Source organism: Salvelinus fontinalis, chromosome 2 (assembly GCF_029448725.1).
Source record: "Salvelinus fontinalis isolate EN_2023a chromosome 2, ASM2944872v1, whole genome shotgun sequence".
Classification (NCBI taxonomy): domain Eukaryota; kingdom Metazoa; phylum Chordata; class Actinopteri; order Salmoniformes; family Salmonidae; genus Salvelinus; species Salvelinus fontinalis.
Window position 1 is genome coordinate 64,202,610 of NC_074666.1, and position 109,831 is coordinate 64,312,440.

General features: G+C 44.0%; 2 protein-coding genes across 5 annotated transcripts; both read left to right on the forward strand.

Annotated features, from left to right (window-relative positions):
- The first annotated feature begins 4,087 nt into the window (after positions 1–4,087).
- scaf1 (SR-related CTD-associated factor 1) lies at positions 4,088–34,791 on the forward strand. 2 transcript variants are annotated; one of them, XM_055882234.1, is made up of 9 exons: positions 4,088–4,290; positions 5,127–5,240; positions 5,334–5,413; positions 6,255–6,358; positions 6,489–10,422; positions 10,572–10,654; positions 29,920–30,138; positions 31,570–31,698; positions 34,202–34,791. In XM_055882234.1, exons 5-9 carry the CDS (start codon positions 6,600–6,602, stop codon positions 34,349–34,351), a joined length of 4,404 nt encoding a protein of 1,467 aa, XP_055738209.1. In that variant the 5' UTR covers positions 4,088–4,290; positions 5,127–5,240; positions 5,334–5,413; positions 6,255–6,358; positions 6,489–6,599; the 3' UTR covers positions 34,352–34,791. The 2 variants fall into 2 exon arrangements, with proteins under 2 accessions (XP_055738209.1, XP_055738205.1); XM_055882230.1 differs by having other exon boundaries at positions 4,089–4,290; positions 29,854–30,138.
- A 17,718-nt stretch (positions 34,792–52,509) lies between these two features.
- trpm4a (transient receptor potential cation channel, subfamily M, member 4a) lies at positions 52,510–109,178 on the forward strand. 3 transcript variants are annotated; one of them, XM_055882239.1, is made up of 27 exons: positions 52,510–52,927; positions 67,213–67,274; positions 67,479–67,656; positions 70,834–71,014; positions 76,034–76,203; positions 76,742–76,919; positions 82,603–82,667; positions 82,880–83,119; positions 84,109–84,217; positions 84,400–84,518; positions 84,871–85,179; positions 86,723–86,824; positions 87,443–87,571; positions 88,228–88,357; positions 88,708–88,853; positions 90,888–91,000; positions 91,371–91,478; positions 91,566–91,839; positions 91,955–92,070; positions 93,043–93,175; positions 93,681–93,855; positions 95,537–95,705; positions 97,782–97,963; positions 98,181–98,313; positions 100,788–100,860; positions 101,376–101,469; positions 108,792–109,178. In XM_055882239.1, exons 1-27 carry the CDS (start codon positions 52,856–52,858, stop codon positions 108,818–108,820), a joined length of 3,789 nt encoding a protein of 1,262 aa, XP_055738214.1. In that variant the 5' UTR covers positions 52,510–52,855; the 3' UTR covers positions 108,821–109,178. The 3 variants fall into 3 exon arrangements, with proteins under 3 accessions (XP_055738214.1, XP_055738218.1, XP_055738226.1); XM_055882243.1 differs by having other exon boundaries at positions 84,109–84,211; XM_055882251.1 differs by lacking the exons at positions 52,510–52,927; positions 67,213–67,274; positions 67,479–67,656; positions 70,834–71,014 and having other exon boundaries at positions 74,740–76,203.
- The last annotated feature ends 653 nt before the right edge of the window (positions 109,179–109,831 follow it).

A 109,831-nucleotide genomic window follows, 5' to 3' on the forward strand; every position in this document is an offset into this window, starting at 1 on the left:
TTAGGCACCTGGACACCTGAGTGCAGGTGGGCTCTCCCATCAACATATGGCTCCTGCTGCGCCTGTCGGAAATACACACAGGTACACAGACACACTATTAGGAATGTTCCCCTGTTTACATGTTTGTTGTGTGCCAGAGTTGAGGGATAATAAGCTAGTGTTTGAGAAGAGTTCCTGGACAGAAAGGTGACATATCAGTATTTCCCTACACCCTACCATTACCCCCTACTCTCACCTAGCCCTTACTCTTAAACCACTATCCCCTAAGTTTCCAACATTGATATGGTCTATAACCAACAGTCACAATACCAGAACTAGTGTTATGTCTTGTAAAATCCCAACACGAAACAGTACTGCGAGAAGCATGTTTTTCCATACAGGCTTTTGTCTATGGAATAGCCTTCCCTTGGAGATCAAGCAAATAAAAAGTAACAATAGCTTTAAAAAGCAGGCAAAGGTTTTCATTTGGACAAGGTTGTTTCAGTAAGGGAAACCACTCTACTGACCCTTGTGCCCCCTACTGCTAGACAGGTGTATTTATTTGAAGGATCGGTATGATGCGCGAATAGATTGTTTTAAGGTTAGGGAGAAGTGCAGTGAATAGTGGCACTTTTTAGGGTGTCAATATAAATGAATGTATTTATGGTTGTTTGTAATTTTGTCTGGTCTTTTATTCATTATGTGTTATTGTTTTTACCACCGAGGACCACTTTGGAATAAGCGTTTTAATTAATACTTTCAAGTGATATCCTCTGTGTCCACATTGTACATTGTGTTGTATATGTTGCCCAAAATAAATTTAATTCAATAAAGAATGTAAAAATCTCATTAGTGTTATGTTGCACATTTGATTTCATAACTGAAAGAGCCTACATTTCTTATTGTCCTCTTACTGTTTAGGGGTCTGAGCAAGAGTACAAGTACATTAGAGTGTCTAGTTTGAGAAACAGACGCCTCACAAGTCCTCAACTGGCATCTTCATTAAATAGTACCCACAAAACACTAGTCTCAACGTCAACACTGAAGAGGCGACTCCGGGACGCTGGCCTTCTTGGTAGAGTTGCAAAGAAAAAGCCATATTTCAGACTGGCCAATAAAAAGAAAAGATTAAGATGGGCAAAATACACTGAAAAGAGTAACTCTGCCTAGAAGGCCAGCATTCCGGAGTCGCCTCTTCACTGTTGACGTTGAGACTAGGGTTTTGTGGGTACTATTTAATGAAGCTTCCAGTTGAGGACCTGTGAGGTGTCTGTTTCTCAAACTAGACACTACAATGTACTTGTACTCTTGCTCAGTTGTGCACTGGGGCCTCCCACTCTTGTTTCTATTCTGGTTAGAGCCAGTTTGCACTGTTTGTGAAGGGAGTAGTACACAGCGTTGTACGAGATCTTCAGGTTCTTGGCAATTTCTCGCATGGAATAGCCTTAATTTCTCAGAACAATAATTGACTGATGGGTTTCAGAAGAAAGTTATTTTGTTTCTGGACATTTTGAGCCTGTAATCGAACCCACAAATGCTGATGCTCCAGATACTCAACTATTCTAAAGAAGGCCAGTTGTATTGCTTCTTTAAACAGTACAACGGTTTTTAGCTGTGCAAACGTAACTGCAAAAGGGTTTTCTACTGATCAATTAGCCTTTTAAAATTATAAACTTGGATTAGCTAACACAACGTGCCATTGGAACACAGGAGGGGTGGTTGCTGATAATGGGCCTCTGTAGGCCTATGTAGATATTCCATTAAAAATCAGCTGTTTCCAGCTACAATAGTCATTTACAACGTTAACAATGTCTACACTGTATTTCTGATCAATCTGATGTTATTTGAATGGACAAAAAATTTGCTTTTCTTTAAAAAACAAGGACATTTCTAAGTGACCCAAACTTTTGAACGGTAGTGTATATTTTTAAATAACTGATAGAATGCACTCATTTATACAATTATAATTATACAATTTGTTGTTGAAATCTTACAATAAATTGAAAACCCAAATCAGGGTGTGGGTCTATTCCTTTTCAATTCCAGTCAATTCAGGAAGTACACTGAAATTCCCATTCCAATTATTTTTAATGCTTTGAAATGAGGAACATTTGTAAAAAATTTGATAGATTAAAAAAAGAAGAAATTGTTTGGAGTATCTTCATCCATTGTCCAACTGTTGCGTTTATTATAATTGTTTTTAAAACCTTTTAAAAATGTTGATGATTGTTGCTCAGGGACTGAGTGTAATTATGAATGCTCTTGGCGATGATTAATTGAAGGCCTCTGGTATTTGGTCTCTGATGGACCCGGACATTGGTCAGATAACATGATGCATTAGTTAATGTACAGTAGATGGAGAGAAAGGAAGTGTGTGGGTGTGTGTGTTTGTCAAATCAAATCAAACTGTATTTGTCACATGCTTTGTAAACAACAGCTGTAGACTAACAGTGAAATACTTACTTTCTGGTTATTTCCTGATAATGCAGAGTTAAAGATACAAAAAAATATATATAGAAATGTGTCTGTGTGTTAGTGTGTGAGAGGGAGAGAGAGAGGGCGAGAGAACAAGGAGGTAAGGGATACATATCGATGACACAACAGAACATGAAAGGTTGGAGAGGAGCAAATAGAGGGACTCAGACTGAGCTGGCATCGAAATTAAAGGCCCTAACAGCCAGTCAACAGGGTAAGTTAACTCTACTTTAAAACTACTTAAAACTCTACTTGCATTTTGCCTTTCTGTGTCGGGTTACTTATTTTTCTACTCTTTCTTTCTTAATCTTTTTTTCTGTCACTTCTTGCTAACAAATTGTTCCTCTCCATCTTTTCCTCTCTTGTTCTTATGTCTATCTAGCTAGTTCTTTCTTTTTTTCTTTCTCTCACAAACTGACTTGTCTTCCCATCGTGTAGCTCCTCTCTACTCTGTACTCTTCCTCTGTAGCAGAAGGATGCGCCTCCTTGGTCCCCCTGTCCTGGCCCTGCTCCCTCTGCCATCCCTGTGTGAGTGTTTGGGAACCGCAGTCTGTGTGGCATCCAGCTGGTCGAAGCTCTGCTGTTGGTCTGTGGAGAGAAGGGGCTGTTCTACCAGTCCCGAGAGATGGGTCAGAGAGGACAACATAGGCCTGCATATGTTTGTGTGTGTGTCTCTGTTGTGTGTGTCTATAGGTGCCTGTTTCTGTGTAACTGGGTACCCTGTTTTCATCCCAAACAGGTATCATCCAGTGGAGGCTGGTGGGAGGAGCTATAGTAGTATGGGCTCATTTTAATGGCTGGAATGGACTTAATGGAACAGTATCAAACACATCAAACATATAGAAATCACATGTTTGACTCCGTCCCATTAATTCCATTACAGCCATTACAATGAGCCCATCCTACTATAGCTCCTTCCACCAGCCTCCACTGGCATCATGATGAGGGACATAGCCCATTTCCAAATGGAAACCAGGGTGATGCTAGGGAATGAAGAGAGATCAGGACCATGGACTGTTAAAGAGAGGCTACTGAAACTACCATGACCTGGAAAACTACTGCAATACTTAGGAAAGCTCTTGCTGTACTAGGCCAACAAGCAAAGATCTGGGGAACCACAAAACTACAACACTTTGAGACAGATTTAGCATGGGTTTACACCAGTGCAAAGTTTTCACATTTTCTGAAGTATATACACTAAAAGGATATGGGTCAACATATTAGGATAAAACGTAAAAAGACAATTCACACGTAAACAATAAAATAGTGTATTTTATTTAACTAGGCAAGTCAGTGAAGCACAAATTATTATTTACAATGCCAGCCTACACCGGCCAAACCCGGACGACACTGGGCCAATTGTGCGCCATCCTATGGGACTCTCAATCACGGTCGGTTGTGATACAGCCTGGATTCGAACCAGCCTCAAGCACTGAAATGCAGTGCCTTAGACCGCTGCAATTATTTGTTATAATAAAGGCATGATATTCAGTCATCGAAAATATAATCTTCAGTATTAAATACACATCTAGATGTATTGGCGGGAAAAGTATTTATTTTGTGCAGGATCTTTCAAATAGCATTTGGAAGGTTGTCATACCCAAAATTAGCCCGATCAACAAAAAAATTAATTTCCCGTCGGCCCTTGTTGACCGGTTTCAAGTGAAGGGAAGTAGAATGTCGGCGATGGATGGGATGGGCCTCTTATTGTGCTTTTAAAATAACAATATCTCAACCTTTAATACTGTATTTTAAACGTAAATAGCATGTTTTAGAAAATAAAGGGTAGTTGAAGATTGTGGATTTACACGGACAAAACATATAACTGGTTCTAAGGTAATTAGCGCATGTATTTGACTGGTGTAGCTAGGAGGTGAGCTAACATTAGCATTCCTGGCCAGCTAGCTAGTAACGTTACTGCTATTTCTGGCAGGTCTGGCTAGCTAGTTACGAACCTATTCCATTGAAAACATGTGGCGATTGTAACTAGTTTTCAGTGATCAAATGTATTTGCTAGTTAAGTTAGTTGATGTAGTTTGTCAGCCTAGTCAACTGACTATAGTGCGGCCTGATCCAGGTATTTTGCAACATTTATAACTAACTAATACCAGTTATAACTAATGCACTGGGTAATTAGATAGTTAGCTAGCATTAGTTAGCTCTCTCGTTCGCTGGCTGCAGTTTTCATTATAGATCTGGGGTCTTATTAGCCAGCTAGCATTACCTAGTTACGACCCAATCACTGAATGTCATTATCGTCCATCTTTCGTGTTTTTTCGCAGGAAACTGAAATGAGCTAAACGGCTAACCCCGATCAGTAATGATAGCTTGATGTCGAGACTAGCTAGACTACAATTTCACTATTGTTCTCACATAGATGGGCATAGAGGAAGACACTGATGGAGACAGCCTGAATCCCAGAAACAAAGGATTGTGCTGTAACTGTGCTTCCTCAAAATAATTGAGGGGTACCGTAGAAGTTGAGGGTTTTGGTTCAGTCATTTTGTTCATGGTCATGCTGCAACTGATTTGAATTGAGGGATGCTTACATTTATTCACTGTCTACATTTTCTAATATAGCTGAAGTGATAAGTGATGTGGCACGGGGGGTGTCACACACTACACTACAAGATTCTTCAAAACAAAATTTGATTTGCTCTATGTCTCTTCAGACAGAGAACGACTCCAGCGAAGAGGAGACAGATAAGGATGAAGAAAGGAGTAGGACGAGGTTGAGGTGTTACCAAGGTGATAGGGAGAGCCCAGATGACGAGCCTAGCGAGCTGGTGAGTGTGATTGTGTGTGTGTTTTTTAAAGCTCTTCCACTGACTGTAGCAGCTATTAATGTGTGTGTTCGTCTGTCTGCCCCCTTCATATAGGGAGCTGTCATTACTGCAACCCCCCAAACGCTTCCCTGCCTGGTCTATCTTCACTGCTCTCCACAGCATCTCCTTGACAGGTAATGGCGGCGTACACTACATTACTTTTAAAATCTTTCCTGTAATTTGTTGTCTTGCCAACATAGTGGTGCGCACTCTAAACGATGTGGCAGAGACGGGGGTCACACGCTATAAAATTCTTCCCTTGGTCGTGAGGATTCGCAATACCACACTGTCTCGCGAAAACAATTATGTAATTAGATTAGCTAGAATGAGCTGTGGCTCAAAGCCGCCTCATAAATGTTTTCAGTCAGACATTCACGCATGCCATGCAGAGTTGAAATATCAAGCCAATACATTTTGAATTGAATAACATTGCTTGTCAACTTCAGAGCTGTGACGATATTACGCTTTGGTGCTTTGGTAAAGGCAAGTACAAATGCATGCAAGTAGTATTTATCGCTCTTCTTTAAGAGTACACATTCTGGCAGATGCGATACATCATCATCACTGGTAGGATACCATTGGCTATTGCTGATCACCGTTCTCAAAACTTGTCGTTAAACATCTCGCACTACAAGAGCATTGCAGATTTTTTGAAAATATCGGGACGTCTCGATGACGGGATCGGTAGCCCTCAGATTTCTTCTCTGACCCGCTCACATTAAACAAGCATCGGTGACAGCCACGCGCCCCGAGTAGGCTACAACATGTGTATTTTGTCTCCAATCTCAAACTTGTCAGGGACAGCTAAATTGGGGCCAAAATCATATGCCCGGCTAAAGAGAGGATGTCAGAGTGAAAAGTAAGCTGAAATGTATGGGAGAGTGAGACACCCAATGTAATATATGACATAACAGGGAATTTAGATGTGCCAGTTCCACTGTGCGTGGTCTCAGGAGTGATGTATTTGTATTCCAGTTCTGACCTTGAAGTCGAGTTGACAGCTGAGGTAAGAGTGGAAGGCTCGTCACTGCTCAGTATCTTGTCCACTGTCACCCCTGGTATAGGCAACAGGAAGTCAGGTAAATTATTGGTACCGACTCAAATACACACATACAATACTCTACTTCCCCCAAACACACACACACACTTCACAGATTGTGGACCCCAGGTGGTTGATTAAAGCCTAAAATTTCTTGTCTCATCTTTCAGGGTTGCTTTTTTATCCCCGGCCCTCAGCATCCCTCCTTCACCCACAACCCCAGGCTCCAGGGAGTACTGACTGGACTGCAGCTTGCCCCAAGCCCAGCTCCCATCCTGGCCATGGATTTAACTCGAATCCCAGGCCTTAAAGGGGTGCCTGCCGTCCCTCCTCCTCACGGGATCACAGAGACTGCCAAGAGCCCCCTGCCCTCCTCCACATCTCCCTCCTCTCCTTCCTCCTCTCCCGCCTCCCCACCTTCCTCTTCATCCTCCTCTCCTGGTGCCGTGGCAACCAGCTACCACAACGACATCCAGGAGGGCAGGGCCAACAGCGTGATGATGGGTGACGTGGTGTCCTCCACTTCCGCCTCCCTGGCTCCCCCCTCCTCTCACTCTGACATCCCTTTCTCCTCCTCTGATCCCTTGTTATGTCTCTCCCCACCCCCGGTGGGAACCGACGGACAAAAAGAGGGCGAGACGGAGATCTACGACCCTTTTCACCCCACGGAAGGAGAGAGGGAGGGAGGAGCGGCCGAGGAGGAGGAGGAAGAAGGGGAAAAGTACGACCCCTTTGATCCAACCGGCTCTCCCCCCTCAGAGAGAGAGGAGGATGAAGAAGGAGCGACGGGGGGAGTGAGGGAGAGAGGGAACAGCGTGAGCAGCAAGGGGAGCGATGCCAGAGGGAAGAGAAGGAAGGCAGAGACGGGGAGAACAGGAGGAGAGGAGAAAGACAATGCTCCGCCAGACTCCACGGACACACTCTCTGTTCCCCCGCTCTCCCCGCGCTCCCTCCCTCTCCCCCTCCGGAGGAGGCTGGACCGAACCAAAGAGCCCCGGGTGAAAGTACGAGACAGGAGAGAGAAGGCGGAGCACTCGGACCACTCTGAAATTGAGGAGGGTGAGATCGTGGGGGCCACCGAGAGGGACGGAGGGAATAGGGAGGAGAGAGGCCGGGAAGGAATCGTTCCTCTCGTCCTCCCCATCTCCTCCTGCAGTCCTTTCCTCCACGGGGGAGCTAAGCCGGAGAGGATCCTGAGGGTGCTGGATGGGGATAGCTTTGTGTCGGTGCGGGCTGAGGGGGACTGGGGGGGGCCGGTGATGCCTGGCAGGGAGGATGGGGAGCCCATGGAAGAGGAGGAGGAGGAAGAAGAAGAAGAAGAAGAAGAAGAAGAGGTGGTGGTCGGGGCAGGAGATCTTAGGAGGAAGCTGGTCAGCCGGCGTAAGGCGAGATACCGTTCCTCCTTCCCTTCTTCCCTCTCACCTCAGCACCTCCCATCGTCTCCTCACACCCTCCTTCTGCCTCCCCCCACCCCCTCCACTGCCGAGAAGGACAAGAGCCGCATGTCCTCCAAGAGCTCCAAGGAGAGGGAGCGGCGCAAGCGGAAGGAGGGCAAGGTAGGGGAGGAGGAGGAGAGTAGGAGGAGGAGGAAGAAAAGGAAAGAGAAGGATGGTAGAGGAGAGAAGAGTGGTGAGAGGAAGGATAGACACAGGGGGAGGCGGAGTGAGAAAGAGAAGAAAACAAAGGTGGAGGAGAGAGGGAGGAGCAGCAGAAGCGATAGCAGGAAGAGGAAGAAGAGACGATGGAGCACCCCGGAATCTTCAGCACGCCCCCGCTCACAAAACTCCTCAGTGCAGCAAACACACGGGGGTCGCTCCTGGTCAAACACTTCAGAGGACCAACACAGAGAGAGAGATGGGGACAGAGACAGAGAGAATAACAGAGACCGGTACAGAGACCGAGATGGGGAACGAGATGGAGATCGAGACAAGGACAGAAAGAAAGACACCCGGAGAAGGGAGAGGGATGGAGACTCGAGCCGGATAAAGAGGGAAAGAGAGCGAGACGGCATCCGCGAATCGACCAGCCGAGAAAGAGGCAGCGCCAAGAGGTCCAAAGGAAGCATAGAACGAAGGGACCGGGACAGGCCTCGGGACAGGGACAGGCCCCGGGACAGGGACAGGCCCCGGGACAGGGACAGGCCCCGGGACAGGGTCAGAGAAAGGGACCGGGTCAGAGAAAGGGACCGGGTCAGAGAAAGGGACCGGGTCAGAGAAAGGGACCGGGTCAGAGAAGGGGACCGGGTCAGAGAAGGGGACAGGGACAGAGAAGGGGACAGGGAAAGACGTAGAGACGGTCGTCCCGTGGTGCCACCGTCCATCCAGGATCTCAATGGTTCTGACCTGTTCGCCATCAAGCGTACCATCACGGTCACCACGACCACCACCACCACTCTCCCCGGTTCCCCACCGCTGGCTCCATCCTCCCCCCGCAGCCCCTCCCAGGGCTCGGACAAGCCCCACAAGAGGAAGAAGAAGAGGCGTCGGCGCTCGGACGAAGAGTTGGAAGACAGCATGGGCCGGCGTGGGAGCCGCTCCCTCTCGCCGCCGTCACATTACCATGGCTACGACTCGGACCACTTCTCAGACAAACTGGAGATAAACATGCACTCTCTGGACGGGGAGGCCCTGGACTCAGACTACCCCTCTATAGAAGACTCCCCACCCCCTCCCCAGCTTCTGGAACCCGCTGCCCCCAGCGCCAAACCCAAGACCGCCACCAAACCTGGACGCCACCACTTCAAGAAGAAATCCCGAACGGGCAAGAAAGCTGGTCAGTCCGAGTCCTCCTCGGTTCGACCGAAAGGCAAGGGGCTCTCCACCTCCTCACTCTCCCCAACCCAGGCCGGCCTAGCCACCCTCCCCTCGGCCAAACGAGGGCGGAAGATTGGGAAGGAGAAAGAGCGTGGGGAAAAAGGGGGAAAGAAAGAGTCTGGTCGGTCTGGCAGGTCCAAGAAATTAAGCGGTGGTGGGAGGAAAGCCAAGCTGCAATCCAAAGTGTCAGTGCTCGTGCGTGAGGGCGTGAGCAGCACCACGGGGGGCCCGGTGGGCTCTGGGAAGCTGGGCATGGAGCTCCTCGGGGCAGGCGGGTCAGTAGGGGGCTCTGGGATGCCGGTGGTGGGAGGTTCCATTGCGGTGGTCTTTAGGAGGGACAATGAGAGCAGGTCTCCGTTCCTCAAGCCCTGCTCTGAGCCTCTATTGCTGAGTGGACGCAACAAGGACCTGGGGAAGGTGGGCAAACGCAGTTCCCTGGCCGCTCCCCCTTCCTCCTTGCTGGCCAATCCCACGGTGGCAACGCTGAAGTCCAAGAAGGCCAAGCCCAGCTCCACCACCTCCACTTCCTCCTCGGCGTCTTCGCCCTCATCGTCCCTGGCAACCAAGCGTAGGCGGCGGCTGGCCAAGAAGACGCGGGGAGAGAAAGGCTTAGCCGCTGTTTTGACGGACGTGGATGGCGCCATGGCCAACTGTAGCTCTGAGGGCGGCGGCTGGGGTGGGCCTTCCTCCGACATCCAATCAGGAATCGGGACTAAACCCTCCAGTCCACACTCTGGTCCAGCCGGTCCAACCCCTTCCTCATCCTCTTCTTCATCATCCTCCTCTTCCACCAGTGTCCTCCCCCCGTCCTCCTCACCCCCCCACACTCCTCCGCCCTCCCTAACCACCTTGCGTGATGCTCGGGAGTCGTCTCCCGACTCGCAGACTGTGGACAGCAGCTGTAAGACCCCTGAGCCCTCCTTCCTACCCGAGGACTGCCCCGCTCAGACCCAGAGCACCCCCAACCTGCCCCCCTCCAGTCCCACGTCCGTACCCTCCTCCCAAGGGGGAGGCCTCTCACAGTACGGCCCCTCCAGCATGAAGCCCCTCCCTCTGGAAGAAGCCGCCAAATCCCTGGCCTCACCCCCTTGCTCCTCCTCATCTGGCTCTGCCCTCGCCTCTCTCTCCCTTCCTCCTTCCTCCACAGACCCCTCCTCCTCTTCCTCTTCTTCTGTTTCTTCATCCTCAGCCAACAAGCTGCCACCGCCTCCTCCTCCCCCTCCTGCTGTCCCTACCCTCCCCTGGAGTCTGCAGACAGGAGTGGACTGCACAGCCGGAGGAGTTTTAGCATGTAAGTCTCTGTCACGAGCATTCATTATAATAATGTCAACTAGTAGATTTTTGGTGGAGGGACATTACTTTATTTGTGTATTCCTGTTGCTTCTATGAAGTATATAATATCTATAAGGTTTTACTAACCCCTTGCTCTCTGTATTTCAGTGACAGCTCTGCTGTTTAAGATGGAAGAGGCCAATATCGCAAGTAGAGCCAAAGCCCAAGAGTTCATTCATGCTACAAGCCAGGTGTGTGTGTGTCTTTGAGTAATTATATTCCTTGTGTGTGTGTCATTCCAGGATTTTTCTTTATTTTTTACTATTTTCTACATTGTAGAATAATAGTGAAGACATCAAAACTATGAAATGACACATGGAATCATGTAGTAACCAAAAAAGTGTGAAACAAATCAAAATATATTTTATATTTGAGATTCTGCAAAGTAGCCACCCTTTGCCTTAATGACAGCTTTGCACACTCTTGGCATTCTCTCAACCAGCTCCATGAGGTAGTCACTTGCAATGCATTTCAATTAATATGTGTGCCTTGTTAAAAGTTAATTTGTGGAATTTCTTTCCTTAATGCGTTTGAGCCAATCAATTGTCTTGTGACGAGGTAGGGGTGGTATACAGAAGATAGCCCTATTTGGTAACCTGCCTCAACCATCCGTTCTATTGGCCAACGTGACATCACTGGAGAATAAACTGGATGAGTTCTGTTCAAGACTATCCTACCAACGGGACATTAAAAACGGTAATATTGTATGTTTCACTGAGTCATGGCTGAAGGACGACACGGATAATAAACAGTTGGCTGGGTTTCCCGGGCATCGGCAGGACAGAACCGCTACGTCTGGTAAGACGAGGGGTGGTGGTATGTGTCTATTTATCAACAACAGTTGGTGCGCGATGTCTAATATTAAAGTCTTGAGGTATTGCTCGCCTGAGGTAGAGTACCCCATGATAAGCTGTAGACAACACTATCTACCAAGTTTTCATCTATATTTTTCGTAGCTGTCTATTTACCACAACAAACCCATGCTAGCACTATGACCACACTCAACAAGCTGTATAAGGCCATAAGCAAAGAAGAATATGCTCATCCAGAAGTAGCTCGCCTAGTGGCCGGGGACTTTAATGCAGGCAAATTTCAATCCATTTTCCGTTATTTCTACAAGCATGTCATATGTGCAACCAAAGTGGAAAAAACTCTAGACCACCTTTACTCCACACACAGAGACAAATACAAAGCTCTCCCTCGCCCTCCATTTTGCAAATCTGACCAATTATATCCTCCAGATTCCTGTTTACAAGCATAAACTAACGCAGGGATTATCAGTGACTCAATACTGAAGTGGTCAAATGACGTGGATGCTACGCTACAGGACTGTTCCAGGATTCATCCAATGGCATTGAGGAGTTTATCACATCAGTTACCGGCTTCATCAATAAGTACATCGACGATGTCGTCCCCACAGTGACCGTACTTACATAGCCCAACCAGAAGCCATGGATTACAGGCAACATCCGCACTGAGCTAAACGCTAGAGTTGCCGCTTTCAAGTAGCGTGACACTAATCCAGACGCTTATAAGAACCACTATGCCCTCAGATTAACCATTAAACAGGCAAAGCATCAATGCAGGAACTAGGATTGAATCCTACTATGCCGGCTCTGACGCTTGTTGGACGTGGCAGTGCTTGCGAACTATTACGGAGTACAAAGGAAAACTCAGTCGAGAGCTGCCCAGTGACACGAGCCTACCAGACAGGCTAAATGCCTTTTGATACTTGCTTCGAGGCAAGCAACACTGAAGCATGTGTAACCGATGTGAAATGGCTAGTTAGTTAGCGGGGAGCGCGCTAATGGCGTTTCAATCGGTCACTCGCTCTGAGACCTTGAAGTAGTTGTTCCTCTTGCTCTGCAAGGCTTTTGTGGCACGATGGGTAACGATGCTTCGAGGGTGACTGTTGTCGATGTGTGCAGAGGGTCCCTGGTTCGAGCCCAGGTAGGGGTGAGGAGAGGGACGGAAGCTATACTGTTACACATGCATGAGAGCACCAGCTGTTCCGGACGACTGTGTGATCACGCTCTCCATAGCCTATGCAAGTAAGACATTTTAAACAGGTCAACATTCACAAGGCCGCAGGGCCAGATGAATTACCAGGACGTGTACTCCGAGCATGCGTGGACCAACTGGCAAGTGTCTTCACTGACATTTTCAACATCTCCCTGACCGCCTTCATGTTTCAAGTAGACCTCCATAGTCCCTGTGCCCAAGAAAGTGAAGTTTGGATTTCCTAAACGTGCTGCCCTCAGGTGGTAAGGTTAGGCAACAACACATCAGCCACGCTGACCCTAAACAGGGGGCACCTCGGGTGTATGCTTAGTCCCCTCTTATTCCCTGTTCACCAACGACTGTGTGGCCAAGCATGACTCCAACACCCACATTAAGTTTTCTGACGACACGTGGCAGGCCTTATTACCGACAACAATAAGACCGCCTATAGGGAGGAGGTTGGAGACCTGGAAGTGTGGTACTAGGACAACAACCTCTCCCTCAACGTGAGCAAGACAAAGGAGCTGATCGTGTACTACAGGAAAAGGAGGGCCGAACACGCCCCTATTCACATCGATGGGGCTGTAGTGGAACGGGTCGAGAGCTTCAAGTTCCTTGGTGTCTACATCACCAACAAACTATCATGGTCCAAACACACCAAGCGGGTCCTGAAGAGGGCACGACAACACCTTTTTCCCCTCAGGAGACTGAAAAGATTTGGCATGGGTCCCCAGATCCTCAAGGTTCTACAGCTGCACCATCGAGAGCATCCTGACCGGATGCATCACCGCCTGGTATGACAACTGCTTGGCACCCGAGCGTAAGGCGCTACAGAGGGTAGTGCATACGGCCCAGTGCATCTCTGGAGTCAAGCTTCCTGCCAAACAGGACCGCTATACTAGGCGGTGTCCGAGGAAGGCCCAAAAAATGGACAGACTTCAGTCACCATAGACTGTTCTCTCTGCTACCGCACGGCAAGTGGTACCGGAGCGCCAAGTCTAGGTCCAAAAGGCTCCTTAACAGCTTCTACGGTATGGGTAACGTGGCCACCCGGACTGTTTACATTGACCCCCCCCCCCCCACCTTTGTTTTTACACAACTGCTACTCGCTGTTTATTATCTATGCATAGCCACGTTACCCATACCGATATGTGCAAATTACCTTGACTAACCTGTATCCCTGCACATTGACTCGGTACTGGTACCCCTTGTATATAGCCTTGTTGTTGTTACTTTTTATATATATTTTTTACTTTTGTTTATTTAGTAAATCTTTTCTCAACTCTATTTCCTGAAAGGCATTGTTGGTTAACTTCTCTGGGATAGGTGGGACGGTAGCGTCCCAAATTAGGAAAAATGTAGCGCGCCAAATTCAAATATATTACTATAAAAATCAATCTTTCATGAAATCACACATAAAAGACACCAAATTAAAGCTACACATGTTGTGAATCCAGCCAACATGTCTGATTTCAAAAAGGATTTACGGGGAAAGCACACCAAACAATTATGTTAGCTCAGTACATAGCCACAGAAAAACACAGTCATTTTCCCAGCAAAAGATAGTAGTAACAAAAAGCAGAAATAGAGATAAAATTAATCACTAACCTTTGATGATCTTCATCAGATGACACTCATAGGACATCATGTTACACACTACATTTATGTTTTGTTGGATAATGTGCATATTTATATCCACAAATCTCGATTTACATTGGCGCCATGTTCAGAAATGCCTCCAAAATATCCGGAGTAATTGCAGAGCCACGTCAAATAACAGAAATACTCATCATAAACTTTGATGAAAGATACATGTTTTACACAGAATGAAAGATACACTTGTTCTTAATGCAACCGCTGTGTCAGATTTAAAAAAAAACTTTACGTAAAAAAAGCACAACATGCAATAATCTGAGACGGCGCTCAGATTTAACAACATTTCTCCGCCATGTTGGAGTCAACAGAAATACGAAATTACATCATAAGTATTCCCTTACCTTTGATTATGTTCATCAGAATGCACTGCCAGGAATCCTAGTTCCACAATAAATCGTTGTTTTGTTCGATAATGTCCATTACTTATGTCCAATTAGCTACTTTTGCTAGCATGTGTAGTACACGTGTCCAAACGCTCGCGCAGATATTACAAGTCGAATAAACTGGGCAAACTTAGTAGAGAATCAATTTTCAGGATGTTGTTATCATATATATCCAATAACGTTCCAACCGGAGCATTCCTTCATGTCTGTAGAAGATATGGAACGCAAGGCGATATCAATCAATCAATTTTCAATCAATTTTATTTTATATAGCCCTTCGTACATCAGCTAATATCTCGAAGTGCTGTACAGAAACCCAGCCTAAAACCCCAAACAGCTAGTAATGCAGGTGTAGAAGCACGGTGGCTAGGAAAAACTCCCTAGAAAGGCCAAAACCTAGGAAGAAACCTAGAGAGGAACCAGGCTATGAGGGGTGGCCAGTCCTCTTCTGGCTGTGCCGGGTGGAGATTATAACAGAACTATGCCAAGATGTTCAAAAATGTTCATAAGTGACAAGCATGGTCAAATAACAATAATGAATAATTTTCAGTTGGCTTTTCATAGCTGATCATTAAGAGTTGAAAAACAACAGGTCTGGGACAGGTGGCGGTTCCATAACCGCAGGCAGAACAGCTGAAACTGGAATAGCAGCAAGGCCAGGCGGACTGGGGACAGCAAGGAGTCACCACGGGCGGCAGTCCCGACGCATGGTCCTAGGGCCCAGGTCCTCCGAGAGAAAGAAAGAGAGAAGGAGAAAATTAGAGAGAGCCAAGATTTTCAAAATGTTCATAAATGACAAGCATGGTCAAATAATAATCAGGAATAAATCTCAGTTGGCTTTTCATAGCCGATCATTAAGAGTTGAAAACAGCAGGTCTGGGACAGGTAGGGGTTCCATAACCGCAGGCAGAACAGTTGAAACTGGAATAGCAGCAAGGCCAGGCGGACTGGGGACAGCAAGGAGTCACCACGGCCGGTAGTCCCGACGTATGGTCCTAGGGCTCAGGTCCTCCGAGAGAAGGAAAAAATTAGAGAGAGCCAAGATTTTCAAAATGTTCATAAATGACAAGCATGGTCAAATAATAATCAGGAATAAATCTCAGTTGGCTTTTCATAGCCGATCATTAAGAGTTGAAAACAGCAGGTCTGGGACAGGTAGGGGTTCCATAACCGCAGGCAGAACAGTTGAAACTGGAATAGCAGCAAGGCCAGGCGGACTGGGGACAGCAAGGAGTCACCACGGCCGGTAGTCCCGACGTATGGTCCTAGGGCTCAGGTCCTCCGAGAGAAAGAAAGAGAGAAGGAAAAAATTAGAGAGAGCCAAGATTTTCAAAATGTTCATAAATGTAAAGCATGGTCAAATAATAATCAGGAAAAAATCTCAGTTGGCTTTTCATAGCCGATCATTAAGAGTTGAAAACAGCAGGTCTGGGACAGGTAGGGGTTTCGTAACCGCAGGCAGAACAGTTGAAACTGGAATAGCAGCAAGGCCGGGCGGACTGGGGACAGCAAGGTGTCAGCATGCCCGGTAGTCCTGACGTATGGTCCTAGGGCTCAGGTTCTCAGAGAGAAAGAGAGAACGAGAGAATTAGAGAGAGCATACTTAAATTCACACAGGACACTGGATAAGACAGGAGAAGTACTCCAGGTATAACCAACTGACCCTAGCCCCCCGACACATAAACTACTGCAGCATAAATACTGGAGGCTGAGACAGGAGCGGTCAGGAGACACTGTGGCCCCATCCGAAGAAACCCCCGGACAGGGCCAAACAGGAAGGATATAACCCCACCCACTTTGCCAAAGCACAGCCCCCGCACCACTAGAGGGATATCCTCAACCACCAACTTACAATCCTGAGACAAGGCCGAGTATAGCCCACAAAGGTCTCCACCACAGCACAAACCAAGGGGGGGCGCCAACCCAGACAGGAAGATCACGTCAGTAACTCAACCCACTCAAGTGACGCACCCCTCCTAGGGACGGCATGAAAGAGCACCAGCAAGCCAGTGACTCAGCCCCTGTAACAGGGTTAGAGGCAGAGAATCCCAGTGGAGAGAGGGGAACCGGCCTGGCAGAGACAGCAAGGGCGGTTCGTTGCTCCAGAGCCTTTCCGTTCACCTTCACACTCCTGGGCCAGACTACACTCAAACTCAAATATGACCTACTGAAGAGATAAGTCTTCAGTAAAGACTTAAAGGTTGAGACCGAGTCTGCGTCTCACATGGGTAGGCAGACTGTTCCATAAAAATGGAGATCTATAGGAGAAAGCCCTGCCTCCCGCTGTTTGCTTAGAAATTCTAGGGACAATTAGGAGGCCTGCGTCTTGTGACCGTAGCGTACGTATTGGTATGTACGGCAGGACCAACTCGGAAAGATAGGTAGGAGCAAGCCCATGTAACGCTTTATAGGTTAACAGTAAAACCTTGAAATCAGCTCTTGCCTTAACAGGAAGCCAGTGTAGGGAAGCTAGCACTGGAGTAATATGATCAAATTTCTTGGTTCTAGTCAGGATTCTAGCAGCCGTATTTAGCACTAACTGAAGTTTATTTAGTGCTTTATCCGGGTAGCCGGAAAGTAGAGCATTGCAGTAGTCTAACCTAGAAGTAACAAATGCATGGATTAATTTTTCTGCATCATTTTTGGACAGAAAACTTCTGATTTTTGCAATGTTACGTAGATGGAAAAAAGCTGTCCTTGAAACAGTCTTGATATGTTCGTCAAAAGAGAGATCAGGGTCAAGAGTAACGCCGAGGTCCTTCACAGTTTTATTTAAGACGACTTTACAACCATCAAGATGAATTGTCAGATTTAACAGAAGATCTCTTTGTTTCTTGGGACCTAGAACAAGCATCTCTGTTTTGTCCGAGTTTAAAAGTAGAAAGTTTTCAGCCATCCACTTCCTTATGTCTGAAACACAGGCTTCTAGCGAGGGCAATTTTGGGGCTTCACCATGTTTCATTGAAATGTACAGCTGTGTGTCATCCGCATAGCAGTGAAAGTTAACATTATGTTTTCGAATAACATCCCCAAGAGGTAAAATATATAGTGAAAACAATAGTGGTCCTAAAACGGAACCTTGAGGAACACCGAAATGTACAGTTGATTTGTCAGAGGACAGACCATTCACAGAGACAAACTGATATCTTTCCGACAGGTAAGATCTAAACCAGGCCAGAACTTGTCCGTGTAGACCAATTTAGGTTTCCAGTCTCTCCAAAAGAATGTGGTGATCGATGGTGTCAAAGGCAGCACTAAGGTCTAGTAGCACGAGGACAGATGCAGAGCCTCGGTCTGACGCCATTAAAAGGTCATTTACCACCTTCACAAGTGCAGTCTCAGTGCTATGATGGGGTCTAAAACCAGACTGAAGCATTTCGTATACATTGTTTTTCTGCAGAAAGGCAACAGCTTTTTCTAAATTTTTTGAGAGGAATGGAAGATTCGATATAGGCCGATAGTTTTTTATATTTTCCGGGTCAAGGTTTGGCTTTTTCAAGAGAGGCTTTATCACTGCCACTTTTAGTGAGTTTGGTACACATCCGGTGGATAGAGAGCTGTTTATTATGTTCAACATAGGAGGGCCAAGCACAGGAAGCAGCTCCTTCAGCAGTTTAGTAGGAATAGGATCCAGTATGCAGCTTGAAGGTTTAGAGTCCATGATTATTTTCATCATTGTGTCAAGAGATATAGTACTAAAACACTTAAGTGTCTCTCCCGATCCCAGGCCCTCGCAGAGCTGTGCAGATCCAGGACAGCTAAGCCCTGGAGGAATACGCAGATTCAAAGAGGAGTCCGTAATTTGCTTTCTAATGGTCATGATCTTTTCCTCAAAGAAGTTCATGAATTTATTACTGCTGAAGTGAAAGCCATCCTCTCTTGGGGAATGCTGCTTTTTAGTTATCTTTGCAACAGTATCAAAAATAAATTTTGGATTGTTCTTATTTTCCTCGATTAAGTTGGAAAAGTAGGATGATCGAGCAGCAGTGAGGGCTCTTCGGTACTGCATGGTACTGTCTTTCCAAGCTAGTCGGAAGACTTCCAGTTTGGTGTGGCGCCATTTCCGTTCCAATTTCCTGGAAGCTTGCTTCAAAGCTCGGGTATTTTCTGTATACCAGGGAGCTAGTTTCTTATGACAAATGTTGTTTTTAGGGGTGCAACTGCATCTAGGGTATTGCGCAAGGTTAAATTGAGTTCCTCAGTTAAGTGGTTAACTGATTTTTGTCCTCTGACGTCCTTGGGTAGGCAGAAGGAGTCTGGAAGGGCATCAAGGAATTTTTGTGTTGTCTGAGAATTTATAGCACGACTTTTGATGCTCCTTGGTTGGGGTCTGAGCAGATTATTTGTTGCGATTGCAAACGTAATAAAATGGTGGTCCGATAGTCCAGGATTATGTGGAAAAACATTAAGATCTACAACATTTATTCCATGGGACAAAACTAGGTCCAGAGTATGACTGTGGCAGTGAGAAGGTCCAGAGACATGTTGGACAAAACCCACTGAGTCGATGATGGCTCCGAAAGACTTTTGGAGTGGGTCTGTGGACTTCTCCATGTGAATATTAAAATCACCAAAAATTAGAATATGATCTGCTATGACTACAAGGTCTGATAGGAATTCAGGAAACTCAGAGAGGAACGCTGTATATGGCCCAGGAGGCCTGAAAACAGTAGCTATAAAAAGTGATTGAGTAGGCTGCATAGATTTCATGACTAGAAGCTCAAAAGACGAAAACGCCATTTTTTTTTTTGTAAATTGAAATTTGCTATCGTAAATGTTAGCAACACCTCCGCCTTTGCGGGATGCACGGGGGATATGGTCACTAGTGTAACCAGGAGGTGAGGCCTCATTTAACACAGTAAATTCATCAGGCTTAAGCCATGTTTCAGTCAGGCCAATCACATCAAGATTATGATCAGTGATTAGTTCATTGACTATGACTGCCTTTGAAGTGAGGGATCTAACATTAAGTAACCCTATTTTGAGATGTGAGGTATCACAATCTCTTTCAATAATGGCAGGAATGGAGGAGGTCTTTATCCTAATAAGATTGCTAAGGCGATCACCGCCATGTTTAGTTTTGCCCAACCTAGGTCGAGGCACAGACACAGTCTCAATGGGTATGGCTGAGCTGACTACACTGACTGTGGTATTGGCAGACTCCACTAAGCTGGCAGGTTGGCTAACAGCCTGCTGCCTGGCCTGCACCCTATTTCATTGTGGGGCTAAAGGAGTTAGAGCCCTATCTATGTTGGTAGATAAGATGAGAGCACCCCTCCAGCTAGGATGGAGTCCGTCACTCCTCAGCAGGTCAGGCTTGGTCCTGTTTGTGGGTGAGTCCCAGAAAGAGGGCCAATTATCTACAAATTCTATCTTTTGGGAGGGGCAGAAAACAGTTTTCAACCAGCGATTGAGTGCTGAGACTCTGCTGTAGAGCTCGTCACTCCCCCTAACTGGGAGGGGGCCAGAGACAATTACTCGATGCCGACACATCTTTCTAGCTGATTTACACGCTGAAGCTATGTTGCACTTGGTGACCTCTGACTGTTTCATCCTAACATCGTTGGTGCCGACGTGGATAACAATATCTCTATACTCTCTACACTCGCCAGATTTAGCTTTAGCCAGCACCATCTTTAGATTAGCCTTAACGTCGGTAGCCCTGCCCCCTGGTAAACAGTGTATGATCGCTGGGTGATTAGTTTTAAGTCTAATACTGCGGGTAATGGAGTCGCCAATGACTAGGGTTTTCAATTTGTCAGAGCTAATGGTGGGAGCCTTCGGCGTCTCAGACCCCGTAACGGGAGGAGTAGAGACAAGAGAAGACTCAGACTCGGACTCCGACTCGCTACATAATGGGGAAAACCGGTTGAAAGTTTCTGTCGGCTGAATGAGCGACACCGGTTGAGCATTCCAACAGCATTTCCCTCCAGAAGCCATGAGAAAGTTGTCCGGCTGCGGGGACTGTGCGGGGGGATTTATACTAACGTTACTATCTGTACTTACTGGTGGCACAGACGCTGTTTCTTCCTTTCCTACACTGAAATTACCCTTGCCTAACGATTGCGTCTGAAGCTGGGCTTGTAGCACAGCTATTCTCGCCGTAAGGCGATCGTTCTCCTGTATATTATGAGTACAGCGACTGCAATTAGAAGACATCATGTTAATGTTACTACTTAGCTTCGGCTGTTGAAGGTGTTGACGAACCATGTCCAGATAAAGCGTCCGGAGTGAAAAAGTTGAATGAGGGAAAAAAGTTGCGATGGAAAAACTAAAAATATAAACGGTAATTAAAAACAAAAACAAAACAAAAAACGTAAAGTTGTCAGCTAGCAAAGTAAAGTAAAGTTGGCAGCAAAACGCACAGCAACACGTCTGCAGATTCAACAGGAAGTGAAGAGACTAAACTTCTTGCATATCATGAGGAAAGCGCGTGACCAAGAAATGGCAATCTGCCAGACCAATGACTGAAACACCGCCCATCCGGCCCCACATCACACTAGAGGCTTCATTCAGCGTTCTACAGACTGTTGACATCTAGTGGAAGGCGTAGGAAGTGCAAACAGATCCATATATTACAGGGAATTGAATAAGCGATGACTTTAACATCGACCAGTCTCAGAATTCTCACTTCCTGTATGGATTTTTTCTCAGGTTTTTGCCTGCCATATGAGTTCTGTTATACTCACAGACATCATTCAAACAGTTTTAGAAACTTCAGAGTGTTTTCTGTCCAATAGTAATAATAATATGCATATATTAGCATCTGGGACAGAGTAGGAGGCAGTTCACTATGGGCACGCAATTCATCCAAAAGTGAAAATGCTGCCCCCTATATCAAAGAAGTTAAGGGCTTGTAAGTAAGAATTTTGCTGTAAATTATACACCATTGTATTCGGCGGATGTGATAATTTAAGATTTTAATTTCAAGCAGATTTAAGTCAAAACTGTAACTAGGCCACTTGGGAACATTCAATGTTGTCTTGGTAAGCAATTCCAGTGTACATTTGGCCTGGTGTTTTAGATAATTGTCCTGCTGAAAGGTGAATGTCTCCAAGTGTCTGTTGGAATGCAGACTGAACCAGGTTGTCCTCTCGGATTTTGCCTGTGCTTAGTTCTATACAGTTTTTTTAATACTAGAAAAATCCCCGGTCCTTGCCGATGACCAGCATACCCATAACATGATGCAGCCACCACCATGCTTGAAAATATGAAGAGTGGTACTCAGTGATGTGGTGTTTGCACCAACATAAAGCTTTGTATTCAGGACAAAGTACATTTCTTTGCCACATTGTTTGCAGTTTTACTTAAAATCAAATCCAATTCAAATCCAATTCATTGGTCACATACAAGTGTTTAGCAGATGTTATTGTGGGTGTAGCGAAATTCTTGTGCTTCTAGCTCCGGCAGTGCAGTAATATCTAACACTTTCACAACATATTCCCAAATACATGTATCTAATAACGTAACAAATTGAACATAAACAAACAAAATGCAGCAGAGTTTCCTAAGAGCTAGTCGCAATGCTGCCATCTCCGTCGGTGCCATCATCTTGTTGCAAACAGGATGCATGTTTTGGAATATTTGTATTCTATACAGGCTTCCTTCTTCTCACTCTGTCATGTAGGTTAGTATTGTGATGTAACTTCAATGTTGTTGGTCCATCCTCAGTTTATTTATTTTTTATTTCACCTTTATTTAACCAGGTAGGCAAATTGAGAACACGTTCTCATTTACAATTGCGACCTGGCCAAGATAAAGCAAAGCAGTTCGACACATACAACAACACATAGTTACACATGGAGTAAAACAAACATACAGTCAATAATACAGTGAAAATAAGTCTATATACAATATGAGCAAGTGAGGTGAGATAAGGGAGGTGAAGGCAAACAAAATATATATATAAATAAATAAATAAAATATAAAAAGGCCATGGTGGCGAAGTAAATACAATATAGCAAGTAAAAAAAATAACACTGGAATGGTTGGTTTGCAGTGGAAGAAGGTGCAAAGTAGAGATAGAAATAATGGGGTGCAAAGGAGCAAAATAAATAAATACAGTAGGTAAAGAGGTAGTTGTTTGGGCTAAATTATAGATGGGCTGGCCTCCCGGGTGGCGCAGTGGTCTAGAGCACTGCATCGCAGTGCTAACTGCGCCACCAGAGTCTCTGGGTTCGCCCCCAGGCTCTGTCGCAGCCGGCCGCGACCGGGAGGTCCGTGGGGCGACGCACAATTGGGCTAGCGTCGTCCGGGTAAGGGAGGGTTTGGCCGGTAGGGATTTCCTTGTCTCATCGCGCTCCAGCGACTCCTGTGGCGGGCTGGGCGCAGTGCGTGCTAGCCAAGGGGGCCAGGTGCACGGTGTTTCCTCCGACACATTGGTGCGGCTGGCTTCCGGGTTGGAGGCGCGCTGTGTTAAAGAAGCAGTGCGGCTTGGTTGGGTTGTGCTTCGGAGGACGCATGACTTTCGACCTTCGTCTCTCCCGAGCCCGTACGGGAGTTGTAGCGATGAGACAAGATAGTAATTACTAGCGATTGGATACCACGAAAATTGGGGAGAAAAGGGGATATATAAAAAATAAAATAAAAAAAAACATTTTTTATAGATGGGCTATGTACAGGTGCAGTAATCTATGAGCTGCTCTGACAGCTGGTGCTTAAAGCTAGTGAGGGAGATAAGTGTTTCCAGTTTCAGAGATTTTTGTAGTTCGTTCTAGTCATTGGCAGCAGAGAACTGGAAGGAGAGGCGGCCAAAGGAAGAATTGGTTTTGGGGGTGACCAGAGAGATATACCTGCTGGAGCGCGTGCTACGGGTGGGTGTTGCTATGGTGACCAGCGAGCTGAGATAAGGGGGGACTTTACCTAGCAGGGTCTTGTAGATGACCTGGAGCCAGTGGGTTTGGCGACGAGTGTGAAGCGAGGGCCAGCCAACGAGAGCGTACAGGTCGCAGTGGTGGGTAGTATATGGGGCTTTGGTGACAAAACGGATGGCACTGTGATAGACTGCATCCAATTTATTGAGTAGGGTTTTGGAGGCTATTTTGTAAATGACATCACCGAAGTCGAGGATTGGTAGGATGGTCAGTTTTACAAGGGTATGTTTGGCAGCATGAGTGAAGGATGCTTTGTTGCGGAATAGGAAGCCGATTCTAGATTTAACTTTGGATTGGAGATGCTTGATGTGAGTCTGGAAGGAGAGTTTACAGTCTAACCAGACACCTAGGTATTTGTAGTTGTCCACATATTCTAAGTCAGAGCCGTCCAGAGTAGTGATGCTGGACAGGCGGGCAGGTGCAGGCAGCGATCGGTTGAAGAGCATGCATTTAGTTTTACTTGTATTTAAGAGCAATTGGAGGCCACAGAAGGAGAGTTGTATGGCATTGAAGCTCGCCTGGAGGGTTGTTAACACAGTGTCAAGAGAAGGGCCAGAAGTATACAGAATAGTGTCGTCTGCGTAGAGGTGGATCAGAGACTCACCAGCAGCAAGAGCGACATCATTGATGTATACAGAGAAGAGAGTCGGTCCAAGAATTGAACCCTGTGGCACCCCCATAGAGACTGCCAGAAGTCCGGACAACAGACCCTCCGATTTGACACACTGAACTCGATCAGAGAAGTAGTTGGTGAACCAGGCGAGGCAATCATTAGAGAAACCAAGGCTGTCGAGTCTGCCGATGAGGATGTGGTGATTGACAGAGTCAAAAGCCTTGGCCAGGTCAATGAATATGGCTGCACAGTACTGTTTCCTATCGATAGCGGTTAAGATATCGTTTATGACCTTGAGCGTGGCTGAGGTGCACCCATGACCAGCTCTGAAACCAGATTGCATAGCGGAGAAGGTATGGTGGGATTCGAGATGGTCGGTAATCTGTTTGTTGACTTGGCTTTCGAAGACCTTAGAAAGGCAGGGTAGGATAGATATAGGTCTGTAGCAGTTTGGGTCTAGAGTGTCTCCCCCTTTGAAGAGGGGGATAACCGCAGCTGCTTTCCAATCTTTGGGAATCTCAGACGACACGAAAGAGAGGTTGAAAAGGCTGGTAATAGGGGTGGCAACAATTTCAGCAGATAGTTTTAGAAAGAAAGGGTCCAGATTATCTAGCCCGGCTGATTTGTAAGGGTCCAGATTTTGCAGCTCTTTCAGAACATCAGCTGACTGTATTTCGGAGAAAGAGAAATGGGGAAGGCTTGGGCGAGTAGCAGAGGGGAGGGCAGTGCTGTTGACCGGGGTAGGGGTAGCCAGGTGGAAAGCATGGCCAGCCGTAGAAAAATGCTTATTGAAATTCTCAATTATAATGGATTTGTCGGTGGTGACAGTATTTCCTATCTTCAGTGCAGTTGGAAGCTGGGAGGAGGTGTTCTTATTCTCCATGGACTTTACAGTGTCCCAGAACTTTTTTGAGTTTGTGTTGCAGGAAGCAAATTTCTGCTTGAAAAAGCTAGCCTTGGCTTTTCTAACTGCCTGTGTATACTGGTTTCTAGCTTCCCTGAAAAGTTGCATATCACGGGGGCTGTTCGATGCTAATGCAGAACGCCATAGGATGTTTTTCTGTTGGTTAAGGGCAGTCAGGTCAGGAGAGAACCAAGGGCTATATCTGTTCCTGGTTCTAAATTTCTTGAATGGGGCATGCTTATTCAAGATGGTGAGGAAGGCATTTAAAAAAAATATCCAGGCATCCTTTACTGACGGGATGAGATCAATATCCTTCCAGGATACCTCGGCCAGGTCGATTAGAAAGGCCTGCTCGCTGAAGTGTTTCAGGGAGCGTTTGACAGTGATGAGTGGAGGTCGTTTGATCGCTGACCCATTACGGATACAGGCAATGAGGCAGTGATCGCTGAGATCTTGGTTGAAAACAGCAGAGGTGTATTTGGAGGGCAAGTTGGTTAGGATGATGTCTATGAGGGTACCCGTGTTTACGGAATTGGGGTGATACCTGGTAGGTTCATTGATAATTTGTGTGAGATTGAGGGCATCAAGCTTAGATTGTAGGATGGCTGGGGTGTTAAGCATGTTCCAATTTAGGTCGCCTAGCAGCACAAGCTCTGAAGATAGATGGGGGGCAATCAGTTCACATATGGTGTCCAGAGCACAGCTGGGGGCAGAGGGTGGTCTATAGCAGGCGGCAACAGTGAGAGACTTGTTTTTAGAGAGGTGGATTTTTAAAAGTAGGAGTTCAAATTGTTTCGGAACAGACCTGGATAGTAAAACAGAACTCTGCAGGCAATCCTTGCAGTAGATTGCAACACCGCCCCCTTTGGCCGTTCTATCTTTTCTGAAAATCTTGTAGTTAGGGATGAAAATGTCAGAATTTTTGGTGGTCTTCCTAAGCCAGGATTCAGACACGGCTAAAACATCTGGGTTGGCAGAGTGTGCTAAAGCAGTGAACAAAACAAACTTAGGGAGGAGGCTTCTAATGTTAACATGCATGAAACCAAGGCTATTACGGTTACAGAAGTCATCAAAAGAGAGCGCCTGGGGAATAGGAGTGGAGCTAGGTACTGCAGGGCCTGGATTCACCTCTACATCACCAGAGGAACAGAGGAGGAGTAGGATAAGGGTACGGCTAAAAGCTATGAGAATTGGTCGTTTGGAACGTCTAGAACAGAGAGTAAAAGGAAGTTTCTGGGGGCGATAAAATAGCTTCAAGGAATAATGTACAGACAAACGTATGGTAGGATGTGAATACAGTGGAGGTAAACCTAGGTAATGGGTGATGATGAGAGAGATATAGTCTCTAGAAACATCATTGAAACCAGGTGATGTCATCGCATATGTGGGTGGTGGAACTGAGAGGTTGGATATATAGTGAGCAGGGCTAGAGGCTCTACAGTGAAATAAGCCAATAAACACTAACCAGAACAGCAATGGACAAGGCATATTTACATTAAGGAGAGGCATGCTTAATCGAGTGATCATAAGGGTCCAGTGAGTAGAGGTTGGTTGGGGGCACGGTGATCCAGACAGCTGGCCGGGTAGCTGGCTATCGGTAGCAAGATAACATAGGATGGAGGTCTGTTTTTATTTTTATTTTTTTGTCACCTCGTTCGTTTCCGTCGGTAGATTAGTGGGGTTCCGTGTGGTAGAGGGGATCGATCCAATTGGCAAAATAGATATAGTGACCCAGGAATTTATTTTTAAAAATTGTCCGGTATATTTATTTAGATAGCAGCCGATAAGACAGCTAATAATTAGCAGATGGGTATTCAGAAACGTCGCAATGGAAAAGCCTGTTGAAACCACCTCGGACAATTACGTCGGCAGACCAGTCGTGATGGATCGGCGGGGCTCCGTGTCGGCAATAAAGGGTCCAGTCCAATTGGCAAAAGAGGTATTGTAGCCCAATAATTCGCTGGTAGGCCTCTTCGGCTAGCCGGCAGATGGGCCTAGCTCGAGGCTAGCTCAAGGCTAACTGGTGCTTGTTTCGGGACAGGGGTATTAGCCAGTAGTAGCCACCTGGTTGCAGCTAGCTAGCGACGATGATCCGGTGTAATTGTCCAGAGCTTGCGTCAGGAATCCGGTGATGTGGTAGAGAAAAAGCAGTCCTATATTCTCTGGGTTGATATCGCGCCTGCAGACTGGCAGGTATTTGCCCGAGCTGAAGCTGGCTGGTGTCCGAGTTAAGGGCGAAGACCGCATCAGTGGCTAACTGACTACTAGCTAGTAGCTAGTTATCTGGCTAGCTTCTGATTGGGGTTACGGTTCTAAAGTATAAAAAATAGCAGATCCGTACCACATTGGGTGAGGCGGGTTGCGGGAATGTATATTCAGTTCCAAGATGGAAAGTGAAATTAAAATATATACGAAATGTATACAAAAAATACGAGGACTATTTACGCGGGATAAGACAAGACAAACACACGTCCGACTGCTACGCCTTCTTGGAACTTATACCTATTTAAGTTTTCTCCTATCACAGCCTGTAACTGTTTTAAAGTCACCATTGGTTGGGCGCACCGGTCTAAGGCACTGCCTCGCAGTGCTAGAGGCATCACTACATACTCAGTTTCAATCCCAGGCTATATCATAACCGGCCATGATAGGGATTTACTTGGCTCATCACGCTCTAGCGACTCCTTGTGGCGGGCCGGGCGCCTGCAGACTGGGGGGAAAATAAAATTAATAAAAATCACCTTTGGCCTCCTTCCTCTACGGCAACTGAGTTAGGAAGGACTCCTGTATCTTTGTAGTGATTGGGTTTATTGATGCACCATTCAAAGTGTAATTAATAACTTAAACATGCTCAAAGGGATATTCAATGTCTGCATTTTCCCCTACCAATTACGTGCCCTTTGCGAGGCATTAGAAAACCTCCCTGGTGTTTGTGGTTGAATCTGTGTTTGAAATTCACTGCTCGACTGAGGGACCTTACAATTATCTGTATGTGTGGGTTACAGAGATGAGGTAGTCATTCAAAAAATTGCACACAGTGAGTCCATGCAGCTGATTATGTAACTTAAGGAAAAATGTTTGACCTGAACTTGTTTACGCTTACCATAACAAAGAGGTTGAATACTTATTGACTAAAGACACTTCAGCCTTTAATTTCTAAAAACACAATTCACTTGATATTATTGGGGTATTGTGTGTAGGCCAGTGACACAAAGTCTCAATTAAATCCATTTTACATTAAGGCTCTAACACAACAAAAGGTGGAAAAAGTCAAGGGAGGTAAATACTTTCTGAAGACACTGTATACAGTTGAAGTTGGAAGTTTACATACACCTCAGCCAAATACATTTAAACTCAGTTTTTCACAATTCCTGACATTTTATCCGAGTAAATTTCCCTGTCTTAGGTCAGTTAGGATCACCACTTTATTTTAAGAGTGTAAAATGTCAGAATAATAGAGTGATTTCTGCTTTTATTTCTTTCATCACATTCCCAGTGGGTCAGAAGTTTACATACGCTCAATTAGTATTTTGTAGCAATGCCTTTAAATTGTTTAACTTGGGTCAAACGTTTCGGGTAGCCTTCCACAAGCTTCCCACAATAAGTTGGGTGAATTTTGGCCCATTCTTCCTGACGTAGCTGGTTTAACTGAGTCAGGTTTGTAGGCCTCCTTGCTCGCACACGCTTTTTCAGTTCTGCCCACACATTTTCTATAGGATTGAGGTCAGGGCTTTGTGATGGCCACTCCAATACCTTGACTTTGTTGTCCTTAAGCCATTTTGCCACAACTTTGGAAGTATGCTTGGGGTCATTGTCCATTTGGAAGACCCTTTATCTTCCTGACTGTTGTCTTGAGATGTTGCTTCAATATATCCACATAATTTTCCTACCTTATGATGCCATCTATTTTGTGAAGTGCACCAGTCCCTCCTGCAGCAAAGCACCCCCACAACATGATGCTGCCACCCTGTGCTTCGCGGTTGGGATGGTGTTCTTAGGCCAGTTCTATTTTTGTTTCTTCAGACTAGAGGACATTTCTCCAAAAAGTACGATCTTTGTCCCCTTGTGCAGTTGCAAACCGTAGTCTGGCTTTTTTATGGCGGTTTTGGAGCTGTGGCTTCTTCCTTGCTGAGCAGCCTTTCAGGTTATGTCGATATAGGACTCGTTTTACTGTGGATATAGATACTTTTGTACCTGTTTCCTCCAGCATCTTCACAAGGTCCTTTGCTGTTGTTCTGGGATTGATTTGCACTTTTCGTACCAAAGTACGTTAATCTCTAGGAGACAGAACGCATCTCCTTCCTGAGCGGTATGACGGATGCGTGGTCCCATGGTGTTTATACTTGCCCACTACTGTTTGTACAGATGAACGTGGTACCTTCAGGCATTTGGAAATTGCTCCCAAGGATGAACCAGACTTGTTGAGGTCTACAATTATTGTGGAGGTCTTGGCTGATTTCTTTAGATTTTCCCATGATGTCAAGCAAAGAGGCACTGAGTTTGAAGGTAGGCCTTGAAATACATCCACAGGTACACCTCCAATTGACTCAAATTATGTCAATTAGTCTATCAGAAGCTTCTAAAGCCATGACAGTTTCTGGTATTTTCCAAGCTGTTTAAAGGCTCGGTCAACTTAGTGTATGTAAACTTCTAACCCACTGGAATTGTGATACAGTGAATTATAAGTGAAATACTCTGTCTGTAAACAATTGTTCAAAAAATGACTTGTGTCATGCACAAAGTAGATGTCCTAACCGACTTGCCAAAACTACAGTTTGTTAACAAGAATTTTGGGGAGTGGTTGAAAAACGAGATGTAATGACTCCAACCTAAGTGTATGTAAACTTCCGACTTCAACTGTACGTGTTACATATTTGTCTTGGATTGTTTTGAAGGTGTTCAATATCTGACCAAGCACTTCCGTTTCTCATCATATGTTCCGTCTCTCTCTCTCTTGCAGATTCTCTCCCAAACCAATCAGAACCATTCATCGCAGCATGCCCCTTCCTCTTCTTCCTCCTCCCAGGTTCCTCCCTCCGGCCCCACCCCTGCCCAGTTCATCCTGCACAGCTCTCTCCCAATGGTGGGCTGCACCAAAACCCCGCCCAACCACCTGCACCCTGGCATGTCTATGGGTGGTGGCTGTGCCCAGACCCCGCCCCCTCCCATGCCCTCTGGGTTCTCGGGAGGGTCCGGGGGCTCCAGTGATATAGGCTGGGACAACGAGAGCAAGGACCCTGACAAGGTAGCACCATTTGAAAAACATGTCTTTCTACCACTCCCATATCTTCCAATTACTGATGTGTGTGTGGAAAGGAAGGTCATCTGACTACCAGTACAGTACCTCATAGTGTTGTCACGATACCAGAATGTTGACTTCATTACCGATACCAGGTTTAGTATCACGATGCTCAATACCAAAACGGTTCCACGGCAAAAAAAAAGGCATATTAACCAAAGTCACGGAATGGCACTTTTTCCAGACAGAAATACTCAGCTACTGCTCTGTTCAACCGTTGGGCATCTTTTGAGTTCAATACCATTACATTTGCATTTTTTTACTAACATTTTTCAGAGACAGCCATGTATGCATTAATTAATCAATTATACAATTATGCAATCAGTTTGACTTTGTTTTTACCAATCTACTACATAATGGTAATAATTTATTTGAATGGTAAATCTGTTGGTAAATCAATCTGTAGCATATGGACAATACAGGTGAATGCATATTCAATAGGAGTGTGTGCATGCATTGAGTTATTGGGCTTGTTTTTGGGTGATTCCATGGGGCTACAGATGACAAATTGTATTCAACAACATTTGCGTAGAAGTAGCTTTATCATAAAAATGTGCGTTGTCTCTAACGAGTAGCGATGTCATACACGAGGCAGTCAGAACACCAGGAACTTGGGTCAGTAGGTAGCCTAGTGGTTAGAGCTGGATCGAATCCCCGAACCCCCGAGCTGACAAGGTAAAAAATCTGTCGTTCTGCCCCTGAACAAGGCAGTTAACCCACTGTTCTCCGGTAGGCCGTCATTGTAAATAAGAATTTGTTCCTAACTGATTTGCCTAGTTAAATGAAGGTTAAATAAAAAATATCGCTGAGGCAATAGATCATCTTTTGGAGAGAGAGAGACCGAATAACTGAATCCATAAAGTTTTTATTGATAATCGGCTTTGAAATGAACATATTATGCCTTTTGTAGTTTGCATATCACAAACAAAGTCTCGGATAGTGAATTGATGTTAGATTTGGCTATCACCTAGCAAGGAAAGTTAGCCTGGACACTCGGTATATTCTTCCATTGTTAAGGGTATCGTCATTGTTTTGCGAACAGTAATTAACAGTTTCAACATCTACATGCTTTGTTGCATTATTCAAGTCTGTTAACTTCTGTTCAGCATGAGTGGGGAGTTAACATGATGTTGCCCAGACTACCAGTGCAGGCTAGAAATAAGAAACTGGAGCAGGCACTGTGCGCGCTATAATAAGGGGTAGGCTGCGCTGATAAGAATGGCTTGATCCGTGAGGCACATTTGACAGAAGTACCGAAAGTAACATTCTACTGCAAAACAGTTTTGCATGTTCTGGTATCTAAAAAGTACTTACGTTTCGGTATACCGTTCAACACTAGTACTGCACCTCTTATTTTATTTTTCTCTCTGCTCTCAGTATCTGAAGAAGCTCCACACTCAGGAGCGTGCGGTGGAGGAGGTGAAGCTGGCTATTAAGCCGTACTACCAGCGTAAAGACATTAACAAGGACGACTACAAGGACATCCTGAGGAAGGCAGTACACAAGGTAACCCAGCTCTCTAACCATAAACCTGCTTTAGCTGCATTACATTGTTATTACATGGTTTGAGGGCGCCGTTATTACGCGTCTGAGTGCGCCGTTATTACGCGTCTGAGTGCGCCGTTATTACGCGTCTGAGTGCGCCGTTATTACGCGTCTGAGTGCCCCGTTATTACGCGTCTGAGTGCCCCGTTATTACGCGTCTGAGTGCCCCGTTATTACACGTCTGAGTGCGCCGTTATTGCGCGTCTGAGTGCGCCGTTATTACGAACGCTTTGTTCAGAGTTCTTTCCTTTGTTATTCGAGGGTGTAAAACACCTTATTCTATGACTTGATTAACAGTTGAATCAGGTGCGTTAGTGCTGGGCTGGAACAAAAACGTCTGTTCTGCAATGGTCAGGCTTTTGGGTTTAGGCTGTAGCATCTCTCAGGAACGGAGTGTAGGTGCATTTTGTTCCATAGGAATAACAATTGCTGTTCAACCTGTTTGTGACTTGGACATTTAAAAATATTGGCTCACACATTTAAAAGATTGGCATAATTACTAGACTGAGTGGTGTGGTGTCGATACAATTACTTTGACTTGTTTGTGAAGGTTTAAAGAATTTCCACAAACAGTTGTCGGAAGTAGACTTCATAAAGGCCAGAGGGAGTGTAGTATATTTATTAAGCAATACTGAGGGGGTGTGGTATATTGGCCAATACACTGAACAAAAATATAAACACAACATGTTAAGTGTTGGTTTCAGGAGCTGAAATAAAATATATTTAAAAAAAAAACATATGCACAAAAAGCTTATTTCTCTCAAATCTTGTGCACAAATGTGTGTACATCCCTGTTAGTGAGCATTTCTCCTTTGACAAGATAATCCATCCACCTGATAGGTGTGGCATATCAAGAAGCGTATTCAACAGCATGATTATTACACAGTTGCACCTTGTGCGGGGGGCAATAAAAAATCACTCTAAAATGTGCAGTTTTGTCACACCACACAATGCCACAGATGTCAAGTTTAGATGGAGCATGCAATTGGCATGCTGACTGCAGGAATGTCCACCAGAGCTGTTTCCAGAGAATGTAATGTTCATAAGCAACCTCCAATGCTGTTTTAGAGAATTTGACAGTATGTCTAACTGGCCTCACAACCGTAGACCATGTGTAACCATGCCAGCCCAGGCGGCTTCACGTGCGGGATCGTCTGAAACCAGCCACCCGGACAGCTGATGAAACTGAGTATGCACAACTGAAGAATTTCTTAAAACTATCAGAAACCGTCTCAGGGACGCTCATTTGTGTGCTCGCCGTCCTCACCGGGGTCTTGACCTGACTGCAGTTTGGTGTCGTAACTGACTTCAGTGGGCAAATGCTCTCCTTCGATGTCCACTGGCACACTAGAGAAGTGTGCTCTTCACGGATGAATACCGGTTTCAATTGTACTGGGCAGACGGCGTTGTGTGGGAGAGCTGTTTGCTGATGTCAACGTTGTGAACAGAGTGCCCGTGGTGGCAGTGGGGTTATAATATGGGGAGGCATAAGCTACGGACAAGTAACACGATTGCATTTTCTCGAAGGCAATTTGAATGCACAGAGATACCGTGACGAGATCCTGAGGCTCATTGTCGTGCTATTCATCCATCACCTTCAGCATTATAACGCACGGCCTCATGTCACAAGGATCTCTACACAATTTCTGGAAGCTGAAAATGTCCGTTCTTCTATGGCCTGCACACCCATGTCACCCGTTGAGCATGTTTGGGTTGCTCTGGATCAACGTTTACGACAGCGCGTTCCGGTTCCCGCCAATATCCAGTGACTTCGCACTGCCATTGAAGAGTGTGACAACTTTCCACAGGCCACAATCACCAGCCTGATCAACTCTATGCGAAGGAGATGTGTGGCGCTGCATGAGGCAGATGGTGGTCACACCAAATACTGACTGGTTTTCTGATCCACGCCCATTTTATTATATATATATATTTTAAAAAGTTATCTGTGACCCATAGATGCGTATCTGTATTCCCAGTCATGTGAAATCCATAGATTAGGGCGTACTTAATTGATTTCCTTATGAATTGTGACTCAGTAAAATCTTTGAAATGGTTGTGTTTTATGTTTTTGTTCAGTGTACCATGGCCAAGGGCTGTTCTTATGCACGACGCGGAGCTGTATATTGGCCATATACCACAAACCTCAGAGGTGCCATATTGCAATTATAAACTGGTTTCCAACATAAAAAGGAGTATTTTTGCGTCATACCCGTGGTATATTGTATAATATACACACGGCTGAAATGCTGTTTCAGCCAAACCGCATCCAGGATGCAAACTACCCGGTTTATAATGCAGAATATGTTACTATGTTCCAGCAGTTACAATTGGAAGTTGTAATTACATTACGTTGTAAGTAATTACAGCCTAGTTAAACTGTAACTACACAGTAATTACGCTGTAACAGCCATTTGATATATAGTGTGTTTATGACTAATACCGACCTGTGTCTGCTTCTCAGATCTGCCACAGTCGAACGGGGGAGATCAACCCGGTCAAGGTGAGCAACCTGGTCAAGCTTTATGTTCAGAGGTACAAGTACTTCAGGAAGCACGGTCGAAAGATGGACGAGGAAGAGAGGGAGGACAGAGAGATGGATTCCTCCTATTGATTGGACCAGGGGTCGCACTCCCCCTACTCCCATTGGTTCTGCCACCCAAGGACCAGCCCCGCACTCCTTGCACGTGACTGGGCCCAATGAGGCCGTAGAGTGACATTTTGTTTTATTCCCCTCCCTATTTGCTGTCCCCATGTAAACTTGTAACACCCCCCCCCCCCATCTCCTGTGTGTCTTGCTGTACAGAAATGTTGAGTAGATATCTGCGAAATATACACACGCAGTATATGATTTTTTTTTTTAAAGTACAATGTTGTGGAAGAGATGCGGAACACATGTATACACACTTACACATGCGCGTACACACATACTGTATATACTGTAAGTACACTACACTGACTCTCCTTTCTCTCTGTGTGGTATAAACCTGTCATAGTCAGGTGGTTGGTCTGTTGAATGGATGGATGGTTTAAATATAGAGATTTGACACGTGATATTCTGTCCCTGTCTTTTATTTGAAGTCTGTACTCTGAGGGGTGGTTTCCTGAGCACAGGAGATTCTCTATCGAGTTCACTTTTATCTCCAGGACCAGGCTTAATCTGTGTCCGGGAATCCAACCCTGAAGGTGTGTGTACTCTGATCAGTGCTTCGGCAGAGGGAGAAATAAATGAAAGCAGGGTGTCACTGTCCTACAAGCTATGGATTTACAGGCGCGCAGCAGACCTGTCACTGACTGAGTGAACTGTTTGTGATGGATTGGGCTGTTTCTGAACCAGGCTTAAATACTGTAGGTAATGTTCAAGTTATGTAAGAATGTAGACACTTTAGTTAAAAGAGCCACTTTGCAGCCTAAAGTAATTGCATGCATCTGTGTATCCCTTTCTGTCATACACACAGGCAGATCTAGGATCAGTTTTATCCGCCACACAATCCTTAGCCTACCCATTAAAGTAGGGAACTGCAAAACGTAGATTGGTTTTGAGATGCAATTTGACACTACTACTCTGTGGTTTGTCCTCATTGGTTTATATTAGTGTTAGAGTCAATTTTCTAGTACATTACCACGTGGTATCCGTCATTAAACGGACATCAAATGAAACATTGAAAGCATATGACTTGACATCAGAGCTGACGTTAAAAGCAACCATGAAAATTAAGTCTTCTGTGACTTGATGGGTTTACACATTGGAAGTTGAAGCTATGCGGTGAGTCAATGCATGTTGGGTGCCTGGGATGTGTGCACTGTATTGCATGTATCAACGCGCTTGTTCCTTCCATTGTCAGGTCTCCTGTAATCTCTGTTAGTGGGTGAACACTCCAGTCAGTTTATCTCTACAGGTGTTTGACAAGTCAGGCAGTCAGAATTGGAATCAATGGAATAGTCCCAAACGAGTTAACTCCAAGCAACATCAAGAGCACCTCAAAACTATGTAAGTATATAATTATTAGGGCTGTCAGAGTTAATTCGTTTTAATAAATGTTTTGTAATATTAGTGCACCACTTATCACGATTAATGACATTTTCTGAAAGTGTAGGAAATACATTGAAAACATCCAAAATACATGATCTACACAGCAGAAATCTAGATGTGTCACGGACACCGACGTCACGCTTCCAGACAAACTAAACACTTTCTTTGCCCGCTTTGAGGATAATACAGTGCCATCGACGCGGCTCGCTAACAAAGACTGCGTCCCCTCCTCCATGGCTGATGTGAGTAAAATATTTAAACTTGTTAACCCTCGCAAGGTTGCTGGCCCGTACGGCATCCCTAGCCGTGTCATCAGAGCATGCGCACACCAGCTGGCTGGTGTGTTTACGGACATATTCAATCGCTCCCTATCTCAGTGTTGTCACCACATGCTTCAAGATGGCTTGGGGACATTGCCCTGTGTGGGGTGCCGTCTTTCAGATGGGAAGTTAAACGGGTGTCCTGACTCTCTGTGATCACTAAAGATCCCATGGCACTAATCGTAAGTGTAGGGGTGTTAACCCTGGTGTCCTAGCTAAATTCCCAATCTGGCCCTCATACCATCATGGCCACCTAATCATCCCCAGCGTACAATTGGCTCATTCATCCCCCTCATCTCCCTGTAACTATTCCCCAGGTCGTTGCTGTAAATGAGAATGTGTTCTCAGTCAACTTACCTGTTAAGATAAGAAAGAAAGAAAGAAAGAAAGAAAAAAGCTGTTATACACACCGGTTACTTTCACATTGATTTCAGCATTTTAAATTGACCTTGTTGTGACTTAATAGCGTGTATTATGCATCTATTTCATGTTGCACTGTATGCGCTGTTCCACAAGTAAATGAGTACATTTATGAAGAGGTTGAGTAGTGGTTGACATTGTACACTCTGTTCTACAGACCTTTGAACCTAATATTGCGGTGATAATTAATGGCTGGGGTCATTTTATTGTTGTTGCTGTTCTCCAAATAGTATTTGAGTTTTTAAATTGTGTAGAGATTGCAGTAAATGAGCTTCAACGTCCACCCCAACACAACCTCACTTTGCCATACTATAGGTTTAGCTGAACTGACGCCATTGGTTTCTATGATTTGTGGTTAAAAAGAAAGGTCCTAAAAAAAATGCTTCTCTGTAAAGTAAGAAAAACGGTGATTTTCAAAATCTGCAACGAGTTTCTAGCCAGAGTTGACGGTATTTTCTCCCCACGTCACCGCAAATGTAATAGTGTTTGTAAATCAATGTTTTTAAAATATTAAAACTTTTGATTATGTCATCAGGTAGAACTTTTGAATGTTATATTTTTTTGACATAACTTAGACATGCGTCGTTTTTGCAAATGTAAATACTGGTTTGGTGCTGGAGATAAATAATATAATGTTGAGAAGTGGCAGAGTTGTCCTTTAAATTACAGCAAATCCTGTAAGTTAAAAAAATTACATTTAATTATCGTTTGACAGCCCTAATAATTATGTATTTTAAAATCAGCAGCTCTGACCAGCTGATCAGGCACTGAATTAAATAGAACTAGACCTTTGTCTCAGAAATGTCTAATTTATACCATATGAGAAATATTTGAGGTGAACAACCAGGAACGAAATCAAGAAACAGCTGAGCTGGGTTGGCACCTCCATGGTGTCCTAGACTGAGAGACCTTTTTATAGCCTTTGATTCGACTGTCCAACACAGGCTTTTAATTGTCAGCTGTCCCTAGTTTTATGACCTTTTTCAAGATGTTAAAATGTATAGTGTACATTTGGGGCAGCTGTTAAAAAGTCCCTTAAAGACTATGATTGACCTGCCAATGAACAAATTGCTGCTCCCTTGTGTCCTCTTCTTACCTTGCTGGTACCCGCCTACTGGGCATGGCTAATCTATTAATAATGATCAGACCCTTTTTATTAATTTCGCCTAAAATGACATACTCAAATCTAACTGCCTGTAGCTCAGGAAGCAAGGACATGCATATATTGATACCATTTGAAAGGAAACACTTTGACGTTTGTGGAAATGTGAAATTAACACATTAGATCTAGTAAAAGATAATACAAACAAATAAAACATGCGTTTTCTATTTTATGTTCCATCATCTTTGAAATGCAAGAAAACATTTTGTGTGCAAAGTTTCAGACGGATCCAGTGAAGAACTACATCACAACATTTTGTATCAAGTCTGCCAGGAGTTTGCCCAAATTGGTTGGATTGGTCAATTTATACATTTTCAAGTACATAACTATAGAGAACATATAAAAAGGCTATGGTAATACAAAAAAAAAGTTTACACACTCCCAGGAATGTCATAAACGATGGATCATTAGCTTCCCTACAGAAAAGACACTAACCTTCACACATCTAGATGGCCGGGTGGGGGGTGGGTGTGGAGCCAGAGACAGCAGTGGGGTCAAACTGTAGAACACAGTTCCTACATTTGAATATAAAAATAGATTTGTTCAAAGAAAACAACACTACATTTTTTTCTCTGGGACCCTTCAGGATGACAAATCAGAGCAAGATTTCTGAATGTAAGTACATTATTTACCTAGGGGTGAATGTATCAAACCAGTTGTCGTGATAAAAGTGTTCTGTTGTTGTGCACTATTCTCAAACAATAGCATGGTATTGTTATGTTGCAATAGCTACTGTAAATCGGACACTGCATTTAGATTAACAAGAATTTAAGCTTTCTGCCCATAAAAGACATGTCTATGTCCCAGAATTGGCTGTTGTTTACAATGTCATTCTAGTCACATTATCGCATATTGAGCAACAATCGTCCCGGTTTAGGGACACCGAACCCGTAGAGGTTAAAAAGAGGGAGATGGACACATGGGAGCAGAACTAGCAACAAAGAAGTTGTTTCTGTGTCACTGTGTGCGTAAAATAATAAAGCACATATCCTGTTGTAAAAGTACCTAAAATGATGATGTGTGGTGACAATAAAACCCCTTTACCCTGGCATCCCTGTGGTCCTTCACACGTCCCTGAATCAGTACATAGTGTTTAGTAGAGGTCATCAAGACAGTTTCATTTTTACACCCAGCCTTTCTTAGTCATGACTGTCAGGAAGTGGGTTTCCTGAGTTGTCAGAATGCAGGGCTACAGTTTCCTGTGCTGTGTCTTTATGTTGCCTCCTCCCAGAGCCTGCAGAGATCACACACACACACACACACACCGGTTGTGTATGCTAGTTGTAATGACAGGATGTTTGTGTGCTATGCTATCGGTCAGGGGAGACTAGATGGCAACCGATAAAAGACCAAACAGTTCCTTGGAAATGTGACGGGAAGGTTCTTCAATACACACACACATACCACACACACACGCACAATGGCACACACATTCCCTCTGATTCAACACAACGCACATTGCATTACTATACATGATGGTTGTTTTCCTGTGAATAACTACTACAGTCGTGTATGGGATGGAAAATTAAATTTTTCCCTGGAAAAGTAACAGGAGGTTTACGTTGGGGTGGGTTCATTGGAAAGTATGGGCATCATTTCCAATGAAAATCTACATTTTATTTTTCAAGACCAATCTCGACTGTAGTTATTCACAGGAGATCAGCCATTATATATTGTAATGTACTGTATCTGTGATTCATCAATGCAAAGCCAGTGTGTGTTGTGCTAAACAGAGGGTGTGTGTCCGTATCCGGTGTACATGTGTGTATTGAAGAACCTCAGGAGATTTGTATTTGTACTGTGACTTCCTTGAGTTCAGGAAATAACAATACTCCACATGGGTCTCCAAGACGTGACTAAGGCCCATTTCCCTTTCAGTCCCTATCCCCTTCCCTTAGTGCCAACCCTCTTCAGTGTTCACAGATCTGAGCTCGAGGATCAATTTAAGATATACGGAGCAGATCCCTACTAGTCTTCCAAAAGGCTGTGGAGTTCCAATTGCATTGCTTTTACCTATCAGATCTGTGAACACAGAAAAGGGTAGAGAGCTAGGCGCAAAAGGTAAGGAACCAGGCCGGAGTTAGCGACTAACAATGCAGGATGCCTGAGGTCCCACCCAACTTTGACCCTGTTTGATAAAGAATAGAAGGAACCCAGCCCATGAAAACAAGTGTATCCATACCCAACTGGTTTCAGTCAGGTGGATAATCTTCTCTATCTCCCAGCCTGCTCCCCCTCCACCCTCGGACCCACCCTTTCTCTTCCAATCCACTATCACACCTTTCTACATTAAGTGTAAACTGAAATAGAGACCTGCCTTTATGCCAACAGACTTCCTGACAACTATAGGCCTAGCCCACTAAGCACACCCACGTCATTTCAATGTGGAAATGTGGGTAATATTTGGTTGAGACCTTGATCAATGAGATTACAACCTTTATTCACCCACTCAAAAATGACAGCCAGAAGTTTGTTGAATTGTGTGCTTTCAACCGTCTAAAAGCACAACCAAATTCCAATGTAAAAGCAATGTCTGATTCTTGGTTTCTTTGTCATCTAAATGTATTATCACTGCACGTTCAACCATTTAAAAGCACAACAAAGTTCAAATGGGAATACAATGTCAGATATTTGGTATTTATACAACAACTTATTGTTTTATCACTGTGTTTTTTTGCGTCATTTGTAACTTATTTTGTACATAATGTTTCTGCCTCCGTCTTTTATGACCGAAAAGAGCTTCTGGATATCAGGACAGCGATCACTCACCTCGTACTGGATGAAGATTTCTTCTTTAACGAGTCAGATGCAAAGGATTTACTTCAGACGCCCGACAAGGCCCACATCCTCGTCATTCGCGTGAGAAAGAGTCAGAGATATCTGGGACGTAGATCAGGGTGCCTTGTAAGGATCCGACGCCCAGGGGGCCTCTACCATCAGTCCTATTAGCCAACGTACAATCATTGAATAACAAAATAGATGAGCTACGATCATGAATATCCTACCAGTGGGACATTAAAAACTGTAATATCTTATGTTTCACCAAGTTGTGGCTGAACGACATGCATAAAATTCAGCTGGCGGGGTTTACGCTGCATCGGCAAGATAGAACAGCGACCTCCGGTAAGACAAGGGGTGACGGTCTGTGTATATTTGTAAACAAAAGCTGGTGCACGAAATCCAATATTAAGGAAGTCTCAAGGTTTTGTTCGCCTGAGGTAGAGTATCTCATGATAAGCTGTAGACCACACTATTTACCGAGAGAGTTTTCAACTGTATTTTTCATAACTGTCTATTTACCACCACAACCTGGTGCCGGCACGAAGTCTGCACTCAATGAGCTGTATAAGGCCATAAGCAAACAGGAAAACATTCATCCAGATTTCTTCCAGCATGTTAAACACTCCTAATTTCTTCCAGCATGTTAAATGTGCAACCAGAGGGGAAAAAACTCTAGGCCACCTTTACTCCACACACAGAGATGCGTACAAAGCTCTCCCTTGCCCTCCATTTGGCAAATCTGACCATAATTCTATCCTCCTGATTCCGGCTTACAATCAAAAACTAAAGCAGAAAGCACCAGTGACTCAGTCAATAAAGAAGTGGTCAGATGACGCAGATGTTAAGCTACAGGACTGTTTTGCTAGCACAGACTGGAATATGTTACGGGATTCTTCTGATGGCATTGAGGAGTACAACACATCAGTCACTGGCTTCATTAGTAAGTGCATCGATGACGTCGTCCCCATAGTGATCGTACGTAAATACCCCAACAAAAGCCATGGATTACAGGCAACATCCGGGTAAAGATTACAGGGTAGAGCTTCCGCTTTCAATGAGTGGGACTCTAACTCGGATGCTTATAAGAGATCCCGCTATGCCCTCCGATGAACCATCAAACTGGCAAAGCATCAATAAAGGACTAAGATTGAATCGTACTACACCGGCTCCGACGCATGTCGGATGTGGCAGGGCTTGCAAACTATTACAGACTACTGTACAAAGGGAAGCACAGCCGCGAGCTGCCTAGTGACACAAGCCTACCAGATGAGCTAAATGACTTCTATGCTCGCTTCGAGGCAAGCAACACTGAAGCATGCATGAGAGCATCAGCTGTTCAGGACGACTGTGTGATCAAGCTCTCAATAGCCGATGTGAGTAAGACCTTTAAACAGGTCAACATTCACAAGGCCCTAGGGCCAGACGGATTACCAGGATGTGTACTCCGAGCATAAGTTGACCAACTGGCAAGTGTCTTCACTGACTTTTCAACCTGTCCCTGACTGAGTCTGTAATACTACCATGTTTCAAGCAGACCACCATAGTCCCTGTGCCCAAGAACACTAAGGTAACCTGCCTGAATGACTACCAACCCTTAGCACTCACGTCTGTAGCCATGAAGTGCTTTGAAAGGCTGGTCATGACTCACATCAACAACATTATGCCAGAAACACTAAATCCACTCCAATTTGCATACCGCCCCAACAGATCCACAGATGATGCAATCTATTGCACTACGTGAAAATGCTATTCATTGAGTATAGCTCAGTGTTCAATACCATAGTGCCCTCAAAGCTCATCAATAAGCTAAGGACCCTGGGACTAACAGGCTGCCCCCAGGTGGTAAGTGTAGGTAACAACACACACTGATCCTCAACACGGGGTGCATGCTCAGTCCCCTCTTGTACTCCATGTTCACCCATGACTGCATGCCCAAGCATGACTCCAACACCCTCATTAAGTTTGCTGACGTCACAACAGTGGTAGGCCTGATCACGACAATGATGAGACAGCCTATAGGGAGGAGGTCAGAGACCTGGTCGTGTAGTGCCAGGATAACAACCTCTCCCTCAATGTGATCAAGATAAAGTAGATAATTGTGGACTATAGGAAAAAGAGGACCGAGCACGCCCCCATTCTCATTGACAGGGCTGTAGTGAAGCAGGTTGAGAGCTTCAAGTTACTTGGTGTCCACATAACCAACAAACTATCATGTACCAAACACACCAAGCCAGTCGTGAAGAGAGCACGATGAAGCCTATTCCCCCTCAGGAGACTGAAAAGATTTGGCATGGGTCCTCAAATCCTCAAGAAGTTCTACAGCTGCACCATCGAGAGCATCCTGACTGGTTTCATCACTGCCTGGTATGGCAACTGCTCGTCCTCCGACTGCAAGGCACTACAGAGGGTACATCACTGGGGCCAAGTTTCCTGCCATCCAGGACCTCTATCAAATCAAATTTCAAATCAAATGTATTTATATAGCCCTTCTTACATCAGCTGATATTTCAAAGTGCTGTACAGAAACCCAGCCTAAAACCCCAAACAGCAAGCAATGCAGGTGTAGAAGCACGGTGGCTAGGAAAAACTCCCTAGAAAGGCCAAAACCTTGGAAGAAACCTAGAGAGGAACCAGGCTATGAGGGGTGGCCAGTCTTCTTCTGGCTGTGCCGGGTAGAGATTATAACAGAACATGGCCAAGATGTTGAAATGTTCAGAAATGACCAGCATGGTCAAATAATATTAATCACAGTGAACAGGTCAGGGTTCAATAGCCGCAGGCAGAACAGTTGAAACTAGAGCAGCAGCACGGCCAGGTGGACTGGGGACAACAAGGAGTCATGTAGGCATGAGGCATGGTCCTAGGGCTCAGATCCTCCTCCGAGAGAGAAAGAAAGAGAGAATTAGAGAGAGCATTCTTAAATTCACACAGAACACCGGATAAGACCGGAGAAATACTCCAAATATAACAGACTGACCCTAGCCCCCCAACACATACACTACTGCAGCATAAATACTGGAGGCTGAGACAGGAGGGGTCAGGAGACACTGTGGCCCCATCCGATGATACCCCCGGACAGGGCCAAACAGGCAGGATATAACCCCACACACTTTGCCAGATTTAAAGAGGAGTCTGTAAATTTGCTTTCTAATGATCATGATCTTTTCCTCAAAGAAGTTCATGAATTTATTACTGCTGAAGTGAAAGCCATCCTCTCTTGGGGAATGCTGCTTTTTAATTAGCTTTGCGACAGTATCAAAAATAAATGTTGGATTGTTCTTATTTTCCTCAATTAAGTTGGAAAATAGGATGATCGAGCAGCAGTGAGGGCTCTTCAATACTGCACGGTACTGTCTTTCCAAGCTAGTCGGAAAACTTCCAGTTTGGTGTGGTGCCATTTCCGTTCCAATTTTCTGGAAGCTTGCTTCAGAGCTCGGGTATTTTCTGTATACCAGGGAGCTAGTTTCTTATGACAAATGTTTTTAGTTTTTAGCAACTGCATCTAGGGTATTGCACAAGGTTAAATTGAGTTCCTCAGTTAGGTGGTTAACTGATTTTTGTCCTCTGACATCCTTTGGTAGGCAGAGGGAGTATGGAAGGGCATCAAGGAATCTTTGGGTGGTCCGAGAATTTATAGCACGACTTTTGATGCTCCTTGGTTGGGATCTGAGCAGATTATTTGTTGCGATTGCAAACGTAATAAAATGGTGGTCCGATAGTCCAGGATTATGAGGAAAAACATGAAGATCCACAACATTTATTCCACGGGACAAAACTAGGTCCAGAGTATGACTGTGGCAGTGAGTAGGTCCGGAGACATGTTGGACAAAACCCACTGAGTCAATGATGGCTCCGAAAGCCTTTTGGAGTGGTCTGTGGACTTTTCAATGTGAATATTAAAGTCACCAAAAATTTGAATGTTATCTGCTACAAGGTCCGATAGGAATTCAGGGAAATCAGTGAGGAACGCTGTATATGGCCCAGGAGGCCCGCAACAGTAGCTATAAAACGTGATTGAGTAGGCTGCATAGATTTCATGACTAGAAGCTCAAAAGACGAAAACGTCGTTTTTGTTTTTTGTAAATTGAAATTTGCTATCGCCTTTGCGGGATGTGCGGGGGATATGGTCACTAGTGTAACCAGGAGGTGAGGCCTCATTTAACACAGTAGATTCATCAGGCTTAAGCCATGTTTCAGTCAGGCCAATCACATCAAGATTATGATCAGTGATCATTGACTATAACTGCCTTGGAAGTGAGGGATCTAACATTAAGTAGCCCTTGATACATTAAGTGAGGTATCACAATCTCTTTCAATAATGGCAGGAATGGAGGAGGTCTTTATTCTAGTGAGATTGCTAAGGCGAACACCGCCATGTTTAGTTTTGCCAAACCTAGGTCGAGGCACAGACACGGTCTCAATGAGGATAGCTGAGCTGACTACACTGACTCACTGACCGCTAAGCTGGCAGGCTGGCTAACAGCCTGCTGCCTGGCCTGCACCCTATTTCATTGTTAGGCGGTGTCAGAGGAAGGCCCTTAAAATTGGCGAAGACTTCAGCCACCCTAGTCATAGACGGTTCTCTCTGCTACCGCACGGCAAGCGGTACTGGAGCGCCAAGTCTCGGTCCAAAAAGGCTTCCTAACAACTTCTACCCCCAAGCCATAAGACTCCTGAACAGTGTCGTAGCTGAATCAGAATTAGTTAGGTAACATAGATAAATAAGATGTTTTATTTACTTTCATAATATGCTTATGTGACTTGTCATTAGAAATATCTCTTTTTGGACTAAACTGTCGGCAGTTGCATTTTCCTTTCTTCTCTAGGGAAAAGTCACTTGGGGCCCAGAGAGGGGAGAGGTCAGGCTTGTCTTTTACATGTCTGGTAATATGCAGAATATCAGAAAGGGCGAAGTCAGGTTTGAACATTGTCTTCATATGTGAATGTGTCTGTAACTATTCCTAAATCATGTGAAGGCATGGTGTGATTAATGGGGAACCAGTTAGTTATCTCCACAATGTCTGTACGCCAGTCACTCCCTCCTTTTCCCATTGGGGGGAGGAGTATGGCAGTGTCTGGAACCATTGTATGTCCCCTCTGATGTTGCCCTTCTCTTGACCTAGTATATGACCTCGAGGCTCACTCCCCTCCGTGAGCTTGTCCAGGAGGGGGTGTATTTGAGATGGGGGTATCTAGAATTGACAATTGATATATGCCATTGGATGAGGTAATGTTTTGGTACTATGAAGTACCAAGAATGAGAAGTAGAACCTCGTCTAAGAGACCAAACTGAACGATAATTTATAGCTAATGCTATCTGGCTATGGGATACTCCTCTCTCAAGTAAAAGGCCCTTTGTGAAGTTCCTAAGATCTGTGGTTCGTCATGTGAGTTGAGAGGGGTGTATCTTGGCTATAAAAGATACTAAGTATTCTTTTGTAAGGACTCTCAGAGAATTCATTTATAGACACTGAATTGATCTGAGAGTCAAAGGGCTATGTTGAAACTCATTTGATTAAAGATGAAGTTTAAAATATAACTCTGACTTGTGTGTGGTTTGTAAACTCTCCTCATTTAGTAATACAGGAAATTACCACGACATTAGCTAATCAAATGGCTACCCAGACTATTTTCATTGTCCCCACCCCCTCTTTTACGCTGCTGCTACTCTCTGGTTATTATCTATGCATAGTCACTTTAACTCTACCTACATGTACATATTACCTCAATTACCTCGACTAACCTGTGCCCCCAGCACATTGACTCTGTGCCGGTACCCCCTATATATATGCCTCGCTACTGTTATTTTACTGCTGCTCTTTAATTATGTTATTTTTTACTTTTTCTACTTTTTACTTAACACTTATTTTTCTTAATACTGCATTGTTGGTTAAGGGCTTGTAAGTTACCATTTCACTGTAACATCTACACCTGTTGTATTCGGCGCATGTGACAAATAACATTTGATTTGATTTGACTTCCTCTAATAGCACAACCAAATGATCTGTATTGTAGTTGAGATTACATTTAAAGTACATAGTGCTTCAAACTTTATGTAAACTGCATTTAAAGTTTGATTTGATTTAGTTCTATTCTTCTATTTAGATTTTTTGGTTGAGATGGAGACGTGAATCCAGCATAATAATATGTAGACAAACTGTAATTAAAGCCAGACAAGTCAGTAGGTACAGATGGTACATTTCAAGCAGAAGATACATCTTCTTCAAATGTGATATTTGGTTGCGTTGACAACCAAACACAATTCAATATCCACTTTAAATTAAGTTTAATTTGATGTAGTCCTATTCTTTAACTTTGATGTTTGGCTGAGTTTGAGAAGTGAATCCAACATATTAATGATTACATTTGAAATCAACCAAAGCTTAAAACCCTAGGCCTATATGTATTGCTTATTGTTAGTTGAACCCTGGGTTGAATTGAAACAAAAGCTGTTGATGACTTTGCAAATGCTATATAGGCCTAAATATTATCATTGATGATGTATGACAAACTATGGTTACAATTTATTTGGTCTGTTAAACCTATTCTTTGAATGACTGCGATAGCAACCGTGAATCTATTTTGTTATTAAGAGCTCTGTCAATAATCATTAACACGACAGCACATTGGTAGTTGTCAGTGACATATACAGTGGGGAGAACAAGTATTTGATACACTGCCGATTTTGCAGGTTTTCCTACTTACAAAGCATGTAGAGGTCTGTAATTTTTATCATAGGTACACTTCAACTGTGAGAGACAGAATCTGAAACAAATATCCAGAAAATCATATTGTTTGATTTTTAAGTAATTAATTTGCATTTTATTGCATGAAATAAGTATTTGATACATCAGAAAAGCAGAACTTAATATTTGGTATAGAAACCTTTGTTTGCAATTACAGAGATCATACATTTCCTGTAGTTCTTGACCAGGTTTGCACACACTGCAGCAGGGATTTTGGCCCACTCCTCCATACAGACCTTCTCCAGATCCTTCAGGTTTGGGGGCTGTCGCTGGGCAATACGGACTTTCAGCTCCCTCCAAAGATTTTCTATTGGGTTCAGGTCTGGAGACTGGCTAGGCCACTCCAGGACCTTGAGATGCTTCTTACGGAGCCACTCCTTAGTTGCGCTGGCTGTGTGTTTTGGGTCGTTGTCATGCTGGAAGACCCAGCCACGACCCATCTTCAATGCTCTTACTGAGGGAAGGAGGTTGTTGGCCAAGATCTCGCGATACATGGCACCATCCATCCTCCCCTCAATACGGTGCAGTCGCCCTGTCCCCTTTGCAGAAAAGCATCCCCAAAGAATGATGTTTCCACCTCCATGCTTCACGGTTGAGATGGTGTTCTTGGGGTTGTACTCATCCTTCTTCTTCCTCCAAACACGGCGAGTTGAGTTTAGACCAAAAAGCTATATTTTTGTAACATCAGACCACATGACCTTCTCCCATTCCTCCTCTGGATCATCCAGATGGTCATTGGCAAACTTCAGAAGGGCCTGGACATGCGCTGGCTTGAGCAGGGGGACCTTGCGTGCGCTGCAGGATTTTAATCCATGACGGCGTAGTGTGTTACTAATGGTTTTCTTTGAGACTGTGGTCCCAGCTCTCTTCAGGTCATTGACCAGGTCCTGCCGTGTAGTTCTGGGCTGATCCCTCACCTTCCTCATGATCATTGATGCCCCACGAGGTGAGATCTTGCATGGAGCCCCAGACCAAGGGTGATTGACCGTCGTCTTGAACTTCTTCCATTTTCTAATAATTGCGCCAACAGTTGTTGCCTTCTCACCAAGCTGCTTGCCTATTGTCCTGTAGTCCATCCTAGCCTTGTGCAGGTCTACAATTTTATCCCTGATGTCCTTATACAGCTCTCTGGTCTTGGCCATTGTGGAGAGGTTTGAGTCTGTTTGATTGCGTGTGTGGACAGGTGTCTTTTATACAGGTAACGAGTTCAAACAGGTGCAGTTAATACAGGTAATGAGTGGAGAACAGGAGGGCTTCTTAAAGAAAAACGAACAGGTCTGTGAGAGCCGGAATTCTTACTGGTTGGTAGGTGATCAAATACTTATGTCATGCAATAAAATGCAAATTAATTACTTAAAAATCATACAATGTGATTTTCTGGATATTTGTTTTAGATTCCGTCTCTCACAATTGAAGTGTAACTATGATAAAAATTACAGACCTCTACATGCTTTGTAAGTAGGAAAACCTGCAAAATCGGCAGTGTATCAAATACTTGTTCTCCCCACTGTATCAAAGCTGGGCTTGGTTAAAACCTTGGATGGGAGACCAAATGAATAGCTGTAGCTAGATTCAACTCTCCAGTAGGAGGTGCTGCCCAGCCTATTGTTTTATTTCTTCTGATAGTGGATATAACTTTGAAGAGCTGATATTGCTTCAAATTTACAAATTCAACATATTTCATACAAGGTTTGTTTACGTTGAAAATGTGTTACAACCAGTGGAGATTTTAGCATTTTAATCTTAGTAGGGCAAACTCACCCCAATATTCTTTGATGCATGCCAGCAAATCCACTACACAACACTAAACAATACAATAATTGCACTCTAATGGTGACAAATGGTGCCCACAAACTGTGAGGGCCGACCTAAAGCTGTCTCAACAGCAGAGCTTTCTTTTCAGCACCATGGAGTGAATCCTTACCACCGCTACACCAGGCTGTCAGAGGAGCCTTGTCTGGCAGCGAAACAGTTCATTAATGAGCGAGCTAGGATGCACATATTCAATATAACTACAGTATTTGTTCAGCACTTTAGAAATGTACAGCGACAGAACCGGGCTGTGGGGGAGCCCTGGTGCGCAGCCTTGGCACCACTCCTCCAGGCTGAATGCACACTTTAGCCCGGCCCCTCCAGAGTGCAGGCACAGGTCAAACCGGGCTGTGGGGGAGCACTGGAGATCTGGTGCTTACCACTTGCACCTCTCCATTTGGCTCAATGCCCACTTTAGCCCGGCACGTGCAGAGCGCAGGCATAAGACGAACTAAACCGTCCCAGCGCCCCGGAGACACAGAACGCAGAGCCGGTGCAGGATACCCTGGGCCAAAACGGCGCACCGGAGACCAAGCGCGCTGAGCTGGCACAATCCGCCCTGGCTGCATGCCCACTCTTGCATGGCACTTGCGGGGGGCTGGCATATAGCGCTCCGGGCTATGAGTGCGCACTGGAGACACCGTGCGCTTTACCGCATAACACGGGGCCTGACCAGTACCACGCTGCTTCCGGTAAGCACGGGGAGTTGGCTCAGGTCTATCGCCAGACTCCGCCAATCACCCCGTGTGCCCCCCCCCAATTTTTTTTTTTGGGGGGGGGGGGCTGCCTCTAGTGCCTGCTGTGCTGCCTTGCCTCATATTACCGCCTCTCAGCTTTAGCTGCCTCCAGTTCTTCTTTCGGGCGGCGATATTCCCCAGCCTGTCTCCAGGGTCCCTGTCCGTCCAATATCTCCTCCCATGTCCAGGAGTCCTGAACCCTCTGCTCCTCCATACCACACAGCTTGGTCCGCTTGTGGTGGGTAGTTCATAAACGGTTTTCATCGTCTGAAGAAGAGGAATCGAACCAAAGCGCAGCGTGGTAAGTGTTCATGCTTTTTATTGAAACTGAACACTTTACCAAAATAACAAAGAGAATAACCGAAACCGAAACAGTCCTGTAAGGTGCAAAACACTAAACAGAAAATAACTACCCACAAAAACCATGTAGGAAAAAGCTACCTAAGTATGGTTCCCAATCAGAGACAACGATAGACAGCTGTCCCTGACTGAGAACCATACCCGGCCAAAACAAAGAAATACAAAAACATAGAAGAAATAACATATAAAGCCCACCCAAATCACACCCTGACCAAACCAAAATAGACACATAAAAAGCTCTCTACGGTCAGGGCGTGACAGTAAGTAGACAATGAAAGCTCTTACAATATTCAATAATTGCTTTTCTCTAAAACAGGCTATAGGCTACATGCGCACCACCACGTCAGAACAGTAGGCTAAATTAAGAAGGGGAAAGGGACCAAATGATTAGGGTGAGGCACATGGCCTACTACACAACACACACTTAGTATTACTTTCTTAGCTACAGTATACATATCTCCCTGGCATATTACATCATTATGCAGTAACATGCAAGACATTTTTGAATTCACCTTGTTGTTCTGTGCTCACTTGAACAGGAAGGTGGTGCGGCGGTTCTTCTTGTGGTCCAATTTTGTCATCAAACTTGAAAGCACCATAAATCCAGAGAATGCCAGACTTTGATGACGTCAGTGATCTTCAGGTCGAAGCTCTAGGAAGAGGCCCTAATTCCTGACTTGGAATTCCTAGTTGGATGACTGTTCAAAACATATTTTCCCAGTCAGAGCTAATTCTTTCCCCAAGTTCCCAGTTGTCTTGAACTCACTGACGTCTGAGATTTATTTCCTAGTCCCGAGTTTCCAGTTGTTTTGAAAGCAGCAGAAGTAATGTTGCATAGCCAATGTATGGAACCTTTTATGTGAATGTTTATCCTTTTAAGCTTGGAAAAGAGACCCTTAACCCAGACTTGGACCACACACCCACTCCACTGAATAGCAGGAAGGGGAAACAAAATAGTGATTGCTTTGCAACGCTTGCAGATAGACACTGATTCCTTCCAACCCACTCATTATTGAATTTGCGATTTCCAACTTGTTGTGTAATGTTTATGTCCAATGGACAGTGAGCACCGATACGTTTGATCGATAATTTATCTTCATATGACAACTACTGTATTGAAAAAGATTTGCCAGTAGATTGTCGACTTGATTCATGATGATGACTGCTTGTCTAGCTTGCTAGATAATATTTTTAAAGTATGATGTTGACATGATCAGTCCCATCAAAGCTTCGGTAGATATAATGTGATATGCCATTTTATCTGTGGCCAATGACTTTGAGCCTTCTTGGATGGGCACATCTAATGTAAATCTATGGCAGCACCCAAGGGGCTTGAATTTCAGAGTTCTCGCAGTAGATTTTGCAGTGACGTAGTGTCCCCCATTAGTGGCAGAACACTGAGCCAATCATGGCGCTATGATATGTGACACGTATCAATTCCAAAATAACATACAAAACAGGCAAAATCCCCACCTGCCCGGAATGACGGGTCGCCACTGGTTACAACAATGGCATAATCCTTTGGTTGAAATTCCACCCTCAAAAGGAAGTAATTCCAAAGGTTTGACTACTTTTTTCAAATCCAGTGTAACTTCCAAGTAGATTCCACGTCACAATAAGTTGACAAATGACATTGAAACAATGTTGATTCAACCAGCTTGTGCCCAGTTTGAGGCCTACTGCAATTTCAATGCCGATTCATGATTACAGTTTGCCAAATCCCTTCTAAAATCAATGAACATTGATGTGTTGGTGTGAGAAAAAAGTTGTGTCCTCTCTCCAATGTAGGTCTAAGCACTACAGAACACTACAGTTTGCATATTAGTTTTCAAATATCCTATAAGCCTAACTGTTCGGGGATGGAGCTGATCTCCCCCGCCCCTTTTGGTCAGATGCATACATTTAGGTTAGCTTATAATTAAATATGTGTTTAATAAATTGGCCAAATTCAAATGGCAAAGGTCTAAAAGCTTCTTCCAAATAATTCACACCTTGTAATTTATTAATGTATGATCCTGGAATCAATTCATGCTGCCTTTACATGATGGGCAGCCTAATTTCATTCAAAACTAGGTTACTTTGTCAGTAGACCTATGAGAAAACGCAATCAAACATCCCAAAATGACATGAATTGTTGCTTTTATGCTGGGTGACGTTGGCGACACACTGTTACATACTGTCCCGAGGTATATCCCAGGACTTCCCTAGAAAATTGTTGCGCCATGATTGAACACCACAAACAATTTTAAACAAAGGTTTATTTGTTTATGATTGTTGTTCCAAAGATGGAAAAACAGAATCCGCGAGGCAATGCACTCGAAACGCCCCGGAGCCCGGATACTGCCCATTCTTTCCTGCATGCCCTCCCTTCACAAGTAGCCTAACCCTTTGGCTTCCTCCCATTCCCCTGTTCTATATCATAGGCCCTACCATTTCTACACCGTGCCTCGAACATACTGTACATCTTCCTTGCAGGTGGGCTCGGCTATAGGTCTATCTATTCACAGCACCATCGAGCTATGTACACTTCTTGAGATAGATCCTTGTGACTGGTTGTGAGCAGAGCGCAGCGCAGCCCGAGGCAGCTACTCCAAATAGTTTTACATCGCTCTGTCTGCAGTGCACATCCAGCAGTGAACCTCAAACTTCAAAATGGGGTTTTAGCGTTTTCTGTATCGACTTCGAACCTATTCGATAATTATTTTAGCCGCTTGCCGGAGAAGAGCAGAGAGGGGATAGAGTGTGTAATGAAGAATACGGATAAAGAGCGTGAAGGAGGCAGAGGGAGAACGGAAACAAGAAAATCCGAGAAAGATCAGGTTTGGCTCATCTATTATAAACACGTGTGAGTTACTCAGCTATGACTCAATTGCGCATGTTAAAAGCCTGTGTCTTTTTGGGTAGAGCATGCCAAAGTCGTGCGCGTAAATGGTACAGTAGGCTATTCACCAAATGATTATGTGTTAAATGTTTAACTGAAATTAGCGGTATAGTGTTACTTTTATAAATCAATAAAAACATTCATACCGACAGATTACATTTCTTATCTTTGAAATGTATTATACATGTACATCAGTCTGGTTTTAGACCAGGTCATGCCACTATCTCTGCTGCATCTTTAGTTATTAATGATGTGGTTCACTGTATGGATAAAATGCAACATTGTGCTGCCCTTGTCATTGATCTGTCAAAGGTTTTCGATAATGTTGATCACTCACTAGGAATTCAAAGGCTTTCCTAAGCATCATCTTAATGAACGCAGCTGCCACTTCATTAAAGCTGTTAGATGCAGTTTATCATAGCGCACTGTTACTGGCAGCAATTTTAGTACTCATCACTGCATTCATTTTAGTAGAAGCTCTTATCCAGAGCAATTAGGGTTACGTGTCTTGCTCAAGGACATAGACAGATTTATCACCTACGGGATTCAAACCAGCAACCTTTCGGTTACTGGCCCAACACGCTTAACCGCTAGGGTACTTACCGCCCATCCCTGAGACCAGTATTCTCTACCAGAAAGTTGTTTGGCCCTCTTTGATGTAGCGTAAAAAAAGCCCCACTGCATCTACCATCAAACTTTAGACACGAGTTACCACTTAGGGATGGCCAACTCTGGAAATTCCGTTGGTTTCTACTGATTTAGGTAAATAAGGTTTTAGTTTTCTTGCACCCTATTTGTGGAACAATCTTCAAAATGTTCTTAAATTTGATGACCTGGTGCCTCTGGGGCAACTGATAGAAAGCTGATTGAGGACCTTATTACTTATAAAGGTGTTTGTTTTATGACTGTGTTTTTCTTTCTGCTTGCATTTTGTGTTTATATTTTGATGTGTGTATTTTTTATAATTCAGGGCTCATTTGTGAAAAAGACCTTGGTCCCAGTATGACTCCCTGATAAAATAAAGGTTAACTCAAATAAAAACAAAAACATTTAGGGTTAAAATTGCAGTACCCTACTGTGGCAGCTTGACCCAAGTGGGTTTACGCAGCTATATGGAACAAGTGGATGCTCCTCAATTGTCAGAACAAACATGCAAAACAACAGACTAGTTGGAAGAGTGATATCCTATAGGAAAGTGTGCCCACTTTGAAACTTTCCAACCAGACTACCCAGCTAACAATTCTAGGGAAAGATAATATTTTTGTAATGTTACCTGTAATGTCCCCCTGATGTTTGAGTGTCCAGTTTTCCATTAGTTAGGGTAACAAAATAAAATAAAATGTAATTTGTCACATGCGCAGAATACAACAGGTGTAGACCTTACAGTGAAATGCTTACTTACAAGCCCTTAACCAACAATGCAGTTTTAAGAAAAATAAGTCTTAAAGTATTTAATAAAATAAACTGAAGTGATTTTTTTTTATAATTAAAGAGCAACAATAAAATAACAGTAGCGAGGCTATGTACAGGGAGTACCAGTACAGAGTCAATGTGTGGGGGCACAGGTTAGTCGAGGTAATATGTACAAGGGGGTAGAGGTAAAGTGACTATGCATAGATAATAAACAGAGAGTAGCAGCATCAGTGGTCGGGGGACAATGCAAATAGTCTGGGTAGCCATTTGAATAGCTGTTCAGGAGTGTTATGGCTTGGTGGTAGAAGCTGTTAATAAGAAGCCTTTTGGACCTAGACTTGGCGCTCCGGTACCCCTTGCCATGCGGTAGCATAGAGAACAGTCTATGACTAGGGGGGCTGGAGTCTTTGGCAATTTTAAGGGCCTTCCTCTGATACCGCCTGGTATAGAGATCCTGGATGGCAGGAAGCTTGGCCCCATTGACGTACTGGGCTGTACGTACCCCCCACTGTAGTGCCTTGCGGTTGGAGGCCGAGCAGTTGTCATTCCAGGCGGTGATGTACCCAGTCAGGATGCTCTCGATGGTGCAGCTGTAGAACTTTTTGAGGATCTGAGGACCAATGACAAATATCTTCAGTCTCCTAAGGGGGAGTTTGGACCATGATTGTGTGTTTGGACCATAATAGTTCTTTGGTGATGTAGACACCAAGGAACTTGAAGCTCTCAACCTGCTCCACTACAGCCCCGTTGATGAGAATGGGGGTGTGCTCGGTCCTCCTTTTTCTGTAGTCCACAATCATCTCCTTTGTCTTGATCACTTTGAGGGAGAAGTTGTTATCCTGGCACCACACTGCCAGGTCTCTGACCTCCTCCCTATAGGCTGTATCATCGTTGTCGGTGATCAGGCCTATCACTTGCAAACTTAATGATGATGTTGGAGTCGTGCTTGGCCATGAAAGCACAACTCTCTCTCTCTCGGAGGAGGAGGACCTGAGCCCTAGGACCATGCCTCAGGACTACCTGGCCTGATGACTCCTTGCTGTCCCCTCCCCAGTCCACCTGGTCGTGCTGCTGCTCCAGTTTCAACTGTTCTGCCTGCGGCTATGGAACCCTGTTCTGCCTGCGGCTATGGAATCTTGTCCCAAACCTGCTGTTTTCAACTCTCTGGAGACAGCAGGAGCGGTAGAGATACTCTGAATGTGATGAATGAAAAGCCAACTGACATTTACTTCTAAAGGTGCTGACCTGTTGCACCCTCTACAACAACTGTGATTATTATTATTTGACCCTGCTAGCCATCTATGAACATTTGAACCTCTTGGCCATGTTCTGTTATAATCTCCACCCGGCACAGCCAGAAGAGGACTGGCCACCCCTCATAGCCTGGTTCCTCTCTAGGTTTCTTCCTAGGTTCCGGCCTTTCTAGGGACTTTTTCCTAACCACCATGCTTCCACACCTGCATTGTTTGCTGTTTGGGGTTTTAGGCTGGGTTTCTGTACAGAACTTTGTGACATCATCTGATGTAAGAAGGGCTTTATTAAATACATTTGATTGATTGATTGATTAGCATGTACAGGAAGGGACTGAGCACGCACCCCTGAGGGGCCCCCGTGTTGAGGATCAGCGTGGCAGGTGTGTTGTTACCTACCGTCACCACCTGGGGGCGAACGTCAGGAAGTCCAGAATCCAGTTGCAGAGGGAGGTGTTTAGTTCCAGGGTCTTTAGCTTAGTGATGAGCTTTGAGGGCACTATGGTGTTGAACTCTGAGCTGTAGTCATTGAATATCATTCTCACATAGGTGTTCCTTTTGTCCAGCTGGGAAAGGGCAGTGTGGAGTGCAATAGAGATTGCATCATCTTTGGATCTGTTGGGGTGGTATGCAAATTGGAGCGGGTCTAGGGTTTGTGGGATAATGGTGTTGATATGAGCCATGACCAGTGTTTCAAAGAATTCCATGGATACATTTAGTCATTTAGGCAGGTTACCTTGGAGTTTTTGGGCACAGGGGCTATGGTGGTCTGCTTGAAACATGTTGGTATTACAGACTCGGTCAGGGAGAGGTTGAAAATGTCAGTGAAGACACTTGCCAGTTGGTCAGCGCATGCTCGGAGTACACGTTCTGGTAATCCCTCTGCAACTGCGGCCTTGTGAATGTTGCCCTATTTAAAGGTCTTACTCACATCGGCTACAGAGAGCGTGATCACACAGTCTTCCGGAACAGCTGATGCTCTCATGCATGCTTCAGTGTTGCTTGCCTCGAAGCGAGCATAAAAGTCATTTAGCTCGTCTGGTAGGCTCGTGTCACTGGGCAGCACGCTCACGGCTGTGCTTCCCTTTGCAGTCCGTAATAGTTTGCAAATCCTGCCACATCCGACGAGTGTCGGAGCCTGTGTGGTATGATTCAATCTTAATCCTGTCTTGACGCTTTGCCTGTTTGATGGTTTGTTCTAGGGCATAGCAGGATTTCTTATAAGTGTCTAGGTTAGTGTCCCGCTCCTTGAAAGCGGCAGCTCTACCCTTTAGCTCAGTGAGGTTGTTGCCTGTAATCCATGGCTTCTGGTGGGGGTATGTACAGTTGAAGTCGGAAGTTTACATGCACTTAGGTTGGAGTCATTAAAACTTGTTTTTCAACCACTCCACAAATTTCTTGTTAACAAACTATAGTTTTGGCAAGTCGGTTAGGACATCTACTTTGTGCATGACACAAGTCATTTTTCCAACAATTGTTTACAGACAGATTATTTCACTTACAATTCACTGTATCACAATTCCAGTGGGTCAGAAGTTTACATACACTAAATTGACTGTGCCTTTAAACAGCTTGGAAAATTCCAGAAAATTCTGTCATGGCTTTAGAGGCTTCTGATAGGCTAATTGACATCATTTGAGTCAATTGGAGGTGTACCTGTGGATGTATTTCAAGGCCTACCTTCAAACTCAGTGCCTATTTACTTGACATCATGGGAAAATCTAAATAAATCAGCCACCACCTCAGAATAAAAACTGTAGACCTCCACAAGTCTGGTTCATCCTTGGGAGCAATTTCCAAACGCCTGAAGGTACCACGTTCATTTGTACAAACAATAGTACGCAAATATAAACACCATGGGACCACGCAGCCGTCATACTGCTCAGGAAGGAGACGTGTTCTGTCTCCTAGAGATGAACGTACTTTGGTGCGAAAAGTGCAAATCAATCCCAGAACAACAGCAAATGCTGGAGGAAACAGGTACAAAAGTATCTATATTCACAGTAAAACGAGTCCTATAGCGACATAACCTGAAAGGCCGCTCAGCAAGGAGAGGCCACTGCTCCAAAACCGCCATAAAAAAGCCAGACTACGGTTTGCAACTGCACAATTGGGACAAAGATTGTACTTTTTGGAGAAATGTCCTCTGGTCTGATGATTTAAAAAAAAAACTGTTTGGCCATAATGACCATTGTTATGTTTAGAGGAAAAAGGGGGAGGCTTGCAAGCCGAAGAACACCATCCCAACCGTGAAGCACAGGGGTGGCAGCATCATGTTGTGGGGGTGCTTTGCTGCAGGAGGGACTGGTGCACTTCACAAAATAGATGGCATCATGAGGTAGGAAAATTATGTGGATATGTTGAAGCAACATCTCAAGACATCAGTCAGGAAGTTAAAGCTTGGTCGCAAATGGGTCTTCCAAATGGGCAATGACCCCAAGCATACTTCCAAAGTGACCCAAGTTAAACAATTTAAAGACAATGCTACCAAATACTAATTGAGTGTATGTAAACTTCTGACACACTGGGAATGTGATGAAAGAAATAAAAGCTGAAAAGAATCATTCTCTCTACTATTATTCTGACATTTTACATTCTTAAAATAAAGTGGTGATCCTATCTGACCTATGGCAGGGAATCTTTACTAGGATTAAATGTCAGGAATTGTGAAAAACTGAGTTTAAATGTATTTGGCTAAGGTGTATGTAAACTTCCGACTTCAACTGAACGTACGTTCCCTGTTGGGATGCATCAATGTACTTATTGATGAAGCCAGTGACTGATGTGGTGTACTCCTCAATGTCATCGGAGGAATCCCGTGAACATATTCCATTTTTTTTTTGCAAAACAGTCCTATAGCTTAGTATCTGCGTCGTCTGACCAATTCCGTATTGAGTGAGTCACTGGTACTTCCCGCTTTAGTTTTCGCTTGTATGCAAGAATCAGGAGGATAGAGATATTTTCAGCCAAATGGAGGGCGAGGGAGAGCTTTGTACGCTTTTCTGTGTGTGGAGTAAAGGTGGTCTAGAGTTTTTTTTCCTCTGGCTTGCACTTATACCATGCTAGTAGAATTTTGGTAAAACTGATTTCAGCTTGCCTGAATTAAAATCCCCGGCAACAAGGAGCGCCACTTCTGGATGAACAGTTTCTTGTTTGCTTATGGCCTTATACAGCTCGTTGAGTGCGGTCTTAGTGCCAGCATCGGTTTATGGTGGTAAATAGACAGCTACGAATAACTCTCTTGGTAAATAGTGTGGTCTACAGCGTATCATGAGATACTCTACCTCAGGCGAGCAAAACCTTGAGACTTCCCTAATATTAGATTTCGTGCACCAGCTGTTATTTACAAATATATACAGACCACCACCCTTTGTCTTATAGACAGCTGTTCTATCTTGCCGATGCACCAAAAACCCAGCCAGCTGTATTTTATCCATGTCGTCGTTCAGCCACGACTCAGTGAAACATAAGAGATTACAGTTTTTAATGTCCTGCTGATAGGATAGTCTTGATCGGAGCTCATCCATTTTATTATCCAATGATTGCATGTTGGCTAATAGGACTGATGGTAGAGGCGGATTACCCACTCATCGTCGGATCCTTATAAGGCACCCCGACCTACGTCCCCGATATCTCTGTCTCTTCTTCATGCAAATGATAGGGATGTGGGCCTTGTTAGAATTAGGATAACATTCCCTTAATGTCAAACCAAACTTACCCAGAACATAGTAACCATGTTCTCAGAATATCCAATGTTAATGTTCTAGACATATTTCATGGGACATTGCAAGAACATTTATGTCCAGTTCTCTGTTGTAAACTTGTTGTAACTTAGCCTACTTGTTTGTTTTATTTATTTGGTGAATTATCAATCGTTGTGACAGTTACTTACAGACCATCTGTGTAGTCTTCTGCTAGGTAAATGCCTACAGGCCTAGCCCTAGGTACAGGCCTACTGTTATGTTCTTAAATCAGATTTTGTATGACTTTATTGTATTTTTGTGTCGATGTTGAACTATTTTCTGAGTGGCAATGGCGGGAGAATGACCATCAGTGTTGTTGTAAAAACAGACCGCTCCTATGACATGCCGCCAGAGCAGGCTAGACCATCTTTCTCAGGCATGAACTGACAGGACAAGAGGGGTAGGACACACAACTCATTTAAGCTGCACAGCAGTTGGAACTGTCCGACAAACAAAGTGGCAAAAAAACATGACTTGTAGGCTCCTCTGCCCTCTTGACATATAAAAGTATGGAAGCCTCTAACAAACTAAATTTAAGAATTAAAATAATACCATAGTCTGTCAAAAAGGATGAGGCATGATAGCCCACATGCTGGTACAGTGGTAGGATCTTAATTTGATCACTCTGTTGCCGGATAACTTTCATGCAATGCAGGAAATATACAATTTGCAGTGTATTCAAGGTTTAAAAAGGTTTAGAAAGGCTTAAAAAGGTTTTAAAAGTTTGTAAATACCACTTTGAAATGTCAGACTTGATTTTCCCTTATAATTGTTTTTATCAACCCCTACAAAAATGTCCATTAATTATAATCCACATAATATTTCACATTTCCTGTTGTGAATAATCCTGTCTCAGGATTATTTTCCTGCTGTCGGAAACTGGCTCAAATTAAGATCCTATATCTGTATGCAATATGCACAACTGCCATTGAGCCGAGAAAAATAAACAAAGGAAAGAAAATTGAAGGCTGTAGAAGAGTCCGTTCAAGAGAGCAAATAGAAAGACAGTGAAAGAGAAGGTATTACACTTGTCTTGTGCCACCTTTTAGCTTGTCCTCTCATTTGCCTTTCCTGTCTCCATCTCTAATGTACTCTGTTGAATAGTGGTGCTTGAGTGGACTGGCTCAATATTTGCATGGAGAGAGAGAGAGTGTGTGTGGACCTCGCTTTGTGCACAGGTGCATTGTCATGCTGAAACAGGAAAGGGCCTTCATTAAACTGTTGCCACAAAGTTGGCAGCACAGAATCATCTAGAATGTAATTGTATGCTGTAGCGTTAAGATTTCCCTTCATGGAAATAAGGGGCCTAGCCCGAACCATGAAAAACAGCCCCAGACCATTATTCCTCCTCCACCAAACTTTACAGTTGGCGCTATGCATTGGGGCAGGTAGCTTTCTCCTGGCATCCACCAAATCCAGATTCGTGCCGTCGGACTGCATGATTTATCACTCCAGAGAACGTGTTTCCACTGCTCCAGAGTTCAACGCTGGTCTGAACAATCGGAATCCAACCTTCAAGATTGTTTTGATCATGCGGACTGGGACATGTTCCGGGTAACCTCGGAGAATAATATCAACGTATACGCTGATTAGGTGAGTGAGATTATAAGGAAGTGCATAGGAGATGTTGTATCCACTGTGACCATTAAAACCTACCCTAACCAGAAACCGTGGATGGAATGGCATCACACACGCAAAACTGAAAGCGCGAACCACCGCATTTAACCATGGAAAGGTGATTGGGATTATGGCCAAATACAAACAGTGTAGTTATTCCCTCCGCAAGGCAATCAAACAAGTGAAATGTCAGTATAGAGACAAAGTGGAGTCACAATTCAACGGCTCAGACACAAGACGTCTGTGGCAGGGTCTACAGACAATCACGGACTACAAAAAGAATACCAGCTACGTCATGGACGCTTCCAGACAAACTAAACACCTTCTTTGCCCGCTTTGAGGATAATACAGTGACACCGACGCGGCCCGCTACCAAGGACTGTGGGCTCTCCTTCTCCGTGGCCAACGTGAGTAAGACATTTAAATGTGTTAGCCCTCGCAAGGCTGCCGGCTCAGACGACATCCCTAGCTGCATCCTCAAAGCATGCGCAGACCAGCTGGCTGGTGTGTTTACGGACATATTCAATCTCGCCCTATCCCAGTCTGCTGTCCCCATATGCTTCAAGATGGCCACCATTATTCCTGTACTTAAGAAGGCAAAGGTAACTGAACTAAATGACAGCGCAACAGCGCCTCTTCAACTTCAGGAGGCTGAAGAAATTTGGCTTAAGGTCACAGTTAAGGTCACAGTTATGAAATCTTAGGACACTAAAGAGACCTTTCTACTGACTCTGAAAAACACCACAAGATAGATCCCCAGGGTCCCTGCTCATCTGCGTGAACATGCCTTAGTCATGCTGCAAGGAGGAATGAGGACTGCAGATGTGGCCAGGGCAATAAATTGCAATGTCCGTACTGTGAGACGCCTAAGACAGTGCTACAGTGAGACAGAATGGAACGCTGATCATCCTCGCAGTGGCAGACCATGTGTAACAACACCTGCACAGGATCGGTACATCTGAACATCACACCTGCGGGACAGGTACAGGATGGCAACAACAACTGCCCGAGTTACAACAGGAATGCACAATCTCTCCATCAGTGCTCAGACAGTCTGCAATAGGCTGAGATTGCACTTCACTGACGAGTCGCGGTTTTGTCTCACCAGGGGTGATGGTCAGATTCGCGTTTATCGTCGAAGGAATGAGCGTTACACCGAGGCCTGTACTCTGGAGATACTGACTGTTACTTTTGATTTTGACCCCCCCTTTGTTCAGGGACACAATATTAAATTTCTGTTAGTCACATGTCTGTGGAACTTGTTCAGTTTATGTCTCAGTTGTTGAATCTTGTTATATTCCTACAAATATTTACACATGTTAAGTTTGCTGAAAATAAACGCAGTTGACAGTGAGATGACGTTTATTTTTTTGCTGAGTTTAGGTAGAGTTATTAAAGTGACTCTGCATAGATAATAACAACAGAGAGTATCAGCAGTGTAAAAGGGGGGGGGGGGGGACAATGCAAATAGTCTGGGTAGCCATTTGATTAGATTTGCAGGAGTCTTATGGCTTGGGGGTAGAAGCTGTTAAGAAGCCTCTTGGACCTAGACTTGGCACCCCGGTACCGCTTGCCGTGCGGTAGCAGAGATAACTACGGTGACTACGGTGGCTGAAGTCTTTGACAATTTTTAGGGCCTTCCTCTGACACCGCCCGGTATAGAGGTCCTGGATGGCAGGAAGCTTGGCCCCAGTGATGTGGTCTGGTGAGTATGCAGGCCATGGAGGAACTGTGACATTTTCAGCTTCCAGGAATTGTGTACAGATTCTTGCGACATGCATTATCATGCTGAAACTTTTTATTTAACCTTTATTTAACTAGGCAAGTCAGTTAAGAACAAATTCTTATTTACAATGACAGCCTACCCCGGCCAAACCCTAACCCGGACGATGCTGGGCCAATTGTGCACCGCCCTATGGGACTCCCAATCACAGCCGGTTGTGATACAGCCTGGAATCGAACCAGGGTCTGTAGTGACACCTCTAGCACTGAGATGCAGTGCCTTAGACCGCTGCGCCACTCGGGAGCCCAGATGAGGTTATGGCGGCGGGTGAATGTCGCGACAATGAGCCTCAGGATCTCGGCACGGTATCTCTGTGCATTCAAATTGCCATTGATAAAACGCAATTGTGTTCGTGGTCCGTAGTTTATGCCTGCAAATATCATAACCCCACTCCCACCATGGGTAACTCTGCTCACCCACACGCCATTCACACTGTCTGCCATCTGCCCATTACAGTTGCAACTGGGATTCATTCGTGAAGAGCTCACTTCTCCAGCATGCCAGTGGCCATCGAAGGTGAGAATTTGCCCACTGAAGTTGGTTGTGACACCGAACTGCAGTCAGGTTAAGACCCTGGTGAAGACGACGAGCACGCAGATAAGCTTCCCTGAGATGGTTTATCACAGTTTGTGCAGAAATTGTTTGGTTGTGCAAACCCAGTTTCATCAGCTGTCCGGGCGGCTGCCCTCAGACGATCCTACAGGTTCTGGACTGGCATGATTACCACTGGTGTACGGATGTGAGGCCGGTTGGACGTACTGCCAAATTTTCTAAAACAACGTTGGAGGCGGCTTATGGTAGAGAAATGAACATTTAATTATATTTCAACAGCTCCGGTGGCTATTCCTGCAGTCAGCATGCCAATTGCACGCTCCCTCAAAACTTCAGAAATCTGTGGCATTGTGTTGTGTGACAAAACTCCACATTTTATGGTGGCCTTTTATTGCCCCCAGCACAAGTTGCACCTGCGTAATGATCATACCGTTTAATCAGCTTCTTGATATGCCACACCTGTCAGGTGGATAGATGATCTTGGCGAAGGAGAAATGCTCAGTAACATGAATGTAAACTAAATGTGAGAGAAATAAGCTTTTTTTGCATATGAAAAATGCCTGGGATCATTTATTTCAGCTCATGAAACACTTTACATGTTGTCTTTATATTTTTGTTCAGTGTAGTTTTAAACTTATTTTGAGCAATTAAAACAAAAATAATATGCCTAGGCCTATTCAGGGAGAGAAGCATCAATCGGTCCTCTTGCTTGCTGAAAGGCTAAGAAATAGACTACAACTGTGGCAATGAACTAGCGGAGAAGTTTGAATGGCGAGAGCAACGTGTAGCTCTGGTGTGATGTGATCACATTGGCTAAGTTGATACATTGCTGCACTGATGCATTGCAAACGTAAAAAACGGGCAGTGAAAAATGCATGAAGTCATTGACACAACGAACCCACAGACCTGTCAGTGGCCGTGCGCGAATAACAATTTATATTGGTTAACGGCCTATTTTCAGATGTCAAAAGACGGCCAAATCAAACCTGTTCGAATAAATAGTTGACGGATTGCAGCAGGGCGATATTTTGCCATTGGTGTTAGATGTGTCATAAACAAGATGTCCTCTTAATTTGTTTCGTCTGAGTAAAATAATGGAGGTCCCTCTTGTCTTGACCAATTTTGGTAAAATCCTCCTTTAGTTTTAATGCCCTCCCCCCTCTTGTTTGGAATAACCTGCAAAATTCCTTGCATCTTTATTCCCTCGTGTCGCTAGGACAGTTTAGGACTCTGGTGTTAAAGGAGAATTTTTCTATTTCTGAAGTAAAACTCTTGTTTTGATGTAAATTACATGTTATAGAAGGGTCCAGACACTTTTTGTGTGATTTGGCTTATGTGGTGGAAGTTACCACTAAGGACTCCAAGTCAAAGTTAAATTAGCATATCTTTATTATCACGGCCAGAGAGGTTACAACCAACTTAATTCTCAAAGTACAAGTCTGTCAGAACCTCTGAGGGGGTGCTCCCCTTCAGCAGTCTTTATACTCATGCCCAAACTAGGAGTCTCTGCTCTCAGGGCGCAATAGGCTGATCATGATCTTGCACACATAGTTTCTAGGCGTTGGGCCAAAGTAACTATATGTTCCCTTCATTCTGTTCTTCTATCAGTCCTCTCCCTGAGAGCAGTCACAGAACATCCTAACACAATAATCAGGAAACAACACACTACATGTAGTCACGCATTTGCAGAGACACAGAGGACACAAAAAATGTCCACGACACTTGCTTTTGAGAAACTTACCGTCGCCGCAATTCACTTTCTCATTGCTCGTTGTGCAGTATCAGGGCACGCAAAATACATGCTCCAAAAACACCCAAATACGTCCTTCTAGAAACAGAAATGGTCTGAGTATAGTGATGTAGGTCTTTAGATGTTGTACACATTAAATTGTGCCATTCTGAACTTAATCCGCAACGTTATATTCCATTTTATGCGAGCCGTTTCTTCTACAAGCTGTACTGCGCAGGATGTGTCTTGTACAATAGGGACACACTCGACCTGCACAGCTGTATGGGGGAAACAACGCAACTTGACCAAAATTGATATTTTAACATCTCTACCCCCTTTCTTCCTCTTTCTACCTCTGTATCTTATGATCTCTGACATCAGTGCGCTGTTACTGAGTGTACAAAACATTAGGAACACCTGCTTTTTCCATGACAGACTGACCAGGTGAATCCAGGTGAAAGCTATGATCCCTTATTGATGTCACTTGTTAAATCCACTTCAGTCAGTGTAGATAAAGGGGAGGAGACAGGTTAAAGAAGGATTTTAAAATATTGAGACAATTGAGACATTTATTGTGTATGTGTGCCATTCAGAAGATGAATGGGCAAGACAGAAGATTCAAGCACCTTTGAACGCGGTATGGCAGTAGGTGCCAGGCACACCAGTTTGATTGTGTCAAGAACTGCAGGGTTTTTCACACTCAACAGTTTCTCGTGTGTATCAAGAATGGTCCACCACCCAAAGGACATCCAGCCAAATTGACACAACTGTGGGAAGCATTGGAGTCAACATGGGCCAGCATCCTTGTGGAACACTTTCACCACCTTCCAGAGTCCATGCCTCGACAAATTGAGGGCAAAAGGGGATGCAACTCAATATTAGGAAAATGTTCCTAATGTTTTGTGCACTCAGTTAAAGTCCTCAGATGACCCAAAATCCCTAGCAGCCCGCGCACAATAACGTGTGTTCAGTCTACACATACACTACTTAGGTATTCCCCACATTTACTGCAGTTTTTTAAATCCCTTTTGGTGCTATTGTAACAGTACTCTTCTTGCGTTGTGTCCAACTCTGCACTCACGCACTGTACAAAACCAGAAACAGTAAGTTGCTAGCTAGTATTAGCGGGAATTCTCTACAACAAAATGCACAACAAATATTCACCAAAAAACGCTGCATCTTACGTGTGATGTTCGAATAACCTTTACAAACAAATTGATATAAATTGTACATTTAAATCATCACTTGGGATTATACAAATCACTTTTGAGTACAGTGCTTTGCAACCAACAATTTACCGCTGGTTTGGTGCTTGTTCACTGGGACGATTCTAACTGAAACATCCTCCCTCATAAGCAAGCTACGCAAACCAGCCAATAAGATGCCATGTTGAGTAGGTGAAGGCAAGACAAAACTAAAACCAAAAACCCATTGGCTTAACAATAAAGTGGCAAGGGGAATCACCAATATAACCCTGTTACACTATTTTCACAAGTATGTGGGGAATTTTCTAAACAAAACTTTAAACTGGTAATGCATTCAGTCTTGCATTCAAAACCTTTCATTGTGCATTCATTTTGTTTGTAGACATCTTTCACCACACAACCATTGATCCAACATATACAGTTGAAGTCAGAAGTTTACATACACCTTAGCCAAATACATTTAAACTCCGTTTTTCACAATTCCTGACATTTGTCAGTGTTACTTGCCTCGAAGCGAGCATGGAAGTTATTTAGCTCGTCTGGTAGGCTCGTGTCACTGGGCAGCTCTCGGCTCTGCTTCCCTTTGTTACATTTTTTTATCGCTTTGGTGCAATTTTCACAAGTAACATACGGGTACATTTTCACAACTCTTAGAACAAAACTCAAAAGAGATCATCAAAAATGTGTTTAAAAACTCTAAGCACATTAACACACAAAATCATACAGTCACCTTTTCACCCAATTTAAACAGTTTCATCTAGAAATACATGTTTCACATTGCAATAAATGTTCAAATAAAATAATGTCCTTTCACAATGCAATGCTCACATTACTTTTGATATGAGTATTTTCTCAGTTTAGCATAAAATTCAACATCTGTAGCTTGTTAGGTAACAGCGACTAACAGTTACCCAATGTCTTTCCCTCACAGAGTTGGATCCCCAAGATCATCAAGAAGAGAGTGTGCACCACATTCATAGAGGACTGTTTTAGGTACAGCCTCTCTCTGGGTCGCCGTGTGTGTCTGTGGTCTGTGTTTTTGATTTTGTGAATTGTCTGTTCACTGTAATGACTGGCTGTGTGTGTGTGTGTGTGTGTGTGTGTGTGTGTGTGTGTGTGTGTGTGTGTGTGTGTGTGTGTGTGTGTGTGTGTGTGTGCGTATTCATGTGTGTCTTTGTCTCTCTCTGCCCCTGTCAGCAATGGGGCGCTGTGCCAGTGCGGGGGTGTGCGTGAAACACACGGCTCCATTGCTACGGGAGACTATTTCGGGGCAGCCATCGTCAGCCAGTGGGATAGCTCTCAGCACTCCTCAGAGTACCCCACTGACGCCTTCGGAGAGTTGGAGTTCGCAGAGGCTGGCAGGAGACACAGCCATGTGGGTAACACACACTCAACTGTGTGCATACACTCATGCACGGGCATGCTAAGAAATACACATGCTAAGACATACAGAACTAGTCAAGGCAAAGAGTGGCTACTTTGAAGAATCTAAAATCTAAAATGTATTTAGATTTGTTTAACACTCTTTTGGTTACTACATGATTTACTACATGAAAATTGTCAAAATAAAGAAAACACTTGAATGAGTAGGTGTGTCCAAACCTTTGACTGGTACTGTACATGGGATTGGTCTCTGTCCCAGGTTGATGACCTGATAGAGGATAGTGTATGTTTGCTCAGTTGGTCCAGCGCTCAATCAATCAGCCCAGGGTATTACTAAAGTATAAATAACACTAGGACACACACACTGCTCTGTCAGTGGCGGGAGGGTGGGTGATTAATGAATTAGATAGTTGGCTTACTGCCCGTCATCTCATAACCATTAAGTGACTCAGCTATACTATATGACAAGAGTATGTGGACACATTCTCGTCAAACATCTAATTCCAATATCATGGGGTTAGTCCCCTCTTTGTTGCTATAACAGCCTCCACTCTTCTGGGAAGGCTTTCCACTAGATGTTGGAACATTGCTGCGGAGACTTGCTTCTATTCAGCCACAAGAGCACTAGTGAGGTCGGGCACTGATGTTGGGCGATTAGGCCAGGCTCTCAGTCGGCGTTCCAATTCATCCCAAAGGTGTTCGATGGGGTTGAGGTCAGAGCTCCGTGAAGGCCAGTCAAGTTCTTCCACACCGATCTCTACAAACCATTTCTATATGGACCCCGCTTTGTGCATGGGTGCATTGTCATGCTGAAACAGGAAAGGGCCTTCCCCAAACTGTTGCCACAAAGTTGGAAGCACAGAATCGTCTAGAATGCTATTGTATGATGTTGCGTTAAAATGTCCCTTCACTGGAAATAAGGGGCCTAGCCCGAACAATGAAAAAGCCCCAGACCATTATTCCCTCCCCCCCAAACTTTACAGTTGGCATAATGCATTGGGGCAGGTAGCGTTCTCTTGGCATCCGCCAAAACCAGATTCGTCCGTCGGATTTCCAGATGGGGAAGCGTGATTCATCACTCCAGAGAAAGCGTTTCCACCCCTCCAGAGTCCAATGGCGGCGAGCTTTACACCACTCCAGCTGACACTTGGCATTGTGCATAGAGATCATAGGCTTGTGTGCGGCTGCTCAGCCATGGAAACCCATTTCATTAATCTCCCAACGAACAGTTCTTGTGCTGACGCTGCTTCCAGAGGCAATTTGGAACTCGGTATTGAGTGATGCAACCGAGGACAGACTATTTTTATGTGCTTCAGCACTCGGTGGTCCCGTTCTGTGAGCTCGTGTGGCCTACCACTTCACGGCTGTTCCGGTGTTGCTCCTAGACATTTCCACCTCCCAATATCAGCGCTTACAGCTGACTAGGGCAGCTCCAGCAGGGCATACATTTGACAAACTGACTTGTTGGAAAGGTGGCATCCTATGACGGTCCCTCGTTGAAAGTAACTGAGCTCTTCAGTAAGGCCATTCTATTGACAATTTTTGGAGATTGCATGGCTGTGTGCTCGATATTATACAGTCGTGGCCAAAGGTTTTGAGAATTTTATTGACAATAACATGAAGTTGATGCAAAGAGTCCATATTTGCAGTGTTGACCCTTCTTTTTCAAGACCTCTGCAATCCGCCCTGGCATCAATTAACTTCTGGGCCACATCCTGACTGATGGCAGCCCATTCTTGCATAATCAATGCTTGGAGTTTGTCAGAATTTGTGGGGTTTTGTTTGTCCACCCGCCTCTTGAGGATTTACCACAAGTTCTCAATGGGATTAAGGTCTGGGGAGTTTCCTGGCCATGAACCCAAAATATCAATGTTTTGTTCCCCGAGCCACTTAGTTATTACTTTTGCCTTATGGCAAGGTGCTCCATCATGCTGGAAAAGGCATTGTTCGTCACCAAACTGTTCCTGTCCACCCGCCTCTTGAGGATTGACCACAAGTTCTCAATGGGATTAAGGTCTGGGGAGTTTCCTGGCCATGAACCCAAAATATCGATGTTTTGTTCCCCGAGCCACTTAGTTATTACTTTTGCCTTATGGCAAGGTGCTCTATCATGCTGGAAAAGCCATTGTTCGTCACCAAACTGTTCCTGCATGGTTGGGAGAAGTTTCTCTCGGAGGATGTGTTGGTACCATTCTTTATTCATGGCTGTGTTCTTAGGCAAAATTGTGAGTGAGCCCACTCCCTTGGCTGAGAAGCAACCCCACACATGAATGGTCTCAGGATGCTTTACTGTTGGCATGACACAGGACTGAAGGTAGCGTTCACCTTGTCTTCTCCAGACAAGCTTTTTTCCGGATGCCCCAAACAATCGGAAAGGGGATTCATCAGAGAAATGACTTTACCCCAGTCCTCAGCAGTCCAATCCCTGTACCTTTTGCAGAATATCAGTCTGTCCCTGATGTTTTTCCTGGAGAGAAGTGGCTTCTTTGCTGCTCTTCTTGACACCAGGCCATCCTCCAAAAGTCTTCGCCTCACTGTGCGTGCAGATGCACTCACACCTGCCTGCTGCCATTCCTGAGCAAGCTCAGGAAACAGGAGGCTCCTGTCCTATGGGCCATTCTGGCTCAGACAAAGCATAATTGGCCAAGGCTTACTTACTTACCTAATTTCATGATGTTATAAGATGCTATAAGTTATGAAACTAATATGTCACTCAAGCATTCATTGACACTAAATGACAACAATGTGAACGTATTTCATTTCAACCTCTTGCTCGTTTACGTCGGGCCTTGTTGCTCCACCAGTTGCTAGTGAAGTGTCTTTCATATAGACAATGAGAGAGCTTTGACATTGCAGAGGTGAGGTATGAGGCTGTCATATTTATTCATTTTTCACAGCAGAACGTCTGTCTGGCATTCTATGGAACAATGGTAGAGGAGTCCGTGTTCTAGCAGTGCTGCCAGCCCTCACATCAGTCAGACGGAATGTTCTCACCTGTACCGATATCTCTCTGCCACTGATGAACTACGTCATAGGCAGATGAACCAATTAGCAATTACTTTATGTAGCCTCACCAATTCACCACAGCTTCTTGATAATCCTCAGTTTATTGCGATACTCATTGTCCCCTCCTCCACCTCATCCATTCTTCTCTCTTCCTATTGGTCAGTTCCTGCGCCTGTCGTGCGACACCACCCCTCAGATGGTATACACCCTGATGACAGCCCATTGGGGGGTACCCTCCCCCAACCTGGTGGTTTCTGTGGTGGGGGGTGAGGGGTGCGAGAAAGTCAAGACCTGGGTCAGGGAGGTGCTGAGACAGGGGCTGGTCAGGGCAGCACAGAGCACAGGTGAGACACACATAGACATGGTGCTCTGCACCTTAGAGACCGCAGCCCTGTTAACATAGTCATTGAACACCAGTCACTTTAATGTTTACATATTATTTTACCCACTTTCTATGTATATACTGTATTCTAGTTTTTACTCATCCTTTATACAGTAACCAGTGCTATACACACTTTTTATATTGAAATACTGTCCATACTGTCTATACACACCATTATATACAGTATATACACTAAACAAAACTATAAACGCAACATACAACATTTTCAAAGATTTTACTGAGTTACAGTTCATATAAGTTAGTCAATTCAAATAAATTAGGCCCTAATCTACAGATTTCTCATGACTGGGAATACAGATATGCAAATGTTGGTCACAGATACCTTAAAAGAAAGGTAGGGGCGTGGATAAAAAAACTGTCAGTATTTGGTGTGACCACCATTTTCCTCACGCAGCGTGACACATCACCTTCGCATAGAGTTGATCAGGCTGTTGTTGATTGTGCCCTGAGGAATGTTGTCCCACTCCTCTCCAATGGATGTGTGAAGTTGCTAGATATTGGCGGGAACTGGAACACACGTCGATCCAGAGCATCCCAAACAAACTCAATGGGGGACATGTCTGGTGAGTATGCAGGCCATGGAATGGTGTACAGATTCAGATGCAACATGGGCACGTGTATTATGCTGAAACATGAGGTGATGGCAGCGGATGAATGGCACGATAATGGACCTCGGGATTTCGTCACGGTATCTCTGTGCATTCAAATTGCCATCGATAAAATGCAAATGTGTTTGTTGTCCATAGCTTATGCCTGCCCATACCATAACCCCACCTCCACCATGGTCCATGCTGTTCACAACGTTGACATCAGCATAGTGCTCGCCTACACGACGCCATCTGCCCGGTACAGTTGAACCTGGGATTCATCCGTGAAGAGCACACTTATCCTCTGCAGCAGAGGTAGCTCTGGGTCTTCCTTTCCTGTGGCGGTCGTGATGAGAGCCAGTTGCATCACAGCGTGCATCAAAGTTCTTGACATTTTACGATTGACTGACCTTATGTCTTAAAGTCATAATGGACTGTAGTTTCTCTTTGCTTATTTGAGCTGTTCTTGCCATAATATGGACTTTGTCTTTTACCAAATAGGACTATCTTCTGTATACCATCCCTACCTTGTCACAACACAACTGATTGGCTCAAACGCATTAAGAAGGAAAGAAATTCCACAAATTAACTTTTAACAAGGCACACCTGTTAATTAAAATACATTCCAGGGGATTACCTCATTAAGTTGGTTGAGAGAATGCCAAGAGTGTGCAAAGCTGTCATCAAAGCAAAGGGTGGCTATTTGAAGAATCTCAAATATAAAATATATTTTGATTTGTTTAACACTTTGTTAGTTACTGCATGATACCTTATGTGTTATTTCATAGCTTTGATGTCTTCACTATTATTCTACAAGGTAGATAATAGTAAAAATAAAGAAAAACCCTGGAATGAGTAGGTGTGTCCAAACATTTGACTGGTGCTGTATATACAAAATGACAAAATTGTCACGCCCTGACCTTAGTTCCTTTTTTATGTCTCTATTTTGGTTTGGTCAGGGCGTGAGTTGGGGTGGGCATTCTATGTTTTGTTCTATGTTTTGTATTTCTAGGTGTTTGGCCTGGTGTGGTTCTGAATCAGAGGCAGCTGTCTATCGTTGTCTCTGATTGAGAAGCATACTTAGGAAGCCTCATTCCCACCTGTACTTGGTGGGTAGTTGTTTTCTGTTTTGTGTATTGCACCTTGCAGAACTGTTTGTTTGTCCCTTTGTTGTTTTTGTTCAAGTGTTCGTGTTTATTAAAAGTATTATGAATACTTACCACGCTGCACCTTGGTCCTCTTCTCCTTCTCCCGACGACATTCGTTACAGAACTACCCACCACCAAAGCACCAAGCAGCGTGGAAGAATGGACTCCTGGACATGGGAGGAAATCTTGAACGGCAAGGGACCCTGGGCAAAAACGAGGGAGTATCGCCGCCTGAAATCAGAATTGGAGGCAGTGAGAGCTGAGAACCAGCGGTATGAGGGAACACGGCTGGCAAGGAAGCCCGAGAGGGGGGGGGGGCACACGGGGAGTGTGGCAGAGTCAGGTTGGAGACCTGAGCCCACTCCCCGTGCTTACCGTGGCGAGCATGGGATTGGTCAGGCCTCGTGCTATGGGGTGATGTGCACTGTGTCTCGGCCGAGCATCCACAGGCCGGTGTGCTCGGTGCCAGCGTCCCGCATTTGCCGGGTGGAAGCTGGCATCCAGCCAGAACGGGTGGGGCCAGATATGCGCTCGAGACCACCAGTGCGCCTCCACGGCCCAGTGTATCCGGTACCTCGGCCAAGGACAAGGCCTCCTGCATGTCTCCCCAGCCTGGTGAGTCCTGTGCCTGCGCCGAGAATTAACCCTCCTATATGTCTCCCCAGCCTGGTGAGTCCTGTGCCTTCTCCCAGAGCCAGGCCTCCTGTGTGTCTCTCCACTCCAGTGATGATCCATGGCACGAAGCCTCCAGTGATGATCCATGGCAAGAAGCCTCCAGTGATGATCCATGGCACGAAGCCTCCAGTGATGATCCATGGCACGAAGCCTCCAGTGATGATCCATGGCACGAAGCCTCCAGTGATGATCCATGGCACGAAGCCTCCAGTGATGATCCATGGCACGAAGCCTCTAGTGATGATCCATGGCAAGAAGCCTCCAGTGGTGATCCAAGGCACGAGGCCTCCGGTGGTGATCCATGGCACGAGGCCTCCGGTGTGAAACATGGCACGAAGCCTCCAGAGTCTCCCTCCTGTCCGGAGCTGCCAGAGTCTCCCTCCTGTCCGGAGCTGCCAGAGTCTCCCTCCTGTCCGGAGCTGCCAGAGTCTCCCTCCTGTCCGGAGCTGCCAGCGTCTCCCTCCTGTCCGGAGCAGCCAGCGTCTCCCTCCTGTCCGGAGCAGCCAGCGTCTCCCTCCTGTCCGGAGCAGCCAGAGTCTCCCTCCTGTCCGGAGCAGCCAGAGTCTCCCTCCTGTCCGGAGCAGCCAGAGTCTCCCTCCTGTCCGGAGCAGCCAGAGTCTCCCTCCTGTCCGGAGCAGCCAGAGTCTCCCTCCTGTCCGGAGCAGCCAGAGTCTCCCTCCTGTTCGGAGCAGCCAGAGTCTCCCTCCTGTCCGGAGCAGCCAGAGTCTCCCTCCTGTCTGGGGCCCGCTGCTAGGGTCCCCAGTCCAGGGTCGGTGGCGAGGGTCCCCGCTCTAGAGGCGCCAAGCCAGAGGTGGAGCGGGGTCTACGTCCCACACCAGGGCCGCCACCGCGGTGAAATGCCCACCCAGACCCTCCCCTATAGGTTCAGGTTTTGCGGCTGGAGTCCGCACCTTTGGGGGGGGGGGGGGTACTGTCACGCCCTGACCTAAGTTCCTTTTTTATGTCTCTATTTTGGTTTGGTCAGGGCGTGAGTTGGGGTGGGCATTCTATGTTTTGTTCTATGTTTTGTATTTCTAGGTGTTTGGCCTGGTGTGGTTCTCAATCAGAGGCTTGTGTCTATCGTTGTCTCTGATTGAGAACCATACTTAGGTAGCCTCATTCCCACCTGTATTTGGTGGGTAGTAGTTTTCTGTTTTGTGTATTGCACCTTGCAGAACTGTTCGTTTGTCGCTTTGTTGGTTTTGTTCAAGTGTTCGTATTTATTAGTATTATGAATTAAAGTATTATGAATACTTACCACGCTGCACCTTGGTCTTCTTCTCCTTCCTCCGACAATGTTCGTTACAAAAATAACTGAGGAGGATGGTCCTCCCCTTCCTCCTCTGATATATGTGTATATATATATATTCCTGGACTCTGACATTGCTCGCTTTGATACTCTATTACCTTTTGGATTATGAGTGTATTGTTTTGTATTGCTAGGATTACTGCACTGAAACACAAGCATTTCGCTGCCCTTGCGATCACATCTGCAAATCTGTATACATGACAAATAAACTTTGATTGATTTGATTTGACACACACACACACCCAGGTGTCCTGGGTTTGAGGTTGGTCAGGGCGGAACAGGGCACAGGTGAGAATAACGCCCACTCCGTTTCATCTATTTGTTTAATATATCATGAATTCTTATATGTGATCCCATTAAGATGAACCACGGAACTGATGATTTTCTAGCAGAAATACTGTACCTAGCCCCAAGATCCCCTGAGGACAAACAGCATGGTTGTTTTATCGATATTTATATACGATCCTATGACATCAATACATGAGGTATTTACTTTCATGACGTATTGTAGGGACAGAGCGGATCAGGTGTAATTAAAAGTATGTCCGTTCTACCAATCAGTGTTGCATTGCTGTTGTAATTTACCCTCCTTCTCCTCCTCCTCCTCTTCCTTCTCCTTCTCTTCCTCCTCTGGCTGTATGGGTTAAAAGTTTACAGGACACATAACCATCTAGGCCAGACAGTTGTTGATTAAAGCAAGGCAGGGCAATAAGCAGGTTGTCCATAGAGCATAAAGTTAGCAGACACAGCAATGGTAAGAGGCCAACCAGTAGAACAGGACATACTTTGAGTAAGTGTAAATAAGTGCATGTAGTTCAGCATTCAAATTAAGTATTTTAAACAAATCCTTCCTGGGCCTGATTCCAAAACATGATCATTTATTTGATGTCATCTTTCACTGCTAGTTACATATTTTCACAGTGCCCTTGACTCATAACCAACAAGCTTATGTTCCTTATCTGTCTATTGTCCGTTGTATATGATCCTGGTTGCTCAGTTGGTAAGAATGTGGTGTTTGCTATTCCAAGGTTGTGGGTTCAATTCCTGCAGGGGTCACATTTATGCACTTACTGTACTACAAGTCGCTTTGAATAATGACGTCTGCTAAGGGGTATATTATAGTTGTGTCGTAAACATTTCTCTCATGCTCTCTCTCACGCCCTCACTTCCCCTCCCCCCTTTCTCCCCATATCTCTCACTCCCTCTCTTCCTTCTCCCTCTACCTCCCCCCTCTCTCCCAGGGGCGTGGATAGTGACTGGGGGGTTGAGGGAGGGAGTGAGTCATTGTGTTGGGGAAGCAGTGAGGGATCATGCAGTGGCCGCCTCCTCCCTGTCCCAGAAGAAAGTCATCGCTGTGGGCATGGCCCCCTGGGGGTTGGTGCACAACAGACAGCAGCTCATCAACGCACAGGTACATTTATGCACATGCACACACACACAATGTTCAATGTATACAGAATTAAACATGCACGTGACACAGACATAGAAAGACACACACACATAGGAATGCATAGGAACACGCTACTGTACACTGGCTCCATATACAATTATAGAATTTTGTTCACTTTCATCTCTCCCCTCTGCCTCTTACTCACTTTCCTAATTTATTTCTGTCCCCTTCCTTCTCCTTTTTATCCCTTCTCTCTTTCACTCTATTTCTTTCTCTCTTTCAATAAGACGTCCTTTTACATCGAGAAATTCAAAACCACAGGAAATCAAATTAATAACGAGGACTTTTTATTACACAAGGGATGGGAATCACAATGTCTTCTTCTCTCTCTCTCTCCCTCTCTCTACCCTGATCTCTCTCCCGTCTTCCTTTACCCCTTCTCTCCTCCTCTGATCCCATTCCCTACCCATAATCTCTCTCGCCCACCCCCCTCTCTCTCACACATTCTCTAACCCTCCCCCCCACACAATCTCTCTTTCTCTACGCCTCTCCTCCACAGGGTAGTTTTCCAGCGCGGTATTATGCCCAGAACACATCCCGTGACTCGTGCTGCCTGGATAATAACTACCAGGCCTTCCTGCTGGTGGATGATGGGAGTGTAGGCCGGCGGGGAGGGGAGATGGCCTTCAGGGCCAAGATGGAGGACTACATCTCCCACCAACGCACAGGCATCTGGGGTGAGACACGGCCCAGCTAGCACATAACGTTCTGAGAACCATCTGTTTCTAAGAGCTTGGTGAGAGTGTAGTTGTTCTATGGTTATTTTGCATTCAACCTTCCTACAACTTTCTGGGAATGGTGCAGGATAGTTACTTTGCTTTGAACATTCTCAGCACATTTAAGGAACTTGACAAAAAAATCTTTATTTTCTAGGTATTTCATTGCTTCAACAGAACGTTTCCTAAAAGCTCAAACATGATTACATTTAATTTCAATTCTAGGAACGTTCTCCAACTGGTTTGACATTGTGAAAGTTCTCGAATAGTTCAAAGAATGTTAAGAAACAATGTTCTTCTGTGGGAATTTCAGTACTTCAGCATAAAGTTTCCTACAGGTTCTCATGGTTTGGATTAAAGACATTAAAGACATGTTCTCAAATTGTTCCTGTAACAGTCCTGACCTGTTTTATGTTGTTTTTATGTGTTTATGGTCAGGGCGTTAGTTTTGGGTGGGCAGTCTATGTTATTTGTTTCTATGTTGGTTTTGGTTTGCCTGGTATGGCTCTTGATTAGAGGCAGGTGGTTTGCGTTTTCCTCTAATCAAGAGTCATATTTAGGTAGGGCATTCTCACTGTTTGTTTGTGGGTGATTGTCTCCTGTGTCCGTATGTATGTTCGTACCACATGGGACTGTAGCGTTTGTTTGTTTCGTTTCGTTTCGATGTCGTCTGTTTTCCTGTACGTAAGTTTATGTTTAGTTATGTAAGTTTATGTTCAGGTTTCGTCAACGTCGTTTTGTTATTTTGTAGTTTTGAAAGTGTTTTGTTTCGTTTCGTGTTACCATCTTTATCGTTGTTATAATAAAGATGGCTTATTTCCCAAAAGCTGCGTTTTGGTCCGAAGATCCTTCTCTCCTCACCTCATCCGAGGATGAGGAGAGAGACAGCCGTTACAGTTCCGATAACGTTAAGAAAAAAGTTTTTCTGTGGGAATTGAATTACTTCCTGTAACGGGCTTCCTCCTTCTCCTCATCCGAAGAGGAGTAGCAAGGATTTGACCAACGTGCAGCGGGTTGTGAATACATAATGATTTATTAGACAAAGGACGAAACACGAAAACAAACACTTGGAAAGATTTACAAAATAACAAAACAATGTAGACTGACCTGAACGTAAGAACTTACATGTAACACGAAGAACGCACAAACAGGGAAAAACAGACTACACAAAAACCGAACGAACAAACATACCGAAACAGTCCCGTGTGGCGCAACATACACAGACACGGAAGACAACCACCCACAACAAACAATGTGAAACAACCTACCTTAATATGACTCTCAATTAGAGGAAACGCCAAACACCTGCCTCTAATTGAGAGCCATACCAGGCAACCCATTAACCCAACATAGAAAACACATAACATAGACTACCCACCCAAATTCACGCCCTGACCAATTAAACACATACCAAAACAACAGAAAACAGGTCAGGAACGTGACACTTCCACAGAACATTCCACACAAGTGCCTATGTGGTTCTATTTAATGTAATATTTTTTACTATATTCTGGAAAAAATGTTTTCAGAACGTTCAGAGAATGTAAGGTTCTTGGCAATATTCTGGGAATAATCTCTATATCCTCTATCTTGTTAAATGTGTTCAGGTGTGTTGACCCATTAATTAGCAACACCCGATCTTAATGAGTGTTTGTTTCCTTTGAAATGGGGTCTGTTTGAACAGACTAAAATGAACAGCTTTGTATGCGTAAAGAAACATAGCATGCTAGCTCCATCCTAGTGCCGCAGTGGTCTAATTCCATGGCTAGAGAACAAAAGATCATAGGTTTGAATTTCACTGATGCTCTGTCTCATTAAAAAAATGGTTGCATGATTAATGCCTACGGAAATTAATTTCCATGTTTCTTATCTGTGCTTGGAGTTTAAAAAAGTTAATCCCAAAAAATCTATCTCTTATTGAAACATTCAGTCATAATTTTAAGGAAGTTGTTCAAAAACCTCCAAATAACCTCTAATTTCCATTCTCAGAGCGTTAATAAAACCTCCCAAGAAAATGTTCTCAGAACCTCCCTACAACCTAAAAATAAACGTTCCCAGAACAGGCTAAATTGTCACTTCTGTTCTCGGAATGTTTAAAACACGTTTTGGCGGTCAGAAACCTATGGCTTCGTTCCCACAACCAATGTGAAACCAAAAACATACGTTCCCAAGGAACCAAATGTGATAGCAGTGTGTGCAATAATATTGTTTAACATGATTTTTCAATGACTACCTGATCTCTGTACCCCACACATACAATTATGTGTAAGGTCCCTGTCGAGCAGTGAATTTCAAACACAGATTCAACCACATAGACCAGGGAGGTTTGGAATGCCTCTCAAAGAAGGGCACCTATTGGTAGATGGGTAAAAAAATAAAAAGCACACATTAAATATCCAGTCACTAGATACAGGTGTCCTTCCTAACTTAAATTGCTGGAGAGGAAGGAAACTGCTCAGGGATTTTACCATGAGGCCAATGGTGACTTTAAAAGAGTTACAGAGTTTATTAAGGACCGTGATAGGAGAAAACAGGATAGATCATCAACATTCTAGTTACTCCACAATACCAACCTAATTGACAGAGTGAAAAGGAAGCCTGTACATATACAAATATTCCAAAACACCCATCCTGTTTGCAACAAGGCACTAAAGTAATACTGCAAAAAATGTGGCTGTTTGAGGCAAATCCAATACAACACATCATGTTCAAGCATAGTGGTGGCTACATCATGGAATGGGTATTCTTGTAATCATTAAGGACTGGGGAGTTTTTCAGGATAAAAACATTTATGAAATACAGCTAAGCACAGGCAAAATCCTAGAGGAAAACCTGGCTCAGTCGGCTTTCTACCAGACACTTGAAGATGAATTCACCTTTCAGCAGGACAATAACCTAAAACACAAGGACTTACCAAGGCTTATCAAGAAGACAATGAATGTTCCTGAGGGGCCGAGTTACAGTTTTGACTTAAATCTACCTGAAAATTGTTATCTAGCAATGATCAACAACCAATTTTACAGAGCTTGAAGAACTTTGAAAAGAATAATGGACAAATGTTGCACAATCCTGGTGTGGAAAGCTCTTAGAGACTTACCCAGAAAGAATCACAGCTGTAATCCCTACTCACAGCTGTAAGGTGCTTCTACAAAGTATTGACTCAGGGGATTGAATACTTATGTAAATGAGATATGCTAAGTGTGTTTGATAAATAGGGAAAATCAGCACACAAGCAATAATGGCATTATAATGAATATACATGTCAATATGACAGCAGTCAAAAATAGTAAATTCTCAGTTGGAGCAAGCCCATGTCACATAAACAACGAAAGCTGGTGATTGCGTTGCTGATTTAGTTTTTTACTTGAGATGTAGGGCCTGCTCTCTCACTGATGACATTTTCTGCTGATAATCGGTCTGTAGCATTGTCACCAGCATGTTTTATCCAAACAGTGTTTTCCTTTCATTTGGTGGTGGTGCAAGCACCTGCTCAGTGCGCACCTTTCTGTCATTTTTTTGCGGTTAGGCCTCGGAGCTGTAAATTCAAGCTGAGGCTCAGAATCAGAAGAATAATCATCAGAGATGTCGTCATGATTCATTTCTTCCCCGCCATCTGAGTCATTTTTATTCAGATTTTGTCGCAACGCTAACGCAGCATGTGCATCCATTGCAAATGATGCACGTTCTCACTGTGTACTCCAAGTAGGCCAGAGTAGACTATAAAACTGTTTGGATTCGGTGGATTTGTAGAGGGTAGGCTACATATAATTTTGAGATTATAATAGAATAAATCAATACAATAGAATGGCCCTACCCGACATAATAATGCGTATTTCGCTTCCCCTCGCTCATCAACTCAATTAAATAAAATTTGCTTTATTGGCATGACGTAACAATGTACTTATTGCCAAAGCTAACTTTGGATATTTACAATATGAAAATAATAAGAATCAAAATTGTCAACGGGACAACAGTAACAACAATAACCAAGGGTCAAAATAACCATACATTGAACAAAAGCAATAAGCATACAGTAGAGGACATGTGCAGGTTGATTGGTCTGTCAGACAGTGTCCCTCATTTTATGGCAGGCAGCAACTCACCCATTCTCTCCCTTTCTCCCCATCATGCTTTACATTTATATAATCTGTTGTTAAAAGTGTGAAATTAGTTTCGGTATAGTTTAGGTTCAGTTTCGAAGCAATTACCAAGTCGGTTATCAACTAGGCACAGCACCTTCAACTATCAATATTTTAACATTTTATTTTGATGGGCAAGGAGGCCCGCCTTTGCTAGCGTATTTTTTTTCTTCACCTTTATTTAACTAGGCAAGTCAGTTTAAGAACAAATTCTTATTTACAATGACGGCCTACCCCGGCCAAATCCGGACGACGCTGAGCCAGTTGTGCGCCGCCCTATGGGACTCCCAATCACGGCCGGATGTGATGCAGAATGGATTCGAAGCAATATAAGACTATGTATTTTCCTTACAAAAAAATACAAACACAATTGAACACTTCACGATAAGTCGTCCTTTGGATTAATTGTTATACATTGATAATGTTAGTCTTTCTTACTGAAATATATAAATAACCCACCAAATATTAGCGATAAAAAAAATTACACAAGCGTCACTGAATTACATTAACCTAGTCGTATTTACTTGGCCAGGTCGCAGTTGTAAATGAGAACTTGTTCTCAACTAGCCTACCTGGTTAAATAAAGGTTAAATAAATAAATAAATATTCTTATATGAGTAGTAAATCATGAAATATTCACACATTGACATTAGTATGATGGACATTCACAATGAGATCAATGACATTCACAATCTGATCACGTTTACATGCACACTAATAATTAGATATTAAACTGATAATGGCATTAGGTCGAGTATGGCATTAGTCCTGTAAACTCCTTACTCTGCTTATCTTATTCGACGTACGGTCATAATCAAAGTAAGCATAAACCGATACGTCTGGTTCTCTGAGCAATCTTTAGAATTATTGGGGATATGGAAATGCCTCACTCAGAGTTATAGCGATTTATTTGATCTGTGCATGTGCTAGCACGAGCAGCTCAAATTGAATTATTTTGCGCGAGTTCGGAAATATTGAAAGTATGCATCTTAGAAATAGTTTTTACATACAGACTTCATATGTCCGAACTCAGAATCAAATAAGCTTCACAATATGCTTCACAAAAATAACATGGTTGTTGCTGCGGTAGAACATTTATTTTGATTGACGATGTTTTGCATTTTTTCTAAGTCCCGTCAGGTAGCCTGATTTCAGATGTGTCGGTGTAAACAGGATTATAAGGGGAATCGTTCTTCTTGCAAGGCATGGAAATGTCAACTCAAACTATTATTAATCTGACTATTCACAATAATCATATTATTGTGTGTATGTAACCTTACTGAATGACTCATTACAAAAAACTTGACAATAATTTGATACATTCGCATTCTTCCATGATGCGTGTGGAAATACATATTCTTATAAATATTCTTATGAGTAGTAAATCATGAAACATTGATGGACATTGAATATGAGATCTGATCAATGATTCATGACTAAAACCTTGATTTTATGGATTTCTCCCATTTGTCCTACACCCCTTCCCTGTACCTGTTGTTTTCCAGGTAGTGGCAGTATAGATGTCCCTGTATTGTGTATGCTCATCTCAGGGGACGCTGCCATGCTGGAGGTAAGCTATGGCAACATCACTATCATCACTATGACTTACTTTACTTTTCATGACATCACTAGGCCTATAGTACATTACTGTGCATGACCAGAACATTCCCGTTATCCCCTCTTTCTCTCTCTCCGTCCCTTTTGAATTTCCCTTTCCCTCTTATCTCTCCTTCTTTCCCTTTCTCTCACTCTCTTTTCTGCTTTTCGCCCTCTCTCCCTCAGAGGGTGGATCTCTCTCTGAAGAAGGCTACTCCCTGGCTGGTGTTGAATGGTTCTGGTCCAGCGGCGGACCTTATCTGTGAGCTGCTGGATGCACTGTCAGCCATGCCCATGAGCCCCCCCTCTCCCCCGCCAGAGGCTGAGGGGAGCAAGAGCCCCAGTGCGGAGCTGCGCGACAGAGCCCGTGAGAGGGTCCGGAGGCACTTCACTGCCGAGGCAGACCTGGAGAAGCTGGTGGACAGGGTGAGTGGGGGCAGGGTGGGCTGGGATGTGTGTGTGTGTGTGTGTGTGTGTGTGTGTGTGTGTGTGTGTGTGTGTGTGTGTGTGTGTGTGTGTGTGTGTGTGTGTGTGTGTGTGTGTGTGTGTGTGTGTGTGTGTGTGTGTGTGGACGGGTGTGTGTGGACGGGTGTGTGTGTGTGGGTGGGGAGGTGTGTGTGTGTGTGTGTGTGTGTGTCAGGGAGATCCTTCAAGATTGACTTCGAAATTGGAGGTATATGTATGCACTGAGGACGTCAGGAAATGCCTTCAAAACCGGCAAGTAGGGACAACAGTGAGCACTATTACCATCAAGTAGTCTTGAGTTCTTTTAGGGCATTGTGGCCGGGGATAGCAGATGTGCATAATCCTGGGATAGCCCCATGACTGTGGATCAGAAGGTTGTGTGTTGATCCCAGTGGTAGGCACTGTTTCTGTTTTAACCCAATCCCAAACCTTAACCCTTACCATAACCATTCGGAATGAGTGTCTAAACTTAACCATTAACTTAGAAATTTGACTTCTGGAGAAATGGAATGATACAGAGCAGTAGGAGCAAACCAGGGTGTCAAAAACACTTGGATAAACGTTTAATTCTGCAGTGCGACTGTGAGAGCTTGCTGGTGTGTGGATGGGTGTGTATACATGTGTTTGTGTGTGTGTCTGGCCGACGTGAAATGGCCAGCTAGTTAGCGATGCGCTAGTAGCGTTCAATTGGTGATATCACCCGCTCTGAGACATAGAAGTAGTTGCTTCCGTTGACTTTTGTGGAGCGATAGGTAACGATGCTTCTGGGGTGCAGTTGGTGATGAGGTCAGAGGTGGTTCAAGCCTGGTTTGGATAAGGAGAGGGGCGGAAGTACTGCTACGTGTGTGTGTGAGAGAGAAAGCAAGTTTATGTAAGTGAGCACATAACCTTACTCCTTTTCTTTCTTCTTTACCCTTCTCTCTCTATACCTCCCTCCTCTCTCTCACCAGGCTCTGAGTATCTACCAGAACAGAGATCTGATCACAGTGTTCCACGGGGAGCAGGAGAGTCCTGATGATTTTGACACAGTGCTACTGAAGGCTCTCGTCAGAGGTAGAGGTGCGTGTGTGTGTGTGTGTGTATGCGCGTGCGTGCATGCATTCTTCCGTCTGCATGTCTATTTGTGTCTGTGCGCGTGTGTGTATGGTGTGTGTGTGTGTGTGCGTTTGCTATCTGTTGACAGATATGTTCAACATGATCCTGGTCAAACTACTCATTCGTTCTATGTATTTGTCTGTCAGCCAGTAAACGTTTGTCCAGCGATGCCAGGGAGTACACAGAGGAGCTGAAGCTAGCAGTAGCCTGGAACAGGGTGGACATCGCTAAGAGTGAACTCTTCAATGGAGACATCCAATGGCAGGTGAGCTGCTCCTCACGATCACCACTATCACCATTGTTAAACAGCATTTAAAAAAAAAATGTTGTGGTATTTAGTTGACAGGGCATTTATCAGACTGTATGTTTCCAATATCTCTGTATCGGATAATATTAGGAAAATAATGAACAATACAGAGAAGATAGGCTGCTGGCGAAAGGGAGTTGGAAATCAGAACAATTTAGAAAATGTTCAATTTGTGGAGCGTTTCTTATTTTTATCACTCGGTACGACAGTGATTTCAATTTTGACAGACAGATGGATAGAGAGACAGAGACACACATTTATTTTAGATAGATTGACAAATGGATATGTTTTGAAAAACATCCTCCTGCAGTACGAGGACCTAGAGGATTCCATGACGGACGCGCTGATCAACGACAAGCCCCAGTTCGTGCGTCTCTTCACCGAGAATGGCCTCAACATCCTAGACTACCTGACCTACCGGCGTCTGGAGGGCCTGTACCGCTCGCTTTCCGACAGCTCTCTGGCCTACACGCTGCTCCAGCGCCGCCTCACAGAGAGGCAGGGCTTGGCCGGGTCCCTGCCCACCGTCCCCTGCTCTCTGGACGGTGCCTCGCTCCTCAAGAGCCCCGTGAGCCCCATATCAGAACCCTCGTCGGCCAAAGAGCTCAGCTTGTATGAGGTGAGGAGGGGTTGCACTTTATTGTATCGTAGTGGATCGGATGTGACTTTTACCAGACCTTTTCGTCTCCAGACTAAAGAAGCTTCTGCGCCTGTGTGGATCACCTTCTGCGCACGTGTTTATTCTCTACTTTACGCACAGTCTCTGCTCTACTCATAGAGAACAGGCTACTCTGGCAAATGGTGCTTGTTTAATAAAGTTAGATCATAGCTGAATCAAAGTCTGCAAGATCACATAATGATAGTATTCTACGCAACAGAACTGAATATAATGGCATGGTATTACGTTACTGTAAGACAAAAACACCACAGCATTTTCTCTCATGTGGCCAAGACTAAACAGCGTGCACCACTAGGCAAAATACACAGGTAGGCAATGCTACTGTACATATTCCAATGAAACTGTTTGAGATCAAATTATTGGTATGCAGATACAGCATGGATGTTTCACCGGTAAAACTTGAAAAATGATCATTCATGATTGACAGTGAGAAATGTGAAGGGAAGGAGACCACAAAATGTGTGGGTAAAGTAGAGGTCAAGAAACACGTGCAGAACGTGATCCACACATGCACAGAAACGTCCTAATCTTTAGTAGGGAGAAAAAGAGGTCAGTCGGATATACAGCCACATACTTTTTTTAAAGTACGGATGTGATTAGGTATTTGTGGAGAAATTAAATGGTAAATTGATAAAATAGGGAGGGGAAAAGGGGATGTATGGGGTCACTCACTGTGTGGAGTTGAGGAGCATTTGATCAAATGTTTTTCAACACATGAAAAAAATACTATAGTATACTATGGTATAAATACTATAGTATTCACTGTAGTGTGTGATTTTGCTTCGTCATTATGGGGTATTGTGTGTAGATTGATGAGAAAAAAACATGTAATACATTTTAGAATAAGGCTGTAACGTAACAAAATGTGGAAAAAGTCAAGGGGTCTAAATAGTTTCCGAATGCATTCATGTAGTGTTTTTTGCTGATTGTAGTATACTGTAGTATATACTGTAGTGTTTTAGTTTTATTAACTTTGACATAGAAGTGGAGGCTTTCTCCTTGAGGAAACCTAGTGGAGAAATACTAAAATAGCATGTTTTCCATAACCTAAAAGAGCAAATTTTCCATAATCTGAACAGATAGTTCAGCGCTTCTGCTATTTTCTATAACCGGTAGGGAACACAATATATTGTCTATACTTGGCATTTGGTTTCTCACTTATGGTTGGCACAAATTGAGATATGGTGGAGGGGAATGGGCAGGGTATATGCTAATTAAATACGGTAATATTTACTATAGTTAAAAAAGTGTAGTGTTTTTGCGGACCATAGGGTTTTAGCAGACATTTCTGTTGTAAATATTCTACAGTATACTACCGTGTGCTACACATGATTGAGGATTTCTACAGTGTGTAGTATAGTATACTACAGTATACTACAGTATACTACATCATTCTATAGTAAGTATTGTAGTATTCTATAGTATTTTCTCATGTGGGTAGTCATCTCAGTTCTATGTGACTTCCTCTTGCCTCTCCCTTCAGGTGTCAAGGCTTCTATGGGACATCCTGGGAGATGTGTGTCTGCCCTTCTACTACAGCCCTCTGAAGTTGGACCAGAGCACCAGCACCAGGAGAGCACTGAAGGTAGTGGTTGCATTCCAAATGACACTCTCTCTCCCTATATACAAGGAGTGCACTACTTTTGACCAGGGCCCTGGTCAGAAGTAGGGAAAGGGAAAGGGGGATACCTAGTCAGTTGCACAACTGAATGCATTCAACTAAAATGTGTCTTGCGCATTTAACCCAACCCCTCTAAATCAGAGAGCTGTGTGGGGCTGCAGTTGTTGTTGTGGGTTAACTGCCTTGCTCATCAGTAGATTTTGCCACTTTGTTGGCTCAGGGATTCAAACCAGCAACCTTTCGGTTATTGGCCCAACGCTCTTAACTACTAGGGTACCTGCCCAGTAGTGCACTATATAGGGGATATGTGCCATTTAGGAGGCAGCTAGTGTTTGTAGTAGTGTCACCTCACACCTCTGTTCTACATAGACATGAATTACAAATGCCTTTGTTCTCAATGATACGGTACAGTGATGCAGTGATAGTGTAGACTCCACCAATATAGTTTAATTATCAATGCTACTATGGTGATACCACTGCATTACTGGCCATAGAATGTAACTGTGACTACATCACTCTCTCCCTCTCGTTCACCCCGTCCCCCTCTTTATATCCCTATTCTCCCTCTCTCCTCCCTCTCAGCACATGAATAAGTTGTTGCTGGAGGAGTGTCCGTACAAGGAGCAGCGCTGTCTCTCTCCCTGGGCCTCTCTGTTCATCTGGGCCGTGCTGCAGAACCGCAGCGAGATGGCCGTCTACTTCTGGGAGATGGTAATTTATTAAATCATTATTTAATTTAACCTCGGTTAAGAACAAATTCTTAGTTACAATGACGGCCTACCCCGGCCAAACCCTAACCCAGACGACGCTGCCCTATGGGACTCCCAATCACGGCCGGTTGTGACACAGCCTGGAATCGAACCAGGGTCTGTGTGACGCCTCTAGCACTGAGATGCAGTGCCTTAGGCCACTCGGGAGTGGTCTGACCAGGTGAGTCAGTTAAGAATATATGGGACCAGGCAGCTGTAATGACAGTGATAAACAATGTGTGCACTCAACAATCTAATCTGTAGAAAATAACATGGACTCCAAAGGCCATTCATTAAAGGTAGACGCGGTGAAATGACGTTGCCATGAGCAGCACCGCAGATATTCCGATAAGCATGATGCAAAACTTCTCACACAGTCACACAGAGTATCTGTGCGTGTGCAGGGGTTTGCTTCATGCTGCTACAACGTGCTAGCTACCGGACCGAAACAGTGGAGTGGTTTAGCCTCGCGCTTCATCGCTCTTAGTTGTTGTGGAAATTGACCCACTACTGCTATTTACCTTGTGCATCTGCGTCATCTCGCTGAGTCTACCTTTAATTTACCAATGTACAATGCTTCTCTCTCTTTCTCTCTCTCTCTTCCCTCCTCCCCTCCAGGCAGGGGAGTCTGTCCTCAGTGCTCTGGCAGGCTGTAAGATGCTGAGGGAGCTGTCTAAGCTGGAGAGTGAGACGGAGACCAAGCTCTCTATGAAGGTGCTGGCCCAGAAGTTTGAGAACTTGGCCCTTGGTGGGTGAGCCTTATCCTGGCTGTGTGTTTGTACTGTGAGGATGTCAATGTAGTGGTTATCAACTCTGTTATGCATACCATTAGCAGCTTGTATTTTCTGAGTGAAGGTTACCCCATAATGCCTTGTAGCAGTTCCGCATCAGACTACAAGGGACCACCTGTTCTGAAAGTCTGCTGGATGGCATCCCAGTCTGGGACCATTTGCAATACTTTCACACCTTTAAGATGAGGACTGAAGCAAACATATCCAGACTTCAAATGGGAAACTTAATTTGAAAACCTGTGACCCGTTTCTTCTCTCTTTAGAAGTCTTCAGTGAGTGAGTGTTAACCCTTTAATCATCTCTCTAGATGTGTTCAGTGAGTGCTACCAGAGCAGTGAAAGACGCTCCTTCACCCTCCTTATAAGGAAGTCTCCGGTGTGGGGCGGAGCTACCTGTCTGCAGATGGCTACTGCAGCTGACGCTCGCCTCTTCTTCAGCCATGACGGCGTGCAGGTCCGTACTAAACCCAGGGGTCAGGGGTCAAGGTGTGTGTAGCTGAATCCCTTCCCCTCGCCCCTCTGTCTTCAATTTGCGCATTCACACACGCCTCCTCCATATGCACACAGAGCAAATTCTTCAGTAAAAAAAAAGAGGCTTAGTTGTTGCATTCATTCATTTTCAGTTCTATGGACTTCACCAAGAGAGATCCTAATCGAATATGTTATCATAAAGTAGGCCTTATTTTGAGGGCCTAGTTTTACACTAATTTAGGGGCCTGAAACTCATACACATCACTTTGAACCAAAGCCACACCTGTCATTATCACATTTCCCAGCATCCTCTGTGCAGGTTGATTTTTAGAATTGTTTGTTTCAATATGTAAACTACCGTTCAAAAGTTTGGGGTCACATAGAAATGTCCTTGTTTTTGAAAGGAAATACAATTTTGGGTCCATTAAAACAACATCAAATTGATCAGAAATACAGTGTAGACATTGTTAATGTTGTAAATTACTATTGTAGCTGGAAACGTCTGATTTTTTTATGTAATATCTACATAGGTGTACAGAGGCCCATTATCAGCAACCATCACTCCTGTGTTCCAATGACACGTTGTGTTACCTAATCCAAGTTTATAATTTTAAAAGGCTAATTGATCATTAGAAAACCCTTTTGCAATTATGTTAGCACAGCTGAAAACTGTTGTGCTAATTAAAGAAGCAATAAAACTGGCCTTTTTTAGACCAGTTGAGTATCTGGAGCATCATCATTTGTTGGTTTATTTACAGGCTCATAATGGCTAGAAACAAAGAACTTCTGAAACTCGTCAGTCTATTCTTGTTCTGAGAAATGAAGGCTATTTCTTGCGAGAAATTGCCAAGAAACTGAAGATATGGTACAACGCTGTGTACTACTCCCTTCACAGAACAGAGCAAGCTGGCTCTAACCAGATTAGAAAGAGGAGTGGGAGGCCCAGGTGCACAACTCAGCAAGAGGACAAGTGCATTAGAGTGTATAGTTTTAGAAATAAACGCTTCACAAGTCCTCAACTGGCAGCTTCATTAAATAGTATCCGCAAAACACCAGTCTCAACGTCAACAGTGAAGAGGTGACTCCGGGATGCTGGCCTTCAAGGCAGAGTTGCAAAGAAAAAGCCATATCTCAGACTGGCCAATAAAAATAAAATATTAAGATGGGCAAAAGAACACAGACACTGGACAGAGGAACTCTGCCTAGAAGGCCAGCATCCTGGAGTCGCCTCTTCAAGGACATTTCTAAGTGACCCCAGACTTTTGAACGGTAGTGTATGTTTGTGCTTGTACATTGATTTATTGAGTAATTTAATTAATCTTATGCTACTGAAATATAAATTACATTTTCTAAATTAATACCATATGTTACTTGGACTTATTGCACCCATTACTAAAATTGGTTGTTCCAATTTAGATGCTTTAGGTTGTCTCATAGCTTAGTCTTCCTTACCTTTTCAGTCATTCTGAAAACAGGTTGCGGGTGATTAAAAAAGCCAGATATTGGCTATCCCCACATTGGCTGGATTCCAATAGGAATGTTACATCACCTTGCAAGAGAATCTCGTTTCTCATGGTCTGAGAGTCCTTTAGGTGCCTTTTGGCAAACTCCAAGTGGGCTGTCATGTGCCTTTTACTAAGGAGTGGTTTCCGTCTGGCCACTCTACCATAAAGGCCTAATTGGTGGAGTGCTGCAGAGATGGTTGCCCTTCTTGAAGGTTCTCCCATCTCTACAGAGGAACTCTAGAGCTCTGTCAGAGTAACTATCGGGTTCTTAATGACAGATTTCTTGATTTATCTGAGAGGAACTGTATTTTAGGAAGTGGCAATGCTGTTGCTATGGCGTCTCAAGAGGGACAAACAGTAATATTGCCTATTTTTTCACATTTTTCAAGCGAAGGTCTTTTAAGGCAGTATGTGAAGCACAGACGTTCGCTTTGCCTAGCCAAGTTCTGCTAAGAGGAAACTGAACCTAGTTTGCAGAGCCTTAAATCTGCTTCTACCTCTTCCTCTGGCAGTCTCTGCTGTCTCAGATATGGTGGGGAGACATGGAGAGGAGCACGAAGGTCTGGAAACTGGTCCTCACTTTCTTCTTACCCCCCCTCATCTACACCAACCTCATCACTTTCAGGTTAGTGGCTACCTGTGTCTGTCTGACAATTTCCAATCCATTAAGCTTTCCTTATGTTCCTTATGCAGTGCGTACATAGAAATAATTGGAATAATACGGAAAAGATTGACCGGCGCTGAAGGGAAAAAAGTTGATCCGGGAAAATGTCCAATACGTGATGCGCTGCTTAATTTCTTCACTCGGTACGATAGTGAAAAAGCAGAAATTTAGAATCATACTATCAGCCAATCTTCTCTTGTATCAATCCAATTTTCAATATGTGGAATGTTAGAGAAATTGGAAGGATACAGAGAAGATGGTGATGAAGGAAAGTTTCCTCACTCTGCGCCTGTCTGTCAGTCGGTCAGGTCTCTCTCTCTCTCTCTTTCAGGGAACAGGAGGAGGAGGGGAAGTCGGAGGAGGTGACTCATGGTCGGAACACAGACAGTCTGGATGGAGGAGATGCCACTGTGTTTTCTCTCGCTGACATCATGCAAACGTAAACATGCACGCACGCACGCACGCACACACACACACACACACACACACACACACACAGTAATCATTCTCATTATTTTCCTCTCAGGGAAGAGGATGCTGAGGAATATGCTGCTTTAAGGGCCAAACTGAAAGGGGCCTCCAATCCCAAGAGGCCCTTCATACTGCTGCGCTGGAGGGAGTTCTGGTTTGCGCCCGTCACCTCGTTCCTGGGCAACGTGCTGATGTACTTCCTGTTCCTCTCCCTGTTTGCTTACATCCTATTGGTGGACTTCAAGCCCCCGCCCCCTCACGGCCCGTCCACCTTAGAGTTTGTTCTCTACTTCTGGGTCTTCACCATGGTCTGTGAGGAGATTCGACAGGTAGGACGCATCATACGAACACACACACACACACACACACACACACACACACACACACACACAATTGACAGGTAAGAACATATAAAGTCATATTAATGAACATCCTCTCTCGCAGACGTTCTTTGTGGGCAGCAACACTATATATCAGAGGATGAGTCTCTACATCCAGGACATGTGGAATAAGTGTGACATCTTGGCTATCTCACTCTTTGCCCTGGGCATGTGCTGCAGGTGTGTATATTTCATATTTAGATGTGTATATGTGTCTGTGTGTTGATGTATATGGACTGTACACTCAGTGGCCAGTTTATTAGGTTACACCCATCTAGTATCCGGTCGCACCCCCTTTTGCCTTAGACAACCTGAATTATTCGGGGCATGGCGTTCAATCATTGCTCAGTTGGCATCAAGGGATGTAACGTGTGCCAGAAACATTCGCCACACCAGTACACCGCCGCCACCAGCCTGTACCGTTGACACCAGGCAAGATGGGGCCATGAACTAATGCTGCTTACTCCAAATCCTGAATCTTGACGCAACAGGATCCAGGATTTGTCAGTTCAGGCAATGTTTTTCCACTCCTCAGTTGTCCAGTGTTGGTGATTGTGTGCCCACTAGAGCCGTTTCTTCTTGTTTTCAGCTGATAGGAGTGAAACGCGGTGTGGTCGTCTGCTCTAATAGTCCCTTTGTGACAAGTATCGACGAGTTGTGCATTCCGAGATGCCATTCTGCACACCACTGTTGTTCTGCCCCGTTATTTGTCTGTTTGTGGCCTACCTGCTAGCTTGCACGATTCTCCTTCGATTTCTCTCATCAATGAGCTGTTGTCGCCCACGGGACAGCGGCTGAATGGATTTTTTTTTTTTGTCGCACCATTCTTAGTAAACAGTGAAAAGCCCAAGAGCCTGGCCGTTTCTGAGATACTGGATCCGACGCTTGGCACCGGCAGTCATGCCCAGCTCATAGACGCTTAGGTCACTCGTTTTCCCCATTCTAATGTTCAATCGAACAGTAACTGAATGCCTCAATGCCTGTCTGCCTGCTTTATATAGCAAGCCACGGCCATGTGACTTGCTGTCTGTAGGAGTGATCCATTTTTGTGTACCTAATAAATGGGCCACTGACATATATGAGTGTGTGTATGTCTATCTTTGTGAGTGTGTGACCCTGTGACTATAACCAGGTGTTTGTTGTGTGTTCTAGAATGTTCCCTTGGTCCTATGAGTTTGGCCGTGCTGTGTTTGCTGTGGACTACATGGTGTTTACCCTTCGTCTCATCCACATCTTCGCCATCCACAAACAGCTGGGACCAAAGATCATCATTGTCGGCAACATGGTAAGTGATTCTTTTAAGTATTTGTGATGATGATGAAGATCTTTGTCGACTGAAACATGATCTTGTGATGAAGACTGTGTATACTTTTCAAATGCTGGCTATACTGAGTGTACAAAACATTAAGATTACCTGCCTAATATCGAGTTGCACCCTCAAGGCTCAAAAATCCTTCTTTAACCTGCCTCCTCCCCTTCATCTACACTGATTGAAGTGGATTTAACAGGTGACATCAATAAGGGATCATAGCTTTCACCTGGTCAGTGTATGTCATGGAAAGAGCAGGTGTTCATAATGTTTTGTACACTGTGTGTATAAACACACTCGTGTTGTGTGGTAAGGTAAGCTAACGACTGACGATATCTACTCCTTTTGAAGTATTTTAAAAGGAGAGTCTGTATTAAAGTCTATGAGTCGACACCATTTAGGTCTGTGAAAACGTCATTTAGTGTTATTTCAATGTTACCAATAATTTTCCTAATCCTCTGTTCCTCTTCCTGATTGGTAGATGAAGGACATCTTCTTCTTCCTCTTCTTCCTGGCGGTGTGGCTCATGGCCTACGGCGTAGCCAATCAGGCGCTGCTCTACTCCTATGACCCCCGTCCCAATTGGATCTTTCGCAGAGTATTCTACAGGCCATACCTCCACATATTTGGACAGATCCCCATACACGAAATGGATGGTGCGTCAATGTTTGTGTACGAATGTGTTTATTCATGTGAAGGTTGTCTGTGTGTGTACTTGAAACCTACAGCAATAGTATATAACTGTCTCTCTCTGTTCTTTCACCCCTCTTCCTTTTGTATCCCCTCCTAATCTCTTACCCCAACCACTGGCCAACCACTGGCTAATCTACCCTCTTTGCCTATCCATTTCAAATGTTGACTTTTCTCTTCACATCCCTCCCTCTGGTTTATGCCATCTATACTGAACAAAAATATAAACACAACATGTAAAATATTGGTCCCATGTTTCATGAGCTGAATTAAATGATCCCAGAAATGTTCAATTTTTTTCCACAATTTGTTTACATCCCTGTTAGTGAGCATTTCTCCTCTGCCAAGATAATCCATCCACCTAACAGGTGTAGCATATCAAGAAGCTGATTAACCTGTTACGGCTGGGGGTGCCGCTAGCGGAAGGTTTCGACAACATCCGGTGAAATTGCAGAGCGCGAAATTCAAAATAAATTATTCGAAATATTTAACTTTCATACAATCACAAGTGCAACACACCAAATTAAAGCTTTACTTCTTGTTAATCCAGCCACCGTGTCAGATTTCAAAAAGGCTTTACGGCGAAAGCAAACCATGCTATTATCTGTGGACAGCCCCCCATCAAACAAACACATGACAATCATATTTCAACCCGCCAGGCGCGACACAAAATTCCGAAATAACGATATAATCCATGCCTTACCTTTGAAGAGCTTCTTCTGTTGGCACTCCAATATGTCCCATAAACATCACAAATGGTTCTTTTGTTCGATTAATTCCGTCGTTATATCTCCAATGTCCATTTATTTGGCGCGTTTGATTCAGAAAAACACCTGTTCCAACTTGCCCAAAATGACCACAAAATATCTAATAAATTACCTGTAATCTTTGTCCAAACATTTCAATCAACTTTCCTAATCCTACTTTAGGTATTTTAAAACGTAAATAATTGAAGAGGTTTTAAACAGCATGATCATTACACAGGTGCACCTTGTGATGGGGACAATTAAAGGCCACTCTGAAATGTGCAGTTTTGTCACACCACACAATGCCACCGATGTCTCAAGTTTTGAGGGAGTGTGCAATTGGCATGCTGACTGCAGGAATGTCTACCAGAGCTGCCAAAGAATTAAATGTTAATTTATCTACCATAAGCCGCCTCCAACGTCTTTTTAGAGAATTTGTCATTACGTCCAACCGGCCTCACAACCGCAGACCACATGTAACTACACCACCCCAGGACCTCCACATCTGGCTTCTTCACCTGCGGAATCGTCTGAGACCAGCCACCCAGACAGCTGATGAAACGGAGGCGTATTTCTGTCTGTAATAAAGCCATTTTGTGGCTCACTTTGATTGGCTGGGCCTTGCTCCCTAGTGGGTGGGCCAGTCTCCAAAATTGGTGGGCCTATGCTGCCCGAGGCCCACTCATGACTGCGCCCCTGCCCAGTCATCTGAAATCCATAGATTAGGGCTTAATGAATTCATTTCAATTGACTGATTTCCTTATATGAACTGTAACTCAGTAAAATCATTGAAATTGTTGCATGTTACGTTTATATTTTTGTTCAGTATATTTCGAATCCTCACTCCCTCCCCCCTTCTCTCTCTACATCCCCCCTTTTCTCCCTGTCTCTCTGTCCGTAGCTGATAAACTGGAGGAGGGGATACAGTGCACCAATAACGCAACCCTGATCGGGGCGGGGGCAGAGCCCTGCATGAGTACCTACGCCAACTGGCTGGTGGTCATCCTACTGGTCATCTACCTGTTGGTCACCAACATCCTCCTGGTCAATCTGCTCATCGCCATGTTCAGGTAACGTACCTTCTCGCTCTGTTCCTCTTTCACCCTCTGTTCTTCTTTTTCTCTCTCTCTCTTTTACTCACTCTGTCCCGGTTTCACTTTCTGTCCCTCTTTCCCATCTAGCACCCCCCTCCATATCCCTGTTTCACTCGCTTTGTGTTCCCCTCAACAGATCATCACTTATTAAATAGGCCCCTCTAATCCGTGGACTGATTTCCTCTTATCTAGTTCCTCACTGTGTCTTGACTAGTGTTGTTTATTGTCTCAGAACCTCTGATGTGATAGATTATAGCTAATTCGATTTAATTTAATTCAATCAACTTGATTGAATTTTTAAGTGTCTTATTTGACACTATCATTGCGTGTTATCAAAATGCCAAATGTTTTTCTGACTCTGCTTTTATTTGTGCCCAAAACGTCAATAACCAAAAAATATAATAAAACCAATACACAGTGCCTTTGGAAAGTATTCCGATCTCTTGACTTTTTCAAAATTTTCTTACATTACAGCCTTATTCTAAAATTGATTAAATATTTTAAAAAGAGTCCGCAATCTACACACAATACCCAATAATGACAAAGCGAAAAGAGGATTTTAGAAATGTTTGCAAATGTATAAAAAATAAAACACGTACCTTATTTACATAAGTATTCAGACCCTTTGCTATTAGACTTGAAATTAAACTCAGCTGCATCCAGTTTCCATTGATTGTCCTTGATGTTTCTACAACTTGATTGCAGTCCACCTGTAGTAAATTCAACTGATTGGACATGATTTTGAAAGGCACACACCTGTCCGTATAAGGTCCCACAGTGGACAGTGCATGCCAAAGCAAAAACCAAGCCATGAGGTTGAAGGAATTGTCTGTAGAGCTCCAAGATAGGATTGTGTGGAGGCACAGATCAAGGGAAGGTTACCAACAATGTTCTAGAGCATTGAACACAGTGGCCTCCCTCATTCTTAAATGGAAGAAGTTTGGAACCACCAAGAATCTTCCGAGAACTGATCACCAGGCCAAACTGAGCAATCAGGGGAGAAGGGCCTTGGTCAGGGAGTTGACCAAGAATCAGATGGTCACTCTGACAGCACTCTAGAGTTCCTCTGTGGAGATGGGAGAACCTTCCAGAAGGACAACCATCTCTGCAGCACTCTACCAATCAGGCCTTTATGGTAGAGTGGTCAGACGGAAACCACTCCTCAGTAAAAGGTACGACAGCCCGCTTGGAGTTTGTCAAAAGGCACCTAAAGACTCTCAGACCATGAGAAACAAGATTCTCTGGTCTGATGAAACCAGGATTGAACTCTTTGGCCTGAATGCCAAGCATCACATCTGGAGGAAACCTGGCACCATCCCTACGGTGAAGCATGGTGGTGGCAGCATCATGTTTTGGGGATGTTTTTCAGCGGCAGGGACTGGGAGACCAGTCAGGATCGCGGGAAAGATGAACGGAGCCAAGTAGAGAGATCCTTGATGAAAACCTGCTCCAGGCGATCAGGACCTGAAACTGGGGCAAAGGTTCACCTTCCAACAGGACAACGACCCTAAGCACACAGCCAAGACTATGCAGGAGTGGCTTCGCGACAATTCTCTGAATGTCCTTGAGTGGCCCGGACTTGAACCCGATCAAACATCTCTGGAGAGACCTGAAAATAGTTGTGCAGTAACGCTCCCCATCCAACCTGACAGAGCTTGAGAGGATCTGCAGAGAAGAATGGGAGAAACTCCCTAAATACAGGTCTGCCAAACTTGTAGCGTCATATGCAAGAAGACTCAAGGCTTTAATCGCTACCAAGGTGCTTCAACAAAGTACTGAGTTAAGGGTCTGAATACCTATGTAAATGTGAGATTTCAGTTTTTTTTTAATCTTTTTTTTTTCTTCTAAAAAAACAGTTTTTGCTTTGTCATTATGGGTTATTGTCTGTAGATTGATGAGGACATTTAAAAAAAAATCTATTTTACATTAAAGCTGTAATGTAAGAAAATGTGGAAGAAGTCAAGGGGTCAGAATGCTTTCCGAATGCAATGTATTCGCTGATATTCTGGCTGGTAACATTTCACTGTGGCTGGCTCTCTCTCGTCACTGCAGTCATACATTCTCAAAAGTGCAGGAGCACAGCGACACCTACTGGAAGTTTCAGCGCTACAAGCTTATCTTGGAGTACCATTCCAGACCCTGCCTTGCGCCACCCTTCATCATCATCTCCCACCTCCACCTCTTCATCAAGAGGCGCATCCGCAGGATCCCCTCCGTCAAGATCAAACACTTTGGTGAGAAGAGATGGAGACGGAGGGGAGGAGAGCCACGAGAGATGTGATGTATTGTGAAATGAAAATGCTCACAGTTGTATATTGCTAAATTACTAACATTTTAGAAGTCCACTCCCGTTGTCGTCCAAAATTTCATCTGAATAGCTGAATATTTAAAAAAACATTTTTTATCTTCTTCCAAATCCTCCTCTTTTCCTCTCCTCTATCTCTCCTTCAGTTCTGGAGATCTATGGTAGGCAGGCCAGTAAACTGAACATGTGGGAGGCCATCCAGAAGGAGAATATACTGTCTGCCCAGAACAAACGAGAGAGAGAGAAAGACTCAGAGAGACTTAAACGCACCTCCGTCAAGTGAGACATCTCTCCACCTCTCCCCCTCAGTCACTTATTTATGTCAGATTTAACAGCTTTAGTTCGTTTGCTTTGGTGCTATTTTCAAAAGTATTTGGTGAATTTTCAAAACTCTTAGTACAACTCTCCAAACTGGTAACACTTTTAATGCAGCAAGTATTATATTTAAAACCTTTATTTGTGCATTAATTTTGTTTGGAAAGATCTTTCACCACACAACCATTGATCCAAAATATAAGTTAACTGTGATATTCCATAAGAATATTGATTTAACCATCAAACACAACATAATGATATCTAACCAGTTTATCCAATGTTTCAAAATTGGCTTTTGAATGTAGTATGTTTCAGTACTGTAAATTACAGTACATTATACTGTTCTCACATTACGCAATACACTTGCACTACCCATCAACTGAATTTCCATAATTTCTATCCCATGTGTGAACAACAAAGACATATTTCACAATCATTGATACAAAAAATGTATGTATTGTTCATATATAATTACCCTATAGGTGTACTGTAATCAAATGAATGAAAGAAACAGCATTAACCAGGCACTAGTTTGCATCAAGCCTGTCTTGAGCATGTGGCCATATGTTCTTATTGACATCACAGTAATTGTCCTCATTGTTCATGCACCCGGGGTAAAAACTTTTGGCATGGCGAATCCAAGCCTGACATAGATCTGGATTGATGTCATTGGATGCCTCATCCATGGCTTCATCATGGGGATGGCAATCATACACCCTCCTCCTCCACCTGTATTGTAATCATGTATTGCATTTACAGTATTGTGTCGTACTTATGTATTGTAGTGGTCCTGTATGACTCAGTTAGTAAGAGCATGGCTTGCTAGGTATAGCTACATCTGAGTACCACAGTGGGTTTGATTCCCACTGGGGACACATACAAAAATATGTGGACTTAACTGTTGTCACTTTCAGTGACAGACTTACCATTAGGCAGAAGAGGCAATTGCCTCACATCTTCAAGAGGCCTCGTAATCTTTAAAAAATAAGATTTTTCCGCTTTAGGCCCCCCCCCCATGCTCCACATGAGGCCCCCCAACCCCCTCCGAAAAACAAACTGCTGTGGTGGATGCTTAGCTCATCGCTCTCATTCTGCCTTGCTTTAGCAGGTTGGTTCAGCAGCAGCAAAATCTGCTGTAAGCTTCAAAGTTGCAAAGGAAATGGGGAGGAAGGTTTTTTTTCCCTGGCCACTGTACCCAGGTTAATGAGGCCACATTGTTGACAAAAAAAGTCCTCCAAAAAAGTAAATTAATCCATACAGGCAAATAAGTCATAATATATCAATCATTTATTTCCATACATACACTACCGTTTCAAAGTTTGGGGTTACTTAGAAATGTCCTTGTTTTTTAAAATAACATCAAGTTGATCAGAAATACAGTGGAGACATTGTTAATGTTGTAAATGACTATTGTAGCTGGAAATGGCATATTTTTTATGGAATGTAGGATTACAGAGGCCCATTATCAGCAACCGTCACTCCTGTGTTCCAATGGCACGTTGTGTTAGCTAATCCAAGTTTATAATTTTAAAAGGCTAATTGATCATTAGAACACCCTTTTGCAATTATGTTAGCACAGCTGAAAACTGTTGTCCCAGATTAAAGAAGCAATAAAACTGGCCTTGTATCTGGATCATCGGCATTTGTGGGTTCGATTACAGGCTCTAAATTGCCAGAAACAAAGAACTTTCTTCTGAAACTCGTCAGCCTATTCTTGTTCTGAGAAATGAAGGCTATTCCATGCGAGATATTGCCAAGAAATTGAAGATCTCGTACAACGCTGTGTACTACTCCCTTCACAGAACAGCGCAAACTGGCTCTAACCACAATAGAAAGAGGAGTGGGAGGCCCCGGTGCACAACTGAGCAAGAGGACAAGCACATTAGAGTGTCTAGTTTGAGAAATAGACACCTCAAGTTCTCAACTGGCAGCTTCATTAAATAGTACCCGCAAAACACCAGTCTCAACATAAACAGGGAAGAGGCAACTCCGGGATGCTGGCCTTCAAGTCAGAGTTCCTCTGTCCAGTGTCTGTGTTCTTTTGCCCATTAATCTTTTCTTTTTATTGGCCAGTCTGAGATATAGCTTTTTCTTTGCAACTCTGCCTAGAAGGCCAGCAATTACTTTATATGAACATGTATTGCAATGTGTATTTTTAGATGAAACGCTGACTAAGTTTGGTGAAAAAGTGACTATGATTTTGAGAGTACTTAGCCATTGAAAATGTGTTTAGTTTTGGAACGAATGCCTTTTTGATGATCTGTTTTGAGTTTTGTACTAAGTGTTGTGAAAATGGACCACATTCTTCTGAAAATTGCACCAAAGAGATTGGTCCTCCTGTGTTAGGGATTGGTTCAATTCAGTTATCTTTTCATGAATAGGACTTCAGTTCAATTCCTAAATTGACCTCTAACCTGTCTTGTGGTCCTGTGTTGAAGGGTGAATAGTGTCCTAAAGCAGATGGTAAAGATCCAGGACCACGACCGCAGGCTGAGAATGCTAGAGACCAAGGTCAGTGTCAGCCTGGGCCGCTGCCACTGGTCACAGAATACACACACACACACACACACACACACACACACACACACACACACACACACACACACACACACACACACACAGCTTTATATGCCCAGTGGCAACGAGTTTCAGTGGTCTGAAGTTTCAGTGGTCCTTAATGGGGGGGGGGGGGGGGGGGGGCTTTGTGTGTGTTGAGGAGCGGAGCTATTGAGTGCTTACCCCATGACGCCTGTGCCTCTAGGTCCGCCACCTCGGTCGAATCCCCGGTCACCATCCGTTTTGGTTTAACTTTCCTTGTGGGTACCAGAGGTCCTCACAAGGATAGTAAAACAAGGAAAATTCGGACAAGTGTGGACATTTTGCCGGTCCCCTAAAATACTATTTTAGGCTTAGGGGTAAGGTTTAGGGTTAAAATTACGGTTAGGGTTAGGTATAGTTTTAGATTTAGGGGTTAGGGAAAATAACCTCTCTCCTTCTCACCCCCATCCCCTCTCTCTTGTTCCAAGTTGGAATATTGTTCTAGTGCCCTCTCCTGGATGGTGGACGCTCTCTCTCAGAGTAACTTGATAAAACCCACACGTCCTCCGCCCATTCTCAGAGGTAAGGTTGCATACAGACATACACTACACTGAGTGTATAAAACATTAGGAACAAATTCCTAATATTGAGTTGCACCCCCTTTTGCCCTCAAAACAGCCTCAATTTGTCGGGGCATGGACTACAAGGTGTCAAAAGATTACCACAGGCATGCTGGCCCATGTTGACTCAAATGCTTCCCACACTTGTGCCAATTTGGCTGGGTGTAAGATGGCACAGTGATGTCATCTGTTGGTAAATGTTAATTACTGCAACTCATGTGTTTTACCAACAGATGGCATCACTGTGCCATCTTACACCCATAACAGATGTCCTTTGGGTGGTGGACCATTCTTGATAAACACGGGAAACTGTTGAGCATGAAAAACCCAGTAGCGTTGCAGTTCTTGACACACTCAAACCGGTGCAACTGGCACCTACTACCATACCCCGTTCAAAGGCATTTACATATTTTGTCTTTCCTCTGAATGGCACAATACATGTCTCAATTGTCTCAAGGCTTAAACATCCTTCTTTAACCTGTCTCTTCCCCTTCATCTACACTGACTGAAGTGTAGGTGACATCAATAAGGGATAAACCTGGTCAGCTTTCACCTGTTCAGTCTTTGTTCCTTATGTTTTGTACCCTCGGTGGTTCTTCAATCAAAAGTTGCTTCACGGTACGGTTTGTTATGGTGCGTTACAGTGCTTGCCGTTATTTTTTTGAGCAGTGTATATATATTTTTTTTGCAAATGTATTAAAAATGACAAACATATACCTTATTTACATAAGTATTCAGACCCTTTGCTATGAGACTCGAAATTGAGCTCAGGTGCATCTTGTTTCCATTGATCCTCTTTGAGATGTTTCTACAATTTGATTGGAGTCCACCTGTGGTAAATTCAATTGTTTGGACATGATTTTGAAAGGCACACAACTGTCTATATAAGTTCCCACAGTTGACAGTGCATGTCAGAGCAGAAACCAAGCCATGAAGTCAAAGGAATTGTCCGTAGAGCTCCGAGACAGGATTGCGTCGGCACAGATCTGGGGAAGGGTACCAAAAAAATGTCTGCAGCATTGAAGGTCCCCAAGAACACAGTGGGCTCCCTCATTCTTAAATGGTAGTTTGAACCACCAAGACTCTTCCTAGAGCTGGCCACCCGGCCAAACTGAGCAATCGGGGAGAGAAGGGTCTTGGTCAGGGGGGTGACCTCTGTGGAGATGGGAGAACCTTCAAGAAGGACAACATTTCTGCAGCCCTCCATCAATCAAGCGTTTATGGTAGTGTGGCCAGATGGAAACCACTCCTCAGTAAAAGGCACATGACAGCGTTTGCCAAAAGGCACCTAAAGGACTCTCAGACCATGAAACAAGATTGTCTGGTCATATGAACCAAGATTGAACTCTTTGGCCTGAATGCCAAGCGTCACATCTGGAGGAAATCTGACACCATCCCTACGGTGAAGCATGGTGGTGGCAGCAGCATCATGCTGTGGGGATGTTTTTCAGCGGCAGGGACTGGGAGTCTAGTCAGGATCGAGGGAAAGATGAACGGAGCAAAGCCCAGAGAGATCCTTGATGAAAACCTGCTCAGGACCTCAGACTGGGGCAAAGGTTCACCTTCCAACAGGACAACGACCCTAAGCACACAGCCAAGACAATGCAGGGTTGGCTTTGGGACAAGTCTCTGAATGTCCTTAAGTGAACCCTATCGATGTGAGATTTCAGTTTTTTATTTATTTTAGAAATGTTAAAAAAATCACAAATTTTCGCTTTGTCATTATGGGGTATTTTGTGTAGATTGATGAGGAAAATGTTTTATTTAATCAATTTTAGAATGATGCTGTAACAAAACAGACCCCTTGGACAAAGTGAAGGGGTCTGAATACTTTCCGAATACCCTCTATGTATCCTTTGTCACACTAATGTATAGTGTGAAAAACAATAACAGGCTGACAGCACCGCTCGCGTCGCAAAATAAATGTAGAAATCTATGTTATTCAATTATTGCGCTCATACTGCTCGCGCGCGCCAACGAGCGTCTGCGTTGCCAAGGGCTTAAATAGAGGTCAGTTCTATTTCTGATGCAGATCGCGCTGCAAGTCCTGCCTCTCCTATCTCCTCATTGGTTTATAGAAGCAGGTACCCATTTGCCATCTCATTGGTTATACCCACATTGGTGACTGAAAGACGAACAAAGTCAGTGGTGGTAATGCACCTAATTTATGAAAGTTACCAATGGCAATATAAAGTCAAGAGAAGAAAAGCCTGGAAGAAGGAGAGATGACTAGAAATGATTCGGTTGACCTTTTATGTGTGGATTAATTGGCGGAGTAGAGGACCTTTCAGGTAAAATAAAAACTCAATGTTTATATCCCAGGGCAAATTAGCTAGCAACAGCAAGCTAGCTACAGAATGGACAAATTAGCTAGCCTAAATTGCCATAAATGTTTCATGTTTTTCAACCTGTCCCAAAATTAATATAATTCATTCAGTTTGTTTTGATATTTTAACCTGCGTGTCGTGATCGCGTTTGGTGTGGGGGGACAAAATACATTTATGCACGATGGCGCACGCGCGCAGCCGGTTTGGGTTCCGTGTAACACTGTTTGTGTTTGCCTGGCTGAGTGGATGAGCTGAGTTGTCATAACTCGCCCCCATTAGGCTACTTGAAATTTGGGTGGGTTGCGGGCGGGTTGAATAAAGAGAGAACAATGCATAAAAAATCCATAAATGTACAATTCTTGTGCCATTTATATCTATAGGCTACACTGAGGTTTTCTTTCATTATGTGTATCTGCCATTTCTGCATAAGCCTGAGCTTTAGGGCCTAACTGTCCGCGCTCCAAGTAGGCCAACATGTCAATCGCCAAATGCTTTTGGGAAAAAGTTAGTCGATCCACCACATATAATATTAATTCCTGCAGAATTAAGCATTTCTTGCTGTACACCCTCACAGAAAAAGCACGATTTCACATGTGAAATCATGTGGTTTTGGAACACTTCACATGTGAGATTTCACGTGAAAACAAAAATTCGGCGTTATGATTCGCACAGTGACTTTAGTGCTTTTAGCTTACATTGTGTATGTTTTTTTTATACAGAAATTATTGAATTTTTCCTCACCTGGGATTTGAACTCTCCAACTCTTGGTTTCGATCTTTCTGCTACACCATCACACCTGTGTTAATAACTGAATTCACCTGTATTCCTACACCTGTATTCCTATTCTTAAAATAAACTATTATATTTATCCTAGATATTCAGGAGTAACATTAAAGCAGAATAATATGCCTCACCAACATTAGACAACTATACTGAAAACCCTCAAATTACTGAAATAAGTCAATTAAATCAATGATGAGAGAATAGTCAGATAAACTGATAACTAAAATAGCAGCACAGATGGAACTATTTTGCTAAGTGCAGAGATGTATTATAGGTCATGAATATGTAAAGGAATGATAGACTTTGTGGCGCTGCAGAAAGATCAGTGCATCTCAAATCCAAAGGTTATGTGTTCAAATGCCAGGTGGGGTCATACTTTAGCTGAACAGTGTACCACTAACTTTAAAACCACCACACCTTTTCATTACTTTACTTAAAATGGTGTGGGATGGTGTAAGAACACCTGGGACCATTGTGACGTCCTGACAACTGGGAAAACAAACTCTTACAACATCCAAAACCATGTTTTTACATTTGAAGTGTTCCAAAACCACGTTTTGGGGGGAAATTATAAACCAATTTGACCTGGGAACAGGAGTGGAGAAATGATTTCTTTCTTTCAGCATCTTGAGAGAATGTGAATGCGCGATTAGCGACTGAGTGTGAAGGTGCTGATTGTAAAGCTGATTGTACGTGAAAGAAGCAGAAATGACAAGAAACTATACGGATGTCAACTAGATTGAAGCATTCATTCTGTTGAGCAAGTGTTTATTTGGTCTTCTAAAGCAACACATAATGACAGAAGAGTAGCTGCATGGCTCTAATTATAGACAAGTAGACAAACAAATAGCCTACCAAAATGTGAGCTGTTGTGTGTGGGGAAGATGAATTCAATCACCCTCTTTATCCTCTTCCAGTCGTTCTCCTCATCATTCAGTTAACTCAAATTAAATGTTGAAGTCACATGCATTATCTATCTATTTATCTATCTATCTATCTATCTATCGGCCATTCATCCATTGAAGTCATTCATTCAGTAATGAGACACATTAGCGCGAACATAACAGCCTGGTACCAACGCCCAGCAATTAGAAATGTAACAACCCCGATTAAAAAATTCTCACAACTGAGCAATGTAAATACACCTATTTAGAAAAAGTCAGGGAAGACGGAGGATGACAGTTATTTCAATCCTATGTTACACTTTTACACAACTATTTGTTTATATGGAAATGTTGTATATTATAATCCACATCTACATTGAAACCAAAAAATAGCCCTTTCTATATAATTCTTATTCGAGCTTATGAATTTACCATGTTAAATTTGACTGCACTATTTAATTCGTTCCAAGTTAGCTTGCTGATTTCAGGGTTTGTTTAGAAGAGAGAGAACAGGGAAATAAATTGATTAAATTGAGATGTTTGGACACTGACCTACACACAATACCACATAATGTCAAAGTGGTATTATGTTTTTACAAATTTTTACAAAATCATTAAAAAAGAAAAGCTGAAATGTCTTGAGTCAATAAGAATTCAACCCCTTTGTTATGGCAAAGTCTAAATAAGTTCAGGAGTAAAAATGTGCATAACAAATCATATAAGTTCCATAGACTCACTCTTTATGCAATAATAGTGTTTAACATGATTTTTGAATGACTACCTCATCTCTGTACCCCACACATCTGTAAGGTCCCTCAGTCGAGCAGTGAATTTCAAATACAGATTCAACCACAAAGACAAGGGAGGTTTTCCAAATCCTTGCAAAGAAGGGCACTAGTAAAGTGTACGCTGGGAGTCGGGAAACAAGTACAGGGAGTGCAAATATAATAATAAATAGAACATAGTACAAAACATGTACTGTGATGAGTCCAGCTAAGTCTCAAGAGGCACAGGTGTGCGTAATGATGGTGACAGGTGTGCGTAATAATGAGTAAACTGGCGACAATAGCGCCAGAGAGGAGGACCCCTCCTGAGGGACTAGGAGCGGGCCAATCGCTTCTGCTGAGGCGCGGGAACCTGTAGAGCCAGCTGAGGCTCGGGAACCTGTAGAGCCAGCTGAGGCTCGGGAACCTGTAGAGCCAGCTGAGGCTCGGGAACCAGTAGAGCCAGCTGAGGCGCGGGAACCAGTCGAACCAGCTGAGGCATGGGAAGCTGTCGAGGCATGGAAGCCCGACGAGCCGGCTGAGGCATGGGAGCCCGACGAGCCCGACAACAAGGCACTAAAGTAATACTGCAAAAAATATATGGCAATACCTGAAAATGGTTGTCTAGCAATGATCAACAACCAATTTGACAGAGCTTGAAGAGCTTCGAAAAGAATAATAGGCAAATGTAGAAAAATTCAAGGGGTGTGATACTTTCTGAAGATACTGTTACATGCAGTTGAAGTCAGAAGTTTGCATACACTTAGGCTGGAGTCATTAAAACTTGTTTTTCAACCACTTCACAAATTTCTTGTTAACAAACTATAGTTTTGGCAAGTAGGTTAGGACATCTACTTTGTGCATGACACAAGTAATTTTTCCAACAATTGTTTACAGACAGATTATTTCACTTATAATTCACTGTATCACAATTCCAGTCGTTAAGAAGTTTACATACACTAAGTTGACTGTGCTTTTCAACAGCTTGGAAAATTCCAGAAAATGATGTCATGGCTTGAGAAGCTTCTGATAGGCTAATTGACATAATTTTTGTCAATTGGAGGTGTACCTGTGGATGTATTTCAAGGCCTACCTTCAAACTCAGTGCCTCTTTGCTTGACATCATGGGAAAATAAAAAGAAATCAGCATAGACCTCAGAAAAGAAATTGTAGACCTCCACAAGTTTGGTTCATCCTTGGGAGCAATTTCCAAATGCCTGAAGGTACAACGTTCATCTGTACAAACAATAGTACGCAAGTATAAACACCATGGGACCACGCAGACGTCATACCGCTCAGGAAGGAGACGCGTTCTGTCTCCTGGAGATGAACGAATTTTGGTGCGAAAAGTGCAAATCAATCTCAGAACAACAGCAAAGGACCTTGTGAAGATGCTGGAGGAAACAGGTACAAAAGTATCTATATCCACAGTAAACGAGTTCTATATTGACATAACCTGAAAGGCCGTTAAGCAAGGAAGAAGCCACTGCTCCAAAACCACCATAAAAAAGCCAGACTACGGTTTGCAACTGCACATGGGGACAAAGATCGACATTTCTGGAGAAATATCCTCTTGTCTGATGAAATAAAAATATAACTGTTTGGCCATAATGACCATCGTTGTGTTTGGAGGAAAAAGGGGGGGGCTTGCAAGCCGAAGAACACCATCCCAACCGTGAAGCGCGGTGGAAGCATCATGTTGTGGGAGTGCTTTGCTGCAGGAGAGACTGGTGCACTTCACAAAATAGATGGCGTCATGAGGTAGGAAAATGATGTGGCTATATTGAAGCAACATCTCAAGACATCAGTCAGGAAGTTAAAGCTTGGTTGGAAATGGGTCTTCCAAATGGACAATGACACCAAGCATACTTCCAAAGTTGTGGCAAAATGGCTTAAGGACAACAAAGTCAAGGTATTGGAGTAGCCATCACAAAGCCCTGACCTCTATAGTCCTATAGACAATTTGTGGGCAGAACTGAAAAAGTGTGTGCGAGCAAGGAGGCCTACAAACCTGACTCAGTTACATCAGCTCTGTCAGGAGGAATGGGCCAAAATTCACCCAACTTATTGTGGGAAGCTTGTAGAATGCTACCGAAACGTTTAGACCCAAGTTAAACAATTTAAAGGCAATGCTACCAAATACTAATTGAGGGTATGTAAACTTCTGACCCACTGGGAATGTGATGAAAGAAATAAAAGCTGAAATAAATCATTCTCTCTACTATTATTCTGACATTTCACGTTCTTAAAATAAAGTGGTGATCATAACTGACCTAAGACAGGGAATTTTTATTAGGATTAAATGTCCGGAATAGGTAAAACTGAGTTTAAATGTATTTGGCTAAGGTGTATGTAAATTTCCGACTTCAACTGTATGTTCCATTTCTATTTAAGGCTGCTTCCTTCTACATCAGAGACCTTTCCAGTCTTTTAATATAACAATTTTCAAATGAACTTTATTGATCCCCAGTAAATGTTATTACTTGGTTTTATGTACTCCAGTTTCCGTTGTGTTTTCTCTTTCAGATCTGACCCCTCTTTCTCCAACTAACTGAACCATGTCTGATGGAGAATAGTGAAATATAGACACACGTGCACACACACCTACAATCACTGTCACTCAGTGCCGAAGAATGTCAAGAAATGCCAGACGGACTCAATGCTCATTCATCAATCATTTCAATGTCGTTTTTAAACTTTGATAATTTCAACTGCTGCCATTTTGTATGTGTACCATTGTTGCTCTTCTATGTTACACTTTGTTATTCCTATGTTCAATAAATCTTGTTCCTGTGGGTTATAGAATGGATGGACAATATGTTCCTAATGTAATATGTACAGACATTGTAAAGGTAAAATATTATTATTTGACATGACCAAGTGCAAACACATTAAACTTTTTGTTGTATGTTGCTTTTTGGTTATTTGCATTGAATGCTTAATTTGGTTGTCAGTAAACACAGCACTGATCTGTATTGCCAAAGAGCTCTAATTTTGTTTAATTGCTCCACAGAGCATTTCCCCAAGGATTAAGGCTGGTTTGGGGGGGAGTTTTGAGGAGTTCAATCAGGCTTTATTGTGTCTCCTTCAGCTATATTAACAAAGGGGCTAGTCTGGATTAAGGCAGGCAAGGCAGGCATTATCTGCAGTTATTGGGAATCTGTGGTCAACATTTGCGGACTCTTTGCCAAGGTTCCTGGCCAAACAGGTGAGACCAGAGCAGACTGAGCATACGTTAGACTTCCCCCAAGTCGCTGGACGCAGTGGCCAGGGTGAGAACTGGGCATAATGCTCTGGTGAGGGGCTCAGTATAGCTTCCTCTGCTTGGATGAGGACCCTGCTGCAAAAGTGGAGCCTCCACAGGTGGCCGGAGTGGCTGACAATTTAGTTAATAATGGGAGCCTGCTGTATCCTGGTTGGCCTGCTGCCCCCCTCATTGAGATACTCAATGAGGGGGGCAGCACTGGCATACTGTAGCCTGCAACATCCGCCTAGAGTAGCTCAAACTGTGCATGCAATGTTTGCAAAAACTCCTTCCAGTGACTCGCAGGCTGTTATGAAAAGCC

Bases quoted from the DNA above. Each gene is read 5' to 3' on its own strand.
- scaf1 (XM_055882230.1), top strand. From the start codon at position 6,600: ATGGATTTAACTCGAATCCCAGGCCTTAAAGGGGTGCCTGCCGTCCCT. The intron at 10,423-10,571 runs GTAAGTCTCTGT...TCTGTATTTCAG, and splicing joins AGCCGGAGGAGTTTTAGCAT to TGACAGCTCTGCTGTTTAAG. The intron at 31,699-34,201 runs GTAACCCAGCTC...TCTGCTTCTCAG, and splicing joins TGAGGAAGGCAGTACACAAG to ATCTGCCACAGTCGAACGGG.
- trpm4a (XM_055882239.1), top strand. From the start codon at position 52,856: ATGAAGAATACGGATAAAGAGCGTGAAGGAGGCAGAGGGAGAACGGAA. The intron at 82,668-82,879 runs GTAAGCTATGGC...TCTCTCCCTCAG, and splicing joins GGGACGCTGCCATGCTGGAG to AGGGTGGATCTCTCTCTGAA. The intron at 100,861-101,375 runs GTCAGTGTCAGC...TCTTGTTCCAAG, and splicing joins TGAGAATGCTAGAGACCAAG to TTGGAATATTGTTCTAGTGC.